We start from the raw sequence: 144,179 nt of genomic DNA on the forward strand, positions 1-144,179 counted from the left end.
CAATATTATTATTATTTTTAATTAAACGTGGGATTTGCATTTTGCATGGCTAAATATTCTTTATAACTAAAATCTGTACGCATATTAACAATAGTATATGTGGTAATAGAATACTGCATGATATATGTTGCTTTTGTAATGTTGCCCCATGAGGAGGACCGAAAAGATGAATATAATGGCTTTAAATGTTGTTATATGCTAGATAAATACCAGCACATAGCGGGATTAGTAAGGGGTTAACATTAGATTTCATTATTTCTATGCATTAATTACTCTTTTGTGTTTGTTTCGCTTAAGTTCACATTTGGGCCTAAATCAAAGATGGCCGCTGACACTACACGACTAAGTGGCCACTGTCCCATGAGGTGCGGAGTGAGCTACGCATGCGCGAGAAATCTCCTAAAACCTCGTCACGACCTTTGTTCATCATGTACCCGGACAAGGCCAGAAAATGGGAGGTCTGCCAAGACAGGAGAACAATCAACCTTACAATAAAAAGGAACAAGCCGACTCTTGGACTAACCAGTGACCTCACCCTCGAACTGTACTGAGAACCTTAAAATTGAATCGGACGATCTCAACCAGCCAATCACGACTGTTCTAAAACTTTAAATTGTATCTTCTTTACTTCATTATATTATAAAAAGAGTAGTAGAATAGAGAGGGATGCTGCGTTCTCCTGAATCCTTGAAGGTCTGGATGCTGCCTGATCATCTGATGACTGCAAAATTTCCACGGGCAATGATAGATGCTTGCACGTCTCTGGTCCTTTGGTGATCTTTGGGACTATAACGTGCTGAGCAAAGAACTTTGAGCTTTGGCCTGCTTTCGGACGATTTACGACAAACATTTTATTATGCAGAGCCAATGAATTAGAGGACTCCAAATAGACAGATTAGGTAAATATAATGTTCTGCGATTTACTCAAAATTTGATATAACATTTTCTAAACTTTGACGAGACAAATGCAAAATTAAATCATTATAACATTTTGTATAAACAATTAATGATTAACGAGAAATCATGAGTTGTGAGTTTTCATTTAGAGTAAGATTCTGAAGTTTTAAAATGTGTTTTAGCTGGTTCTAAATCACCATCAACCAATCCAACTAATTGGTCCATTGACCAAGTGGGAGGAGTGCATTGATGTTTAGGATTAAGGATCTGTAGGCGAAGGGCGTTAATGTATATTTTGTAAAATAACTTTTCTCTCCCTATAGGTTATAAGGTATTCCCCCCACATGTCCAGCGCTTGAATTACTCATCCCTCCTGTGTGTGCAAACTAGTGAAATAGACGTGTGAGTGTTGGTGTTATGGGCCCCACCAATGACTGCATGTGTGAATGAGCTAGTGTGACGTCGGGTCTGAGACGCAGGGAGGATATTGGTACATGTTGTTTCCTATTACCCGGTCTTGCGCTGGATCAGATGCATTAGAATGCGTTTTGTAAAGGGAACGAGACAGTGATCCAGCAGCAAACTCAGATCGATATGTATGATCAGTCGCCAGCAAAACTAACAAGCTGGCATTTCCGGGTCCGTGGCTCGAAATTTCTTCCGGTTCGTGGTGGAAGTGTATTTTTCGCCTGATGAGCATTTCCGCCAGTCAGTGCAACACCGCTTTGAGATTGGCTCTGGTTGCATTCAGCACTGACACAGTTGCGACAGACGGCGGCAATACGAATTTCCGTAACTTCTACGCAGATGGCAGAATAGTCTGATATTCGAGAACGGCAACCTAGAGCCAGCTGTTGGCATGTTTATTGTAGAAGGCTAGGTAAGGCCAGTGGGGTTTACAAGCAGAGACATTATTAGGGGTAGTTCATTGTGTTTTCTCTTCGATGATTTTGTTTGCCACATTCACGAAAATTATTTGGGTGTATAAAACAAGGCACTGGGGTCCGTAATATGCAAGCTCTGCTGAGTCAAGACACATAAGCACATAAGCTAGCAAGAAGCACATAAGCTAAAAAGCATTGGCCGCGAGGCCGCGAAATTAAAAGCGATCCCGCAGCCCTGAAAGCAATACGGCAGGGAAAGTGAAAGCTATTGCGCTAAAGAAGTAGCATCTGTTTGCGTGTGTGCGTGCGCGTGTAGTCTGCTCTTTTTCAAAGCACATACTCGTGCTTGTGGCGTGCTGCTGCGCACTCCCGCAAGGTGTATGCCGCCACAAGCACGAGTATGTGCTTTGAAAAAGAGCTGCACGGCGGCTAAAGGTCTTAGGCAGCACATGCGCGCTGCGTAGGCAAGACCTAAAAACAGAGTAAATGGTAATAAATGAAATGACAATAAAACAACAAAAATCCTAAAGTATAACCGAAGTTATGAGTTTTTTAAATTTCAGGTAATAATAGTGCCAATAAGCTCAAAGCGCCACTTATGGTTATCTAGTCACGCTAGACCTGGTCAAAGTTAGAAGTTCAGGCCGACTGTGATAGAGCGTGGGTCAGGCACAGGGACCAGGTTTGCTGCAGAGAAGAGATTACCTTCTCTAAGTTCAAGTCCATGTGAGGAGCTTCAGCTGGAGCATCACATTGGTGGGGGCCGCAAGGAGGTTGTTTGTAAGGAGAGGAGTAAGCTGTAGCTTCAAATTGACAGAAGACACAGGAGGTCGCTGTTGATGCAGAGAGCAGGTAGCCACTGGGCTGGGGCTTCCCATTGGAGGGTGTCACGGTGACCGCTCCTGACGCAAAGAGCAGGTCATCCCTGGAGCCTTGCACTGGTGAAGACACCGTCACTCATTGTCGATGCGAAGAGCAGGTCTTTTGCTGGAAGTTCATGTTAGCGGGCGACATGGGAGGGAGTGATTTGGAGCAAAGAGGTCTGTTTTGGTTCATGAAGAGCCCAAAATGTCTGGTTTTAAATGTGGATCTTGGTTCTGAAGCAGGAGGAGTACTCTCTGATGCCAGCCATGGGCTCAGGACCTGGGAGGAAAGTCTTGGGGATCATGACTCACTCCAGAGGGGGCCTACAGCAGGGCTCAGGCAAGTCTAGTTGGTGCTGGTCAGCTGGACAGTTGCATGGAAGGCTTCTGGAAACCGTTTTTGTGTTGCTGTAGATCAAACAAAGGGTCAGCCATCTGACCCTTGATGTGACTTCTGGGGTTCCTGGGTTCAAAACATGCAAGTTCAGTCTTCCTTCTTCAAACAGCACAGCAGTCCTTCTTCTGAATCTTCCACAGGTCGCCTTTGTGTGTGAGCAAAATCTGACCTGCTTCCAAACTATTTTTGGCCAATTTTCCCCTCTTTCCTGGGTTTGGCTATCATCTTTCTATGATAAAAAAGGGCAGGCAGGCCCAGGTGTTGGCTACATTTGATAGTGACAGGATAAACAGCTTCAGAAATCAAGGGGTGGGAACACCCGTCAGGTTACCCTTTGATGCTCAGGAAGGGCTGAGTACAATCCATAAGGTCATCCTGCTCAGCAAGGAACACACTGACCACATCCAAGACCCCTTTTGTCCCCATGTCTTGGAAGAATACACATCACACCACAGAAGTGGTAATAGTCATGTGACCCTGGACATTGACAGAAAGGCACATTTGGTTTAGGAAGGAAAATGCCAACGTTTTAAAGGTGTCGTATTTGAGGGATGGGCCTTTTGAACCAGCTGAGAAGGGCCTACTAGAAAAATATATTAAACAAATCACCCTAGCTGCATTTATTCAAAACAACATAATTTTTCCAAGGCCAAGTAAGTACATTTTCTTGACCTGTGAATTTATTGATTTTCTGAATGTAGTCAAAAAAATGGTTAAGTGTATAAATTGCATTAAAAAGTTTTCAAATCACAGTGAATACATTCACGAGTCAAGAAAATGTACTTACTTGGCCTTGGAAAAATAATGTTGTTTTGAATAAATGCAGCTGGGGAAATTAGTTTAATATATAACTTTCTAAAAGTAGCATTTTTAGAAAAGTAACTTAAAATATGACTTTGCCAAAGAGGATTTTAAATTATAATTTAAACAAGGGGAAGAAGTATCTCTATAGCAGCCTCCAAACTGAAGTTAAGCATAATAAGGTAACTCATTGTTAGTCTAGGGGAAAACTAGCCTTACAACAGTGAAAAACGAGTTTAGGAGTTTTCACTGTCAGGACATGTAAAACTTAAACATACATGTCCTACTTTTTTTGTACCATGCACCCTGATCCTTTAGGGTCTACTTTTAGAGTGACTTATAATTATTAATAAAGACTGGTTAATCCATCAGGTTTTGCCTATGTGATGAATAATATATATTTATATGTTTTGGTAAGTTTTACATTGGTGTGCCGTTGTGCAATATAAGGGGCCGTGCAGGGGGAAATTAAAAATTGCCTCAGCTTCACATTCCACACCCTTTAGTGACCCCAGAGTAAGGTTCAAAGACCAAAGTGGTATTGGATATACAGACTTATGGAGTCTTGTGTCGGACTGGATACATACACCATTGCAATGGTAAGACCACCAGGCTATCAAACAGTCCCACAAACTGAGTTGTGAATGGAGCGTGGCATCCTGGAACATGGGGCTAGTAACGCAGAGAAGGGAGACACAATACAGTGATAGAAGGTGGAGAAGGGTAAGTTAATAAGAAGGTGAGAGAAAGAGCAGAGTAGGACTCAATGGCTCAGAGGGAGGCAGGGTTGCAGCTTTCACTAGCACACCATGTGCAGCAGCACAGGGCTCAGGTGTGTGAGGATCTTGCTGCCACTTCACCTCAATTGACTGCCTTCACTGCTCGACAGGGGGGTCAATGAGGCCACTGCTCTTGCTTGCACTGGTGCGAGATATGCAGCGGAGGATTTCAGAATGAATTGGAGATTAAACAGGGCAAAAGGGTCTAACACTCTGGGAGTTGTATAAGAAAGTATTATGAAGGGGAGAACTGAGTGACCAGAGGCCTCAGTAATAATTAAGAGTCTATTTTCAGAATTGAAACATATCCAACTTAAATCACTCATAAAAAAATCATTGCTACTTGCATAGCTGATACTGCTAACATGCATTGGCAACACCAATAGGTCTGTCGGGCTTGCTTTCGCTCTCCAGTCCAGTTTCCATTACTGGTCTGGACTCAGGTTGTCAGTCCCAGATAATTACACCTGCAAAAAAAAAACACTTTGGAAATTCCCATTACGGAGATATAACTTCTTTGTTGAGGTCACCATAATTCGCCACTCATGTCACAATCACACACTTGCTCTGAGTAAAAAGTAATATGCACGCTCACTCTACAGAAAAGCACAGGGCATGAAGAGGCGGGACTGCAAACTGATGTTGCGTTGTCCCGGTGTAACAACGTTTTCTATGATCCATGCCAAGTAGCTTACTGACACTGAGAAGTACGCCTTAAGTGTACTGAGGAACATCAGAGAAATCAATGTCAACATTGGGCATGTCTCAGGGTCCCCCAGAGAGCGAGGCATGGGGGTAATTGTGCATGTACAGGATGGAGACCTTGATGGGTTCTCCCTTCTTATCATGGATAACTCAGGTAGAGGATGTACCTGGTGTGCCTCCCTCCTATAGAAGGCCTCTTCACTCCTCACTGGGTCACTTTTGGTTGTCCGTCTAAGAAAGAGATGTTATGGCCTGGGGCGACCAAAAGACCCCTATAACACTGTGCAAAGAGAGGTGTTGGTGAAGAGACTTCCACCCTCCTTCCCATGCGCCGCAGCTTCGCTGATTAGACTTCTGACTAAGAGAGCCATTCTGCCTCTACCCTGCGTTACTGGCACGAAGCCATAATGCAGCAACAGTTTGGGCAGCATGGACACTGATTGGCTTGGTATTTCATGTGTGCTCTCAGGGTCCTATTGTTTCGACTAAATTCACCGTTAGCTTTATCAAACTTACGGGGATGATTAGCGTAACATAAAATGAAAGAGATCAAAAAACCAGGACATCCAGACAAAAATTGGGAAAATAAGAAGTAAATATTGGAGTGGTGAGTAAATGGGGTAAAATAAATACTGGGTGAATCTATTAAAAGAGAGAAACAACAGGAAGAGTAAAACATAAAGGAGAACTGATCAGTAACCAAGTACTGAAGTGTACGCCTGCTTATGCCCCGGAGGGACGCAGGAGTGCATGTGTTGACAAACACATTCAAGTGGATTCCTGCTAGTGTCCCGGGGGCACTTGGTAGTGCATGCCTCGTCCGGAGCACGGAGAAGGAATAAAAAGGACGGCAGAGGATCTCCACTGAGTTAATGACAGCACTCTGAGACCATGGCACTCCGGCAGCGCTGTAACTGTAAGGCAAGGGTGTAGCTCTTGTTTTTATTTTTTTTCCCCGATCGTTGCTTGAGATGCTTAAAAGAAGTTCCACCAAAGCCCATTAACACAGTGCTTGGCCAATGGGAAACTGATAAGTGAAACACACACAGAAGAACAGGAAATAGAACACCTCCAACCAATAGAAACAAGGAAAAGTAAAGTGACAAGCACAAGGACTAATAAGAAGTGAAGGCGGGGTGTAAGTCCCTTTTAAAATATATTTAATACAAGACATTTCAGAAAGCACAGCGCAATCGCTGTGCGGGTGAAACCATAAAAAGGAAGGTTTAAGCCTGGCAAAAATGGCTGTTTTAAAAGTGCACACACAGACTGCAGGCCTTTAGGCATGTTTAACAGTGCTATTTTAGTGAGTTGCACAATGAGCATTTAATTTACGGGCCCTGGAAAATCTAGTACTATTTACTAGAGACTTATAAGGAAATTAAAAGTAAAAATCAGGTGCATACCATTTTTACCATGTTTAAGGTAGAGAGCACATGCATTTTACCACTGTTTAGCAGGTGTAAAGTGCACAGAGTCCCAATACCGACAAAAATAAATTCAGCAAAAACAAAGGAGTAAAAGCAAAATATCTGAGGGAATACCACGCCAAGATGGTAGGTCTAACACTCAGAAAGGAAACTGATTTACTACAAATATTTCCATAGCAAATGTAGTCATCATGTATAAAATAAAAAATTAAAAACTAAACCAAAGCAGTTGACGAATGGGAGCAGGCTTTACCAAATTTACATTTTAATTATTGAAGGATCAGTTCTGCAAAGCATGGCATCTGGAACATGCATTTGGAAAAGAGCAGAATTGCTGCAAACCACTCAACATTGGACGATTGGTAATTATGTTACATCTGCACCAGTGAATGTTTATAAACCTAAGTGTCTGGTGCCCTGTCTCTGGGAGATGTCTTGTATCAGAAACAAGGCATTGAGGATTATGTTGCCTAGATCCATGGGAGAACTCCATCTAATAAGTGATTGGCAGAGTTAACTAACAGATCACTGTGTTAAGATGTGTCTTATGCTTCATTAGCAGATCTAATCATTAGAACAAGGGCCAACAATTTACTATTGCTAATAACTATTCCAAGAATTTTAATACATTGGACTTAGGAATCTCAGCGATATCCAGAACCATCGGGAGCAGTCAGGCGGACATGATTAAAAAACAATATTGGGGTGATTTGCTAATCTGCCAATGGATTCTCAGGCCTCTTTTGGGAGCCACAGGGTAGACTTGGCCTATTGGGACACAACAAGGGTTGTTGCAGTTATTTGCTACTTCTATATTGGCTCAGTCCTGCTATAGATCTGCAAACTGGCCAAATACACCCCGTGTCTCTCAGATTAGCGAGGACAAGCAGTCAAAGGCTCCTCAGAGAGGTGGTGTGGGGGACGGGAGCTCCCAACTCAACAGTCAACCAAGAGGCACAATAATGTATTGTCTAGCCCATGCTTATCTTAGTAAAAAAGAAACTAGTTTAATCTCACAGAGAAACCGAATACTACACAGTTCAAAAAGGAACACAGCTGCATAGTGTAATTTAATCTATGAATCTCAGTGTAAAGCTTCACCCTCAAGTGTGCCCTACCCCAGCCCTCAGGGTTGTTCTAATGAACACAGACCCTCATAGGAAGTATGGGCATAGGCATTGAATAGGCACAGGGGCAGGCCACTGTGGTTGGCCCCACTGCCTTATGCACCAATCAGTTCAATAGTTCGTTTTACTACTAGGTCACGCACGTAAAATAACTCTCGTGCAGAGGATTTACCTCTATGCGTTCAATCTTTTCATGAATATGCCCTGTGTAACCTGCCCAAGGAAGATGCGGTTCTTATGTTGTTGGGTTCTGTGAACCCACTGCTGCAGCATGGTGTGCATGGTGTGGGACAGGCGCAGCAGCTTAACTTGGAACAGTGAACTGGGTGGAGATCAGCCTGGCTGACATGCAGAGCAGGCACTCATCTTCTACAGTTGCGGTCATTCAGGCCGAATAATAATGGGTCCTAAGTTTTGGCAGTTCTAGCCTCTGGGCTCCAGTGGGTATACATTTAAGGCCTCCTAGACCTCATTAGGGCCCCCTCATCGGTGGTGACGATAGCTCCTGTTGTGGGACAGCCTCAACGTCGGGCAGTGGTAGCACCAGTGTTTTGGCCCATGACAGGGATGCATACCGAACAAAATGAAGTTGCTCTTTAGTCAGATATCGTGACGCGCTCCACTACATAAACTGCTCAGGAAAACCAGGAGACCGCACATGAAAATGGCCAACTCCTGAATTCCCTCCCTCTGGCACTCATCTTATTCTGGGTGTTCTTCATGTAGGGAAAAGGATTGGATTCTGTTGTTGGGAAGTCTTTCCTCCTGCTGGCCAAGGCACTCTCCTTTCCTCGTAAAGCAGGGAGACAAGCTTCTAGGTTGTATGTAGTCATTCACCTCCTCCAGCATGTACTGCAGACTTCCATTGGCATCTCCTCACATCTGGGAGGCTGGCTATCATGCAGACTCCAGCCCTGGTCACACAACAGTTCTGAGAGTAATCTGTAGAGCACTCCTTTGCTTTGTCATGAAGAGCTTGGAACTGGAATAAAATGGGGTGGTTTCTGTCCCCCTTTTATACTCATTTTCCAGACAGGGGATATGGACCCACTGTCTAAGGTTTCATAACCAGTTTGGGGAGGGTCTCATTCAAATATTATTGTCTGGCTATAGCTCTGACACTGCCTTTGCACATGGTGATAGCTCTCAAGCAGACAGCAATGGTGCAACCAGGAGTATCTAAAAAATGCCACAATAATATGTGAGACCTCTGCTCTTCTTTTTTTTTTCCTGCAGCAGTATTCAGGGACAGACAAAATGGCAGGCATGACTTAGAAACATCCCTATCTTTAGAAACAGAAGCTGCTGACCTACTACTCACCTCTATCATCTATCAATTGGCAGTGCTGAGTAAAAACTAATCAGCAGCCCTTTCCTAACAAGGACCTCACTGAATTTCTAAGGGCACCCTATCTCCATCATCCCTCACTTTAGCATGTGGACCTTCACTCTCCAACCGCGGCAATGCTGTAAATACACTTCTAATGTCTGGGCAAGTGTATCCATGAGCTACACCAGGAGCCATTCAAAATGGATCCCCCTGGTCTCAACACTCAGACTCTCACCATGAGCACGTGTGCTAGATATCCACAACACATACATGCACTTATCACACACACAGAATTTCAGCGCAAGGGTCTGGGCATGACACACCAAAATGGAACGTGAACTAGGCCAGTAAACTGCATCCTCCTATGACAAAGTGACTGGTCAAGGTGATTAGTTCCCTGAACATGGTACACTGTCATCATCACTTCATGTGATAAGCCGAGGACATTGACAGTTGTCTCATTTAAATTATAGGAGTATGCTTGGTGCATTTCCATAGACAGGCATGTGCCACGACACACACACACACATGCAAACACACAGAACATAAAATACATATTATTATGAGGACCGGCCGTTGACCGTAATGATGCGCGTAATTACTATTCTAACTCCACACGTGCTTTGATAGTAGGGAAGGTTACAAAGCGGATCGAGGCAAATCTAACTGTGCTTTTAGTTTTTTGATGCACTCGCTTGAAACTACCTAAACACACTACTGCGACCGGTCCTCACAAAGAGAGGGGCTTATTTGCAAGCCCATTGCGCCACCGGTGCATCACTTTTTTTGAAGCACTGATGGCGCAATGGGCTTGCCCATATTTACAAGGCCACGTAAAGTCACCCTGCATGACTTTACGTGGCCTTGTAAATATGGGCCCCTTTCACACATTACTCTGCATGAAAGTGGCATTCGAATCAGTGTTGCCGTGGGTGTTTCCACGCAACATCCATGGAACTTGATGCATTCCCAGATTTACAACATTTTGTAAAACTGGGAATGCGTCAGAAGCCTACTCCTCCCCAGGGGTGGTGTAGGAATGGTGCAACGAGGAGAAATAATTTTATATCTCCTCGTTTTTCCTCTTTCTCTAGCTGCTGCATTCTGCAGCATGCATAGAAAGAGGAAAATGCCATTAATTATTGTTTTTGTGCAGGAAGGTTTCCCTTGCTGCACAAAAAAATCATCCCCGCAGCGCAGGCACCCTTGCAAAATGACTTACAGGTGCCTGTGCTGGTGCATGGCAGCCAATTCTGCGCCAGCGCAGGGGGAAGTACAGGGAAGTGTTGTATTGTTGTTAATACGATGCATCCCTGTGCTTTGAAAATGATGAAGCATGGCTCAGCTAAATGGCTTGTGGCGCTGCGCTGCGTCATTTTCTTGTAGATGAGTTCCATAATGTTTATCTAGTTCACATGCAATCGGGCAACTCAGGGCAGCGGTACACACCTATATACCATGTAGGGGACAGTCCTGTCCTAACATTGATTTTGCTAGATGAAGTATTATGGGACTATTAGGTGGCCGAGAATTGTATTTGACTATCGTTCATCTGCCCATGTTGAGATCATTGCACTGTAGTTTTCGTTCTGTGTACTGCCTTGAAAAAGTGTCTGTGTAGAGACCAGATTTTAGAGAAGAACTTGTCACACTTCCTTTTCTTTTGCCCATATCAGATAAACCATAGAAAACGCTGGCTGAAGCTGTTATCTTAAGGCTTTCACCTTGTCCTATTGTAAAATCTCTGACTTGGCTAATTTGCCATTGCAATAATGTATTTAACTGCATTTGACGACAATATAGAACCTCTATGGATAGATGAAATATTAAGCCTCTTTTTAGGTCGAGCTAGGCAGTGCTTGCACTGTCTCTTCGAGACCTGCTGTAATCACTCAGTGGGCTTGCAGCCTGGTCATTTTTTTTGCTATTGGCTGCCAGCATTTTCACTCGTACATTCTTTATAGTGATTTGTTAAAGGCATGCATTTGTCATGCCTCTTTTACTGTTGCCCCTCCCCGAGAGCAGCGACTAAGTACAATCTCACTCCACCAGCTAGTTTTGTAGGATCTGTTTTCCGAACTTCTTTTTTTGTTATTTTGGTTTAAGAAAAGTATGATTCCATCCTTTGTGTTTGTGGTGGCACTGTGCTTTTATTTGTGTTTTAAATAGTTTTGCTTTCGCGTTTATTTTTTAGCCTTTAACCCCTTCCCTGCGGGGGTAATTCCCCCATGGTGCGGGGGGGAGGGGTCCGCGGCGCCGCTGTAATCGTGACAAGCTCAGCTCGTAATGACTCACAGTGGAGCTGTGCTCATGACGAGCTGAGCTCGTCACGACCCCGCCCACTGATTAATTCTCCCGCACAAGTGGGGAATTTATCGCGCATGGGCGGTCAGCGGCCGTTATGACGAGCTCAGCTCGTCATGAGCACAGCTCCACTAGGACTCATGACCAGCTCAGCTCGTCATGAGCATGGAAGGAGTTAAAGTTTGTGTTTATTTGTAGGGCACGTAAAATAAATAACTTTGGAATGGTATTTAAACTTTCGTTTGTTTTGTGTTTATGTTTTGTTTCAGGATGTTTTGCACTGCATACTCACACCACACAGTAAATCACTAAATCTCCCTATCTGTACCCAAAAAATATATATCATTCATTCAATTCATTTAATTTTCCAGTGCCTAACAGTAAAAAACAAAAATCCTTCTATAATATAACTGCTGCATTTAGTTTTTTATGTTTTTTTTCCAAAATATCATATATGTCTGAAATTGAGAAAACACCTTTTGTTACAAACAAATACTTGACAAAAATTAGGCACAAACTAAACAACAGTACATAAAACACATGATGAACGACAATACATGAACATCAGATTCAAAGTAATACACCAGTCAAACATTTTTATAGGTTTCATGTATGCAGCAATCCTATTGTACATGATTTAAACAGCCTTTTTTAGGTCGAGCCTACAGCGCTTGCGCTGTCAGGCGATCTGTTATCTTTACTTTGTGGAGTCTGACGCCTCCAATGTTTTGGATTGGCTTTTGTGTGTGCTATTTAAAAATCTTAGCCTGCCAATGGCTCATGGTGGGAGCAGGGCAGGACTGGCAATTCCGGGCACTGGGCAATACCCCGGTAGGCTGGATGGGGTGGAGGCCGGTTTTGTGACAGGGGGGCCGGTTCTCTTGCTGGGGGCCGATTTGGCCATGTCGACCCGACCCTGCAAACAAACATTGCATTAACTTCCATTCCTGCACATTGTCGCCTGAGCACAACGATTCTCTGCATAAAATGCTGGTGCTCAGTCTGTGTCCGTGTCGTGAGCAGTGACCTGACCCGCCGGCCGATTTCAATGTCATTTAGGCAGCAGGCAGATCAGGCCTGACTCATTACAATTTAAAAACCACCTGACAATGTGATCATGATGACGTAGACGCTCACAATGTCACCGCCTCCGCGTCTGCGCGCCGCTGGTTTAGTTTAGTTCAGCCTTAGGGTGGGGTCTGCTGCCTGGTGATGTTCATGAGCATTGGGGCTCGCACAATTAAAAGTGCGAGTGACTCTGTGGCGAGGTCGAGGAGGAGGCAGGCATCACTCGCTCTCAGAGGCCAGACAGACCCCATAGTTTAATTCCCCCTGTCTGCCGCCCGCAGCCGCAGGTGAGTCTATTTACGACTGGACCAGACTGTATGAGAACTGAGAAGTGTTGCCGATATTGGCACTATGCCTGATACCAGGCAGGTTCTAAACCGAAACTGCCGTCTCCAAAACGTGTATGAATCGCCTGCCCAGTCAGTGCCACCAACACCGAGTGACGTACACCCTCATGCCGGACATCTCCGGCCTGCCAAACCCCACTAAACACAATTGCCTACTCGCAGATCCCCACAGCCCAAGGAGGGAGGGAAGGGGGCTATGGGTGAAAATAAATCCCCTCAAAATAGGCCCGTTCCAGTAAAGAGTGAGAGCGCTCTGTCCAGCGCTTGGAAGAAAGTGCTGCTGACTATTTTCAGAGGCGCTACCGAAAAGGACCGTTCTGCCCAAGCAAACAAAACAAGGGACCCGTACCCTGGCCAGACCTTTAAACTCTTGCATGTGTAAAAAACAAAAAACAACAATTAACAGGCAATGCCTAAAAACAAGTCCAGGGCAATACACAGATGAAGTATACCATTGCCCAATTTAGACTGAAACGTAATTCGAATAATTGCAGGGAAACTGGAAGAGCATCAGCGGGAGCAAACCGCAATTTGTATTAGGTTACATTTTCAAAGCACTCTAATGTTTTGAATCGATTTATACCTTTCCTCTAAAGAGGAAGCCACTGCTCTCACACAACGCCTCAGTGTATTCGCTCCTATGACAGTACCCCGGAACCCAGGGTTGGTGGTAAATCCAGTGTGGGTTGTTGGTGACTGCGATTAGTTATGTACTCTCAAGGAGACCCATCCATCCGTCACCGAGGAGCCACACAGCCTTCCCTCATCACTGTTTACTCCATCCACCACCCCACCCCTGTCCAGTTCATCTGTGCCTCCGTGTCGCACTTCTTCTCTTGTCTCCAGCATCCTCCATCACTTTACATTGACTCTCTTCTCGACTCTTGCGCACACACCTCTCTTTGTCTTCATTCTCATCATGTTTTTGCTTTTCCTTCCTTTCTCTTCCTCCCTCTCCTTCCTTCCTACATCGCTTCTCTTTCGCTCTCACTTGTAAACTGTCGCTTATCGATCCTCCCCTGCCTGTCTCTCCTTCTCTTCCTCCATTCTCTCTTTCCCTTTCACCACATCCCTTTCCCTCTTTCTTTTTCCCTCTTCATTTCCTTCTTCCCTGTACAGTCCACCTCTCTCCTCCGCCTCCACCCCTCTGGTTTTCTCCACTGTTAGCCTTCTCCCTCCTCCGCCGCTTCTCTTCTCCCCTCCACCATCAATGTAAACACTTTCTTCTCTCATCAGTGCGTTTCATTCGTCCCACCCCTTACGTCCATCTCCTCTCTAGTCTTATTTCTCTCACACCCCTCTTTCACTCCATCCTCTCTTCCTTTCTTCATCCCTCATTCCTTCTCTCACTTCCTTTCTCTGTCCCCTTTCCAGTCCTATCCCTCACTCCATTTTTCCCACAGGTGCTTCCTGACTCGTTTACATCTCACCCCTCCCCTGTGATGAGTACAGGCCCCAGCTAGGCCCGCAGAATACAAGGGTTCGCTCTCCTGTAACAAAAGCTAGAAGGAAGTTGGCACGGAAACTGCAAATACAAAGACAGAGTTTATTAACCCTTAAGGGTGGTCCTATAACCTACACAACACTCTTCAGTATTGCATAGAGTAGCACAAAGAACTTGCGTACGTGGTCCCCTTTTATTCACAACAGAGGGGCTCATAAGTGGGTGGATACAACATAGAGCAAAATTCATTACCATTTATGGACATTTTCGATACAGGATCAATATGTGGGCGGAGTTAACAATTTCCTGAGCCCGCAAAAACATGGTCAAACAAGGACTAACTGATAACAGATGTGGTCAAGTCTGGACATGCGCCAGACAGACAAAGGAGCTATTTATAGACTGTTACTAGGCAGATTACAAGAGCAACTAGCGAAAAGGTAGGACTCTTCTCGTGCAAAGCCCGTGGAGACATGACAATATAAAATGGAGTCCAGACTTTAGTCAGCATAAGACGGAAACATGCTTTAACTGGAGAGAATTCATGTCTTTAGTGAATGCTTAATCACATCGCTGTTTTAGTTTTCAACACCTGTCCTCTCTTCTCTCGCTCCATTTTCCTGTGCCTATTTCACTCCCTCTAACTCACCCCTTCTCTTTTCCCCTCCCTGCCTAATCACACTCTCTTTCTCCACTGCCCTGTTTCTCTCTCTCCCCCACCCTCACCTTTCCTCCTTGTCCTCTCTGTCTGGCTGTGTGTGTGTGTGTGCTCATCTCCTCCGAGCCTCCTCTCTCTGACTTTCCTTTTTCCTCGCCCCTGCTTGTCTTGTCCTCACCGCCCATCGACACTCTTCCTCACGGCCCCCTTCCCGTCTCTCTAGCGGCCTCCCACGGCACGTGCCACTCATGCCCTCTGCCTGGTCTCAGTGGCTGCGAGCTGCTGCAGTCTGTGCCCATGTCTGTCTGTCTTTCCCTCACTGACCTTACCCAGTCAGGGCTGAGCCCGTCACTCACAGGCTAGGCTGAGAGGAGGGCGCACACTTGCACTGGGATCCTGTCTGCAGAGGACACGCACCCCCACACTCTGGGCTGGGGGAGGGGTGATGGCTAAGTTTGCGCTGCCGCCCTCACGCCCATGAACATTTTGCACGTTCTGCCTGAATTCAGCCGTTATCCAGCCAATATGGTCAGGTGTGCCCTCTCCTCAATCTAGCCAATATGGTCAGGTGTGCCCTCAACCCAGCCAATATGGTCAGGGGTGCCCTCATCCCAGCCAATGTGGTTTCACTTGCTTGCAATATTTAAAATGTTAAATAATACTTGTGAGAAAATGTATTTGGCACTTTGGCTAATGGTGCTCGAATAACTTATTGAACATGGGGTGGGGCACAGATTTAAAAAGTGTGAAGACCATTGGTCAGATGATAAGTTACTGAGCTTTGAAATCAACACCAAACGTATGATGCAGTTCAAACAATTCCTTCTCTCTCTGTGCCTAAAATTGCAAATCAGTGCACCTGTGTAATGCACGTATGTGTAAAATTCAGTGTACTGTGCAGAACTCTACACATGTTCCAACCCTTCCCCCTCAGCCCCTGCATGTGTTGCAGCCTGGCAGACGCCTTTAAGCACTGACTGCACAGCTTTTCAACTGAGCTGTTGAGCATAGGGGACATTGTGGTAAACACGGCTTAGTGGGTTAATGCATGTGCTGGTGAGCAGATCTCTATGTCAGGGGACAGATTAAGACATTTCAGAGGGTTAATGTAGCTGTTGTGAAGCTCACTAACCTCCAGGTTCCAATCCGGTAAAATAGCATTGAGGTTAAAGCACCTGCTGCAGAGTACCAGCAGGGAACAGACTTTAACTCCGATTCTAAAGTCCTTAACTTTACAAGCAAAAATACTGGTCAGTTTCACAACAATGACTGTAAAAATCCTCAGTCAGGGTGATCTATGTCACCTATGCAGCCCCCGCTTACATTTCACATTTTACTTCTTGCATTCCTTATGAGTGTTTGCTTTTTCCATATGTGTTTCTGTAGTTTTTACACAAGGTATGACTCTTGTATACTGCATATTGTGAACTGATTCGACTCTAGGCGTTTGAGTGAGTTCAGGTTGAGGGCGGGTGTTTATGATGGAACACGATTGAAAACTCTGCAGCTGAGGCTGAAGAAGGGTGAGTTTCTTTCAGTTCCTGTCAGTAGGTTATACTGGCATTCAGACTGCATGCACATCCCATCCTTGGCCTCTCTGCAGAGTGCACAAAGCGATGGTCTCATATGTTCCAATTATAACTGTTGGGAAGTGTGTGAAGGAAGTACACAGCTGTCAAAATATAGACCGTGCCAAAGGAATAGAAATGAAATGCTTCCAGGTGTGTGGGTTGAGTGTGGCAGGGATGGTAGAGTGAAGAAGATAAAAGTGGGTATGTGCAGAAGGCGAGAGTGAAAAGAATGGCGCAGAAGAGGAAAGAGATGACACGGTTTTGCAACTACGTGAAGCACAGAATGTAAGTTCCTGTGTTTTCAGCCATGCCCTTCCTTACATAGACCACGACTCTTGGAAAATATTTCTAGTTCTACTTCTTTTGCCACATCCCTTCTAGAGACCCCTTGCCGTTTTTATCCTACTTGAAGCACTCGGTATGTATATAGTACAGTAGGTAAATGCGCCTGTTGTCCAAATGCGCGCATGACCCGCAGTCAGCAGGCTCGATTCCTCATCTGGCGCGTTATCACTCACGCTGCAGACAGCTGCAGGCTGCAGGTTCAAATCCCAAACCCACGTGCCGCAGTCTACCCTACAACAGTGGGTCATTGAGTGTACCCGGTCCCTTTCCAGTCTTTTCATTACTCTCAGACTCATTATTCTCATACTCCTCATGGTCAACAGCTTCATCCTTCTTCACACAACTACAGTATATCTATTGCCATTTGCTTGTGCCTCTTAAAGGAAAAAAATCAATAGCGAAAAAAGAAAGGGATACAAAGGAGAAGGGAGTGAAAGAGAAGCTAGGATGGGAAAGAGAGTCGAAGGCAGAGGAGACAAGAGGAAGAAGTAAGAGAAGGAATGGAATAAAGTAATGGGGTGAAAGGAAGGAGGAACAAGGGTAAGGGAGGGAAGAATGAGAGAGCATTAACCAGGATAGAAATTAAGTAAAGAATCTTAGGTGATCATGGAGAGATGGTAGGGAAGAGTGAAAGGGAAAAGAAAGGAATACAATGGAATGAGAGGGGAGATTATATCTAGAACATGGGTTATAAAAAAGGAGAAGGCAGGATTAGGAAAAAGAGTAGCAAGGGAAAGAAAGGTAACTGGGAGAATGCCCTTCTTTCTGGGAAAGAACATATTTTTAAAAAAGCATGATAAACAGCTAGATGAAGATTATTGAATCTGGCTGAAAGTACATGAACAGGAGTGAATTTGAAGAAGACAGGGGCATCTCATAGGAAAGGTGTTTAATAGCCAAAGTAGTGCAGTCAGAATTTCCTATTATATCTGGGCTAAACTTGCAGTTGCAGTTTAGGGAGATAGTGGTCTTGTTCTAACTGGTGCTCCTCAGTGAGACACTAGATGCCACCCTCAGTGTATTTATTAAAATGCAAATAGAAAATAAGATGTATATGATTCACTACTCGTGTCTATTTTCGGTGCTCTCTGAAAGAATGTCTATGGGTACATATGACTGGGTGGGTAACCTGGTGCTCTTTAAGGTCATCATCTACTATTTAATGTGCTTTGAAAGATGATTCAATTGAATATGTAATGAAAAATGTGCTGTAAAATTCACCATTTTGGTCTGTCTTTTTCCAAAATTTTCTTGGGAGGAGAACCACCCCAAACCTCCCTAGCAGTGGTCGGGCTCGGTCGTTGCGCTCGCTCGCTTAGCGCCAGACGGGGTTGGTCTGGGAAAATTTGCATGGGCTGCTTTCAGTTCCCAGTCCGGCCCTGGGTGGGAGCATGTCCCACCTTTTCTATCAAGTTAACTCCCATGGACCATTGCCGCAGGAACAAGCAGCTGTGCGCAAGGTGTCTGCCCCTCTTTCCAAGCCGGAAATAGCTAGCTGTCGGGCTCCGATCGGGGGTGCTCTGCAGTGAGACCAGGCGTTCTGTCAATGTGGGTCACTGTACGATGTCTTCTATCGCTTTACTTCTTTGCTATATTATTTTGGGAAGGCTTTTGTATGTGTAGGGCGTAAATTACTGAATTTATAAAAACAAGGCCTAGCAGGGTTTTCCAGGGCTTTGAGGGACAGATTTCTGAACAGAAGTCACAGCAGAAACTTCCACTGGCCACGTCCGTTGCTTTCTCGGCGTTTAGGGACAGATCTTTAGTATTTAGAGCAGCGGCGCCCCCCTGTGGTGATCCGTGTACTGTGATGACGCGATGGGCCAGTAAGTAGCCCGGGCACTGAGTCTAGATAATGGTGCATTATATTTAAATTTGTTAAGGCCGTTTCTAAAAAAAACAACATATTCCAGTTGTGGTTTGAAAAGCCATGTATATCTCTATTTTTCCACCGTGAGTTTTACCTCACAAGTCATATACATATTTTTTTAATAAATGTATTTCACATGTCACAGTGGCGAGTCTCGCATCTATTACACTACGGACAGCTGATTTCTGTTTCATTATTGTGAAGTTCGGGGTTGTTTGCACAAGAGACTAGACTGTGCCGGGTGGAGGGGCGAGGGAATGTTCACTTCTATTTGCTCATTATATATAAGGCTACTCATGATGCACATTTTGTTACCTTACCCGGTATGTTAAAGTGGGTTAAACAGGTGCTTTGTAGCGCCTTGATTGTTTCTTCTACTTACTTTGTGTTCTGATGCTGTGTACAGAGCACACTAGGTTGTGCACATTGTAAAAAACACTATGCACTACCAGGAAACGTAGCATGGATTCTAAACAGGGCTTTGGCGGCGCATACATTCTCCTCTTTTTTCATATAGCTCCTTACCAGGCGGGCAACTAGAGCCAAATTTCGGGGGGGGGGGGGGCTGAAAAAAAATTCGGGGGGGGCTAAGTCTTCAAGCCATAGGCAGAGTGTCTGTAAGAAGGGGTGAAAACACAACAAAAGAGTCATTAACGAGTAAATGGTCTTTTAAAGACCTGTGAAGTACTCGGGTGCGGCTGCAATTAGACGGACGCCAGCCCGCGAGGCTGCCTCAGCCGGGCTGACACACATGACGGGGGGCTGAAGCCCGTGAGCCCAATGGGTGTTGCGCGCCTGCTCCTTACTGACTCTAAGAGCACTTCACCTCACTAGGAGCTGTACTTACCTTTTTTTTTTGTGTGCATCTTTTATATAGCGCGAACTCGACCCGAAGGTATTGGAGCGCTGTACATGAGCACCGTATTTACATTATGTATTCAGGCACGGGGAGATTAAGGGATTTGCCCAGAATCAGAGGATGTGGACGCGACCTCTCGGCTCGAACCCTGGTTTCCTGCACCAAAGTCGGCAGTTTAAGCCGACGGACCACATATTTTCCTTGGTTTGGCTTAACACGCTTCAGTTAACGTTTTGTGCAGTGGTGGAAGTGGGAGAAAAAATGTAGGGGAACTGTGGGCCGAGAATCAGAGGGTGGGAATAACCCGTGGATTGGGTCAGTGGGTGGAGTCAGAGGTGTGGCAGAAAGAGCAAAATATCCAAATTTTTAGTTTTTGTGTCCCATTTCACTAATCGGTTACAGCTTATTACGTTATTTAATTCAACCAATGGAAACACATGTTTATTTAAGGTTTAATATGAGTTATTGACATTAAAATACATTCACAAAGTGGATTATGTTTCCAATCACAAAACATCCCAAATACGCTTAAAAGTGAAAGCACAAGTCATTTGTCTCCGAGCAATGGAGTTTTTGTCATCAGCACTTCAAACTTGAATGGCAAAATATCCTATTTTGCAAATGTTTTTCACATAATTATGGCTCTGCCATAATTGCCACATAATACATAATCTGCTGCATAATCTGATGATTTTAACAAATAAATTGTTTTAGCTCAAACGGATCAAAAGTTACTGAAAAATGTGACGTGTGCTGTGAAGTGGAGGGCCCTTTTAGTGGCGTAACGATAATTGAGGGGGCCCCACTGCAAGGTATGTGAAAGGGCCCCCTCCAGACTCTATCAGGAGCTCCTCGGCCGAAGTGCAGTGCTGAGGGGGCCCCCTGGAGCTTGGGGGGCCCCCCGCACTGCGGGGGATGCGGAGGCCTGTGTTACGCCCCTGGGCCCATTGCAAAGGTTGATTGGTCACCTTTTTCACTGCTGCAGTTGTATGTTACAATGGTACTAATAAGAAGACATATTTGCAGAGACTGTTAGCATGTGTAGAAATGTCAAAATAATAAAATTTCAGAAAATTCTCAGTGCCACTAATACCAGTGTAGAGTGTCAGAGCACTTTGCATCACACATATTGCATAGAGACAACCAATCATTCATGTGTAAATTACTGTATAAGAAATGTTACAAAAGACAAAGGACTACAAGGTGTAGGAGTCACATGACAACCATAATAGTCAGGGCCGGACTGGCCGTAGCGGGCACCGGGCGTTTCCCCAGTGGGCCGCCAGGGTTGGGGGCCGGTTTTGGGCTCCTGGGGGGCGATTTTGTGACAGGGCCGTTTTTGCAGCATAGCTGCAATATTGGCCGCTGTAACAAAATCGTCCAAAACCGGCCGTGGCAAACAGCTCGGCCACATCCCCAACCCCCCGAAGGGTGGGCCGAGCACTTTGCCAGGGACGGTTTTGGTTCCCAGTCCGGCCCTGATAATAGTAGGCAGCATAGTTTGATATTGTTTCGTCTGGAGAAACACAAACTCAGAATTTAAAGCGTAATACCATGGTTGGACGTTCTCTTTAATAATTAGAATTGATTTCTATCCAAATAAACCCTTTTTTGCAACATTAGGATAATCAAAGACAGGTGAAAAAAACATAACGCTCTAATTTATACCTTGCAGTTTGCATGCAGCTCTTAGATGACAGTTAATAGTTAACTGGTCTATGTTAGGATTTTAACTTATTAACTGCAGGTAACAATAGGGTCTCTCTCACAGAAGCAGTAACCCACTGACATATTTACATTATATGCACTTTGTGATCTGCATGGTACATGTTCTTAGCAGCAGGCATATTAACCATCTGTGCTTTTCCATGAGTCAAAACTTCCACTAGACAAAACACCATCTCTCTCTACTATGAACATTAATCACCGGAGTTATCATGACATTTTTATTGTTACCAAAAATTGCTGGAGGCCAGGAAGGAGGCAGCAAGTGCTTTTAACACCATATTATATTTGCAAACACGACACCCCCCACCCGAAGTCAGCACCCACTGCGATCGCACTGCCCTAGAGCCACCCTGCTCAAGGGTCCTGTGACCTCAGTGACAGAGTCGCTGTTGCTCTAGGGGGTGCTGTTTCATAGACCTGCTTGCAAGACTGGAGGTGAACTTCAAAATGAATTGTGGTGGACAGGCCTTCAACGTTAACCCACACTTGCCACTGCTAGGGTCCACCTGCTGGTGCTAAGACACCAGGGCTTTTAAAATCTTGCGGGCCTTCTTAGGTGTAGCATGGGAATGTGCACCCTCAGGGGGAGTGGTCTGGTGGACTGGCCATGAAGGCTGAACCTGGTTCCCCAGTTCCAAATTCAGCAACTCTGACCATGGTGCCACATCCTCTCCCCCACTGAACACCATACTACCCCGCTGAGAGAAACTTGCACTGCCTTCAAGTACAACCCAATTGTGCCCGCTATAAACACCTGGATGGGACTCAATTCAAATTACGCACGAGATAAGAGCATTGCTGTCTACAAAAAAAAATAACAACATCCTCGAAAAAGCAAACACTCACAGGAAATGCAAGATTAAGTAAAGCATGTGAAATGTAAGCAGGAACAACATGATTACCTTAACCTTTTAGACTAATTATTCAGAAATCAGTGAGTGCTTTTGCCTGAAACGTTAAGGACATGACTTCAGGGCCCGGAAGGGACCCGTTTCAATGCCCATTACCTATATCCTTACAATACCTAAGCAATATGGTTTAAAAAGTCCACATCTATAAACACAGAGCCGCGGTACACATTTTGTTTCGAATTCAACCATCAAGCAGGTATTTCAGTACCTCCAGGAATGGTGCACTTTCCCACCTAGGGAAAACAATGTTGTTCAAAGAGAGACAAGAACACAAAAGTAGCGCTTCACTGGCAAACACTGTAAAGCGGGGCTAATGTGTTTGGGTGTGAATAAAATCATTCTGGCCACTTGGCGACCGCTCTATCTTGCTTTAGTTGTTTATTTTTTTTTCTTCATATGTTGAATGTTTTATTTCTCCCCATCCAGAGACTGCACTTTGAAAATGAAAAATGTCAGAAAAAGACAACGTTTCCAGCAAAAGTGTTTTTCTTTTTTGGATCCATTTCACACGAGAACAAATAAACGAAAGGAGGAAAGAGAGGATGAGAACCGTTTCTTGAAGTCAAGGTTTTCAGTGAGTGAGGAGCAGCGAGACAGGGAATAAGAGGAAGAGAGAGGGGGCCGCTGACAGCGGCAGGGCAGGAGAAGTGGACACTGTCCTTGTCTTCTCTGGGCAAGAAGGAAAACACAGAGTCATTTTCCTTCTCTGCCCGCCCGTCCCGTCCCCGAATGCCGAGCCTTATCTATAGGACTTGATGATTTCGGGTATCCTGGGACGCATGTTTAAAATAAAAAAGTAGGGGAACGGAACCTAATAAATTAGGGGCATGCCGTGCCGTGCCGATCAAGTCCACTTCGACCACTGATCTTGTGAGAGAAAACAGATCTCACACATAGCTCACTGAACAGTATCTTGGCGCTAGGTATCATGCGTCTTCAGAGCAAGAGGGGAGAGGCCAGGGCTTTAAGTGGGATGAAAAAACTCTGGGTCTCTCAATGGGGCGTGAACGATGTAATTAAGGGCGTGGCTTAAAACACCTAAGCTAAAACCCTGTGTTTAGCATAGAATGCTGCCCAACTGGTATTTTGCTACTTCTGTAATTACATCCAGATCTATAATACAACTCGTAACATTACACTTACAAAAAATCCAGGACTATTGACTTTGTCAATGGTTGTTAATTGCATACGATAAATAACCAACAACCATGGCTTCGTAGTATAGCATATTGAAAATGATTCAGTTCTGATATGCTGAGACTATGAAATAGCTATAATGAGTCTCATTAAAGGCAGTGAAGGGTGGCACTGCTGTAGAGTTAAGATTTATTTTTTATTTAGGTCGAGCCTACAGCGCTTGCGCTGCCAGGAGATCTGTTATCTTTACTTTGTGGGGTCTGACTCCTCCCAAGTTTTGGATTGGCTTTTGTGTGTGCTATTTAAAATCCTTAACCTGCCAATGGCTAATGGTCGGAGCATGTCCCACCTTTTCTCTCAGGTTAACTCCCATGGAGCATTGCTGCGGGAATGAGCAGCGGCGCGCACGATGGCTGCCAGGGTGCCACCTCCTCCCTAGCTGTCGGGCTCCGATCGGGGCTGCTCTGCAGTGAGTGCAGGCGCTCTGTCAATGTGGTTCACTGTGCAGTGTCTTCTATCGCTTTCTTTCTTTGCTATATTATTTTGGGAAGGGTTTTATGTGTACGGCGTAAATTACTTAATTTATGTTCATCTTCTAAAGGTTATTTTTGTTCTTTTGTGCGGCCATGCGCCTTTTATCAGCACTACGGCCACATCGCATAATGTTTCAAAAGAATAATAAGTTAATCACGCCTCACGTTACTGAACCCCCAGTCCGGTTAAAACCATGGCTTTCCTCTGTAAGCAGCAGGGCTATTCCTTCTCAGCAATTAAATGAAACCGGGAACAAAGTCTTGGAGGCTGTCAGCGGCACATCCCCCCACTTTATGCACTCTTTACTTTTGTCTCCCCTCTCGTTGCAGTGTTGCCCATAACATCAGCTTAAAGGTTCGATACTAATTCCAGAAGGGGTTTAATGAATCTCTCATCCCATTGCCTCACTTTGAACAGACTGCTGGTCTGATCAGAGCCTCTGGTCTTGCAATCAGGTGAAAGCTCATTTACAGAATAATTTTATGGTCCTTGTATGTAGGCCTCACTGTTTGCTTGATATTGTTAAAATGGGAATAAAGAATTGAAATACAAAAAGGAACTCTAAGCATTGCTGCTCTTCTCAGCAGGTTGGTCCAATGCTTTCTGTGCTTTTTTTTTAGGTCGAGCCTGAGCCAGCTCGCATGTGCTGCTCTGGCCATCTGCTGTAGTGAAGTAGGGAATAGAAGCCCCGCCCACTCTCCGCCTATATTTGCCATTGGCTTGTGTCATTGTTCGTCCTAAATGCTGGCTTCTGATCCGTAAATTGGCTCGATAGTCCCTCCTTAGTACCGCCTCCTCTTCATTTGTCACCTCCCATGGTGACTGGCCCCTTTACTTCGGTTGTTACACGGCACATGTTTTTTAGACTGTGAGCACTATTTTTTTTTATCCAGTTTTTCTTACTGCAGGCACAACGTACTTTGGTGCTTTCTTTACAACACCACCCTCCCTCCCGTTGTCCGTGCCTTCTTTACCCCCCTCCCTCCCATTGTCATACCTTCTTTACTCCTCCCCTCCCTCCCGTTGTCCATGTCTCCCCCTCCACGCCCCACCCCCGGCCCTCCCTCCCTCCCGTTGTCCGTGATGCCTACCATTTTCAATAGGGCTCACATTTACGGGAGTTTGAGCTATTGGCATTGTAAATGACAGTGCCTTTTATTTATGTTTTGGTTTTTAAAACATAAATAAACCGCTTTGTCATTTACAATGCCAATAGCTTAAACTCGCGTAAATGTGAGACCTATTGCAATACAAATGCTTGTTGCTTGGATGCTGCACATTGGGAATAAGTTCAATACCAGCTGGGGTTAATTATACACAAGATATACCTCAAAGCTGCTAAAGTTCATAAATTAAAAGTCCTCAATGGAAAATTAATGCCGACACGTTTCGAATCCCAGTAGTAGTCATGGGACTCTCTTCACGGCTGTGGCTAGGTGCGACCTAAAAAATAATAAACAATGTTGCCGTTTTTCAGCTATTCACCCTTTCTCATTGTGAATTGTAACGCTTTTATAAAATGCTTGGTGGGGGCGTGTTCTATTATGGTTTAATGACGAAATCTTCTTCACAGACGGAATTTAAGCCACATATTTATGGACCGTTCTGGTGGGTAATGTGACAATGAAAGGAAATATTAAGTGGCTGGTAACCAGATGAACTTAGATAAAGCTAATCTTTTACAAGAATGTCTTACATCAATGCGGAACGACATCCCCACAGATGTATCTTTCTTATTCTGGATGTGAAGGGCAGTTCTTCTTTTTTTTATATGAATATTTTATTTGTTGTTTTATCTCTAAACTGAATTTCTACAGCAAGAGGCCAGAGGAAGCAGCATGAAGAGGAGAGGAAAAACATTTTAGAATATACAGCATTTCCGTTTTGGCTGAGTTTCCGGAGGCTCGAGGGCAGCTAGGATAGCCTCATCAAACACATTCTTCAGACCTCTCTGCGTTAGTGCAGAGCACTCAACAAACTTCACTGCCTTCAAGTCCCGAGCAAGCTTCTCAGCAGTCTCCGGAGTGATAGGTTTCTGTTTATTATTGGCAAGTTTCTCACATGTTGAAGGGGCATCTCGTAGATCAATCTGGGTTCCAACAAGCAGGAATGGAGTCTTTGGACAATGATGGGTAATTTCTGGCACCCATTACTCTTTGACATTTTCGAAAGAAGATGGCGAGACCACAGAGAAACAGACTAAAAACACATCAGTCTGTGGGTAGTTTAAAGGTCTTAATCTGTCATAATCTTCTTGCCCTGCAGTATCAAACAAGCCTAAAGTGTATGGCTCACCACCAATCATAACTGTTACAGCATAGTTGTCAAATACCGTAGGCACATACTCTGATGGAAATTTATTTGTTGTATAAGAAATTAACAAGCATGTTTTACTGACAGCTCCATCCCCGACGACTACACATTTAATAGTCTGCATGGCTTTAAGCTGCTAGTATCCACTTTCAGCAATATTTATCAGATGGTAACCTCTCACTTGCACAGCTCGCTTCTTCGCCGGTGTGCACAACTAACTAACTAACTAGTGCACAACATGTAACGCTGCTTGTAAATTTATATAGCGGGCCACACTATCCCTGCACACGCATACAATTGCAAAAGCATGCTCCTTTGTTACTTTACTTCTAACATTGTAAATGTAAATTTGATACTTGTATAGCGCATTACTCACCCGCAAGGGTCTCAAGGCGCTTGTACGAATACCGCTGTGGAACCCATCCTGGCTTTCCCTGTGAGGTGTCCACTCCTGGGCACCCCCAAGGTGGAAGCCAGGCATCCTTAGGGCTGTGGGGGCCGTTGTAGAGATTAAGCAAGCTATTGCCCAGAGTTGCAGAGTGGGACTCCATGATTAGAATAGGCACCGAGGCAAGAATTATCAGGTCCGTGGAATTTTTGAGCCCAAGACCTGCCGAGGCGGGGAATTGAACCCTGGTCCCAGGCTAGATCTCTGCATCAGGGTCTGCAGCTCTAATCATTGAGCCACACTTATCCACGTGTTGCTAATGTTTCCCCAACACAACAACCGTGGACCGAACTGTTGGTTGTATTTATTTAAACTTCAAAACAACATTGCAGTCTCAGTTGAAAAGTTCCCATCCTGTTGTTTATAGAGCATCGATCAGTGTGTACATGGCGTTAAAAGAGACTTCTACAGCTCGCAACAATGATAACGATCTTAAGCACTAGGCTACATTTCTCCTTACTATACATCTGCAGTTTCCAATTTAAACACATCTAGATACTATTCAAAGAATTCTCACCACTCCAGACTTCTTAGGACACCATTCTTTCTTCCTCCCAAGGTGTGAACGCTTTTCAAACACATTGAAGTGAAAAGCTTCCATATGCCACAGCAACGGTGAGAAGGATCGTAACTACAAAGCTCCGGTTCAGTTTAATATAGGATTGCTGTTTCCTTTCACAGCAGATTGTGAAACATTGAAACCTGTTAGGCCACTCCAGACTTTGTGGCACACCATTTTCTCTTTTTTTATAAATAAAAAAGTGTGCATTTAATTCCATCTGCTTGCTAGCCCTCCTTCTACTATTACACAGTGTTTTACTGCCATATGAAAAAAATATCGTTCCTTTCCTATGTGTGTCTGTAGCAATTAAAACACATTTTAATAACTTCTAATACACAGTGAATTTTCTAATTCAAATACTTAATTTGGTCTCAAAGGATTTATTTTTAATTGCAAAACACCTTCTGTGCAAATCGATCTGCCGTCTTTTCTGATGCACAAAAATATATATGTGCTGTTTTATAAGGTTGCCTCTTGTTAATGTGTTTTGATAACAAAAAGAAAGGCCTTGCTAGCATCATCTATGTATTTCGGTCTAGAAGGATTTATTTCTATCACAAATAACCAGGGAACGACAAAACATATCAATAAAATCAACTACAAGTTACAAAGTAAGTTGTCTGCTGTCACTTGCTGTTTTTAGTTATAATATTAATTTGGTTTTGGAAATCTTTTTAATGGTAAATAAACATACATTTTTCCTTTAATAATTTTATTCCAAATATATTAACATCTACAACGCCAATAGCTCTAACTCAAACAAATGCGAGACCTATTGCATTTCCAATGCTTGTTTATTTCAGCATTTGCCCCTCTAGCCTCTCCTTCTTGAACATGTGTGTGCTTTCGAGGGCTGTGGTGAGGGTGGGGGTCCTGGGACATTGTGACAGGGAGTGAAAATTGGAATCAGTTGGTTGTCTGTAGCATTTGCCCCAGCTTGGCTTCTAGATTTATTTATTTATTTGAGTTTGATATAGCGCTGGCTAGACCTGGAGTTATCAGAGCGCTTTACATAAGGTTCCACAAAATTACATCAATTACAAGTTACATCAGTTACAAGAGAACATTTCAAGTGCTTAGAAGGGTAAGGGGGTGGGGTAAGGTGTAGGAGAGAGAAAGGATGGAGATAGGATGGATGGAGAGACGAAGGAGAGTCTGCCCAAAGTCCGGCTGGGTAGGTGACGGCCAAGGGGAAAGTCCACAGCCCATCTCCTCTATAGCTAACAGGTAGCTCCATCGGGCATCAGTCAAGCGGCTAGGTCTCAAAGAGAAAACAATTAGAAAGCAAAGAGGAGGGATAAATGGAGCATAAAGGAGAAAGTGGGTGGAGTAAAGGGGTATGAGGGAGAGTACGACGGAGAGATGAAGTAAGGTCTTCTCAATGTCCGGCTGGGTAGGTGACGGCCTAAGGGGTAGTCAACAGCCCATCTCCTCTATAGCTATCAAGTAGCTCCACCAGGCATCGGCCAAAAAGCTAGGTCTCCACGGTCAGAGGCAGGTTCACAGATTTGGTATCCTGAAGGGTAGGCCGAATGGGGGATGGGCGAAGTCAGGTTTTTTTCTCAAGGGTCAGCACGACGTGGTAGGGAACACTGTGGCAGTCATCTTGGGGTCAGGCAGTCCCAATGATTTTAAACAAGTGATCCAAGCTCCCACAGGAAGGAGATCAGCTCCGGTACTGCCTGCGAGGATAACACCTCGTTAGATAATCTAACAAATGACACATATAGTTGACTGATTAAGGTTTTGGTCACTTTTCAAGGTGATCACGTGTTCCTACATTGTCACAATGTTTTTCCATCTTATGGATTGCAAGATGAAATTTCAATCACTGTAATTCTTTTTTCACCACTTAATTTCCTTTAAGGGGTTTGTTTTCAAAAGAAAGCTGTTCAACTTAGCGTGTGTAGTTTGGAGGTTGCTGCAGACACAGATAATCTACAATCCTTAAACTCTCTTTATGCTTTTACTAAATTTCAGGATGAACATCTAAATAAGAGACAAAAGCTGGAAAAGGGGGGGTAAAATCAAAATTGACATCTGTTTCACATAGGACGTAAACGATAGCTTGCTTAAGTTTACAAAAGGTGTACAAAGGCAGTGATTTAGATTTTGCGGAAATGTCTTGTTTGCCAGGCCTCTAGTACCCCCACTCTACTTAGAGGAAATGGCTACGTTTCTTGTGGTTTATCCTCAGCTGGCTCTGCCGGTGGAAACCTCTGACTGTCGGCCTGTGCACCATGGATCTGACTTCAATGTATGTTAGTTCTGCCCTATTTCATCCTTCCAACAGGAAACCACAGAAATGCGCTGTACAGACTGGGAATAACACCTCCCAGCACATTAGGGCCATTGTTTTTAGGTCTCGCATGAGCCAGCTCATGCGCTGCCCTGGCGAGACATTTAGGAATGGAGTTTTCAAAGTCCGACCACAGCTTTGTGTGGCATACAGTGTGCGGTTACGCGTATAGGCACGAGCAGAGGCGCCATCTGGCTTTCCTCTCGCTCGGCCAAGCGCACGCGCCTCGCTTCAATGCCCCTCCCCCTCCCCACCACAGAGCGCGTCTCGCAGCTTGTTTATTTCGGTTTAGCACGCGCGCGCGCACACTACTCCCGGGCTTGTTCTTGTAATGTGTCCTGGTGCACTTTAAGTGATGCGTTATAAGTTGTCAAGATGTTGCAGGGATTTTGAAGCCACTGCAGCACAGAGGAGCTGAGCGAGGGTGATTGTCTGTCTTAGTCCCTATTGGAGCAAAACTCCTGCCCAAGTATAGCCCTGTGCCCAAAGTTCGCCATGGGCATCCTCAGTGTCGCCTGTGGTGTTACTTCAGTACCCACGACTGGAGTGGCTTCTGTCTTTACCTCCGTGCACGTTACCTGTATAAATCTGGCTTTTGGGGCCAACCAGGAGGGCTCTTGGCCTACCAGTAACAGAGACCCCGCTCCCAGTGGTGTACCCCTTGATGCACAATCATCCCATTGTTCCCGCTGGATTTCTGAAGCAGCCGCTAGACAACGCCTTCGCGCTAAAAGAGCAACGACGTCGGCAAACACGTATTCTCTGCTGAAACGGGTTGCATCTCAGGCTTGGTTTGTACTTCTGGTTTGCATCTATTGCATCCCAACGGCCCCAAAGGGGAACTTCCGCCCCTCCTATTCCACCCGTGGAATCCTGCGAATTTCTGGAAGGAATGTTTGCAGGACCAAGACGCTCTGTACAATGTTGTCTCCCCAGCAGTCCCAGTCTCCGCTTTTCCTGGTTGCGGACTTCTCTCAGCTTTGTTCCGTCACTGAGGGGCTGCACTTAGCTGACACTGAAGTAATAAAACAAAAGCTGGAGAAAAGCTTTATGTATTTTAATTAAACCTGTTTTGTGTTTACAGTATTGTTTTATAGATTTTTTTGTTTTGTTTTTCGGGTTGTTTGTGGAGTTGAATCTCATTGTTTTTCACTCTTAGGGGTTCCTTGCGGGTTAAACTTCTAGTTAATGCTTCAGAAAGGTAGTCTAGAGGTTTATGGATTTGTATGCCCATTACTACTACTCTGAAAAGGATCGGGGTGGGTCTTGAAAGTGCCCTCAGAGACGTGGGACTAGTTTCTCCTCTGCACTTGGTGCACCGTGTATTAGAACCAGTATTTCTGTTATACCCAGTGGGGTTGCCATCCCCTCATTAGTTCCTTTCTTCCGGGAATGAAAATTGCAAATGGAAGACTATTGGCATAGAGTAGACAAAATGAGATGACTAAATAGGGGCTCTTAGCTTGTTATCAATTGCCATTCCTGAGATAGTGTTTGAGGAATTTCCTTGAGCACTTGCTCTCAAGGGAAGACTACATTTGTAATTCAAGTGAAGTAGAATAGAAGTTTTGAAAATCCAAAGTTTTCAGGATATTCCATTGTGACATACTTCATTACTGGAACAAGCTTTGTGACAACACTGTGGCCTCGTCTCTCTCTGTATGACCATAAAGGCAGCGCTAGTGCTAAGACGCCTTGGCATTCATGCGCTTTACAAAACTTTCATTCATTCATACATGCCGAACCCTAAGGACAGCATATTGACCACTATTTTCTTCAGCACTGTTGCTAACATGGACTTGTCCTTAATCACAGTCCTTGCAAAATGTTGTTGAATCTTTGTCTGAAAGTGGAAACATGCACGTCTGTTTAAAAATGCTTGTAGTCCTCCCCCGCACCGGAGAGAGAGAGAGAGAGAGAGCGAGAGATATATATAGCCAATAGGTCTCGCTTTTGGGACCTTATAAGTATTTAGTTATGCAGCAGAATATCCTTGGTGCAACAACACCAACTGTTGCATGGCTAAACACTTATAAGGTCCCAAATGCGAGATCTATTGGCTATGCTAATGCTTGTTTTGTTTTTTCAAAAAGTAACCCTTGCATTGATGGTTTGGTTTTGCATAACAAAAATATAATCACAGCAATTTGCAATGCAGGCACAAGGCTGGCGTTTCAGTATTACCAAAAGTCCTTCCAGTTCACTGAGTGCATCCATTTTGGCAAATTGATTATTGTGGTGTTAGCAGGAACTTTAAGTATGCAGGCGGTCTGCTGCTGGGTAGATGGAGGCAGCCCCGGACGGTGTCCTGGGAGATCATTCTTCGTACTCTAAATTACCCCATATATCTGGAAAAGATTACATTTCAAGAGGTTCACCAGGCTGTTTATGTGGATGATTGAAAACAACAATGCTGTTGGATGTTAAAGAGGTACAGAAACATGACCGTTGAGGTACTAGCCAAGGTGGGCAAGGAAGCAGACAGGAAAACTTTCTGAGGCTATGGAGTGAAGACAATATCACACCCTACACCCCTCCCTACTTATTACACTTAACATTGTAAGGTCTTTCCATCCGTGGTGATTAGCCAGACCTGGCTGAGATCATACGACACATGGCTGAACTTGTAACACTGGTAGTGCAGCTGGGTCCATTTGGTTCCTACTGGGTTTCTGTCCGTGATCCCATCCCTGGAAAAAAAAATGGTGAAATGTTGGCCTGAGTCATTTTTAAAGTTCAGTCAAGCCAATAATAGTCAAGACACAAGTGGCATTGGAACCGAGACTAAGGTTCCTATTTATGAAGGGGTTTGCGTTGCGTTTGCACCACGCAAAGTTGTACATTTGCGACTTGTGAGAAGCTGGCCTGGTATATGATGGACGCTTATGTTAGTGAACACCTTGCACCAGTCCAGACAACACTTATGGTGGTTTAAGGGGTCTTAGACAACCTTAGAAAGCTCTCTAAGTGGAAGCTGTGGAGAACAACCTTCAGGCTTAGTCCAGAAGGAGTGTAAAGCTGCTTGTTTTACCAGAATGCAATCTTATAGTATAGATTAAGCGAAAAGAACCACAGCAAGTATTTATACAAATATGTATTTATGATTTAATACTCTCAAGAATGTTCAAGTATCTCCAACATGGAGATAAACACAATGCACACAATATTTCAGCAAAGAAACACAGTAAATAGCACGAAATCCACAGTGAATCCAAGGTGGGGACCAAACCATATATTAAGAAAGTGGCATAAGAACCACAACTCGACTCAGGACGATGTCGCGTGGATGCAGAGTTGCTGGGGACCCAATAGAACCACCCAAGGTAAGTAAATAGGGACCCCACGGAGAGCGTGTACAATGTGCAAGTTGCGGTTGGATTTTTAAAGATTAAGGACCCTTCCCAGTGGACCCTGAAGAAACCCCCGTGGAAGACAGAAGATTGGAGAGCCACCCCATCCGTGGATACCCTAGTACCCATGTTACTTACACCAGGAAAGCCGGGTGCAAATGTGTGAAGTGCTGTTGGAAACAGCTGTCAAAACCAATGGAGGACTTCAGGAAAGTGCCGCTGAGGAGGAAGTGTCCGGTGGAATCTGAGCATGGATTCTTAATGTGAGGTACCTGCAAGCAGAGGGGACAGAGTTTGTGTCACTCAGGGGTGACCAGGAGACTTGGAAGACGAATGCTCTCCGGTGTTGCAGAATGGATGACGAGGACCTTGACTCTGCAGCTTTGAGTACCAGGTGATGCTGAGGAGGACCAGGAGCTGTGCACGAGCTGTCACACGAAGAATGTTGACTGCTGAGGGTTCGGTGTCCAGCAGGAGCACCAACAAGCCTTGGCAAAGGCAAACCATGTAGGAATTAAAGGAGCAACATCGGGACCAGCAAGGTCCAGGGGACTCACCAAAGGCATAGGATTCGGGGCAGGCCCGAGCAATCAGGGGAGCCCAAAAGAAACAATTGTGACCTTCAAGTGGACCCACAGGCCGGAGGCACTGGAGTCGCAAGAGGACCCCAAGCAGCTCATCAAATGATGCAGTCCACGGTGCGGTGTGGCTGAAGATTCTGGTCATAGGAGGTGCTCGAGGTTGGGGTTACTTAGAGCCCAAATATCTTCTTGAAAAAAGTCAACAAGCCTTTGCAACTGCAAGTTGGACGTGGTGCACAGGGGTTTGGTTATTGCAACCCCCACGAGGGGTGCTGGCCTCAAACTTGGTGAGAGGGCAGGGCAGGCCGCGGGAGCTGTGGAAAACCACCACCTATGTTACAGAGCCCACGGAGTCTGGAGGAGCTCAGGATCTGCAGACTGGTTGACTTAGTTGCGGTAACTGCGAACGCAGGGGAGTGATTCCTTCACTTCAAGGGAGATTTTCTTCAGTTGTCTTTGATGCTTCACAGGCCTTGAAGGTTCCTGTATGATGCACAGACGATGCAGCACCCCGGAAGGGAGACAAAGTCAGGCCTAAATGAAGTCCAGCGATGTCCAGAGTACCCAGACCGGAGAAGTGCAGTGGTGTCTGATCTGAATTTTATCCCACGACGAATCTAGGGGCCTACACCCAGGTAAGCACTTAAGTACCCTAGGGAAGGAGTTGGGAAGATTCAGGGTACAGGGGGGAGGTTACTCCCATGTCCTTTGTCCAGTTGCGTGCCGGAGCTGGAGCCAATTGCTCCCAGAACTGGTTTGAACTGGACTATGCACAAGGACACCAAATGTGCCCCTAATGCAGACTTTCTGGGGCTGGCAAGCGCACCCACCTGGTCCCAATACACTAAATCCTGTCTGGGAGGTGGTCACACCTCCCTGTGACAGGATGCCTGTTGTTTTGCCTTCCCCTGCTCGAGCTTGGCTCAGCAACAGGGGGGCAAAATGTGTCTCTGGTCGGCAGTAACCATTTTGTGCTCTCCGGGGCTAGAAGGTTGGCACCGGGAACACTGAGAGTCTAACGGAGGGCTCTTCTTGTGCTTGGAATCATACCTCCCACACCGTTTATGGTGTGGGGCTATGATTCCAACATGTTTGATACCAAACATGATAGGATTTGTTGCAGCCGTTTTCGAGATGGTCATTGCGTAATTTCGTGCCCCACTATATAGTATATGGCTGCTTCACTGACAACCAGGGAGAATGGACTCCGTAGGCTGCAGGGGTATCCTGCTCATGCAGGGGCACCCTCTCACTTAGAACCAAGCACCCTGCCTTCAGGTTTGCAAAGGCCTGCTAAAGGGGTGACTTATAGGTTTTAAGTGCAGTGACCCTTTGATATAGTAAACCTATATATCCAGAAAGTGGTGTATGCACCAACTTAAACAGGCTGCAATGGCAGGCCTGTAGTTCCATTTGGCATGGTCTCCCATGGGTGGTATAATGCATGCTTCAGCCCCTGGGAGACCTCTAGGATACCAATGCCTTGGGTACCTTAGTACCGTATACTAGAGACCGATAAGGCTACCCCAGTATCCAATCTGGAGTGTACCTAAGTACTCAACTCAACATTTTAGGGAGAAAGCAGATAGACTGGGGTCATGATTAGCAGGATCCCAGTCATACTAGTCAAATACAGCTTAGCACCAGGCAAAAAGTGGGGGTAACCATAGAATTAGATCCTACTTTCCTACACGGCGCAAACCCATAACATAAAAAGGTGCAGGCCAATTTGACCCTGTGCGCCTGCAATATGTGCTGTTTTCAGGTAATTCCCCCAATGAACCACAATTCTCAGAAGGCCTTGGTAGGAGGGGCCTCTTTGTACTTTAGTCAGCTTCGCATGTCAGGCGGCATGCGTAATTCTGGAATTGGGAGGCGGCGTTCTTCGCTGTTGCCGAGGTGGGAGTTCGTCCATCCTGAAGTTAGGAGCGGATCGTTGGGCACCACGGCTGCCTGCTGGATATTGGAAGAGCTGTTGTTGGATTCGGAGCAGACTCGCGGTTGTAAGCTAAACCGAAGTCTGCAGTTTCAAGGCAGAGGGCGCCAAGGGTGGGGTTCTTGTGGCGAGAGGCATCTCAGCGTACTGGAAGCCGCATCGGGTAAGGATGGGACGAGGCTTCAACGGCTGTTGAGGTCATTATCTGCTCAGGCTCGAGTGGCACTTTGGCTGGGGGACTGCGCTGAACCCCACTGACTTTAAGAAGCAGCCCGGGAAGGTGCTATGTGCGGGCGCTTTTATAATGCCTTTAAACTTTTCGGTTCCGCAAGCTGTGTTGACTTTGAAATCGCAGGTTGTGCTATTTTCGTTGTTTGCAGTCTATGCAAGGAGCATTTGTGCTAGCTTTTCTTCATACAGGATTGATTGTCTGGACTATCTCAGGAACTGGTAAATGCTGTAATTTACTTGGTTCTCCATCCAGAGGATATTTGATTTCTAATTCCGTGGGAACTTCTGGGAGCCGGGATTCTGTACATTGCCTTTCATCCTCCTTGCAACAACCTATACAAGAGTGTGACATTTACGTTATGTTCATATTTTACTTTTAAAGGGAAATTGGACAACAAGGGTATGTATGAGTAGGGGAGATGGTTAATAGGAAATGAAGGAGGATTTAATGCGGAGTAACCTGTGTGCTTTGTATTCTAGGTGTATCCTCCTCCAGTGCGAGAAGTATCGTTCCTGGGTAGAGAGTCGATAGAGAAACACAGTGGCAGGTGGAACTTGTTTTACAGGTACTTTGGACGGAGTACTGCAGGCATTGGTTGCAGTGCAACAGGAGTTAGTAGCTTCCAGAGCTGAAACAGCCGCCCTTAGGGAAAGAGTGGATAGGCAATCTAGGAACCCGTTTGATACTTCCACATCTCAGATCCAAGTACACGTCCCTCCGCCTATACCTTTGGCTAGCCCAGAACGGTATTCTGGGGATCCCTTGAAAATTCAGACCTTTCTGACACATATTACGTTGCACTTTTTGTGCAAACCAGCCTCCTTCCCTACTAATCACTCCAGCGTGGTGTTTGCCATATCATATTTGACGGAGGACTCTGCCAATTGGGCTGTCCAATTGGTAAAGCATGACGATCCAATACTGTCCCATTGGAATGCTTTTCGTAGGGAGTTTGAAAGGGTATTCGATCGACGGGCGATCACGTTTAGTGCTGACAGGGAGCTGTTGGAGCTGAAGCAGGGAAGGCAGGATCTAATAACATACTTGACTTCTTTTAATCGGTTGATAGCTGAAACCACATGGCCTGAAGAAAAGCGTATGTCGCTCTACTATCAGGGACTACGGGACAACATGAAGGATGTGTTGGCCCAGATTGATCCCCAACCCACCACTTGCACAGACTTAATGAATCTGACTCTACGTTTGGATCATCAGCTGGCAGAAAGGGGAGGGGAACGCAGGAGAGGAGACAGGAGTCCTGGTCATGTCGAGAAAGATAACAGACCATTGAACGCTTCTAGTGATACAGGACCAGAACCAATGGATGTAGGAGCTATTAGAGCACCTTTATCCAGAGCAGAGAGAGAGAGTCGCAGAGTGCAGGGCCTATACATGTACTGTGGGAAGAAGAGCGATTGCGTGAGGGAATGCCCTCATAAACCCAAGGGGTCGGGAACATATCGTTCCAACAAAAAGGTGGCAATCACTGCAGTCACCGCTAGTGTTACTGAGGATACAACTACAGTGGGAGCAGAGGTATAAGCATCACAGAGACAGGATTTAAAGCTGCCCTCATTGGCGGTTATAGATGCAAAAGATACTGAATCACACATGGTGCTTTCCATGATTCTTACAGCAGGTCACCAAATGCACCAAGTGTGGGTGATGATTGATTCAGGGGCCACAGGGAACTTTATTGACACTGAGTTAGTAGAATGGTTAGAATTACGATGCATACCTAGAGTGACCCCTGAGAAGGTATTGGCTGTGGACGGAAAACTCATCAAGTCAGGTCCCATCACTGAACAGACGGAGAGAGTAGGGTTGGTTCTGAAGCGGGTACAACAAGACCATGTAGAGGACATTACATTGAACATTATCGAAGCGCCACAGTATGAGGTTATACTGGGAATGCCCTGGTTATGGCAGCACAATCCCCAGGTCGACTGGAAAAAGAAGACAGTAGCCTTTCAGTCAGAGGAGTGTAGGCTGAACTGTTTGCATACTCCTGGTTCTCATCTTCTGGCTCTTACACAGATATTCAATATAGCCACTGCTTAGGAACAAGAGACGGTGCTTCCTTCCGTGTATGCTTCTTACCGGGAGGTTTTCAGTCAAGAAAAGGCAGAAAGACTTCCCCCTCACTCAACCTATGACTGCCAGATAGATCTAATTGCTGGAGCTACCATCCCTTCTTATCGTTTATACGCCTTGTCAGATCCAGAGACAAAACACCTAAGGGAGTACTTAAACCATTATGTGGATATCGGCTTTATTAGGCCTTCCCGCTCACCCGCGGTTTCGCCTCTTTTCTTCATTTCTAAAGTGAATGGAGATCTGAGGACGTGTATCGATTATCATATGCTCAATAAAAACACGGTAAGGAATCAATACCCTCTTCTGCTCATCTCAGTGTTATTGGACCAGGTGAGGGAAGCAGTTGTTTACACCCGACTAGATCTCAGGGGGGCTTATCACCTGGTTCGCATCCGTGAGGGAGATGAGTGGAAGATGGCTTTTAAGACTCGCTATGGGTTGTTCGAGTACTTAGTCATGCCCTCTGGGCTGTGCAACGCCCCGGCAGCCTTTCAATTCTTTTTAGATGATGTGCTCAAAGACTTTGTAAACAGATTTGTGGTTGTCTACATAGATGACATCCTGATTTATTCCAGCAATCAGGATATGCATGTGAAGCAGGTTTCTCAGGTACTTCGAGAACATAGCTTGTTCTGTAAATTGAGTAAATGTGTGTTTCATGCGACAGAGGTGGAGTTTTTGGGGGATATCTTGAGCCCGTCTGGATTGAGTATGGCTGAGAGAAAGGTGGAAGTGGTGCAAGAGTGGCCTGTCCCGAAGAATGTGAGAGAGGTGCAGTGCTTCTTGGGGTTTGCCAACCACTATCAAGGTTTATCTCACATTTCTCCCTTTTGGTATCTCCCATCACATGTCTGTTGAGAAAGGGAATACCATTTTGTTGGAGCACTGAGGCCATGGAAGCTTTCACGTATCTGAAAAAAGCCTTCACCACGGCCCCTACACTGAGACATCCACAAAATGAGGCTCTGTTTATCATAGAAGCTGACGCCTCTGATGAGGCTGTGGGGGCGGTGTTGTCCCAACGTGACAGACATAAAGGACAGCTATATCCGGTATCCTTTTTGTCTAAGAAGTTGAACGTGGCTGAGTTGAACTACACCGTGGCAGAAAAGGAATTGCTAGCCATCAAGAAAGCGTTCCAGGAGGGGAGGCAATATTTGTGGGGGGCCCAATATCCAGTCACGGTATACACAGGCCACCAAAACTTGCAATACATGAAAACGGCCAGACAACTCACACAAAGACAATTGCGTTGGATGCTATTCTTTGCGGATTATGATTTTGTAATTACCTTCCGTCCTGGGTTAGAAAACCAAAAGGCAGACGCTTCGTCACGTCAGGATGAGATTGTCGGACCTCGACAAGGCATCACCGAAGCGATAGTCAGTTCCAGTAAGGTGCTTTGTGCTGTGACAATAGATCATTTCTTGGAAGAAATAGTAAAACATAGATCCCTGGCCTGGTGGCAAGGATTGACTGATCAGGATGCTCACCGTTCTCTCAAACATGGGTTGCCGTTGTATAGGACCAAATTGTACTTGCCAACTCAAGACCTTAAGCTAAAAGCATTCAATTGGTGCCACAACTCACTCTTGGCAGGCCATCCAGGATACACAAAAACATTACACTTGGTAAAACGACTGGTGGGAAGGAATGGTTCAGGATATAACCCAATGGGTTTTGCAGTGTGAGAAATGTGCCCGTAATAAGAGTGAGCCGGTTAAGATCAAAGGAAAGTTGATGCCGCTGCCCACACCGGAGCAGTCTTGGCAAACCATCAGCATGGATTTCGTCCTTGCCTACCTAAGGATCAGGGGTACGACGCCAACCTGGTCATGGTAGACAGTCTGACTAAAATGGAACATTTCATTCCCTGCAAAAACCTACCCACAACAGGGCAGACCGCTCAGCTTTTGCTGTCCCACGTGGTTCGGTTATATGGGCTCCCAAGAGTTATCGTATCTGACAGAGAACCGCAATTCATCGCAAGGTTTTGGAGAATGTGGTGCAAGGCCCTCCAAGTCGAAGTAGGCCGATCTACCAGCTTCAACCCACAGACTGACGGGCAGACGGAGAGGTTAAACCAGACACTCAAGAAATACCTCCGTTGCTATTCCAGGGAAGGCAACGACTCATGGGTATCCTTGCTGTGGTTGGCCGAATTGTCCTACAACAATACGTGGCACTGCTCGATCAAAGAAACGCCCTTTAGAGCCAATAATGGATTCCATGCTAAAGTGTTACCGCTGACCATCCCTAGTGAGGTGGTGACTCAACCTACAGTGATGCAGCACATCAAAAGACTACAAAACGCACATAAAAAGGTGCAGGCCAATTTGACCCTGTGCGCCTGCAATATGTTCTGTTTTCAGGTAATTCCCCCAATGAACCACAATTCTCAGAAGGCCTTGGTAGGAGGGGCCTCCTGGTACTTTAGTCAGCTTCGCACGTCAAGCGGCATGCGTAATTCTGGAATTGGGAGGCGGCGTTCTTCGCTGTTGCCGAGGTAGGAGTTCGTCCATCCTGAAGTTAGGAGCGGATCATTGGGCACCACGGCTGCCTGCTGGATATTGGGCAAGCCGTTGTTGGATTCGGAGCAGACTAGCGGTTGTTAGCTAAACTGGAGTCTGCAGTTTCAAGGCAGAGGGTGCCGAGGGTGGTGTTCTTGTGGAGAGAAGCGTCTCAGCGTACTAGAAGCCGCATCGGGTAAGGCTGGGACTAGGCTTCAACGGCTGTTGAGGTCATTTAGCTGCTCGGACTCGAGTGGCACTTTGGCTGGGGGACTGCGCTGAACCGCACTGACTTTTAAACAAGAAGCAGCCCAGGAAGGTGCTGTGTGCGGGCCCTTTTCTAATGCCTTTGAACTTTTAGTTTACTCAAGCTGTGTTGACTTTGAAATCGCAGGTTGTGCTATTTTTGTTGTTTGCAGTCTATCCAAAGAGCATTTGTGCTATCTTTTCTTCATACAGGATTAATGGGTCTGGACTATCTCAGGAACTGGTAAATGCTGTAATTTGCTTGGTTCTCTGTCCAGAGGATATTTGATTTCTAATTCCGTAGGAACTTCTGGGAGCCCGGATTCTGTACATTGCCTTTCATCCTACTTATACAAGAGTGTGACATTTCCGTTATGTTCATATTTTACTTTTAAAGGGGAATTGGACAACAAGGGTATGTATGAGTTGGGGAGGTGGTTAATAGGAAATGAAGGAGGATTTAATGCGGAGTAACCTGTGTGCTTTGTATTATAGGGGTATCCTCCTCCAGTGCGAGAAGTATCGTTCCTGGGTAGAGACACGATAGAGAAACACTGTGGCAGGTGGAACTTGTTTTACAGGTACTTGTCCCATTAGTGAGAACCTATGAGAGTAGCTAGAAATGTAGGCATATATTAATCTATGTGTTTTTTGGTTTACAGGTCTCCCTTTCCCGGCTGTTCCCACCCTAATTCCTTTCCCTCACTTGATTGCCTCAATACTCTGTACATTATGTTTTAGAGTTGGGGATATCGAGAGGTGGACCCCTTTGAGCATCGCCCGGATCACGAGGAGTTCCTGTGGTCTTGACAGTTACTCTCTTTTTCTATGTGTGCTACATTCTGAAGCACACATAAATAAAGAATTATGACTCTGAGGTACCCCTTCTTGCACAAAACAATCATCCTTACAAGGCAGGCCTCCCAGCCTTGCACCTTGGTGCTAGGGTGCCTCCGTTGGTGCTAGGCAGCCAAAACGGCACCAGTGCAGGGACAAAGGCAAGAACGCACCATATTCTTCTAAATATGGCACATTCCTGCCCTTTTCCCGTCATGCAGCACAACAAGGTGACTTTCTGCACTACCTGACTTTCTTATAAATCTGCCCTCATAATATTGGCACGCACGTAAACAGACCTTTGATTTGTAAACAGTGTTTCATTCCTGCACCTTTCAATATGGAAGTGACTATTTGCCCTGCCGCTGACCAAATAGTTCATAATATCTGGTATATCCGTGGCGGCTGGAAAAATAGTACATAATCTCTGCTGTTTAGCCAGCCACAGCCTAAATAGTAGAAATGGGGGAACAGCCATTACAACGCGGTTATTACCACGCTGTGCAGTTACATCGCATGCGTTACAACGCATGCGATGTTACAACGCTATGCCATTAGAACGCAAGTCTGTACATCGACTTGCGCTAGATGGCGTGCTAACATTACAAATAGTGTAGTTTACTATCCCAACACCTTCCCTACTGTTAAGTGGACTGGAGTTGGAATAGTAAATTACACTTTTTTAATGTCAGCACGCCATCTAGCGCAAGTCGATGTAAAGACTTGCGTTCTAATGGCATAGCGTTGTAACATCGCATGCATTGTAACGCATGCGGTGTAACTGCACGCGTGGTAAAAACCCGCGTTGTAATATCATACATCCGTAGAAATGAGGTACACTTTAACTGGTGAACAGATAAATAGTGTGAAGAAGGTCTTTCTTTTACCGGCCGTGAAGAAAAAAGAGGCAACAAGCAATGGTAGGGTATTGAACATCTTGTAATTGTCGGGATGCAACATGTGTGAGAAATTTGAATGCATGTGCATATACAAATATGCAATAGTTTGTACAAAAGTAAGTGCATAAATTAAGGCAAGCTGTTTGTAGATGAATAAACAGTTAAACCATTTTTTAATAAAAATATTTATGTTATTTTGATATTCCGATAAGAAATGTAGGAATCAAACTTCTATTTCAGGAGCTTCAGGATATGCCATGCAGAGATATTGTGCTGCAGTCCAGGACTGTTTTTCTCGCCTGCGAAGAATAATGAGTATGCTTTTAAAGCATGTTACATAAATGTTTTATTCACTCATGAGAATACATTGTTTTTTAAGATCCATGATCCTTCTTTTGATGATTTTTGAGGGCTGGACTCTTTTTAGGCTTCTTCTTAAAGGCCTTGTGCTAGCTTTAGACTTCTTTTTAAGGGGGCCGTGCTTGATTATCATTTCAAACCTGACAGCCCAGAGGGAGTTGACAAGCGGTAACAAACCGGGGATGCAGTCAGATCAGTGGTATCTGGGCCCCAAAGTGAGGCACAAGTACAGTAGGCAATTGCTGCTTGGTGGCACTGTGCTTTAGGACACTTGTAGGAGGTAAATGTGTTTGACACAGTAAGAGGGCTTCTGTGCAATGGGGAAGTGAAAGCAGGAGACAGGTAAGTAACCCATTTGGATAATTCACAGGAGGAATTCACTCTGTTGCCTCTGAATAACACATTTTTTTCATAGTATTTAGTCAGTAGAGTGGGTTTCAGGCATTGATGCTTATTGGTCCCATATCATGAGTGGCCTTTCATTGCACTGACATTTTAGACACCTGCACATTGTTTATTGGGAATTGTAGTTTTTGTTTTTATCCTGCTAAGCAGTGTTTTAAGTGGGCAAGGTCCTGTCTCTACTGAGCCCTCATTTCTGTCCTTGACAGTTCTGGTTCAGCAAAACGAATCTTTAAGCCCCAAAAAATACAAATCTCGGTGACAGGATTGGAGGCTGTACCTCACTAAAGTCATTGTGGGGGAGGGGAGTTTGGAGAAGGAAGGAATAGGATCAGTAGGAGGAGGGTGATGACAAGTAGGAGAGGAAAATATGGTGGACCACCAGAAGTGCTAGAATGACCAGAGACACGTGGACCATGACAAGAAAAACCAGGCCCAGGGAGACCTACTCTATGAGGACCAGTGTTACCTACGCCAGAGGAAACCAGAAACACATAGATGATAAGGAACAGGACAATGAAAGATAGGAAAAGGGGTACCATGAGAAGGTGGGAAGGATCAGAGGGATGTGGAGCAGGGAGATCTGGACTCAGTGGACAAGGGCCCGAGAAAAAGAAGCATCAGGGGTAGAAGGAACAGAAGGTCCTTGACCATAAAGACAAGGAGGGCCTGAGAGCACCAACCAAGTCCAGAGGAACGAGGATGACCAGGGCCAAGAGTAGCAAACCCAAGTAGACAGACTAAAGAGGACCAGTACTAGGAGACCAGTTGAAAGAAGAACCAGAGATAGGAGGGCAAAGGCAACAGAGATGGAGGTGGACCAAGGGGCCAGAAACAAATTGACCAGTACAAGGAATACCACAATTAGAAAGGTCCTGGGGTAGCCAGACCTGGTGACCCTAGATTAGAATGACCAGGGGAATGTAAAATAGGAGGAAGTCCAGTGGGACCAGGATCAGAAGGTTCATGAGGGTCAGACTAATGGGGATCCTAAACCAGTGTGACATGGTCTACATGAACCAGGGTGACCCTCAACATGAGAACTCAGTGGGCCAGTGCTAGTGGGATGAGGATATCAGCCCCAGGAGGGCCATTACTAGGGGGACCATGATAGAGGGGACCAGGGTCAGGTTGACAAGAACAAGTTTGAACCAGCAATTCATGGAGCTATGAGGGCTAATAGGACTAGGATGAGCAAGGAGGACTCAGGGACTGGGAAAGCTAGCAAAACCAAGGTCAGTGGGAACGAGCACCAGAAGACCGGATACATTAGAACCGAAGAAGGACGTACAATAACTAATTCCAGGACTACATGGACCAGGATAACGAACCAGGAGCAGATGGAACAGGAAAACAAGGGAAATAGATAAACCAGGGGACCAGACCAGGAGGACTGATGCATAAGATTTAGAGTGAAGGGGGTGAAAAAGTCCAGGACCGGGAGCTTGTGAAACAGGAGACCCAGGATAAAAAGTATTAGATGCAGGAGTACATGGGAATGAAGACAGACGAAGAAGTACGGATTCAGTAAGTTTTAAGGCTGGCTGCAGAACTAGGAGGGGAAAGAAAGGGAGGACTAGGGCCAGGAGAATCAGGAGCTGATTGAAGAAGACTACGAAGATCAGGACCTGGATGGCAATGGCCAGTAGCACCAGGAAACCAGGATAAGCAGGGCAGGGACTAGGAAGACCAAGGGACCAGAACCATGGAAACACAGAAGACCAGAGCAATGAGAACTGTGTGACATAAAAGGATCATAACAATGGCAGTGCTAAGAGTACCATGAAGATTAGAACCTAGGGGATCAGGGCTTGGATTACCAAGTAAAGCAGAGCATGGGGACTGGACAATTGTAGCCAAGAGGACCAGAACTAAAATTGCCAGGCTCAGGAGCACCCAAACAAGGAGAACTTGGGTCAAGAGGGCCAAGATCAATTGCTGCCTTACCTGTAAGACTAAAGGGACAAGGAAAAGATCCAGGAGGACAAGACAACCCAAACCAGGAGGACAAAGACTTAGAAAGCCAGGACACAAGAGGCAAGATGGACAAGGAACTGCGGTACCAGGACTAGGGGGTTCAGGGTATGAAGAAACAAGTGACTAGGACCAAGAGGGCCAGAAAGCAACAGAGCCAGATGAGCCAAGACTGGGGGAACCAAGAAGGGCGAGGATTGCCAAAAGGCAAGTTTTATCACTTCCAAATTGGATAAAGAGGGTTCAGGAAAGAGGTTTCCTACATCCCTTTCCAATTAGGAAAGGTATTTATTGATAGTTTATGACTGCAATTGCTGTCGTAAACCATTGATAAGATAGCAACCCCTGAGTTGGTGTGGTAGCTAATTTAAAAATGGGAATTGGTCCTATTAAGGTCCCTTTAATTTGGGAATCATGTGGCAGCTTCAGGAGGAAGAAGTTTTCTGAAAATAAAAGCTTTTATTTTTTTAAATAAGCACTGGTTCCTTTAAGGAACGCGGACTGTATTGTAAAAACATATTTTCCATTTTGGAATGCAGTCCTATACATGATGGTGTGCTGTCCCCTACAGGCCACCATCTTTGTGATTACAGCCAATCAGAGGGTCGCAAATTGGGCCATGCCTATTGAATATTACTTAGGCAGTCTGTTCTGTAAACCCTTGCGATTCAGTATTTTGTGAACTGTACATATGTTGGTTTGACAAATACTATTCCTTTCACTAAACAAATGACTGGAATTTGAGACACTTTTGGCCACTAAAATAAGACAACAGGACCCTAACTTTCATACGGAGACGAATGCCAATTGTTTTCACTCCTTGCTTTCAGTTTTACCTACCTGTTGAAATCTGCATAAGGCATCATAAAGCAAAATTTAAGCTGTTTAGACAATAGCCGGGTAAATAGTGAACTTCCCCTGCTATTTGCATGGATACTGGCCAAGTTATGTACCATGTCTCCTATCTAGCCACCCTCCAGGTAAATATTGATGTTTCGATTCACGTTATTTGCAAGGCCACAGACAACACAGTACATAATTTCTTCTATTTAGCCAGGGAGACATTATCGTACCTGTTCCCTTGTCATTTGTACCACTGGGAGCCTTTTCTTTTGCTGTTCCACCGCCCTGCTGCCACACGGCTGTGCGGGATGCTCTTGTGCTGACACCCACGTTGGGAACTGCCTCATCACCCTGGGAGAGGACCACAAACCCCAGGGTGCACCACCAACACCGCAGCTGCCGCGAGTGAGGGGGAGGCGTGGTCACCGCACATAAAGCGCTGCCTATCCACCCGCGACGCGGGACAACGCCCGGACGAAGCCCAGACCAAGGGCGGGCCTGTCTGAGCCCGTCAGAGATTGGCAGAGACTGGGCTGGGCCATCCCTCTAATGTCCTACTGTAAGCATTTTTTTGTGCTAGCCCTTGTTGTTGCTTACTGTAGGTTGCGGCTAAAATGAACAAGCGTAAGGTGGGTGTGGGATCTGGAGTCGTGGGGACACTAGACGCGTTCCTTTCTAGGGCCGAATCTGCACTGATCCACGAGATCCAGCTCACTGAACGCAGATTGTCGTTGGAACTCCAATTAACCCTCAGCAGTATAGCGTCATTGTCCCTTCCTGAGCGTATTTCCACTGATTATGTAATCCCACAGTCTACTCAGATGTCACTGGCACCGCCACATTCTCCACTCTCCAGCTTGGGGAGTACAGCCCACACCCGAGACCCCTATGGTACACATGAGGAGCCAGAAGTCTAGTCAGGTCTGTGGGGGGGAACCACCTTTAAAGAAAACTAAAGCTCGAGGTCTCCCAAAGCCCAATCAGCAGGTACCTAGAGCAACCAAACGCAAGGCAGGTGAAAATGGGAGCGAAGGTAGCTTAAAGACCACTACTGCCCCCAACAATGCATGTATAATCACTACCACCACCGCAACACTGTTCTATCATCATGCCCGTCTGAGGCTGCATTCTGCACATGGATAGAAAATAAATTTTTAGCCCTGATCAACCCGTTCTTAGACAAACTGATCCTGATAGAAGGAAGGTTGGCAAAAATAGAGCAGTGTATTTCTAGTACACTGCTAACCAACACTAATGTACGGCAGGGGGAAGGGACGGACTCTCAGTTGGTGAGTGGAACACATACGAGGGCACTCACAAACACTGTACATTGCCCCACACTCCCAGTTGCGGTAGCATCTGTGGCCAACCAATCCTTGCATACCATTCATAGCTGCGTACCCCCTCCATCAGTTCTGACAACGGGTAATTCCCGCACTCGGGTTCCCAAGCATCGTGTTATTAGCAATTCTCATGCCCACACGTCCTTACATCTCCCTTCGGACTCGACACCCTACACAGTTGTTTTGGCCAATGTCCCAGCGTTACCGTCTGCTACACAGGAACACTGGTCTACATTGAGGAACAGGGCATTGCATCTGTTGACGGTTAGGGCAGGTAAAGCATGACCTCTTCCTCAATTTTAAAATTGTTCGAAGAGTACCATGGATCGGTGGATCACACAAGTCCCTGTCTGGGGACTGTGTGGTCTTAAGCTTTGTGTCCCCGGGTCTGGTCCAACACATTTTGGACAGGGCAGGCAATCGACAAATCAAGACGGATGATATTAACATCCTTCCCCTCGGTTTTTTCCACCAACCGCCTGCAGACAATAGGTGCAGTACACGGGGGTGGTATCACAAACCTGTGGCAAATATAACTACCCAGTCCCCACATATAATCATTTTGACATTTTCGCCTCCTTAGATGACATCGATTGACTTGGGTTTAATACTGGCCTATCCTCCACAGGCATACACGATTTCAGGGGAATTTGTGAGAACGTTTCTGATCCTAAATCTCCGAATGTCATGGAACTAACTCAGGATATGAAGGAGGGAGGCATTGACATCTTGGGGGATAAAGGACAAGGTGGGGTGGACAGGAGTAGCACAGCGATGGTGGACCATCCTTCCACACCTTTCCTAGCAGGGTTCCCCAGTGGAACTAGACAGGTGGATTCGGATAATGCCAAAGCTCCGAACCCCTTGGCTATTCCAAACACTCTCAACCAAGGGCCAAATAAACCAAACCTATCACTAGTCTCTTGGAATATTGCTGGACTTTCTTCTTAAACATCCTCATCTGAATGGTCTGCATTTATCGATAATCACGATATTTGGGCATTTCAGGAAACCTGGGCACTAGAACAAATTTATCACCCAGGGTTCCTAAATTTGTATAAACCGGCCTTGGGGGGACAGAGGGGTAGACCCATAGGGGGACTCGTCTTTTGGGTCAGACAGCAAGCAGGCTATACAGTGGAGGATGTCCAGATCGACAGTAGGGCTATTATAGTCATCAGACTCCGGATGGGAAACGTTCCGGATACACTGGTCATTAATGTCTATGCAAGAGGGACTCCAGGGGGTAGAGGCTCTAGTACTGTTGCGCTCTTAGATAGTTTTTTAGACCAGTGCAGGAGACGCAGCAATTCGATAATCGTAGGGGATTTCAATTGCACTTTTGAGCCCCTTGATTACGAAGATGGCAACCTCAGTATTGAGGAGGACGCACAATGGGACATTCCGGTCCTTGACCTCCCACCTATTAAAAGATGGACTGAGTCTGCATTACAGCTGAAAGGGCTATGTCTGGAACGGGGAGTAAGGGCAGTGAATGGGAGGTCTAAGTCAGACAGGCGGGGCTCTGACACTTTCAACAATGGGTTGAGAAGCAGCCGCATTGATTATATCCTTCTTAATATGGAGTTCTGGTCCTCACTACAAGATATGATAGTACAGGATCAGACCGAAAGTGACCACAACCCCCTAGTACTATCATTGCAGGTTCCAGGTCTTCCCATTTACAATTGTCAGGAAACGGTGAAGGCAACTGTAGAAGTAAAGCTTACCAACGACTCCAGGAGAGTCAAATGGGCTAAGGTCATTGTTAATGAAGGGCACCTAGAACAGATGCAGGTGCTGGTTGAGCATTCAATAGCTACCCTCCTTAACTGTGATACTCGGGATGATATAAATTTAATTATTGTACAGGTCCATAATGAGAAGTTCACTAAACTCAAATCCTTTTTTATCAAAAAGTTTAAAAAAATCAAGGAAAGAACTCTGCCCAAAGGCAGCCTCGTGGTACAATAAATCCTGCAGAGAGGCCTATAGGACACTATCAAGAGCCATTAGAATAAAGAACATATACAACATTAAAAAGGCAGGGGCTGGGTATAAGCTAACATTAACACGAGCCAAAGGGGTTTGGGATGAAAATCATTGGGAAGAATTGCTTAGAGCCAGTAAGGAAAAAAATATGGCTAACTTTTGGCATCTTGTCAAATGGGGTAGTGGCACACCAAACCAAGCCCCTGTCAACCATGTTGCACCTGAGCATTGGACTTTACATTTTAAGGCCCAGTTTGCTGCCAGTGATGATAGCATTGATCAATTCAATATGCCCATCCCTACCGCCATCCTGTACTTTTCTAGGGTAGAGGTCCAAAATGCCCTCAAGCTAATTCCAAAAGGTAGGGCTCCTAGACTGTATACCAGCGGACTTGTTTATGCACGATGGGGATAATTAGGTGACCTATATCCAGCTGCTTGCTAATGTCATAGCTAGTGGCGCTCCCATCCCGGAAACGTAGTCTGGAGCAGAGATCATCACGATTTTTAAAAAGGGGGATCGGTCTAAAACTGGCAACTACAGGCCAATAAGTCTCATTGACTGTATTCAAAAAATCATTGCCAGGCTGTTATCATGTAGAATCCAGAAGTGGATGAATGAAACCAATATTATGTCACCATTACAGGCAGGGTTTCGGCCACACACTGGCAGTACCGATCAGGTTTTTAGGTTTATGACCATTTACTGATGGGTGGTCATCATTGGAGGGGGCACACTATACGCAGCCTTTATCGATCTTAAATCAGCTTTTGATTTGGTGCCCCGCACAAAAATGTGGAGAGCTTTTATGGATATGGGGATGCCATCTGAAATATTGGCTATTTTAATTACCCTACATGATTCCAATTTTGCTCAGGTTCGCTGGGGTATACATGGGGACGTTACGGATAAGTTTCCCATTTTCAAGGGGGTTCGTCAGGGGGGTGTCCTCGCACCTACCCTGTTCTCTCTATTCATTAACAGGGTCATGCAGTATTACTCTAACTACCCCACAGATGCCCCGACCCTGGCAGGCATGAAGATACCCCTGTTAATGTTTGCGGACGACACTTTGATAATCTTTAAGACCCAGAAGGGGCTGCAGTCAGCCCTTACCAGGTTCGAGGTGTTCTGCCGCGATCATGACCTTGTGGTAAATGTGGAAAAGACCAAGTTTATGGTTCTTCACAATCGTAAAGTCATCAAAGGGAGTGTCTTTATGAACAAAGTCCAACTAGAACAGACTGACGTCTTTACGTACCTGGGAATCACATTAGGAAGAAAACTAAATTGGAAACCCCAGATCGATATGCTGGCTCTTTAACATGCCAAACTGACAGGAGTACTTATGAAGGAACAGAGACTCTCTTATACTAAGCCAGTGGCTCCTGTTATAAAGATTTATAAAACTAAAATCAGTACCTTGGTATTATATGGGGCGGGGCTGTGGGGCTTTGAGGATCTAGCACCCCTGATTACAGCCCAAAATAAATTTGTGAGAACCTTATTAGGTTTCCCACAATCAACACCATTGATGCCCCTTTATTTAGATTTGGGATGCAACCAAATCCAGGATATAGCTCACTTCAGACCTGTGGCATATTGGAGAAGGCTCTGGGTTACTCCTGAACTGTCCCTGTGCGCCCAAGCACTTCTTGAAACCAGGGGGGCTGACAGCTCATGCAAGATCTCCTGCTTTAGAAGGTTAAAAAATACCCTGAGTGATATGGGGATGAGTAGCTTATGGGAGAATCCCGCAGGAAACCCTTTTCCGTCAAAGAAAGAATTCAAGGTTGCCTACTGGAATATGATTATGCTGAAGCGAATCTCATCTCTAACGAGGCCTACCCTGACGAGGGAATATTTGGAGCATAAACAAGAATACAAGTATGAATGTTACTGGGATTATATTACTGTATCTAACAATAGGAAACTGTACCACCAGTTCAGAGTGGGTTCCCTCCCAATCAAATCTTTCACATGTAAATGGCACCCTCTGAACGAAGACAAATGCACTGTATGTCCATCACAGAAGGAAACAATAGCACGTCTTGTTTGTTTGCCCTGCTTACAAGCCTCCCAGGAACAGATGGCTTAAACCTATCTGTTCAATTCTTGAGATAAGGTCGGGCGTAGAGGCACTAAGGATCCTAAAGTCAGATACATGTGAGCCTATAGCGATTGCTGTTGCCAAATTTTTGGGATGGATGTGGGTTATTAGAGCAAAAATGATGAGGGCACCATAGCTGTGACAACTATTATTAATAGCCCTAGCACTCGCGAGTTTTTCAATCACCCAATCCCTCTTGCTTATGTATATGAATTCCCCCCTAACTTTTAGAGCTAGTGTTGTTGTTCTCCAAATCGTGAAAGTCCCCTTATGTGGTACACTAGTGGTTTATGTAAACCGATATTTATCTTGTTTTAATTACTTATCAAATGCTAATTGTTTTATTCTTTTAATCCATTTTGCTACAAGTTTTACTATATGGTTGCATCAAATGGTTTTATATGGATTTGTTAGACTTTTAATTATCGATGTACAATGTCTTTAATGATTATGACAATCGAAATAAAGACTACTTGACTGACTAACTGACTGGCTATTCAGCCAGTTGCCAGATAAATATTTAAATTTCTTTGCTACTTGTCAGGCTATTTGTCAAATAATTGAACATTTTTGCTATTTAACCAGCAATCACATTAAGTTTATTTGCTATCTACATGGCTGCTGGCCTAATTGTACGTCTGCTGTTTTTCCAGCAGCTGGTTAGTGAGAGAAGGTTTTGTTGTTTGCTTGACTGTTAGCCAAATAGTACAAAACCTATGCTGTTTAGCCAGCGGCCAGGTAAACAGTGAAGTTACCTAGTTATTTGCATGACTGCCGGCCAAATAGTCCAGAATCTCTGCTATTTTACCAGCGGCTGGGTAAATAGTGATGTTTTTCTGCTATTTTCACAGCAGCCCCCAAACCTCTACTATTTAGACAGAGCCAGGTAAATAGTGAAGTTTTTCTGCTGTTTGCACGGCTGCCGGCAAAACGTGTAGAATATCTACTATTTAGCCAGCAACAAGAGAAATAGTGAAGTTTGTCTCAGGGAGAAGGGTTCCGGCGGGTGCAGTGGGATGCTAAGAAGTGCACATGTAGAATAGTCACATGGAATGTTAGGGGCCTGGGTGGCTACGTGAAGAGGCACAGGGTACTTTCCTACCTGCGGCAGACAGGAGTGAGCATAGCCTGTCTACAGGAAATCCACCACACGGAGGAAGAGGCTAAAAAGCTGAGGAAAAAGTGGAGAGAGCAATTGATATCTTGCACTTACTCCTCATACGCCCAGGGGGTGGCTATTTGGGCGGCGCTGGGTGTATCCTTTAGGTTGGTCTACTTAGAGGTGGATCAGACCCGGCAGTATGTCTTGGTGCAAGACATACTGCAAGGCACTAGATGGAGTGGATGTAACCATTTTAAATGCGTATGCCCCCAATGTGGATGACCAGGAGTTCTTTCTGCACCTGCAAACACTAGTGACGGACAACATGGTGGACCACTTGCTGTGGGTTGCAGACTTTAATTGTGTCAGCGTCGCAGATGTGGACAGGCAGCCTCCCGGTGCACACACCAAACCTGATATGACAGAGTCACTGACAGCTGTTGTGCACATCCTGGGGTGCAGGTATATATGGCGGGACCTGATCAAGAAGGAGTGCTCCTGCTATTCAGCTACTCATGACACCTACAGAAGACTGGATCATGTCCACAAAGGTTTAAATTCAGTTGGCCGCATACTTGGGCACATATCTGTGGGTTAATTCCCCCCTACTCTTGGAGTGGGGGAGCGGGACTCCGGGGGGAGAGGATGGTGCCTACACGTGGAAATCCTGCAAGACGCCCTATTTAGGCTAGCACTTGGGGAGGCGATCACAGAGTATCTGGAGGGTAACTGGAGTACTACAGGACACTGGGGTACTGAGTGGGATGCACTGAAAGCTGTGATCTGGTGGGAGTGTCTTGGTAAAGTGTGTGGTACCTGAAGGCAATTGCAGGGAGAGCTCATAGAACTAGAGGACAAACTTACAGAGGCCCAGCATGGGGAGGCTACTTCCCGGGAATTGAGAGGCACACTGGTGACACTGTAGAGACACCTTGGAGACACTTGGGATTGGCTTGATAGGCTGACGAGATGGGAGTACAGACAGTAGTTGCATCGGGAGGAGGACAAACCTGGGAAACTGTTGGAATGGCTGCTTAGGCGAGTGACGAATAGGACGCCATAGTGGCTCTGCGGAGTCAGGATGGATCACTAGCCATTTCCCAATTGGTTATCAACATTACTTTGGGGGAACACCTGCACGAGCTGTATGGGGGGTGCTGCGGCTGATCCCGACATAGTGACTGGTTACTTAGATGTGGTGGAACTGCCAGTGTTGCCTTCTTTATTGAGGGAGGAGTTGGAAGCAGACATCACTATTGAGGAAATGAAGGAGTCCTTTGGCATGATGAACTGAGGCAAAGCACTGGGTGGCTATGGCTTCCCGGTGGACTTTAACCAAGCTTATGCAGTGGTTACTTGAGATTTTTCGTGAGGCTAGGGATGGTGGGGGGGTGAGGGGGGGTCCTTCCACCCACCCTCTGGGAAGGAGTGATTTGCATGATTGCAAAGCCAGGGGTGTGTGATTAATGTAGACACCAAGGCACTCTGCAGGGTGCTGGCGGAGGTCTTGAGGTGCACAAAGAATTAATGTAGCTTTATGCTAGGGTATAGCACTGGTCTCAACCTGTGCAGATTGTCACATATTATGCAATCTGTGCAATGTAGTGGGAATGACTTAGCCCTGGCGTCAGTGGACATCACCAGGGCATTTGATACCCTTGAAAGGATGTATTTGATGCGGCTACTCCGGAAGATAAGTTTTGGACCCAACTTCATTAAGTGGGTTAGGCTTCTCAAAGCGGCCCCTGGGGCTAGGGTGTGGAGTGGCAGGGTGGTATCTGACAGGTGGGAAGTGCGGAGGGACCCGCGACATGGCAGCCCCCATCCCTGCTCCTGTTTGTGCTGGAACGCCTTGTGGCGAGGTTCAGTATCAGGGTGGGAGACGTTACACATCTTCTTTCGCTGTATGCAGTTGATGTTCTGTTCTACCTGCGAAGGCCCTCCGAAGCAGTGCTGCTGCTGATGGCCCGACTGGAGGATTTTGGTGTGGTGGTGGGCCTGAGTATAAATAGATCTAAGTCCCTTTTTTTTCCACTGGGGGTGCTTCAAGGGATCCCAAAGGGGGATTTAGCCCCGCTGGGGCTGAGATGGGAGACTAAGGCGTTCTGGTTTTTGGGCATTAAGGTCGGACATACATTAGGTAGTCAACACGAACGCAGTATTGACCCGCTGGTGAGTGGCCTCTTGAAATCGGTGCAGTTCTGGAACATGTTACCTCTCTCGATGATGGGAAGGGTTACGATGGCAAAAATGGTGCTTCTACTTTGGTGTTTTACATCATACAGAACACGCTCTATGGCAGTCAAAGGAAGTCCCCTATTTGGTGCGACAAGTAGCGGAGGTTTTGGGAGTGCATGAGTCTTTAAGAGACCACCCATTGATGGGATCTCAACCTGTGGGCACTCCTGCCTTTCACTCGAATTAGTGCAGATATGTCTGTAGTGCGCTGGAGAGAGGAGGGTTACGAGACGCTGGGTGACATTTACCCAGGGGATACGTTTCTCACCATCGCGGAGGCTCGGGAGGCATTTGCAGTGGGAGTCGGGCAAGTCTTACAATACGCTAAGAAAGCGAGTATGGTGAGGGAGATCTGGACACACTTTGCCACAACCCCCAGACAGACAGAAACGCTGCATTTGTTGCTCAGAGCTGGAGCGACACGGCATATGGTGACATGGCTGTACACAGCGCTTAAGGCATACAGAGTCATGGCCGACCCTGCAATATGCAGGGTCTGGGGGAGGAGCTGGTGCTTCCGCTGACAAACAGGGAGTGGAGGGTGACTTGGGAGCTGGTGAAGCCAGTTTCAAACAACTGAGAATGGGATTGTCATGCACACTGAGCACATGTACTGTTTGCTGTTTTCTTATGGTATTGTCATACACTAACAGCCAAAAAAGACAAATGTCATGTAATTATGTCGTCCTGTATTCCAACAAAGTTGGGGTTACTTTGTAGGTATGGCCAATAAAAAGATTTAAAAATAAAATATTGTCGTTTCTCTGCTATTTGTAAGGCTACTAGCCAAACAGTGAATAATTTCTCCTATTTAGCCAGAGGCTGAGTAAATAGCAGAACAAATAGCTCTTTACTCAATGGCTGGTTAAATTGACCCTCTCTTTTAATAATATACAAGGACTGTGATTATACTGCCCAGGTCCTAATTCCTCCTATTTCCTGATCAACATGCAAAGTTAGGGGTTCCTCGTCTGCACAGACTAACAGGAGAGCCAATACAGTAAAAGGACTCCCCCTTGCGTGGTTGATTGTTCAACCTCACATGGGTGGAACACCACAGAGTATCTATTGGAAGCACCTGAAAAGGTGCAGAGATCCTCCCCTGTAACTGAAGAAAGTATGTGCAAGAATCTGTGTTCAGTGGGTCTTATCAATAAAAGGAGTAGCACCAGTACAGGGTCTTTTGAGAAGTTGAGGGACTAGACCCAGGTGGTCAGCCCATGCCTGTAGCGTTTCTGTGCTACTATCAATTACTAACGAATCACAGCAATGCTGTGCTACTATGAATTACAGCAGCATCAGAGCTCTCCAGAACACTAGAAGCCATTAATATGTATTTGGGTGCATGGTCCATACTAATGGCAACAGTTTAGAAAAGTAGAGATTATGGGTTGCACCTTTAAAACCTGTAAGAAATTCTAGAGAATCCATCAGTAATCTTTAAGGAACAATAGTGGCAAATAGTGGGACTGAATCACAAATATTTTGCTGTGACTTACTCTTGTAGTACTCTTAAATTCCAGGAGTAAGCCAACAGTAGACCAGGAGTACTTTTAACTTATTCCTGAAATTGAGTGAACCAGGGTACTACAAGAGTAAGTTATGCCTACTGACCACTTTGAGAATCAGGTCCAGTGTATTTTAAACACAAGGGGGCCTATTTACAATGCCCCTGCAGCACTTTTATGCCACGGGAGCCTCGCCTTTGTGATGCTCCGGAGTCGCAGTGTGCCGGCCCATATTTACAAGGCCACACAAAGCCACAGAGTGTGGCTTTTCATGGGCTTGTAAATATGGATTAAGGCGATGCCTTACTCTGCGTGGAAAGGGTGGTCCATGGGTGTTGCCGTGGGTATTCCCACGTAATGCCCGTGGTTTTTGAGACTGTACCAGATTTACAATATAACGTAAATCTGGGGCAGCGCCAAAACGAATGCCTTCCCAACGCAGACATAACGAGGAGAAATGTTTCCATTTCTTCTAATTTTTTCTCTTTCCAGGAAGGTGTCCATTCCTGCACAAAAACAATCATGACCACGACACATTGGCGCTTTGCTGCAGTTTTTGCACCGTTGCTGGCAGAAAGGACAGGAATGTGCTGTATCTTGTAGATACAGTGTATTCCTGTCCTTTTCTTTTGGCATAGGGCAGCTAGAAGGCTTGGGGCACTGCCCTATGCCAAAATATTGTAAATATGCCCCTAGGTTTGTAACTGAACAGAATGCACATGCAGTTTCACTGGGTGATTGGGGGGGGGGGGCGTTGATTTCCCACCCGCACCCTAAGAATATATTTAATAATCAGTTGAAGAGTATGCATTTTAAAGTTCATTGTTCTAGGTGCATTGCTCAAACGGAGAATGTATATAAAAGTGGTATGGGAAGGAGAGTAAGTTAGGATGTTCTTAAATTAATTTCTGAGTAAAGATGTCTAGTGTTGTGCCTTGGCATTACATTTGATCCCAAATGACTGCAAGCCTGGTACAAACCCCCATCTTCAAGGTTTTGGCACTGTGTGATGATTTTTGGGTTGGGCCCTTTGTAGGAACGTGGGTTTCTGTTACAGTAACCCCCCCAGTTTTTGCCTGATTTCTAATGCACTTTGACTTGATGTGGCCTGAGTCCCTGCCAATCAGGTCTGTGTTCCTTCCCTAAAACCTGTACCTGTGTTGTTCACAATTGGCACATCTCTGGCCACTTATAAGTCCCTTTCAAAATGTACCATGATTCCCAAGGGCACTGTGACTAGGGAAGGCCTCTAAGAGCTGCAGCACATATTGTGCCACCCTTAGAGGTCCTGTACCTTAACACACACTGTCATTGTAGGCAGCGTGTTTTGGTGCAGAAAAAAGTGAAGAGTCAACATGGTACACATACCTGTGCGCCATCCCTGCAACCCACTGCCTATGGTATAGGTAAGTTTCCCTTTCTAGCTGGGTGCACTTTACCACTGGTGAGGGCACAGTTTAATGAGCACTGTTCCCCGCAATGACTAAGTCCATTCTTAGATATTGTAAGTGCAATAAAGCCATAAAGAGTATATGTTCTGGGAGTTAGGTTTTTTTTTTTTTTTTCCTCATACTGCAATGTAGTGTATCTGGAGTTATCGTGGACCCAATTCTCTGTTTTCTAATCCATCCCAGTTCTCCATTCTCAGGAGAGATACATTCTGTGGATTCTTTAGAGTAGGATCAGAAAGGGTTTATAAGGGGTAGACATTTACAAGATCTTACGCAGGAGCTTATCGGGTCAATAGACATAGCAATAAGTGAAAAAATCCCTCTGGCAATAATAACACTGGATGCGGCCAAAGCATTCGACAGAGTAAATTGGGCTTTCTTGAATGCAACTTTAGCTAAATATAACCTGGGAGAAAATTTTCAGGGAGCAATCAAAGAGATGTATCGAGCACCAAAAGCTAAGGTCCTAATTAATGGGAATTTAACAGAAAACATCCCCATATTCAGAGGGACCCGTCAGGGATGTCCCTTGTCTCCCCTTCTTTTTAATTTATATATCGAGCCCTTGGCAAACAAGCTCAGAGTCCACCCTGAAATAACTCCATTCAAATTTCAGACCTGGGAAAAAAAAATAGCCTTGTATGCAGACGATGTGATGATTTTCACGAGCAACTATACAGGTTCTGTCCAAGCCATTGATGACACCTTAAGAAACTTTGGGAAGGTTTCAGGTTACCAAACTAATCAATCAAAAACCGAGATAATGAGTTGGAATTCCCAGGTAGACAATATTTACAACAGGGAGAAAATTAGATATTTGGGAATAGACCTGATTAAAAACCTAAATAAGATATCTGAGATAAATATGGATAGAGTAACAGCTGACGTGAAAAAGTTATTGAAAGCATGGGGGGGTCTCCCTTTAACCTTCTTAGGTAGATCCAATATAATTAAGATGTCTATCCTTCCAAAATACACATTTCTATTTAGCGCAATCCCATTGGAATTTAAGAGGGAAACTTTAAAAAAAATACAAGGAGAAATAGCGAGCTTCATTTGGATGGCTAAAAGTACACGCATTGCCTGGAGTAAATTACGAAGAAGAAAAGCAGAAGGAGGAATTGCCAGCCCAGACCTAGTGGAATACTACAGAGCCTTCCAATTCAAGAGTTCGAGGGTTCTACTAAACAACTATGATTTGTACCCGGAACATCTTAAAGTAATGACTAGAAATACTGGCCATTTTTTATTTAAATTTGGTCACCCAAAATACTTCAAAAAAGTGACATTGAATTCTCTGAGAGCAGCAGCTAAGCTTTGGTATCAAATTAGGTGCACTCTAAATATTCCATATTACAGTGAGTTCGCGCCCATATTGGATTCTCCAGGAACACCAGAATGCCTTAAAGACAGTCTGGCAATACCTCTTAAATCTTCAGGCTTTCGAGTATGGGGCCAGTTATTGGTTGGTAATAGCATAATAGACTGGGAAACTCTGCTTATGAATTCAAGTACAGCCCTTTAAAATTTCAAATATTATCAGCTCACTAGCTGGGCAATAACAGTGAAGGAGAAATTTTCCGGAAATAGGATCGTGGAATCAATCATGATAAAAAATCCGCCAAAGAAAAAAGAAATAGCAACATGGTACTGGGCACTTGTAAAAGCAGGAGAGGATGAGTTTTTGATTCCCGATGTGATCTGGGGGAAAGATCTGCCGTCGCTGGATCTCCAAGACCTGTGGCAAGTATCAATGAACAAATGCTGGTCTATTGTGAAGTCTGCTGCCTTAAAGAGAAATCATCTCTTTACTTCCCATAGAGCATACTGGACGCCGAAGCGACTCTCTAACTTTGGTGGATCCGTTACGAAATCATGCCCCAAATGTGCTCTACCAAGAGCAGATGATGTGCACATGTTTTGGCAATGTCCCCATATTGAAGGCTTCTGGCAGGAAGTGAGTAAAACCATAGATTTGGTATTAAGAAGACCAGTGAAAGTAAGTATAGATCTTGTTATTTTTGGGGTCAGTAGACATGATATGTTAATAACGTTAACTAAGAAGGAAGAGAATCTTTTGTTTATAATGATTTTACTTGCACGAAGGGAACTTTGTATAAAGTGGATAAGACCAGTACCCCCCACACACTTGGATTGGGTGGCCTCAATTAACAGATTAAATAAATGGGATAGGAGAGGGAAGCCCAATAAAAGGCACGAGTATTGGGAAATATGGGAAGACTCTCAATTCGCAAATTAATTCAGCATTTTTATGTTACAATCAAGCTTTGACCCATTTAATTCCAATGATTATGCAATGGCAATAAAACCACAAGCATAATGCTTGTGTGAGTGACCAGAGTGGTCAGCTCCCCCAGCGCGTATGGAAAAGTTTTGGAAGTGTTACGGACGAAAGGGAGTTAGTTGTTACGAACTCCACAGCACCATAATGGCTTTCCTGAATTCTGGGAAGCTTTGTAGCAAACTTCTCAGCATAATAAACCCACACTGACGCCAGTGTGGGATTTATTATAAAATGCACTCAGAGGGCATCTTAGAGATGCCATCTGAAAAACCGCCAGCTTCTAGTGTATTGGCTGACTGGTCTCTGCCAGCCAGCCACCACCAGACAGGTTTCTCACCTGCTGGGGTGGGAGTCTTTGTGCTCCCGGAGGTAAAGGAACAAAGCCTGTTCTGGGTGGAGGTGCTTCTCACCTCCCCCTTGCAGGAACAGCAGCACTTGGAGGTGAGCCTTAAAGGCTCCCCTTATGTTATGCTGATTTGGGTAGCTCCATCCAGTGGAGATGCCCACTCCACCTGTTTTTGCCACACTTTGTGGTGGCAGGACAGACGGGAAATTAGTAAACTGGGTAGGAGTGTGCACCTTGGCTTGGCACACCCCTGAGTTGGCCAGGAGCTGAGGTGAACCCCTCCCCCCAGAAATCTCTATCTTGGTTTGGAGAATAGGCCCGATCAGAATTAGGGAATGTGCTCACTCCCCCATGTGGGGTGAGCATGCCAAGGGTGTTGTCACCTTAAGGTCAGTAGCCCATTGGATACTACCTAAAGACCCCTAAAATGCCCCCTAAATGTAGCATTTAGGGGGCAGCTCTGAATCCAGGAATTCCGTATTGATGACCTATGAAGACTTGCACCCGAAGACGACGCAGCAGTGAAGACTCCAGGCCCAACTGACTTGGCCCCAAACCTACTGGCCTGCCAGCAGCTTCAAAATCCCTGCAAGAGATAACAATCGCTTCCACACCTTCCTGTTTGAAAAGGCTCCCTTGAGCCATTGAGCTGACAGCTTGTGGAGATGCACCTGGGTGCCTGTAAGAGGTACTGAGACCTGAAAGGATTGTGGCAGCCTGCTCAGCAACCCCAGATTAAATTTGTTTTTATCTCTACTGATGACGGATGATATCCAAAAACACGTGTCTAGAGAATTACAGCACTAACCTGCACCAACTTTGGTGGAATACTTCAGGAAATATTCAAGTAAGCATGCAACATGAACTGCATTTACCATAATGCTAAGGGGCGAACTGTGCTGGGAGGTGAAGCAGTCTGCTCCCACCCCTTCCTGTTTGAAAAGCCTCCCTTGAGCCATTTAGCTGATGAGCTTGTGGAGATGCACCTGTGCACCTGTGAGAGGTACTGAGACGTGAAAGGATTGTGGCAGCCTGCTCAGCAATCCCAGATTAAATTTGTTTTTATCTCTGCTGATGACGGATGATATCCAGAAACACATGTCTAGAGATTTACAGCACTAACCTGCACCAACTTTGGTGGAATACTCCAGGGAATATTCAAGTAAGCATGTAACATGAACTGCATTTACCATAATGCTAAGGGGCGAACTGTGCTGGGAGGTGAAGTAGTGTGCTCCCACCCCTTCCTGCTTGAAAAGGCTTCCTTGAGCCATTGAGCTGACAAGCTTGTGGAGATGCACATGTGCACCTGTGAGAGGTACTGAGACCTAAAAGGATTGTGGCAGCCTGCTCAGCAACCCCAGATTAAATTTGTTTTTATCTCTGCTGATGACGGATGATATCCAGAAACACGTGTCTAGACATTTACAGCACTAACCTGCGCCAACTTTGGTGGAATACTCCAGGAAATATTCAATTAAGCATGTAACATGAACTGCATTTACCATAATGCTAAGGGGCGAACTGTGCTGGGAGGTGAAGCAGTGTGCCCCCACCCTTTCCTGCAGGACTGATCCCAAACTTCAATAAAGACTCAAGGCTCCTGAGGACAGCGGTCCTGTCCACAAAAGAAGATAAAGACCCTGCAAAACCAAGAAACTCTGCTCCAGGGTTACCTCTGCACCCGCCGTCCACGATCTGTGTCCAGAGGGTCCATCGGTCCTGAAGTGGTTTCCCAGTGGTCCTGACCTCCAAACCATCAAGGGGTGTCACTTCCACGGTCCCGTGTGGACGCATTCAGCCTCTTCACAATGACACCCCTCTACCGTGACCTTCAGGTAAGGAGAAACTCCGACGTCAAGAGACACCCTTGCAGCCTCCGGCGCTGTGTCCAGCCGACCTGTTCAAAAGGGATCTGACGTACTTCTGCATCTGAAGATACTTACCTGGCTGTTGATTTCCCTCATCTGCCCCCCTGACCAACGCCTGCTGCCCAAGACAGATTTTGAAGATCCTCATAAAATAGTTTGGACGCCTGATGCTGTTCAAGCACCCTGCACCCGGCCGCCCCTGTGATGCTGGTAGTGAGATACTGGTGCTGACTTTGGTACCCCTTTGCCCTCACCAAAACCCCAGAAGAGCTTTGTCCCAGCCCGATTGGCCTGCCAGTGAGCAGCCTCAACAAGTAGTGCCCCTAGCCCCATTAGCTAGCATTGGCCTCGGTGCCCAATTTGTACTCTGCACCTAACTTCCCCAGTGCCGCTAAGGGTGCAGTTTCAGTGCAGAAACTAACCCAAAAGCTCACTACTGTAAACCGTTTTACTTACCTGCAATTGCTAACTTTGTTTTTCCCATAGGAACCCATGTTATGATTTTTGTTCAGAAACTGTTGAACTGTTTCTGAATTGGAGAAAAGTAACTGTGGTTTAAACCTGAAGAAGTCTTACTTACCTTTGTATTGTAGGATCCATGGTGTGATATCTAGGTATATCACACCGTGTAGTCAATGTAATCTAAAAGTAACACAAAAGTAATCAAAAGTAATTTCTATGTAATTTAAACTGTTTGAAAGCATAGACAAACCTGTTAAGATTGCAAATCTATTCCCAATTGCTTTACCTTGTAAAGTTTTACAATCACCAGTACATTCTACCTACCTGTACCAAGTCCCACTTGGTTTTAGAAATAATACATAAGTATACCTTTTTCATACTTACCTAATTGGTCTGGCTTCAGTTTCTGAGTGTGAGCCATCAGTCTTGAGTGAGTGAATACAATACATGCTTAACACACCCTCTGGATAATCCTAACTGCTAACCCACACTACCACAAAGTGAGCTGTTAGTACTGGTCTGATTTAGCCTCTTCTATACCTCTGGGGACTCCATGGACTCTGTGGACACTATCTCTTACTTTGGTATAGTATATACAGAGCCAGCTTCCTACACCCCTGTTCTCACCCCTGTTCTCACTCCATGAGGGCATCTTTGTTAGCTATGTTGCTGCTTACATCGTACTTCCTTTTTAACTGCAGAAGAAGGCCCAAATGCCTGGGAAAAATAGAAGTCATGTTCTGCTACACGTACAGGAGGTCTATTGGTGCTCCCCACACTTAATGGTGAAACCCTCTTTCTTGGATAAATTTGCACATGCTGGGCCTCATTACAGATCTAATTTGTGGTGCTTTGGCCGCATAACACATGATAATGGTGTATTTCAGTGGGAGTCGTTGGGTTATTAGGGATGGGGCTGAAGATGAGACTTCATCGAATGATGCAGCAGACTGGCTGTTTAGTTGAAATGGTCTGTAGGTACCCACAATGTCATCCCTAATAAGTGAGCCACTATTTGTGAACACTACAACACTGCTGACAGGTCTTTCATGCATTTAATCGAACAGTATGGAGACACTTCAAACCAGGTTGTTTCCAGTACCATTAGAAAGGGGAGGAGTGCCATCACTAAGTTATTTCACAGCAAGTAAGGAGGAGCGAGGAATATTGGCAAAACTTTTTCAGGGATAAGGGCCCACATGCTAAATTTGCGATTACTTAAATTGTGATTACATTTAGGGAATCGCAAATTGCGATCTCCTAAATGCAATGCAACAACCCCAATAAATTGCGATTTCGCAATTAAGAATCGCAAATTACCATCACTTCAAAGTTGATGGTAATTTGCGAGAACTTCAAAAAATGCACAAATGTTCTATGTTGCACACATACATGTCCTTGCGGCATGTGTGTGTGCAACATGTGTTGAAATTAAAATGTCAGTGGTGCATTAGGGTGTCCTTTTGGCACCCTTGCACCTTTGAAATTGCATGCACAATTTGCAAGTACCTATTTGGTACTCGCAAATAGCGCATGCAATTCCCATTCATTCCTATGGGCGTCTAGGCCCATAGGAATGAATGGGAAGCAATTCCTTATTTGAAAATCGCAATTTGCGAGTCGCAAATAAGAAACGTGTAGGTGATACATTCAGATACGCCACGCCATTGAAGCCCAGATTCCAAGAGGCTCATCCCCCCCGGAAGCCTCCCCACTAGAAGATAGACTACTAGATAGCCACCTGCCTGAAAGAGTAATCTCCCTGACCTACAAGAAATTACTCAATAATATGGCAGACCCTCTCCAGCCCGTCAAGGAAAATGGGCCCGTGATGGTTTTGAGCTAGATGATGAGGAGTGGCAGGAGGTGGTATCTTCCCCGAGGGTGGTGTCTATACAGGCAAGACTGTGTTTGGCCCAACTTAAAATTCTTCACAGGACCTATATCACAGGGCCTGACCTAGTACGAATGGGTAGAGCAGATACTGGCGATTGTAGGCGACGGTGTGGAAGGGAGGGTACATTCATGCACACGCTGTGGGAATGTGACCTCATACAAACATATTGGCGTGGAATACACAACATTTTTAGAGAAGTACATGCACTTGACCTGCGGGTGGAGGCTCGGAGATGTATATTGAATGTATGAGAGCCTACAGACCTCTCTACCTACAATAAACAATGGGTCACCCTGGGGCTTATGTTAAAAGAAATATAGCACAACTATGGGGAGCCTCGCAGCCACCTAAAATTGATGCATGGAAGAGAGACCTGGACTGGTGCATGTTTAGGGAAAAAACGGTATATGTGGCTCGAGGCTGTCCCAAAAAATGGTTGCAGATATGGAATCCTTGGAACAGCTACAGCAGAGACATTTGTATCCCCCCAAGGTGTGTCGCCCAATAGGAAACCCTTGTCCCATAATATTGTTCCCATTGTGTGATGTATCATGTATTTGCAACTTATGTATCTGCTGTAAGGTGTATTTGGTCTCCTCTGTCTCAGTTTTTGTATGTCAATGAACAAGTTCAATAAAAAGAATTATTTAAAAAAAAGAAATGTGTTGGAATCACATTTTTTTTTGCGATTCATACATGCATATGCATTTGCGATTCCTAAATTGCGATTTCTTAAAAATCACAATTTAGGAATTGCAAATACACAGTTTGATGCATGTGGCCCTTAATGATTGGTTTACAGTTGGGTTTTTGGGTTCTGTCAAAATGGAGCCTTTGGAACGAAAGTTCAACATTGGGTACATTAGACCAGTAACATTTTTCAAAACTTGATAAGCTTTGAATACCACTTGAGAAAGTAAGCCATAGTTTTTCCGTCAGAGAATATTTAGGGACATTTGTAGTGCATTGTACATTTTAAACCATAATGGGCCATTAGCCAGAAATTCATAGGATTTTTAATGACTACGCTTGGTGTATTTGAAGATCTTCCCCATATGAAAATGTTTACAAAACGAGTGCATGGTTTTGAATTTAAAAGCATGTTGAGCCGTAAAATTGGTCTTGACTTAATGTGAATGGAGGACGACTTAGTCCCTTCTTCCACTACCTCTGCTTTCTCAAACTATCTCTCCTTCTCACTCTGGGCCTCATGTACGAAATTTCCTTTTGCAAAAAGTGATGGCAAATCGAGCATCAATGTTTTGCCAACAGAATAGTATTTTGCGAACTGACCTATGTACAAATAGGTCAATTCACAAAACACCAAACCATAGTAGGTTGTAGTCAGGTCTACCTCATCTATATTAATGAGGTAGGTTGCGAATTGCAAGTTGTTATAATTGGATGCTATCACAGAGATAATGGCCTACTGGGGTCAGCACACCACCATGCCTGCGATCGCATTTTTACTAAAGAAACCTTTCTTTTTAAATGCTGCCTTTTTTCCTTAAAGTAAACCTGACAACATTTAAAAAGAAAAATGTATTATATTTTTAAGATTGTTTGGGAGCTGGCAGTGGTGGACCACTGCCTAGTCCCCAACAAACTTGTTTTACTTTTACAGTTTTAAAAGCACTGTAAAGTTCCTTGTATATTCAGTAGTTTTTGGGCAACAATAAAAGTGTCATGTTAACTCTGGTGATTAATATACTTGCTAGAGAGAGATTTAAGTTTTGCCTAGTGGCAGTTCTGACTCAAAGTCAGAAGTAGGGCAGAGAGTTAATATCCTGCTGCAAAGAACGTGTACCTTGCATATCAAAGAACAATATTTTTTGTGCATAGGCCAATGGGTTACTACTTTTGTCACAGAGATTATTTTCTTACTGTGCATTTCATGAATTACAATCCTAATCTAGCACAGTGAGCTATGAACTGCCATCAAAGAGCTGCATGGTACAGGTTAGAATGTTATGTTTTCCCCCCACTCTGCTAAAAAAGGTCTGTTTGGGTAGAAATAAATTCTTATTATTAAAGTCAACCACTGTGTTATGTTCTGAATCCTGAGTTTGTGCTTCTCCAGACCAAGCACTCTTATGAAGTGCCTACCAGTTTTGATGGCATGTGAGTCCAACACCTTGAAGTCCCCTTTGCCTTATGTAACATTTTCTATACATTGATTTATACGTGTGAGTCATTGTCTCTGTATGTGTGTGTGATGTAAAGTGCTCTGACATCCTACTCTGGTATGAGAAGTGCTATAAAATAAATAAAATACGTTTGAGAGTAGGGCTAAGGAGAAATGATAGGCACTGTTGGAGGGTGTTAGCGAAGGAATCATTGAAGAGCCCTAACAAAGGTTGTTGTATTCTGGTGCACAGTAAAGTCATCATTTACTACGTGTTAAAAGCTAATAGAATTCAACATATATATGTTGAATAATGCAAAACAAAATTCCCAAATTTTCTTGGGGGAGAACCCCCCAAAACCCTCCTTTGTAGTGGTCAGACTTGCTATGCACCATACGGGGGCAGGTCTGACAAAATGTGAGTGGGCTGCTCTGGATTCGCAGTCCGGCCATGCACAGATATGTTTTGTATATCAGGTCCGATGTTTCTTTACACTGACCTTTCCCTTCCCTCCCACACTCTTCAATCTGTATTGGACCCTCTAGCCTAACACTTCTTTTTCTCTCTGTATATGTTTCTTAGCCTTTCCTATTCTCTCCTCATCACCTTTCTCCTCCTTCCTCTTGCCTTATCTCTCCATTCTCTCTCTCTCGTAGATCTTCTGACTCCATTAACACTCCTCTAACTTCTCTTTCTCTATATTCTCCTCCCTAGCTTTTTGCCTGGTCTTACTCTTTGAGTTTCTCTCTTTCACCCAATCTCCTGGTCTTGCCTTCGTTCTCTTACATTTAGAAGCCCTTCCTTTATTCTCTCTCTTCTCTCTACTCCTTTCAGTCTGCTTTTCTCTCTCTCTGTCTGTTTTCCTTTTATTTTTGAGTTCACGCTCCTCAATGTCTACCACTCCTTTTGTTCACCTTTTTTCCTGACTGCTCTTTACCTGTAGTTCTGTTACTGCTGGTTTAAGTTCGAGCAGCCAGAGCTTTAGCTGTGCACTCCAATTAGGGTGGGTGGGACACCTGCTGACGGCTGCACCATACCTGCCAAGCTCTAAGTAAAACCATAAGTACCAAACCTTCGTCCACTTCCTGGAGGAAATCATTAACTTTCCATCCTCACTGCTCTTAGAGAGTCAAGCGTACAAAGGGAGTGAGTTAGTTATCCTAATACAATACATTGGTAAATGAGAGTTTAGGAAACGACGGGCAAAGAGTTAGGTCCTCTCTGTAGTTTCTGTCAATTAAACTTTAGCTGCCTCAAAACTCCCAAAAGGGATGAATAAGTTCATCTTTCTTACGAAAGCACAACAAATACTAAAATGTTGGGTGGTCAGATTACCAAGTACTTGAGCACCTTGAAGCATTTCAGTTTTTGATGTGTGCACTGTATAAGTATTCATTGCAATCATTATTACTGTTCTATTTCTGCAAATGAATATTAGTATTGTCTATGAACATCCGAATAGTGCATGGCATTTAGAGATGTATTCTTGGGCCAGCTGCTAGTAATTGGTAATTTAAGCAAATGGAATTTTGGACTTTGAATTTACACCCTCCCATAATGCATTGTAAATTTTGTGTGGGGAAAAAGACTTGGGTCCGTCAATGGAGATCCAAACACTTGGGGCCATATGTAGGTAAATAATTTTTACCGATTCATAAATACCGAATTTTACCGAATCGGTATTTATGAATCGGTAAGTTATATGTAGGTCAACAATCGGTAAACATTACCGAATCGGTAATATTCGGTAAACATGAATCAGAATTTACAGAATCGGTAAATACCGAAGTGGTAATTACCGAATCGGTATTTACCGAATCGGTAAATACCGAATCGGCAGTTCCAAAACACATGACTTGAATCAGCCAATCCTGTGCTACCTAAACCCCACCCAACCAGGAAGTGGCCACACCCAGGCAGGTGCACACAATCAGCAGACGCTGGAGAGGCTGGGAGTGCTGAGGAGAGGAACTGAGCAACTGCCTGATTCAGCCCTGGAAACAGCAACAATGGCCAGCCAGGACACAGAGAGGGAAGGAGGGGAGAGGAAGCGAAAGCTGAAATTCAGCCCAAAGGAGCTGCAAGTACTGGTGGAGGAGGTTGTGAAGCAGCACCAGAAGCTTTTTGGCAAACAGTCACAGCAAGTGCCTGAGTCAGAGAAACGTAAGATCTGGCTTGGAATCCAGGCACAGGTGAATGCCATGGGAGTGACCCCCCGGGACATCGATGTCCTCAAGAAGCGGTGGTACGACATACGTATCATCACTAAGAGGAAGGTGGCAGAATTGAAAAAAGAGGCCAGCCTGACAGGAGGTGGAGGCAACAGGGCACCAGCCCTGACAGAACTGGAGGAGCTAGTGGAGACCACCATTGAGCCAGAAAGCATCGTGGGGATTGGGGACGCTGACAGCTCTGGCAGAGGCACCTCGAAACAAGGTAAGACGCTTGCACAGCAATGTGCCCCCCCTACCCCTATCCCAACTCCCCAAATGTGCAATGAGAATCCCCTCCAGTACAGGTGTTAGTGCATGCTAGCAATGCATCATGGGAGATGTAGTCCCTGAAAGCCCAAACATGATACGATTAGCACAGATTAACAAGGCATGTAACACACAGTAGCGAGAAGCAGGCAGAGGACATTGAGATACTGTTTAGAAAATGTATTGTCATGTCAGCAAATCAATGCTTCAAGTACACTTAGCTGATGTCGCTTTTCTGTCCACAGGCACTACTGCGCACAGAACTGCCCATGACAAGGGAGAGAGGGCACACCACAAACACAGCGCGGAGAAGGCCACCACCAGTGCTGGCCAAGGAACGGCACCACAGGCAGTCACACCACCCCAGCCAGCATCGCCGCTCCAGCCAGCATCCCCACTCCTGCAGGTGTCACCACCATCTTCACCACCTGCATTGCACAGGTTGAGGAGGCGTCCTGCTGCCAGGTTGGATGTGACAGACTCATCGTCTGAAGACTCGAGGGGGGTGGAACCGTCCACTGTACCCCAGGATGTAACCCATGCCAGTGTGCTTTCCGACTCTGAGGGAGCACACACAGGTGGCAGACGGCGCCGCAGGGCTCGGCCGCAGAGTCCACCTCCCCTAGGGCTGGGCCATGGAGTCTCCACAGGGCTTGAGGCCACCATGGTGAAAATCCAATGCATCCAGGCAAGGGCAATGGTGTCCGTACAGCGACAAATGCGTGGCCTCAATGAGACATTTGTCAACATTGACAAGGGCATCAGCGCCATGGCAGGGGGAATGGCTGAGATGGAAGCGGGCATGCGGGACATGTCCCAGTCCATCATGCTGCTGTGCTCAAAGTATGATGAGGACAGGGCAGCAGGGCGCAGGCGACATCAGAGAAAGGATCTGAACTCAAGGGCAGTGAACCGGCTGGCGACTGCCACTTCGCTGCTCTGCAGGCGCTCTGTGGCGATGCAGGAGGGCCTTGCGCACTGCAGCACAGATGTGTCCAGGGGGATGGTGAGGGTCACGAGTGCACTAGAAGTGCTGCTTACCAGCCAGTCTGCAACAACTGGCGCTTTGGATGCTGGTGACACAGAAGACACGACCAGCAGGAGCAGCATAACCCCCCCTGTCCCAGACACACGTCGGAGCAGCAGGCGCCAAGGTGGTGCCACTGGTACCCCAGCCAGTGAGGACGCTCACTCAATGCCATCCCGCACTGGTGCGCGTGGGCGCAAACACTAATGCGTCAGGAAAAACAAAGACACTATTGGGTGAAGTAACCCTTAACTGAAATAAGTTTATTTCTCACTGTTGATGCAATAGGTTTACCTTTGTGTCGTGGCGTAGTGCTGCCTGATTAAACTACGTTATGGCATCCGACTACTGGCTGTGTCCCCTTACTCATTCAGAAATAGTTGCATGTGATCTCTGCCCGTCTCACTCTCCCATCTGTTGCTGTTGGCACTCCTGCTGCGTTGGCCTCTGGCTGTGCAGACTCATCATCATTGTCCTCAATATATGTCATTTCGACCTCTGTACCTCTCTTCGTGGCAAGGTTGTGCAGCATTGCACAAGTGGCAATTATCTTGCAGCAGATGATGGGTGTGTACTGGCGTGCACCTCCGCTTTTATGGAGGCAGCGGAACCTGCTCTTCAATAGTCCGAACGTGCGCTCCACCACATTGCGTGTAGATTTGTGTGCCACATTATATCGTCTCTCACTCTGGGTTGATGGGTGTAGGTAGGGAGTGAGGATGAATGACCGCACGGCATATGCACTGTCGCCTAGGTGAGTAAAAGGGAACCATCAGTCACATGCCTCAATACACTATGATTTGCACTAAGTACTATGGAGCGTCACTGTTACTTACCTAGCAGGTATCCTTCTCCAAATTCTCTGGCAAGCAGTCGTGTGTAGATCCCACTGTTCTGGAAGATGTAGGAGTCGTGGGTGCTCCCAGGGAACTTCGCAACAATATCAGTGATGATGTTCCCTGCATCGCAGATTACCTGCACATTGATGGAGTGGGTGGACTTTCTGTTCCTGTAGATGTGCTCAGTGGCAGCTGGTGGGCAGATTGGGATGTGTGTGCCATCAATACAGCCAATGACATGGGGGAACTGTGCCATGTGATAAAAGTCAGTTTTAGTTTTCTGCAGTTCAGCCTGTGTGTTTGGGAAGCTGATGTAGTGGTGCATTCTCTGCATCATGGCATCCAGGAACTTCCTGAAGAAACGGGACAGGCAACTCTGGGATACACCGCCCACCGCAGCTGTCACCCCCTGGTAACTGCCAGATGCGAGTAGGTGTAGGCTGCAGAGAACCTGCACATGTGGTGGTGGCATGCGCCCTTCTTGTTGGCTGGTCCAGGAGTGGGTGCAGGTCCCTTATCAGGTCCATGATGGTTTGGGGGTGTAGCCTGTACCTTTCATGTATCTCAGCGTCAGTCAGTTGAAAGAGTGTGATTCGCTGTCTGTAAATGCGTTCCTCCCGTCTCCAAATCCTCAGTCCTGCTGCCTGTAGACGTAGGCGCCTTGCAATGGCATACAGAACGGCCATGTTGTCGACGCTGTTGAATTTTGGGATTGCTTATATGCACTGTTGATGCTTACCACCTGCTTTCAATCTGTGTTAATTACCGACTCTTAATTACCGAATTTCATGGATTTCTTAATTACCGAATTTACCTACATATCTTTTCCCGTTTTACCACTTCATATTTACCGAATCGGAAAATATGTATTCGGTAAATATGAAGCGGTATTTTAGAATTCGGTAAATATGAATCGGTATTTACCGATTCATATTTACCGAAACTGGTTTTTGGCCTCCTACATCTCACTTGACTAAATACCGGTCGGTAACGGGATATTTACCGAATTTCGGCCGTTACCGACCGGTATTTAGCTACCTACATATGGCCCTTGGAGTCTTCTTCCTAACAAGTAATTTCACTCACAAGTTACAAACACTCACAAATTCCTCCAACAATTTTATAGAGAAACACACCATTACTGTCACTTATACCTCACCTGTGAAAAACCCCTCCTTCACGAGTCACCCCGTACACAGACCCATCGGTGCCAACTTCAATCATCGAGAGCTTGCCAGCCACTTGCTGTCACCCTGTCCCCTGGCAGAAACTTGGAGTGACGCCCAGACGGAAGTGGATGTCATCAGTAGTGTTGACTCCCCAGCACCCAAGAGGTCCACAGGTGTAGTACTTCATCGCCCCTCCAATCAGATGCCAGGTTCTCGATGCTGTGGTGGGGCTGCTCAAGCAGAACACCTCGTTGCTGGGGTTGACACCAGAGATATAGGTGGCTGCTCCAGCATCAATCTGCTTCAGTCCCCCTAAAATCGACATGACGACAGAAAACATCAGAAAACCCTCACTGGAGAGGAGCAGGTGAAAGAATAAATGCTATCGGTGCTCTAAAATGATGAGTCCACAACTCAGCTCTTTAGAAACAGGCATTGGCAAATCCAGTAGGTCTAGCTTTACAAAGAGCTATTGGCTTAGTCAATGTCTTCTACTCGTGTTGTATAACAGCATGGCTACTGAGCAGCATGGCTGAAAGTTAGAAAAAAAGTGCTATGATGCAGCCAGTGCTGGCAGCGTTCCAGCACTTGTTTTGCTTGGGTGGCGGGAGGGGGTAAGCAACACTGCAGAAGGGGATTTTGGCGGATGGGCCAAGCAATAACATAGGAAGGAGGCAGAGGGACGGGCAAGTAACAGCAAGTGATGGGGCGGGGGAAAGGGCAGGCAACAACACAGTGGGGTGGTAGGGATGGGGCAAGAAACAAAGCCGGATGAGTTCAAGCAACAACACAGAAGGGGACGAGAAGAATGGCGCAATCCATAACGTGGGAGGGGGTGGGAGTGACAGGCAAGCAACAAGGTGTAAGGAACGGTTGAAAGCAACAATGTATGATGGATGGGCCACGCAACAATGCAGAAGGTATGGGGCAAGCAACAACACAAAAGGGGGCTGGAGGAACGGAGCAAACAATTGTGTGGAAGTGGGGTTGGAAGAACGGGGCATGCAACAACATGGAAGGGGGCGGGAAGGAAAGAGCAAGCAATAACACAGGTGGGGAGTGGAAAGGACAGGACAAGCAACAACACAGGAGTGGGCTGGAGATACGGGGCAAGCAGCAATGTCATAGGGACCGGAGGCATGGTTATGGAGGTGCTGCAGTGCCCCCAAAATTCAAAGTTCAGATGGTCAAATGTCAGGCTTTGTCTTCGAACAAATTGCCACTTATTCAGAAACTCATGTTTACTTTTATTTGTCTGATTGAAACGTGCGAAGATTTTGTAAAAGCGGCCTAGGTGAGAATCTTGCTGGGTTACAAGAACAGTCACAGCTGGTAGGGAACCGTGGCCGGGGGAGATTTAGAAAAGAAAAAAAAAGACTTACCTGCTCGTCGCCTCTGGGTCACCAGCCGCAGCCTCTTCTCCATCCTACTACTCTCCTAGCTCCCAGAAGCTCCCAGGCTCCCAGGCACCCTTAAGCCAATGCGCCGTGATTGGTCTGAGCGCCGTGGTTTTGCCCTCAGACGGGGACTGACAGCCTGTGTATCAGGCCCGGTTCTAGCTGGTGGGCCGGGCGGGCCAGGTCCACCCTAACATGAGCCTGGCCCACCCAAACAGGAGCCTTGGCAGTGAGGGCTTGCAGGCAGGCGCGCAGAGCACACGTTGTATGTGTCAGCCCGGGCCGAGACAGCTCCCGGGCGCACACACAGAGACAGACAGTTTTCGAGCTCCTCGCAGCCGCACCCAAGTACTTCACAGGTCTTTAAAAGACCATTTACATGTTAAGGAGGCTTTGTTTATTTTTTCACCCCTTCATCTCCACCAGGGGCAGGGCGAACTGGACAAATCCTTTCTTTGGCACCAGTAACCTTTGCCGACTGTCCTGCTGCGTGGATATTTCTTTTTCTATGCAGCGCAGGAGAAAAGAAGTTTGTTTATTTTGATTAACCTTTCCTGACCCCTGCAGCTGCTTATCACATCAGGCTGTGACACAAAGTTTGACTAATGGAGTAGGTAAGAGAATGTATTACTAGTTGTTTTTCTTTTTAAAATCTGCACAGGCCCAGCAGGACACATACTACGTGTGTGCTTCATTTAAACAGTTTCATCATTATCATGGCTGATGCAGGACAACAATAAAACAATAAAAAATGGCCCAATAACGCTGGTGATAAATGATCCTGCTGGAGAGCAATCATTTGTCTGTTAGTAGTTAGGTCTCGCTGAGTCAGCGAAAGCTGTCTCTTTGAGACATTTTGTAAGTGGGTTTTCAAAAGTGCTACCCACATGGTTTTGCTGGCCTAGAGCTTGAGTGCACGATGGCGTGCACGTGCAGAGCTGCTCCTCTGCTCATTGCATTCCCCCCTCCCTTCTCACCCAGCCCTTTGATGCTCTGCTTGCATCTCCCCAACGCGATCACTTTCACTTTCTTTTTTTAACGTAAACCACATCCTCAAAACAGCTGCTCCTCTGCTCATTGCATTCCCCCCTCCCTTCTCACCCAGCCCTTTGATGCTCTGCTTGCATCTCCCGAACGCGATCCCTACTGTCTTTCACATGTGTTTGCTTGTTAATTCTGCCCTCAGACGTGTTTTTCTGACACTATTGTGTGCATCACGCTGAGTGAATCGTGAGATCCAGTCCAATCACATCAACAATTATTTTGGCAACAGAATCTTTGCACTCTTCTACATTATTCTCAGATCCTACAGCTTTTCTGTTGGAAACTTACACATTTGAGGTATATGCGCCACTGTGCTAGTTTTTTCTTTTCGCGTGCTTGTTAAATGTGGCCTCTGGCGCATTGCCACTCACTCGAACAGACCCCGGGCCTGCACACTTCGCAGCTAAACGAGTGCAATCTGGTTGTCTTTTCCCTGACAATCTGTGAGCACCGACACGGCTGGTTTGGGAGCTGAAGCAGCCTTGGGAAATGTTACCCTTAATGCCACGTGTCGAGCTTTAGTCCGACCCTCTTCCCGAGCCTTTCCCCACCTCCCATTTTCTATTATAAAGGAGTGTATTTCACAGAACGTCAGATACATTTCTCAACATGTTACAGGTGGGAATTACATCAGATATTTAACACTATAGAGTCTGACGCGGTTCTATAGAGCATTACACAGACACATTAGCATTATTTCTCTGCAGCAGCAATTAACGCGTGTGGCGATATAAGTGTGTGCGGCTCCCTCGAGGCTAATTAAGGTATGGATGGGCGCAGGCCCTCTGATCCCAGAATGCACTTCTGCCCCTGCATACCAAGGGTTTTTTGCCCCGTGTCCCGCGTGACTCGTGTAGCACTGGCCCGCCAGAAGCATACTCCCCTCAAAGGCCTCTTTATTGTGGGGCCTTAGGTTCAATGTTTCCCAGCGCACAATTCTTCAATGGCCGTTTTAAGGAGGTTCTATTGAGAGGAGCCCTTCAACAACGCGTTCTTCCTCACAGAGGGCGATACTATTTTTGACTCTGGTGCAATGGCGTCAAATTATATTTCAAGAAATGTCGCCTTTGTTTTTCAACTTTATGACGGCACCGGCTTTACATCATTTTTCAACTTTATGACGGCACCGGCTTTACATCATTTTTCAACTTTATGACGGCACCGGTTTTACATCACGATGTGGCTTTGCATCGAGACTGGAACTCAGACCCAGCAGACCAGCCTCAGGGTCGTGTCTGCTAAAGGTGCAGCAGGTGCAGAGAATCCAGGATGTTTTGGATGAGGAGACAACTGAATATGAACTATGGCTGCCTTTTACAACATAAGACGGGCTTGGGGCATTTCCCTTCCATACCCCGGTGCTTTCCCGATGGTCACTATTGAAAATAACGAGCTACAGATGAAATTAGTGCACAGCGCCTTCCACCAACAAGCATTGACATAGCCAATAGGTCTTGCCTTTGGGACCTTATAAGTGTTTAGCTATGCAACAGTTGATGTTGTTGCACCAAGGATATTGTGCTGCATAACTAAACACTTATAAGGTCCCAAAGGCGAGACCTATTGGCTATGCCAATGCTTGTTTTTAAATGCAGATGAACTGTGTTTTATGTGGAAGCTCAGTGGGTTACTGCCTTTGTCACAGAGATCTTTGTGCTACTTGCAGTTCAGAAGTTACAATCCTAACATAGGACAGTGACCAATGAACTGTCATCAAAGAGCTCCATACATACATGAATAGTATAGTTAGAACTTCGCTTCTTTTGTTTTGTGTTATAGTTAGAACTTCCCCAGTCTTTCATTATTCTAATGCTGCTAAAATGAGTATGTTTGGGCAGATATATATTTTTATCAGTAAAGCTGACCCCCATGGAATACTCTTTAAATCCTAAGGTTGTGTTTCCCCAGAACAAACCCTTTTAAAATATACTGCCCACCAGTATGGATGACATGTGATTCATACACCTTGTAATCCTCATTTGTTTATGTGACATTCCCTGTAGACTGATTTACATACTTGTATGATTCATTGTCTCTGTCTAATGTGTGCGTGGTGTAAAGTACTGACACACACTACAGTGATATGAGTAGCGCTATACAACAAATGAAATGCATATGAGAAAGGGGCTACGTAAAGATGAGGGGCACTGTTGGAGGGTGGCAGTGAGGGAATCCGAGGAGGAGGTAGTGGGAGGGGCTATGGAGCGATGAGGGGCACTATTGGAGGGTGATAATGAGGGAATCTAAGGAAGAGGTCATGGGGTGGAGGGTGAGCTAGGGAGAGATGAGGGGCACTGGTGGAGGGTGGTAGTGAGGGAGTCTGAGGAGGAGGTCATGAGGGGGATGGGCTACAGAGAGATGAGGGACACTGGTGGAGGGTGGCAGTGAGGGAATCCGAGGAGGAGGTCATGAGGGGGAGGGGCTATGGGTAGATGAGGGACACTTGTGTGTGGCAGTGAGGGAATCCGAGGAGGAGGTCAATAGGGGGGGGGCACGGAGGGATGAGGGGCACTGTTGGAAGATGGTAGTAAAGGTTATTGGTGTGGCGCCAAAAAAGACTTTCGCATCAGTGCTGAAGCCGGCCTTGTCATGGCCTTTCTGTTTTTGTTTATTTAATTAGCAGTCGGGTCATAAGGGCTACTGTGGAACATACTTTAAAGTGGGTGCTAATTATATGTACTGCTATATTCAATGTTTTAAGTTTTTTTTTAAACAATTTTTATTGAAAATAAAAACCACAACTCAGCAGCAGTAATGACACTTACACAGTGACCTCAGCAGAAGAAATATACATTTGGGCGTTGGAAATAAAAGGCAATATATTAAGGGCACCAAAAAATAACTCGGAGCAATTAGTAAAGCAGTACAGAACAAAGTTTCAAGTTTGAAGGTGATTTTACTAATGTTTTTACCGGGAAAATGAAAGTGGAGCCCGATGGTGCCTGATATGGGGTTGGGGCCCAAGGTCAGCTGTGAGATAAGGTGCAATGGAGAGGAGTAGTGGATAATCAAGCCTGTAAGGGAGTGCGTTGCAGAGTCTAGGGTCAGGCGGAGGTAGTAATGAAGAGGGATTCTCACTGAAGGTTCGCAGAAAGGGAGCCTGAGAAGTGTCACTTGCCTGATACTCCCACCTCAGAAACCTCCTCTTCCCATCAAAGGGACATTACATGGAAAAAACACTTTTTGAGAGTGATAACATTGAGAAAGTGACTTGGAAAAGAGTGTGTTTTACTGGGCCTTGTAGGACTAAGAAGAGATAAAGGAGGGCCCTGAAGCAGGCCTGCCCAGACATATATGCGACAAATCGAGCCTACAGTGGCCCACCCAAATGCACCCTTGGCCCACCCAAATAAACATTCCTGGAGCCGGGCCTGCTGTGTATGTTCTTCACCTAGGCTGTGTAATACAGCTGGTGGAGAACATGCAAAGTGTGAATGACTGTTTATCAGGCCCAAGACGGCCGGCCAAACCGCCTTGCACACTTAAGGTGCAGCAGCAGCCACTCCTCCTCCTATATATAAAATTGAAATATCTATATTCTTTAGGGTGGGGACTGGCTGTCTCCCGGGGCCCTGGGGTATGCCCTCAATGAGGAGCTTGGTGAGGAGGAGAGCCGATGAGAATGATAATCATAAATGTTTAATTTAATAGTTTCCACCTTACAAAAAACACACAAAAAACATGTGCTACCAATGACCATCAGAAAATGCCATACCTTGTTGTACGTCCCAGGTCACACCATTCCACTTGAAGATCAAGTGATTTCTGGCCACGCCCCAAATTCCAGCAGGACCGACTGTGGTGTGTGAAAGGTAACCTTGTAGGCCAGTCCAGCTGCCTCCGGTCAATGAGAAGATGGCATCTCCAGCATTCAATCCATACACCTGTGCATTGCCTGCATCAATTTGCACAATGCTTCCTTTCAGTTCACGGCAGTCCAGACCTGGAATGTGAAAAGTTACTCAGTTCAAATGTACACAGTACACCGATGTGTATTGCTTATTTATTGGATTTTTTTTAATTCTTATCAAAACCCGGTTGTTGAACTGAAATTCATTTTTGATCACACTATAATAATGTTAATGTATTTCAGATACAAAAACTGCATGCACGTAATGGCAAATTAATTCTGATGTTTCTCTTGGGACAGGAAATAGAGATGTCTTATATAAATAAACCCATTTTTTTAATATTCATTTTCACATCAAATATAACTTGGCAGAAGTGTAGGACAACAGGCTATTATCTAGTAAATGTAAATAAATCAAACACACAAAAGGTGATGTAGGATGCTAGCAATAACTAACCACTGGCAATAGCTCGGGGTAGCACCCAAACCCATCGTTCTTTTGCCCACCATGCCACATCAGCACATGTCATGAAGGTGTAGTAGAGCATGAGGCTCCATTGATCCACAGAAAGGGCACAGGGCACCACCTCACCTGTTTTCACATGGTTCACAGTGTGATGCAATGTAAGTGTGGATTTAACCCCTTCGCTGCTAGGCCTTTCCCCCCCCTGTGCTAAGCCTTTTTGGCTATTTGGGGTAGTGTGCGCTTAGGCCCCTGAAACTTTTTGACCACATAAGGTATCTACGCCAAATTTGCGTCCTTTTTTTCAACATCATGGGGATACTAAAGGTGCCCAGTGTTTGTGGATTTCCATGGAGGGGACCCAGAAATTAGCCAAAATACAGCTAAATTTAGGTTTTTTTGGAAACAAATGGGGGAAAAGTGCTGCAAATGAAAGCCTCTGGGTTTTCCCTGCACATGATATCAAAAAAGGGGCTGTGGGGCTGAAATCACAATTTTCCCATATTTTAGGGAATGACAGACTTTTGTCAGAAAACCAAACATTTTTACACAGTTTTGGCATTTTTCTGGGACATAGCCAATTTTTGCTATTTTTTGTGCTTTCAACCCCCTTCCAGTTAATGGTAGAAATGGGTATGAAAGCAATAATGGATCCTGGAAAGCTATACATTTTAAAAAAGTAGGCAAAATTCAGAATTTAGCAAGGGGTCATTTGTGTAGATCCTTCAAGGTTTCTTTATAGAAACTTAGTTAAATATAGGAAAAATTGAAAATTAGTTGAAAAAAACAGCCTTTTGTGTCAACGTTTTCACCTGTAACTTCATTTAATTATGACAGCACTTTGAAAGCAATATACCGTTACATCCGCTTGACCTTACTGGTTGTGGGGATATATAGGACTTGTAGGTTCACCAAGAACCCGACGAACCCAGAGCCAAAAACTGAGCAGCAACTTGCAATTGTTTTTTATTATGTACTGGGTATATAGCAATTATTCTGGGAAAATGTATACATGGAAAAAAGGTATGAAAGACACCTATGTATTTCTGAAATGGGAACAAAATATAGAGTTTAGAAACAGTAGATATTTGCACATTTCCAAAATTGGGAATACTCATACTAGCATGAGAATTATCGGTCATTTTTCAAAATGACTTCTTTTTTACACATTGTCTTTCATTTGGAAGGCAGAAATGCATCGAAAGTCAATAGGTAATAACATTTGCTTTACAAATCTGAATTACCCTAAGTCTCTCAATAGAAATGGTACCTCACTTGTGTGGGTAGGCCTAGTACCCAAGACAGGAAACGGCTCAAAACGCAACGTGAACCCACCACAATTTCACAATGAAAAATGACCCTTTTTTGACAAAGTGCCTAGCTGTAGTTTTTGAACCCTAGCTCTGCCGGCACCTAGGGAAACCTAGCACGCCTATACATTTTTGAAAACTAGACACCCAGAGGAATCCAGGATAGGGTGACTTGACTGCCTCTCACCAGGTTCTGTTACCCAGAATCCCTTGCAAACCTAAACAATTGTAAAAAAAAACTAATGTTCCTCACATTTCTGTGGTGGAAAATTCTGGAATCTGCGTGGATCCACAAATTTCCAACCACCCTGCATTCCCCAAAGTCTTCGGAGAAAAATTGTACCTAACCTGTGTGGGTAGGCCTAGTGCCCGCGGCATGAAACGGCACAAAACGCAACGTGGACACATCACAGTTTCACAGTGGAAAATGACCCTTTTTTGGCAAAGTGCCCAGCTGTAGTTTTTGAACCCTAGCTCTTCCGGCACCTATGGAAACCTAGCAAACCTATACATTTTATAAAACTAGACACCCAGGGGAATCCAGGATGGGGTGACTTGACTGGCTCTCACCAGGTTATGTTACCCAGAATCCCTTGCAAACCTAAAAAATTGTCAAAAGAAACCCATTTTCCTCATATTTCTGTGGTGGAAAGATCTGGAATCTGCGTGGATCCACAAATTTCCACCCACCCCGAGTCCCCCAAAGTCTTTCGAGAAAAATGGTACCTTACTTGCATGGGTGGGTCAAGTACCCGCGAGAGGCAAGGACCCAAAACCTATTGAGGCGACATCACGAAGCGACCTGGTTTTGCAAGGGGGGTTCCCATGATTTTTTGGCCCGGGGCTCGGCGGCCACCTAGGGATACCTACCAAACCCACACATTTCTGAAAACTAGACACCCGGAGAATTCTAGGGCGGTATGGCTTGCATGGATCCCCTAAAGTTTTCTTACCCAAAATCCCCTGCAAACCTAAAATGTAGCTGGAAAAATCACTTTTTTCACACATTTTTGTGTGGGAAAGTTGTAGCATCACAGGTCTGACACAAATTTCCTACCACCCAGCATTCCCCCAGGTCTCCTGATAAAAATGGTGCCTCACTCATGTGGGAGGCCCAAGTACTCGCGACAGGCAAGGGCCCAAAACGTATTGAGGCAACATCAAAATTGCCTATCACAAAATGTTTTGGGCCATTGCCTGTCGCGGGTACTTGGGTCTCCCACACGAGTTAGGGACCATTTTTATCAGGAGACCTGGGGGAATGCAGGGTGGAAGGAAATTTGTGTCAGCCCGGTGATGCCACAACTTTCCCACCCAAAAATGTGTGACAAAATTGATTTTTTCAGCTAAATTGCAGGTTTGCAGGGGATTCTGGGTAAGAAAACATTGAGGGATTCACGCAAGCCATACATCCCTGGAATACCTCAGGTGTCTAGTTTTCAGAGATGTGTGGGTTTGGTAGGTTTCCCTAGGTGGCCGCCGAGCCCCGGGCCAAAAAGTCATGGGACCCCCCTTGCAAAACCAGGTCGTTTTATGATAGGCAATTTTGATGTCGCCTCAATACGTTTTGGGCCCTTGCCTGTCGCGGGTACTTGGGCATCCCACACGAGTGAGGCACCATTTTTATCGGGAGACCTGGGGGGGATGCTGGGTGGTATGAAATTTGTGTCAGCCCGGTGATGCCACAACTTTCCCACACACAAATGTGTGAAAAAGTGATTTCTTTCAGCTAAAGTTTAGGTCTGCTGGGGATTCTGGTTAAGAAAACATTGAGGAATCCATGCAAGCCATACCTCCCTGGAATACTCCAGGTGTCTAAAATTCACAGATTTGTGGGTTTGGTAGGTTTCCCTAGGTGGCCGCCGAGCACTGGGCCAAAAACCCAGGTGACCCCCCTGTAAAATCAAGAATGTTCTCCAAGTTGATGAAGAAAGATAAGTTTATTCAGCAGAAGGAAATGTCCCATCCATCAGCTTGGTTCAGTCAGGTGCAACTGACTTGCTGGCCACACACATACATTTCATTGCTATGGTGCTGCTTAAACAACAACTGAGGCTCTTAAAGGAACAGCATTGAACATCAAATAAAAAGGTACAATATAACACACCTTCCTCCCACACATTAAAACATATGCAAGAAAAACAAGAAAAATTAAACAAAGCTTTAAAGAGATTGCACATTTTAAAAATTCATCTCAAAATCTTTAAATTTAGCGGGTACAGATCTTATCCTACTTTCCCTTAGGAAATGAGTAGGTGTGCCTCACCTGTGTTCCCCTTGTTTGTGTCATTTTTTCCTTCAACAAATGCTTTATTTTTCAAAACCACCACCCTATTCAAATTCCATATGTGAGAGTCTTCAGTCTTTATTGCATTCCTTAAGACCTTTATGACTTTGTGTTGTTTTGAAAAATACCCAGAACTTTTTCTACCCACGGGTGCTCTTATCAAGACCATGTCTCCTACGTTAACAATGGTTGATTTAACAGACTTCCTGGAATCAAAATCCTCCTTCCTAGCAATTGCCTTCCTCTCCTCATTTCTCTCTCGCAAGTGTTGGAAGGGAACATCCTTATTTCTTTTTGACTCCGTAATATTTACCCAAAACTGAGCTACAAGGATATTAGGTTTCCTATTTTTCAAAAGAATGAATGGACTATACCCAGTGGTGGCATGGGGAGCCAACCTATAGGCTTCAACTTTTTTAAACACCTCATTATTTAAATCTAAACCATTTTGTTTTGACATGTTTATGGTTTCTTAAAGTACACGTGATGCAGCGTGGAATTTTAAATCCTCCCTTCGTCACAGATCAAATATCACACTAGCACATTCACTCAATACATTGATAGGTGGGGCCCATAACACCAACCCTCACACTTCATTGATCCGTTCCCACGGGAGAGATAAATTGTCCAAACGCTGACATGAAAGGAATACCTTTTCAACTAAAGAACCTAATTTACCTGAACCTACATTAAGTACCTTTATTAAATTCAGAACCTCGAGATATTCCCTCCATTTAATCGATGAATCAGTTAGTTGATTTTGGATATTTGGTGACACAATTCTTTAATCTACATTTAATCTTATTCTAATTTCTCTAAATAAATCCCCCGACACATTTGTTCGTTAGAATAATAATTTTGTTTATCTAATCAATTTCAATTTCAATAAGTCATAAACCAAATCACCAAACATCATATTTACCTAATCTGGCTATTAGACGTCCTCTAAGTCAATCAAGTCGTGGACAAGTCTTTAAATCATCAAAATCAGGCAGCAATTCAGTCTTTCAAAGATTCAGGATAACAGCTGTCCAGCAGTGTCACCGTCCTCTCTGTCAGCATAACGTCAGGCAAAGAAAAGTTCCGCTCTCAATGAGTAAACCCGCGCCCAATTCGCTTTTTCTACCACTTTTATAATGAAACTAACGTCAAAATGTAACAAAAATCAGTTTTAGGCAGTCCTGATTGGCTGGTTTGGGGTCATTCGGTAAAGTTCTCACATAGTCCGTTAGGTTAAGTCATCACACTTGCTGGTTCCGGTTTTAAAGACAGTCCTTTGTTTCGTGAATTTGGTGATTCTCCCAGTGTGACCTTGATGGGTACATCTTGTCTGGGGTCAGGACGAGGCCACTTGTTGTTGGCGGTGGCGCAGGCGCACTTTACCCGAAACCTCATGAAACAGTAGTAGTCACGTCGTGTGTATCAGTCAGCCATCTTTTCTTAGGCCCAAATGGTCAACTTAAGCAAAACAAACACAAAACGTAATTAAAACATTGAAATGGCTAATAAAATGTTAAACCCTCCCTAATTCCCCTATGTGTAAGTAATTATCTAGCAGGATAGCAACATTCAAAGCGTTTATATTCACCCAACGATGTCATCTGGTGCAACTTACAATTACGTCACAAAAGCAACATATATCATGCAATATTCTAATTTTCTACCATTAGTATGCGTACATATATTAGTATACAGTTAGTTTAGCCATGCAAATCCCACGTGTAATTCTTTCATTAATATAATTGGTGAGTTATCACTTCAAACAGATTAATAATATTACAATTAATAGATTATTCGGATTAATGTAAACATGCAGAAATGGGGGGGATTTACAAAATTTTGTACTACTCGCTCCAGCAATCCCCCCTTTGGTGATTATATCACCACACCATCAAAATTTTGTATCCCTTTTACGGAATTTCAAAGTGATTTCTTGTTTTTATTCATAATTCAGTTTCCCCTGTCTAATCTCTTTTTGCTGATTTGTACATACTCTCCTTAATTTCCTCCAATTCTATCTCATCAAATTCTCTCTCTTGTTTTACGTCTTTTCTTCTTAAATTTTCTCTTTTTGACTTTTTCTGGTTTTTATTCTTTTTACAACAGATACACTCTAATCTTATCATTAATACTATAAAAATTACACATGTTAATGGAAATAATATCTTACCTAAAAAGGTACTACCTAAGTTCACTAAGAAATTTTTAATAGCTGATACCTTCCTTCCAATCCTTTCCCATACACCTTCAACCTCCAGTGGTACAATTTCATCATGCAATTCTGTAATATTTTTAATATAAATTTTCAAATCTTTACTTTCGTCAGGAATGTAAGTACAACAATGTTGAACTTTCAGCATTCCACAGACTCAACCCTCGTTTGCCAATAAGATATCAAGGGCAAGTCGATTTTGCATTACCATAGCACGCATGGCAACCATTTCAGTGTTTACCAATAAAAATCCTCCAGCAGTGCTTGTTGACAAGCGATCCACTACTGTTGAACGTCTTCTAATTTTGTTTGCATTCAGAGATATTCCCACTGCCGGTATCAATGCTCCAAAAATATCACCTACAATTTCTGCCCAAGATTCTCTCTTACTACGTACTAAATTATTACCTAAGTTATGTACACCATCTTCTCCTCTCTCCATGTGAAAAATCTTTGGAAAAACCAGGCGTACATAACATGTGCCATACCAATGGTCTGGCAAACGATAATATGCCCTGTTCCCACAAATAAAATATAGTCCAGGAAAAACTGGATCTTTTCCACCTTTAAATCCCCATCCACCCATGATTCGGTATGTATCATGGCACTCGCTATTCCCTACAAAATAATTATCATATGCAGTTTGATTCCTTCTAATACACAATTTCCCTTTCTGAGGCCAATCTAAAGCCATAGTTGGACTCGTTTCCCCTTTCAAGTGTTTTTCCATCTCTACATCCCATACTGTTTTCTCCACCGTTCCTTCTGAATCCTTTCTTTGCATTTTCAGTCTCCTTTCTTCAACCATATCTAAAAATGTATTTTCCTCTTTCTTTAAACTGCAAGTCAAATTGTTTTTAAATATGTATTCTAATGTTAGTTCTTTAGTCTCTAGGAAAAATTCACCTAACACCTTTGGTTTTACTTTATTTAACTTGTTAAATGACAGTACTTGTGAAAATATAGTATCTACATCTGAAAAATAATATTCTAATTTTCCTGTCTGATAAAATAAACTAGCTATTACACTACATGTTATTCCATAAGTTACGGGAAGGTGATGATAAGTCACTCCCTGCGATACAGAAGCAGGTAACTGCATACAGACATAGCAGTCCCTTACATCCATTGTTTTTACATATTCATACAACAATTTAGAAAAGACATTGTTAGAAAAATTAGTTATAGACCTGTCTTTATGTAAATAGTTTTTATCTATTCTAGTCGGAGCTACTTTTTGAATCTTCCCTATATTAGTTATGTTTTCACTATGTCCTTCTAATGTATCTATAGTAACTTTAAATTAGATCAGGAGAGCAAGTACACTCCATAGAAGCATTAATAATCCTATACAACAACAACACATTTTACACCATCTCTTCAAAAAATTACATCTACCTTTTCTACTATCTATGTTTGCCATCTTTGCTAAAATGGACTGTGTCTTTTGACTTAGCCTCTTCTACTTCACAACTAGTTTTCTAACCCAAGGCTCTAAGCACCTACTTGCTTCTACCAGTTTTTGTCTTTTTCGGTATTTTATTGTCTTTCCATCAGTTGTTTTCTTGTCTCATTCAGTTTGGCATTTCATCATTTTTCACTTTTCCTTCGTGATCAGTATATAGAATGTCCTCAACATCCGCTTCTTCTCCAATATCGGACAAGAAAACTCTCAGGATTTCCGATTCTTCGTCTTCCTCAACCACTTCCGGTACAACCACCTCTGGATTTCCTTGGCTAGCCGCCTCTTCTTTTACTTCAGGCAGGGCCACATACGTCCATTCTGGTGATTTATACTTCTGGTTAGGTTTTCTGGTTCTTTTGCACTCTTTAATTTCAGTGGTTTCTTCGTCTTTTGATTTCCCCAGACTTGTCACTTCATTCACCTGTTTAGCTCTTGGTGAACTTACTTGTGTCAGTCGGTATCTCAACCATTTAATTTTATTCGGCCAAACATCATCTTTTGCTGCTCTTTTCAATCTACTTCCTTTATCATTCTTTTCAGTTCTCCAAGCTCTCTTTCTTAAAACTCAACCTTCAGGTATTTCATCTTCGCTTTCTTCTGACTCTGTTTCAACTTGCTTTTTACTTTCAACAGTTTCTTTTTCCACCACTTCTTTAGTTTTCCCTACTTCTGTCCCTCCTCGAATCTCCGTCACGCTATCTTCCTGCTGACTACTTGTCCCTGTTTCTAACTGGATGTTGGAGTTCCCTACACCTCCTCGGGGGTCTTCCGCAATAATCTTTCCCTCTCTCTCTGTATCTGGCACCTGTCCATCTAAACGTGTTGTTTCTGGTGGAATTTCTCTCAATATTTCATCTGGTACTTCCTTCTCATGAATCTCTTTTAATATCTCTTCACTGTCTTTTTCTTTGGTTTTCCCTCGTTTTTCCTTTGAACACTTCGCTCCTTGTTCAGTCTCTGAGTCTGAACTGGTATCAGAAATCTGTAACCTTCTTCTCAGGGAAATACTTCTTGGAACATGTGTTAGACTTTGTTCTGCTTCCCCCCTTTCAGGGTTTTCTTTTGTTTTTGGCTCTTCGTCATCTGACTCAGTACTGGATTCTGATTCATCAAAATACTCCTTCTCCTTGTCGTCTACTGGATTCGGAATTCTCAATGTATGACTTGCATGGATCCAGTTTTTCAATCCAGCACACTTTACAGCTGTTGTTGTGGTCAAAATGACTTGTCTTGGCTTTCCCCACCTCGGGACCAAACAGTTTCTTCTTCTGTGTACTTTTAATTAGGGGTGGGAGGCAATTTCCGTTCCGCTCGTGGAACTTGCAAAATTTCAGCATTTCCGTGTTCCGCCCAGAACGCGGAAATGTTGAAACTTCCGTGATCCGCGGTGGAACGGAAGTCGGGGGCACCAGGAAGCATTTACAGAGGCCTGGTGTGTTTACCTTGTCCCTCGTCGCTTTCGGAGGCTCGGTACCAGTCACGGTTACACAGCATTCCGGAGCGCCGCCTTCTCTAACTCTGCCCCGGGGCTCCTTATAGAGTTGCTGCGGCACTGCCCCCGCAGCTGCCAGGGCATGAGGAGGATGGAGGGACGCGCTGGAGATCGAGCAGAGGAGTACGAGCCGCGCTGGAGATCGAGCAGAGGAGTTCGAGCCGCGGGGACCAGAGGACGCGTGGAGAAGGACCAGCGAACCACCGCAGGGCAAGGGACTGAACACAGTATCAAAGGGAAGCCACAGTGAGCCTTCGGTTCCGATCATGAGCCCCGACAGCTGTGCTGCCCATAGCCTGCTGCACAGAGCTTCCGTGCTCACCATGCAGACCGGCAACTTGCTTAACTGGGGCCGTCTGAAGAAGAAGTGCCAGCTGAGCCCCAGCGAGAACTCTGGGGATGGACAGTTACAGGACAAGCCCATGTTCTGACGGCAAGACCCGGAGGTGCAAACAGGAAAGGAGCGGTGAGTGTGCCACTTGATACAAAACACTCCTGGGACTAGCAGTGTGCAGATGTAAATCTGTGTGTGCGTGTGTGTATGCATGTGTGTGTCCATGTGAGCATGCGTGTGTGTGTCTTGTTGAGAGTGAGACCCTGCATAACGGGCGCAACAAGAAATCTCCGCAAGCACGCGAAATTCCGAGTGCTCATGGAGATTTCTTGCAATTTCGCAAAATTTTGCGGAGAGCAACTTTGCAAATTCCGCCCACCCCTACTTTTATTCTCACCCAGTCCCCTGGGCTTAGATCATGGGCTGGCTTCTTTTCAAGGGTGGTGGCATCCGCTCCAACCTGATGAAACACAGAATGAACTGCGTCAGCCAGGCTTTTACAGTATTCCAACACCATGTCATCAGTTATAGCCATCAGTTTGTTGACTGGATAAACACGTGCCGCATGGCTCGTCCCATGATGATTTCATGGGGGCTTTACCCTGTAGTTCTATCTGGAATTGATCTAATAGTCTGAGTACCAGAGGCAAGACATCAGGCCATTTCATACCTGTGGCTAAACACATTTTCCCTATCCTGTTTTTGATAGTACCATTCATCTGTTCCACCACACCAGAAGCCTCTGTTCGGTAGGCACAATGTAGTTTTTGTTGTACATTCAATGCTTCACAAATCAGTTTTATGATCTCATTATGAATATGTCCTCCTCGGTCTGATTCAATTGTCACTGGGAACCCAAATCTAGGGATGAATTCCCTCAAAAGTAATTTTGCCACTGTCATCCCATAATTTCTTCTGGTTGGGAATGCTTCCACCCATCTAGAAAACAAACAGACCATAACCAAAACTTACCTCAGTCTGTTACAGGGAGGCATTTCAATGAAATCCACTTGCATTCTGGTAAAAGGCCCTCCTTCTTGACCTATTGTTCCTAGACTCACAATTGTTTTTCTTCCTGGATTGTATTGCTGACATATTAGACATCTCTGACAAAGACTTTCTGCTACAAGTCAGAATTTTGCATTATACCAGGTTTGTTTAAATGACCTGACCATTGCATCTCTCCCTATGTGCCCCTGTCCATGATACATCCGTGCCATGGCAGACATCATGCTGTCAGGCATGACTGGTCTTCCATCTCGATAGACCCACACATGATCTTTCTCTCTGGGTGCACATCCTGCTTTTACCCACTACTTAATTTCCTCTTCTCCTGCCTCTTCCTGCACTTGTCTTACTTCTTCCCATGTTCCCACAGTGTTAGTAAACATCAAAGAGCAATAAATCACCTCTCTTTCCTTAGCCCGATTAATAGAATTCTGATTTTGTGCACAGTATTGTGCCATGTCATTCGCGTATTTGTTGCCAGTGGCGATATAATCACCACTTTGACTATGGGCGGCACACTTCACAACAGCCAATTGCCTAAGCAACTGTATCGCCTCAAGCAATTTTCCAACCACTTCAGCATTCTTAATGGGAGTTCCACTCGATGTCAAAAAGCCTCTCTGCAGCCATATTTGACCGAAGTCATGTACGACTCCAAATGCATACTGGCTGTCAGTCATCACAGTCACTCTCACACTCTTTCCAATCTTACATGCTCTAGTCAAAGCGACAAGTTCAGCTACTTGTGCCGATTTTACTCCTTTCAGATATGATGCTTCCATCACTGCTGCAACCGTACATACCGCATAGGCTGCACTTAACACTCCATCATCTGTTCTCAAACAACACCCGTCCACAAACAGATCAAAATCCCTTTCTGGTAAGGGTACATCTTTTATGTCAGGTCGAGGTTTTGTACAGAAATCAAGTACATCCAGACAGTCAAGATCTGCTTCATCTCTGACTTCCACATTCTCAGCATCAGGCAGTAATGTTGAAGGATTCACATTCAAATATCTCACAAGACTTACATTCGTGGCACCTAATATAACTTTCTCATACTTAGTCAGCCAACTATGGGGTCGATTCCGATCCTGTATTTTTTTTTTCCGTACGACTCGTATCCGTAAGTTTTTTCCGTACGAATCGTACAAGTCCCGTCCGACCCGTGAAGTACGATTCGTACGGGAAAAATACATACGGATTGACCCGATCCGTACGAATTGGATCGGGAAAAGTTGTACGAGACGGACCCGGACACTTTTCCGTACGAATCCTAAAAATACAGATCGACCGTACAAGTACGATCCGGACCGGCTTTCCGATTTAGGATTCGTACGGAAAACGTCCCGTACACGGGGAATGACTTTACCCGCTATGAAGCGAACTTTGTACGACTCGTTTGTTCCTGGGGTGCGAGTAGTACAGGGGTACGAGTCCTACAGGCACCCCCCCATGCAGATGTACGCACCTTACAACAACATCGCGTATGTACGGTGCGTACGCCAACATTGCGTATGTACGCACCTTACAACATCATCGCGTATGTACGGTGCGTACTCCAACATCGCGTATGTACACACCTTACAACAACATCGCGTATGTACGCACCTTACAACAAAATCGCATATGTACGGTGCATACGCCAACATTGCGTATGTACGCACCTTACAACAACATCGCGCATGTACGGTGCATACACCAACATCGCGTATGTACGCACCTTACAACAACATCACTCATACTGATATATTTTTTTTTTTTTTGTAGAGCGCGAACAGCTACCTCACGAGGAGGTGTCCCGGCGCTATAGACCGCTGGGGAACCCGTCCTGGCTATCCCTGTGAGATGGTCCCTTTCTGGGTATCTCCAAGGTGAAACCAGGCATCCCCAGCGTCTGTGGGGGGCCGTTGTAGAGATAAGGCAAGCTTAATGCCCAGAGTTGCCGAGTGTGTTCCTGGTTAGAGTAGGTACCGAGGCGAGAATTATCGAGTCCGTTTTGACCCTGGTCCACGACCCTGCCGCGTCGGGAATTGAACCCTGGTCCCTGGCCAATTCTCTGCTTACGGGTCTGCCGCCTCTAACCAGTGAGCCACACCACACCTAACCAGCGGGGCAACCTCACAACCACCCCTTATAACACACCCACCAAAAATTCAAACTGAGGCCCACCCACAAATGGACCAATAAAAAGGGCCCACACACACAAACCATGAGCCTTTGCAACAGACTCACTGCAGCTAGAGAGCACACACCAACAACTGTACCCATCCACCTTAACATATACACCTTCACACAACCTCCTTCACACATACACCCTCTTCACATTCAGACCCACAACTTCACATTCAGACCCACACACCCACAACCATCCACACCCTCACCCCACACAATGCCCACAGACAAGAATCCAAAGTTCACAAGGGAGGAGCTGGAGATCCTTGTCAATGAAGTCATCAGAGTCGAGCCACAGCTGTTTGGAACATTGGTCAGACAGACCAGCATAGCCGAAAAATCACGGCTGTGGCAGAGGATCGTCGATAGGGTGAATGCTGTTGCACCCATCAGAAGGACCAGGACTGAATGCCAAGCCAGGTGGTACGATCTGCGGCGGTCAGTCAAGCGAAAAATGAATGACGACTACGCCCAGAGCAACATCACTGGAGGTGGTGGGCCCCGCAGACCAGTACATTTCCATCCCTGGGAGGAGAAGTTGATGGCCCTGCTTCCACCGGTGGGAGTACATGGACTTCAAGGAGTTCCAGAGCCTGGTGAGTACACAAACAACTTATGTAACATGGGGGTAATGGCATCCACACCCCAACAACACAAAATGCACGCAACTACCCCCAAACACTCACTGGCCAGAACCACAGTCAAAAACAACGCTAATGCCACTAACATGTGTATGCCCCATTGAGAAAGCAAGGCCATGCTATGTCCCATGCTACACGAAGCACTAACCCAAAAATGGATGTCCGGTATGCTGGGAGGGTGGGTGTCACAAAACGCATTGTTGAACTCCAAATCAGACACAATTGCCCTCATCCCATATGGCCCAGGTACATACCCATGCACCATGCTCAATACACATGGACTGTGAAAGTACTGACAAGATAGCTGACACTGGGCCCTGGTGTAGGCAGCACAAGGCCCTCCTGTGACCAGTGCAAACACAAACACCAAGACAACAAGGTCAGATATCTAGGACATGAACTCACACTCACTGTCATGGCAGCATGTTCCATGGGGAGACAGCTACATCACCTGGGAGCCCCAGTGCCAAATCACACTACACCCACCAGCAGGCCCTGTCACACACACCCCTTACACAAGCAGACACCCCCGGGACAGGCAATGGATTTACCCACTGTCACAATGGCCATGTAACACAACAAGACCAATACATAGACGAAGAAGCATCCAAGCCAAAAATCAACAAGTCAAAGACTCAGGGACACATATCAATCTGTCCCCCGCAACATACCCATCCACAAGTGAACATTGAGGAGAATGCTAGGCACATACAACTACCTGGAGGAACAGTGCCAACTAGAATGTGTATGAAACATGGATGTTGCATGAAACAGCATTAACATTGTCTGTCTCTCAGACACAGGGCAACGTGATGAATCTCCCCCCAACAATGGGGGTGAAGAATCACAGTGCCAGGCTCGGGAGGAACCTGATCCCACCGGCAGCGACACCTCTCAACACTCCACGGATGACCCCGACCGACCTGAACCCTCTGCTGTCCAAGCCCCTGCAGCACCTGGTTCAGGAACATCTGCGCCAACCACCACCCCCATTCCTGCCACATCCCAGGAGACACCGAGAAGCCCTGCCCGCAGTGAACAACTGAGCCAGTCTGACCAGGAGGGACAAGGTTTGCCGGGCAACCAGGAGGAGGCAGACAACACCACCACTGCCATCCCTCAGGGGTCCCGTAGACCCGATGTGCCCACAACGGCAGGCCAGGCTCGTGTGGGCAGGGGTTGTGGGAGTGGAGGCAGGCGGAGGCGAGAACCTGACCAGCCAGCTGAAGGGACCGGTATGTCACACATACACAACATCATGGAGGCATACCGGCGTGACACCAGGGAGATCAGCCAGGTAGTGGGGACACTCACAGAGATAAAGGGGACCATCACAGAGATGAAGAACCAGCAGGCCGAGCAACACGCCAGTCAACAAGAACACCAAGGATGGATGGCGGCAAGACTGGCTGAGCTCCTGGCGGTGCAAAGGGACATAAGCCATTCACTCCGTCGGATCGCAGACAACATGGGCAACCCTCCCTGTGCCACCAGGCAAAGACCACTACCAGCCACAGGGAGGGAGAAGGAGGAGGATTTGTCCGACGGAGCGTCCCAAGCATCGTCAAGGCCTGCATCTGAGGGTCCCCCGAGGAAGATGGGACGTCCACGGAAAAGACCGTGAGAGGCAGCGGGCCATCCACATCTCCCAGGTCACCTGGCCTTCATGTGCAACAGCATCACCTCATTGACTGACATTCTCTGCCACATGGACTTGCTGGTCACAGTCTGACCAATGATGCCAAACACTGTGGTCTGGACTCTGCTGCTTTCAAATGCTAAGGATCCCATCTCCCCCTGGGAACTTTGGATTCTATGGTCCCTGTATTGCACCTTTTTTATTGCACAAATCAAGCCCCAGACTTATAATAAAAAAAAAAAAAATCAATTTGATGTTGCAGTCATTTAGCATGAGTCCACAACATACGTGTGGGGATATGTCAAAGTATGCCTGAGTGTGGAACTAACTCCAGCCATCCATACACTGGGATCTGAGTCTGGTCGAGGACACACATGGGTCACAATGTATCATCAAATACAGACATGAAGCCCAATACTCACCCGTGATGGCCTCAAGCTGCTGAGGGGGGGCTTGCAATACTGCTCGGACAGACCAATTTGGAAGAGTATCATGAAGGCGTAGAGGTCATGGGTCATGTGGAGGTGCCCGTGGAGGGAGTCCCAGGTCTGTTTGGCGAGGTGGGAGAACTATCTCCTGCATGCAGTTGTTCTGTGGATGTGATGAATGGTGGCAAGGGCAAGGTTGGCTGCACGGAGTTGGACCAACGGGGTGTTGGATGACAGACGTCCAAGGTCGGTTTTGGGTCTGGGGTTGTGGACTGCCTCCTGAGTGTGGGTGAGGAGTCTGAAGGTGATCCTGCAGCAGACAGTGAGCCATTGTAGCTATCTCAGGTGGACGGTGATGTGGCTGGGGCGGGGGATGTTGAAGATGAGGTGTGTGGATGCACCCTGGACGTGGACAAGTTCTCCTGCAGTTTTGCTGTTGTTTCTCCGTAGAGGGCGGTGCTGTAGTTGACCCGGCTGGTGTCGTGGACCTGGGGGATGGTCTGTCTTGCCTTGGAGTTGATCTATCTGTGGATCATTTGCAGCATGCGGAGGGTGTTGCAGCATGAGGTACAGATGGTGTTGAGTTGCATGGTAATTGTGAGCGATGAGTCCTTGATGAACACCAGCTTGCGTGCGTGGCCACTGGGTGCTGGTGCGGTGCCCAGGCCGGTGGGACACAAGAAGTTGACCCAGCCGTAAGGGGACAATCCTCAGATGATGACCTCAGTCCTGTCCAAGTCCAGGTGGCTGATGTTCAGCCATTCGTCAACGGATCTCATGCCTTCTTGAAGGGTGGATCTGGCAATGGCTGGGTCTTTGGTGAGGGTGAGGAGCAGCTCGGTGTCAATGGCATACGAGATGATGATGAGGACGTGTGCGCATGTGATGGTGGAGAGGGGGGTCATGGAGACATTGAAGATCGTCACGCTGAGAGATAAGCCCTGGGGCATGGGCCAGATGACCCCCAGTGTACTACATGCTGAAGGGTGGAGGTCGACTCCCTGGGCCTTGCTGGTGAGCTACTTGGTGATTTAATCCTGGGCCCTCCTCTGGATACCAGTGTTGGAGATGTGTGAGCTGACAGTGTGGTAGCACATGGTGTAGAATGCCGTTGAGAGGTCAAGGGGGGTGGTCTCACCATTGTTGAGCAGGGCAAAGTTGTCGTTGGTGGTGGCAATTATGACGGTTGCAGTGGTGTGATTACTGTGGAAGATTGTCTGGTGCCAGTTGCCTGGAGCTGTTTGCATGGAGGAAGTTTGTCAGTTGCTCGTTGAGTGTCTTCCTGATGACATTTGCTGGGTAAGGAAGCAGGGTGATGTTCCAGGAGATCCTACTGTACTGCCGTCCGTTGTTTAAGAAGGGCCTGGGTCTCTGCATGCCTCCAGCTCCCATGGAATGTGGCAAACTCAAAGGAGACATTCATGACGTGCTGGACGTGGGCTTCAAGGATGGGGAATGATGTGGTTGAGATGTTGTGTGGGAAGGGGCCTGATGGAGAGCCAGAGTGGATGGTGCACATGAGCCAGGTGGTGTATTTGCTGCTGATGGGAGTCCAGAACCTGAGGGGGGTTTGTACCGCGAATAATAGTGCTGTCTGCCTCTGTGTGCCAAGGCTGTCGTATATATCCATGAGCTTGCAGTGGTAGAAAGTTGCAAGGGATTTGATCTGCCTTGCAAGGGTGGGGTGTCTTTTGGATGGAGAGCTGCTGTCAGTTCACTCACAATGCTGATGAGCTCCTTGATGTCGTGTGTTTTGGTGCCTCTGCCCTATCTGAAGGATCTCCACTTGTCCTTGCTGATGATATGGTGATGGCTGTGTGTGGCGTTTTCCAGGGCTGTAAGGTAACTGATGGTTCTTTGTGTTGCAAGGTTTGCACAAGAGTCCGGCTAGGTCTGTATGAGTCCAGTAGGTCTGCCTTGTCCCAGGTGGCTTAACTGTTGTTGTGCTTCACAGGAAAGTCCGTCAATGTGGCAAGATTGTTGGATCAGTTGCTGATCCAGTGTGTGAGGTTGCAGGGTGTGGCGGGGGTGTTGGTTCGAGTTTCCCACACAGCTTGTCTGTGGTGACTTACATCAAGCATCTCTGGGGGATCGGTAGCGGGAAGTGGGGCAGTGTGTTGCTTGTCGGAGACGTGGATGCAAATGTTGATGGACCAATGATGGATGGTGGTGTGGTTCTCCTCCAGCAAGAAGTTACTGGCCCCCAGCCACATGTAGCCTGTGGAGGTGAGGGCGTGCGTGCAGATGTACGTGTTGATGGCTTTGCAGAATTGTGGATGTAGGCCTGGAGATCTGTAGATGAGTGTTACTCTGAGGGTTGCCAGGGGGTTGGTGCGAAACCGGATTTGTGACTCTGAGGGTGTACCTGTAAATAAATTGCAATTCATCCTCCGGGATTGTTGGTGCCGTCCCTGCGGGTGATCTTGTATCCGTCTGAGATGGCAATAAAGAAGTTGTGTGCTGAGGATGCTTTTATCCAGGTTACTGTCATGAAGGTGATGTGTGGGGCTGTTGTGTTGAGGAGGTAACAGAGTCCAATGGCGTGCGGGTGGACGGAGCGGGTGTGCAGTAGGAGGCACATGACCTGGTTGTTCTGACAGGGTCTGGTAGGCGGGGCAGTTGGAGTTGCACACTCAGCATGCGAAGGTGTCGTGTGTGCTCTTAGGGGTTGCCTGATAGCAGGCGGTTGATTGTCTGGTGGACATTGCTTGGAGGGTGGCTGCAGCATGAGCCTGTTGTGTGACGTGGGTCATGCAAGGACCAGAGGGTCGTGCACTGTGCACATTGCAGGCGTAGATGGTCCTGCCTTTGGCACGGTGTTGGCGCAACAGTGGCGCAGACAAGCTGCTGGCTGCATTAAGAATGGGTGGAGGGGGGAAGGGAGGAGCATTTTGGAGGCGTGTGGGTTGCAGAATCAGGGCACTCGGTGGGGCGGTGCCGCAGGTGAGGCAGCAGCAGGCGGAAGGGGTGAGAAACTAGGCAAAAAGTAGCACACAAAGACAAGGAGATCAGAAAGGCACAGTGCAACAGGTGTATGTAAAGGAAGGAGTGTCAGGTTACTCATGGGTCACTCCAAGAAAATGTATGAACAATCACCAAAAATGATGGCCACAGGATCAGGCAACAAAATGCGGAGCTGCGCACTGGAGACACACCGTCAGCAGGCGTTGACGTCCCGTTGTGGGGAGCAACCTGCACAAATACATACACAAGGTACTTCATGCACAATAGAGATTATTAGCCATGAATAACTGCATGCATGTTGCCGAAGTACACATACACTCATATGCTCAATCTTTGACAATTATGCCATAGATGACGCATGCAAATTGGCAAGAGATCTGCAGTGACAGAGATGAGGCACTTTGGATTGTGCTGAACACCTTTATTACACAAACTCACACAAAGGGAAATGCATCCATATGAACAGACTCACAGGTCAGTTGACATAACATGTGGGACATACGCTGGACCCCCCCTTCACAACACGGATGTTGTAAATCCCAATGAACTGGCACACAAGGTAAGGGGATGAGCCAAAAACCTACTGCTGCACACGGAGAGGCTTCAATTCACCAAAGAGCCTGTTGTTGTGATGTCCCACACTATGTCCACCCGTAGCATCCGCAATGTTTCAGAGGCAAGGTCTACACACATTGATGCCTTCATCAGACTCCACACTCCACTACAGATGACTGTCAAGAAGGGTGACTATCATGTCATGGGAGTGATGCTACATGTTATATGCTCCATGGTGAGAAGACATGTATGCATGGTACCACAACATGCACAGAAGCAGTCCCCACACATTCCCAACCCGTACCACCACCAAAAAGCCTTGCTGCAATCCTTACCCAAACTGACATTTCCATATGTCTGTGCATGGAACGCGGATTCAGCACACATTGCAATCCTCATGAGGAATAGCAGGAGGACAAAGATGACACGAGCAGACAACAGGCGCAAACACCTGGGAATGACAGACACACAAGAAGTCACCTAAAACAATTCTCGCCACACACATGGTCAGTTACGAAACATGAACAATGTTGGACACATGCAAATTTCAAAGAAAGTCTCACTGCAAAACTGTGTGGCATGACATCATCACTCAAGTGATACATCAGAACACACATCAAAGTCACTTTTCATTCAGTCAGCTGGACACACATATTGCAACACATGCCACTCAATGCTACAAGCTTTCACACTCATACCCAGTGACTCACCATTATGAGAAGAAGTTGCGTATGAGCTGACTCCGGATATCATCCTCCTCCTCCTCATCACTTGCCTCGTGACCAAGCCCAGGATCCTCCACGGGTGGATGTTCTTGCTCATCCGGATCCAGGATGAGTGGCACTGCCTTCTCAACTGCCATGTTGTGCAGCATGCAGCACACAATGAAGATTTTGCAGACCTTCTTCGGTGCATATGGGAGGGACCGCCTGTCTTGTTAAGGCACCGGAATCGGCTCTTCAGGAGGCCAAACGTCCTCTCAATCACTCGCCTGGTCTGCCCGTGTGCATTGTTGTACCGGTGATCTGCAGCTGTTCTTGGGTTGCAGAGAGGTGTCAGTAGCCATGGCATGTTGGGATATCCAGAGTCCCCTACATGGAAACATCATGTAAATAAGTGGGTCAGGAGATGCCGTAAGAGCCAAAGATACCGCAACACACAGGACAAACAGAGTATACCCACCAACAAGACATGCGCATTCGTTGTGCAGCCGCAGCATCATTTGTGGCACCCTGCTAATGGTGGTAATGTTTTCGGTTGCGATAGGTTTGTTCCTGTGCCTGTGGTGGTACCAAAGCCACATGTGTCCCATCAATGGACCCAATGACATGGGGCATCCCTCCCAGGGCATAGAAATCACCCTTGACATCTGTCAACTCCTCAGGAGTAGGAAATTTGATGAATTCATCAAGGTGCTCCAACATGGCTGCCAAAACATCACGCAGGACACGGCTGAACATTGTCTGTGACATCCCACCAACATCAGCTATGGTCAATTGAAAAGTACCTGTGGCAAAAAAATGTAGGGCTGCCATCACCTTCATCTTGGGGGTCAGCGCAGTAGGATACCTGTGTCGCGGTTGGAGGTGTGGTGCCAGCTTGTTCATCAAGTCCTCAATCAACTGTCGAGTGAATCTGTAATGTCGGATGCAGGCAAGTTCCCTCATGGCAGTCAAGTCTGGCATTGGTCTTGGGATAGGCGGTGCCCTGCAGGACATTGTTAGGAATAATGAAGATTGAGAGTCTGCCAACATCAATGTCAATGAATATAGCACATGCTAAACTGCTACTAAACATCAGGTAACTATGGAGTCTGGTGTGTGCAATACATCCAGGACACATATGCCAGCTTGCTGGCACTCCTACGAAAAGCCAGATACACCTGTTGATTGTCAAGTCTACATGACATGCTCTGAAATGAGCTGGGGGCAAGTCTGAGTGACCAGCCAGAGATATCACCGGAGTGACACACATCCACATAGCTGCATTGGAAGGATGTCATCTCATCCAGACAGCTGACTGCAAGGCACACGCACAGGTCACATGGAATGTCAAATGTACATATGAAACACATTGGGATGAAGGGGTACATGTGGCGACAAAAAAAACACAGCCATTGAGACGACACAGACATGTATGGCTGGGAAAATATAATGTCCGATGCACACAGACCCTACAGCCGTGGGAATCCACATGTGGCATGGTGTGCGTAGATGTGTGCCATGCCCATCTCCACACAGACCCATGTTGGATCCACCAACAGCAGATGCAGTTGACGGAACACTAACAGCAAGCTCATGGGAACACATGACACACACCTGACATAGTCACATAGGGGCACGCTGATCGTGACATGTCATTTGATAGAGTGTCCCTGTCCCTGGCATCAGGAGACAGGTGCGGGTGGTGATGACTGTGCCATCCCACTGCTGCTGTGCATGACACAGTTGGACTACAGACACACATGTGGCAAGTGTCAAGGTGATGTGTGCCACATAGTGCCCCATCACACATGACATGTGTACACAGGTCATCACACATCAATTGTGCAACTAGCTGAGATTACCTGTGCAATATCACTGGCTGATACACCTAGGGCCTGCACATGAAAGTATGCAATGACAAGTACTTGATGGACATCCTTGTGCGGCTCGTAGCCCTCCATTCCTGGCATGTGTACGCCTCGTATCACAATTGTACTGGTGCCGTTGGGGTACGTGTGAAACACAACGTACCCCCGCATTCATTGCATGTGTACGCATCGTATCACTATTCTACTGGTGCCGTACGGGTACGTGTGAAACGCACCTTACCCACGCATTCATTGTGTGTGTACAGTCCGTATCACTATTCTACTGGTGCCGTAGGGGTACGTGTGAAACGCACCGTACCCACGCATTCATTGCGTGTGTACGGTCCGTATCACTGTTCTACTGGTGCCGTACGGGTACGTGTGAAACGCACCGTACCCACGCATTCATTGCGTGTGTACGGTCCATATCACTATTCTACTGGTGCCGTAGGGGTACATGTGATATGCACCGTACATGTGTGTGGATTTCAAAATTACATAGGGTACACATAGGGGACAAGTATTAGGCCCAAAATGCATGCTGGTTGTCATGGATACAGAGTTTTCAGTTGCAATGTGTCCATCAGGTGTCCTGGAACAGTCAGTTGGGCAAAAAATACAATGTTGCAAAGTGGTTGTTGACTTGACATGATGCTCAAAATTTGAACGATGCGAATGCTTGTCATTGCTGTATGTTTAAAGGGATTGGAGTAAACGTATGATGCGAATGAGTCTAACAAATCACTATGTACTCCTCTAAATGAATGCCCCTCAGCAAGACAGATATAAGGCAGCCAGAACCCATGAGAGGGCACTTGCCTGCACAACTTTCGAGTCGACCACACTGCTGCTGTCTCTGCTTCCTCGGGGCCATGTCGCGTACTGTGGAGAGGGCCCAGCCATTCACCCTAGAGGTGAATGAGGCGTTGCTGGACTGCCTCCTCCCACAGTACCCCAAGCTGTATGGGAGACCAGGGGAGCAGGTGAGTGCTGACTCCACTACCTTTGCCTATGTACCTGTTGTGTGACTGTCAATATTGTGTCCAGGTGGGACAGGCATGCTATGTGAAACGAAGTGTACACCTGCATTCATTGCGTGTGTACGCATCGTACCCATGGTGTAGCTTAGAATCGTATCACTGTTGTAATGTTGCCATAAGCGGTGAAAAAACACTACCTTTGACTGTGCACCAGTTGTGTGACTGTCACTTCTGGCAATGTGTTCAGGTGTGACAGACATGCAATGTTGTTTAGAGTGGGTTCCAGGGGGGAGGGACATGCTTATGTCTCTCATGCAGAGCATGAGGTAGTTCCTGTGTGCACTCCTCACTTGCATTGTGCTTACTGTGACATTCACTGCATAGTGAATGACACAATCAGCCTGGCAAATCGTTGGTGGCTTTTTTTCCTATTGTCCTGAGGTGAATTAAGTGGTCCCCCCGGTGTGACAGGTGACTGTACCCACAGATATGTGTGAGTTGAGTGGACCTGTGGTGAGAGTGTCCAAATGATGTGTACGACCTCATGGACATTGATGTGTGTGAATATTCCTTGTCATGTGGGTGAGTGTCTATGTGAAGTGTTGCGCCACAGCTGCATGGAGGAGGCAACAGCTCTACCCATCTGATGTGACAAGTAAGCCGTGCTGTGTGTCTGACTTGCAGAGCTAGCACGACACCTGTGACACCTCACAGGCAAGTGGCACATGTGCAGAGTGAGGGTTGTATCTGCTGTTGTCACTGACAGGCGAGTGATCTGTGCCTGGGTGTGTCTGTCTAGTCTGCTGAGGGTGCGTCAGTGGAGTGGGACATGTGACTGCTTGGCACGTGCTGTCCATCAGCCTGCTGTTGCATGTGCTGCACAGTGTGTGCCATGATCAGTGAGTGTGTCGCACCCCTTATGCCACCTGTTGACTTTCAATGCCATGTAGTGCATTGGGGCTTGTACACAGGCCAATTTCTCATTGAGAATGATGCAATTCCTGTCAGCATCCTATGCCCTGTTCAACATATCAAAGATGTTCAAATGTGTGTCCCTGGGACATGGAGCAGGTGTAGTGATGTTGTCTCACTTTGTCATCCTGACAGGTAACGGCCTACGAGAAGATGGCGATCTGGCAGGACAGCGTCAGGGCCGTGAGATCGGCGGGCGATCGGAGTCGGCGCCTACCACAGGTCAGGAAACGGTGGCAGGATATCCGGTGCTGGACCAGGCGGATCGCCCGGGTCCAGCTGGGGCTCGATCCTCCTCGGCCCCACGGTGGGCGCCGACGCCTGACCGCCCACATGACCCATGTCCTGGCGGTGGTCTTCCCTGACCTCGATAGGCAGTTACAGGAGAGACTGCAGCAAGGAGGGGGTAGGTACATGGCTGTTTGTTGTGTTATGTGTCACCAGCTTTTGGAAGTGCTCTGTAGCCTGGATACACTCCCAGAGTTTATATGTGCAGTGCATTTTCTGTTCCCCAATGTCACCTGGTGCTCTTTTTCATCCCTTCCCCTCCGTGACATGTGTCCCCTGGTCTGTGTGTAATCACATTTGCACATGGTCATCTAGGGTGCCAGAAAATCAAAGTACACATTGCTTTCCGCATCATGTGGGAGGGTGGTCTGTGACATGTGTTGGTACCTTGCCTGTGCCATGACCTGTTCACTATGTTGGGGGTCCATATTTGTTGGCACTGATGATGAGTCTCAACATAGGAGTGTGAGGTTTCAACTGAACACCCTTGCACCATGCATGACCAATGTTGTGGCCTCAGACATGATGTGCATGAGTGGGAGATATGCATAGTGCCATGACGGTTGCTCATGGTACAGTCAGATCATTCCAGGAACACGGAGCAGTGTGCCCACTACAATCCCCTGAGACACCCTGGCCTCCTAATCATGTGTGTCATCCAACACTGTGCACATTCTCTGTGGGTTCAGCATAGGTCTGCCTCTGTGGCATTGTTCCCTGGCCTAGTTTGTATTTTTCCAATGTGTGCTACATGTGTCCACTGGACAGGGATACACCATTTGGCTTGTGCATACTCACACTGGGCAGTGCCTGTGTGGCTATTCACAACAATCTGTTGATGGTTGCTTGTCACAAATATGTGTTGTCAGCCCCACGAGGTGATGTTGTGTCAATTTAGCAATTGTTGCTGCACAGTTTTTGAAACCCTGATTAAGAAGTGTCACTTCTTGATCTGTATCAATCACAGTGACTCAGGTATGGGGGGTTGTGCGGGAGATGCCTACATGGGCTCCCCTGATTTCTCCTTGCCAGGTCTGACCTGTGTGTGAGAATTGGCTGTACAAAGAATCACCGTACAGTGCCCCTGTGATGGTGGCCAGTGCTTAATGTTTGTGCTTTGCAGCCTGTGTCATTTTTTTAAAAACATGATTACTGCTCATACATTTTTGGCACATGTGTGTGGTTCAGATGCAAAGCAGTTTGGTCTTTGTGTGCTGACATCTGTGTGGGCATTCTGGCTTGCCATTAGGGTGTCTCCACAGTACAGCTATGCTTTTTTACAACACAATTGCAGGCCCATTAGCTTATGCATTTTCCTGGGTTTGGACATGTGTGCCACTCTACACGACAGGCAGTGGGTCATATGTGTAGCCAACTGTGTCATCAGGTAACGGATGGCCATGTGACAACTGACATAATTCAAGTTGTTAGTCAAAAATGATTGTACCTTGGCACTCACAGCACTTGTCGACAGTTCTTCATGTTTTAAATGTGGTAATTTGGTGATTTGTGTTAAGAACACTAATGTGCCTGCATGAAAGATGTCTCCCAAGGAAGTGCACACCAAACGACATTTCCACTTTCATGGAACACGCTGGCACCTTTTCAAAGAAGCCACTGTTAGAATTAAATGGTGTTGCAGATTCTCCGTATACATGTTCCCACAGTGGTCTTGATTTTGTGAAATTCCTTTGTTGTTGGTGATACAAACTAACGAGTGTCAAGACATCAAGACCTCCTTGGGCTCATGTATATGTACTTTCTGCAACACCATTTATTTCTAACAGTGGCTTCTTTGAAAAAGGTGCCAGCTTCTTCAATGACAGTGTAAATGTAGTTTTGTGTGCACTTCCTTGGGAGACATCTTTCATGCAGGCACAAGTGTTCTTTTCACAAAATGGCGAATTGCCACATTCAATACATGTCGATTGTGTAAAGTATTGTGAGTCCCAAGGTAACAAAAGTTTTTCGTTTTGTGTTCCTAAGTACTTACAGGTCTCTGAGTGTGGTGACACCTTGAGTAGTAAAGTGTGTTAGTTTACCTTGGGTGCACCACTACTGTTTCTTTCAGGGTAAACAAGAGGTGGCATGACTTCATTGTATTGCTGTGCTCACCTGTTCACAGACACTAGCTTTCTCATTCAAGTTGTGGCCTGGTGTGTTCTTTTTTTCCTTGTGTCCAAGTGGCATAGTGGGTCTACCAACTGGGCAATACAGGGCTTACATATGTGCGGAGTAATCTAGCTGTCACTCATAAAGCATTGCCTGATATGCACTGTGACCTATTGTTTTTGTGCTCATGTGTCAGATGTATACAGGTGACTGATGCATTTCTGTTTCTTCTCCTTGCCCACAGCATAATCATCCGAAACAGAAGGAGACACCTGCACGGACCTGGAGGAGGGACCCAGCGACAGTGCCACCATTGCTGGCGAGTCCGAGGGAGCCAGAGGCACGGAGGGCGAGGGGAGTCAGTCCGAGGACCTGTCTGGAGGTGATACCATCTAGGACGCCGACGGGTCCGACGCTGACTTCCTCGAGGAGCCGGAGGCTGCTACACCACCTGGCAGCATCCCCACATCTGTCCCCGCCTCCTGCGTCACCATCTCCGCCCTCCCAGTTGCTCCCATCCCTTCTGTCCGTGCAGAGGCCCACCATGTCTCCTTCGGCCCAGGCACCGCACCCCCTGCCCCTGTCACCCCTGCTGCCCTCAGTGAAGAGTCTGTGGACATACTGCGGCAGTTGCAGGTTGAGCAGGCATCGGTGCTGAATGTCCTCCATGGCCACACTAAACTGCTCACACAGATGGTGTCGTTCATGGAGGGCATGTCAGCAACAATGTGTGACCAACGCAAGATTCTGCGGTCCATGGACTCTTCCCTGACGGCAGCAGTTACTGTCCTGCAGCGCTCCGTCCCACCCCCTACCCCGGACCCATCCCCACTTCCCTCTCCCATACCTGTCCACCGCACACCCAGACAGTCACAAGCATGCACCCCACCAGACACAGGCAGCACACCCCCAAGTAAGGCAAAGCACACACCTCCTGGCACGCACACTCAGGGGGATGTAGACACACCCACAGGGTCTGGGGACAGACGACATACACGCAGCCACAGTCGCAGTCCGCAGTCCTCACAACCCTGTCCCTTCAAAACCACTCCCCTTGGCTCCCCTGCCAAACGCTCACCCAAGCAGCTCTTTCTGGCTGAGCTGGACCTCGCCCCCGCTGAGCCACCACCCCACAAGCGGGTGAGGAAGTCCCCGGGCATGGGAGTTGAGTCCCCCACCACATCAACCCCCTCCCCCAGGAGCGCTGCACCCCATCTCTCACCCACCACACCCTCCCTTGACCCTGGGGAATCCTCAGGTGCAGGGGTTCGGATGGACATACTAGCAGCGGTGTGCAGCGCCGAGCTCGCCTCCACCTTCGGCGCTGCCCCACCCCCTGTGGTGGAGACGTCCACCCCTGCACCCACCACACCTACCCTTCCCCCTCCTGTCCCTGCGGTGCCTGGTACTGCCACAGATGATCCCCCACCCCCGTCCGACGAACCTGGAGGTTCATTTGTGCAGGCAAGCTAGGGGTAGACGTGGTCCCCTACGTCCCCCTTGGACTTTACATATGGACTGGCCATTGGCCTGTGTAAATAGTCTATTTAAAAAAAAAATTGTGCTGAATAAAGCCTTTATTTTTACTTTCAACACTATTGCATTTCAGGTACTTGATGTTGGTGATGAGGCTCCTGGAGGTGGTGTTCTGGTAATGTGTTAGGGTTCTGAGAAATGTTTTTGTATGATGGTCATGAGGTGGACCATGGTATCTGTGTGCCATCACAATGTCTCTGCAAAGAATCATTGGTAGTGTGTGTTCATTTTGTTTTGAGACATTGTCCCTAAGAGTGTTCCTTCCTCTGTGGCACCTGACATCTTCCCTGCAAACAGTTGCACAATTTTTGTGCTGACCTGTGTCAACATTTCCTTTGTTGGTGACGGATCCCTTCAACAATGGCCATGCCTGCTCACCAATGTCTCCTGCTGAATCGTCTGTGCCATCCTTGCTAGTCACTGTACTTGTGTTTTGAGTATGTCGAAATACCTTCAGGTACAAATTCACCCTTTTCAGCACTATGCATGTGTGTAATCCCAGCCTACCACACAAATGGTACTTGTTAGGCAGGGTATTTGGGCACCTGACTCACAATTGTGGGCATTGTATCTAGGGGAATTCCACCCTATTCCTTCCATGAGAGACAACATCTTGGTGGCTGGACCAGCACCTGGACATTCCTATCAGTCCTGGGATGTGCGTGACAGTGTGTGTTCCCTTTGGCTATCTTAGTTTTGTAGGCAGTTACATGACTATACAGTCTTGTGGCATGATATCAGAGTGTGTATTGTGCTGCATCCGCCATGGGTGGGTATGCATGTGTTATTTGTCCTCACACCCACATGTGGTGTGTCATGCAGTGGGTGAAAGACATCCATCCTCCTAGGAGTGGGACACTGCTGTCAGTGATGTGCTGTTATAGCACTGTGTGAGCGGGTAGATATTACTGGAGACCGTTTTGGTGCTTCAAGGGATTTTATTGTTTTGTGCACACGTCGTCGTATAGGAGTGGGTCGGTAATATGGTAATGGAGTCACTTTCTCAGGGCCTCTGGGTTCCTTCCTTCCTGCCGTCCTCCTCCGCCCAGGGTGTTCTTCCAGTTTGGGCTGGCTCGGTCCTCGGATGGCGGCGTGGTACCGATGATCCCGGGAAGAGAAACAGAAAGGGTTCCAAGGTCAGTGGTCTGTTATCTTTCAGTTAGAGGCACGAGGGAAAGGGGGTGAGGGATCACTCAGTGCTCAAGAAAAGGCTTATTGTGAGGGGTGGTGCTCGGGGTGGGTTATTACCGGGATGTCACCAGGGTATCACGTATCCAGGCTCTTGAGTTCCCCTTATGCTACTACAGGCGGCGCCCCATATTCCCCACCCAGCCCGTGAAGCGTTCGCGTACCTGCGAGAGCCACGCTCCTCCGGGAACGTGGCTGGGCGGCTCACGGGGTCGTTGGCCTCCTAGCTTCGAAGTCTCGTAGTCGCCTTCTCCTCGATATCCCGTTCGCTTCTTTTCTTCTCTCCGACCGCCGTCCTGCACTGCTTCTTCCTCCTCTGCTCCGCTGTCGCCCTCTCGTCCTCCAGGGTCAACGCACACCTGTGATACCGCATTTCCGGGTATTTCAGCCCACCCCTCGTCGTCATCACTGCTAGGGGCAGGGTTGAGCGATAGGCCTTCCCAATTAAAGGAGCGGTGTTCCTTTTCTTCGCCTGGTACGGGGAACTGCGGCCCCGAGGGAGTCCACTCCGGCTGCTGGCGGGAGAGAAGAGGGGAAAGGGTATCGATCACCTTCGTTGTTCTGAGGGGGGACTCCACGGTTGGTCTTGCTTCGTTACACACTGTCAGCATAGTCCAAAGTTAGGGATGCGTACATACCACCATGTACGTGTGGTCATCTGATAATGATGTACACCCCCCGATATCTCTGTCCACTGCTGGGAGTCCTCTTCACCCACCCCCATGTCTCTGTCCACTGCTGGGAGTCCTCTGCACCCACCCCCATGTCTCTGTCCACTGCCTCTGCACCCACCCCCATGTCTCTGTCCACTGCTGGGAGTCCTCTGCACCCACCCCATATATTGCAGGCCACTGCTGGTAGTCCTCTGCACCCACCTCCATGTCTCTGTCCACTGCTGGGAGTCCTCTGCACCCACCCCCATATGTCTGTCCACTGCTGGGAGTCCTCTGCACCCACCCCCATGTCTCTGTCCACTGCTGGGAGTCCTCTGCACCCACCCCTCATATTGCAGGCCACTGCTGGTAGTCATATGCACCCACCCCCATGTCTCTGTCCACTGCTGGGAGTCCTCTGCGCCCACCCCTCATATTGAAGGCCACTGCTGGTAGTCATATGCACCCACCCCCATGTCTCTGTCCACTGCTGGGAGTCCTCTGCACCCACCCCTCATATTGCAGGCCACTGCTGGTAGTCCTCTACACCCACCCCCATATCTCTGTCCATTGCTGGGAGTCCTCTGCACCCACCCCCATGTCTCTCTCCACTGCTTGGAGTCCTCTGCACCCACCCCTCATATTGCAGGCCACTGCTGGTAGGTCATATGCACCTACCCCCATGTCTCTGTCCACTGCTGGGAGTCCTCTGCACCCACCCCTCATATTGCAGGCCACTGCTGGTAGTCATATGCACCCACCCCCATGTCTCTGTCCACTGCTGGGAGTCCTCTGCACCCACCCTTCATATTGCAGGCCACTGCTGGTAGTCCTCTGCACCCACCCCCATGTCTCTGTCCACTGCTGGGAGTCCTCTGCACCCACCCCTCATATTGCAGGCCACTGCTGGTAGTCATATGCACCCATCCCCATGTCTCTGTCCACTGCTGGGAGTCCTGTGCACCCACCCCCATATGTCTGACACTGCTGGTATTCATCTGCACACACCCCTCATTTTGCAGGCCACTGCTGGCAGTCATATGCACCCACCCCCATATCTCTGTCGACTGCTGGGAGTCCTCTGCACCCACCCCCATATGTCTGGACACTGCTGGTATTCATCTGCACCCACCCCTATATGTTTGTCCACTGCTGGTATTCATCTACAGCCACCCCTATATAGCTGACCACTGCTGGGAGTCCTCTACAACCACCCCTACATGTCTGGACACTGCTGGTATTGATCTGCAGCCACCCCCATATGGCTGGCCACTGCTGGGAATCCTCTGCATCCACCCACCCACCCACCCCCTTGGAGCAGTACACTGCTGGCCTGGACCTACACACACACCAATATGAAGGTAACATGCAGGGCCAGACCGTAACCCCACATTCGTGCCGTGTGTATGCCTCGTATCCCAAATGTACTGGTGCCCTACGGGTACGTGTGAAATGCACCATACCCCCGCATTCATTGCGTGTATACGGCTCGTATCAGTATTGTACTGGAGCCGTACGGGTACGGGTGAAACGCACCGTGCCCCCACATTCATTGCGTGTGTACGCATCGTATCACTATTGTACTGGTGCCGTAGGGGTACGTGTGAAACGCACCATACCCACGCATTCATTGCGTGTGTACGGTCCGTATCACTATTCTACTGGTGCCGTAGGGGTACGTGTGAAACGCACCGTACCCACGCATTCATTGCGTGTGTACGGTCCGTATCACTATTCTACTGGTGCCATAGGGGTACGTGTGAAACGCACCGTACCCACGCATTCATTGCGTGTGTACGGTCCGTATCACTATTCTACTGGTGCCGTAGGGGTACGTGTGCAACGCACCATACACGTCCACTTCCGTTGTTGCGGTACGCAGGGGTTGCTGGACACGCCCCCCCAAGTGACCAGACCTTGGTGGTAATGTATGGGCTCCATATTATAGGTTTGGATTTGGGTATGGGGTATGTTTCCTGCCCCTCACCCCCACCCTCACCTTCTGCGGCGTGTGCGTGGGGTCCGGTGCACCAGGTCGTAGGCTAAGAGGACCAGGATGACACGTACGATGGGGTTCATGGCGTGTACGTCGCGTACCGGGGCTCCAGTGCGTAGCGGTTCACGTAGGACTCTGCTTTTCCGGCTGTGTGTGGCTCCCGTAAGAAAAGAGCCGTACGGAGTGACGTTGTGACGATTCGTACTTGCTGGGCCGGAAACCGCTGTATTGACGTCGCGTACAAGCTGTTCCGGATCAGAATCGTTGTTTTTTTTTACCCATATGGTCTTTTGTACGATTCATACGGAAAAAGGCTTTTTGTACGAATCGTACTTCCTAGGTTGTAAGAAAAGTTTACCGGGTACGCTCCGTACAACGATTCGTACAGCCTTTTTCCAGGATCGGAATCGACCCCTATGTGTCATATACTGAGTGCGATTCCTTGTTAAAAGGAAGGCCACATCATGAGGTACAAACACTTTCACAGGATATCCCATCACAATTCGCTCACTCTGTTCCAAACTTCGGCAAGTAGCAGCTACTGCTTTCAAACACCCAGGTAAGGCTACAGCTACTGGGTCCAACATTGATGAAAAATATGCAATTGGTCTCCTCAGTTTTCCATGCTTCTGTATTAGCACAGAGAGCGCACATCCATTTCTCTCACTGCAATACAACTCAAACTCCTTTTCATAGTCAGGCATACCTAATGCAGGTGCTTCACACAACCCATCTCTCAATCTTTTGAATGCTGCCAATTCTTCTTTGGTCAAATCAATGGGATCTTTCACATCATTTCTCGTCAATTGCACCAAAGGTTTTGCAATCAACGAAAAATTGCTAATCCATTGACGACAATATCCAACCACTCCCAGAAACATTCTCACCTCTCTTTGGTTCATGGGTACACTCATTCTTTTTATGATCCTGATTCTATCTATCGTTATTTTTCTCAGTCCTTTTTCAATGCGTTGTCCTAAATATTGTACGTCTTTCTTGCAAAAGTGTAATTTTGATGGTGACACTTTAAGTCCTCCATCTGCCAAATGATTCAGCAATGCTATCGTGTCAAGTTCACAAGCCTCACGGGTTTTCGACGCCACAAGAAGGTCGTCGATGTACTGGACTAATACTGAATTTTCGGGCATTTCTAGACTTTCCAAAGACCTCTTCAATCGCTGATTAAAAATCGAGGGGCTTTCTGTATACCCCTGTGGAATTCGGCACCAAGCCAAAATACGCTCGCCGAAACGAAATGCAAAAATTTGCTGACTGTCATGGTGCAATGGGATGGAAAAGAAAGCATGGCATAGATCAATTACTGTATACCATTCTGCGTCATGAGGAATCTGATATAAAATCACAGATGGATTTGGTACAATGGGATAACATGACACTACAATTTTGTTTATCTTTCTCAGATCTTGTACTATCCTGAACTTCCCACTAGGCTTTTTCAGTCCCATTATTGGTGAATTACATGGGCTACTCATTATTTCTCTCAAAATACCTTGTTTTATCATTTTTTCAATCACAGGAGTCACTCCTTCAATTATTTCAGGTGTCAATTTATATTGAGGAACATTTGGATAACTTACTCCTTCTTTTACGGTTATTTTTACTGGATCTACAATTCTCATTAATCCCACATCTTCTCCTGTGAAATCCCAAACTCTGCCTTAACAGATTGTTTTAATTCTTTAGGTAATTCATCAGGGTTAAATACAGCATAGGTTTCAATAACCTCATTTTCCCTGTTTGTCATTGTCATTTTATACAGCACATCTTCATCTAGGGTTTCAAATGCTATCCCATCCGGGGTCCAAAATATAGTGTAGTCCATTTTGCACAGCAAATCTCTACCTAACAGATTCACAGGACTGGTATCGCACACGACAAAGCGGTGCATTTCAGAAAATTTCCCTATGCTAACCTTCACTGGGTCTGTAAGGTAAGTTTTAATCTGCCTATTGGATACACCAACTACTTGGATTGTTTCATTCGAGAGAGGAAGATTCTTAACATCAGCTGATCTGACTGTTGATCGAGTAGCACCAGTATCAACTAGGAAAGTAATGCTTTCATCATTAATCTTTCCATCTACAAATGGGCCTGACTGGTCTACTTCTAGAGTTGCGCCAAGTACACACTCTTCTTCCTCCCTTCGGCACCGTCAATAACTCTCTTCTGAATCATTCTCATCACGTTGCAGCCGATACTTCGAAATAGCGCTAGCGCGCGGCGGTTTATTTACCTGTTCTCCGTTGTAGAATCACGTTTCACTACTATACGTCTGGGAATTTTTGCTCTGTGGAAAAGGCGGTTTTGGCACCTGATTCTGTTGGGTAACAACCTGCTGCTGTCGCTGCGGTTGACCACTCACCTCATTCTGCACCTGTGGCTACAATGATGCATTTTCATCGTTAGTACTTGGGGGAAATTTACACTCGGAATTCCAATGCCCTATTCTACTGCAATTATGACACGGGAATTTCTTCTTAGCTTCCTCTATATTTCCTTTACTTTTGCCAGGACTGAAGTTTTGTCTTGATCCTGTATTAGTCGTTTGTTCTGCTAATTGAGCTTCCAGTCTCTCTGCTACTTTCACTTGTGCCCCCATAGCCTTTTCTTTCAATTTTCGCTGTTTAGCTTCAACCTTGTCACTGAAATATTTGGCATGGATCAGTACTTCGTCTATTTTCTTATTCTGCCAATCTACAGTATGCTGTTTTATCATCTCACTAATTTCTGGACGAAGACCATATACAAACCTGTATACAAAATGACTTAGATCCTTTTCACTCAGATTTTCATCTCCACTAAACTGTTTAAAGGCCAAGATCAGCCTCTCATAATATGCTTTCCTGCTGTGTTCTGTCAATTTTTACCCAATCTGTCTCTTTAGATGGAACCTTATTTTTCAGAAAGGCAATAACCTGTTCGTATTTCTTCATTACCTCGGGGTCTGGAGCCCCTGTTTTTGGATCCCTTGGGTATTCTTGTGTTGGCCAATCTATCATTATTTTACACTCTGTCTATAGGTCTGCTGGTACTATTATGTCAAACAGGCTGTTTAGATCAATCCATAATACTTTGGACAATTTCACAAATCTGTCCACCTGTCTATACCACTCGACGGGTTTTTCACGTAGTCTAGGGAAGTCATTTGTGAATGACAAAATATCTTGCCTAGTCCATGGGACATGTACATATCCTCCTCCTGGAATTTCTCTCATAGGTCATTCTGTTACTACCTTCTCTTTCTCTCTAACAGGGAAAGCTGAAAAGGTTTTATCTGAAGCATCATCTCGTTTTCGATACCATCTACTCTTCCATTTGTCCACATCTCCCCATTTTCTCAATAAAATAATTATTTCCTTAATCTGACTCATTTGTCCTGTGGTATTCATATTTTCAATGTCCTTTTCAGTGAAATCTATTCGATATGGTTTCTGTAGGGCTTTTACCTTTTCAATATCTATACCCATTTCATTTGCTACTTCTTCTAATCTTTCATGGAGACCTTTTGCTCTCCAAGTTATGCTTTTACACAGAAATAACAACTCCTCATCCTGGTAGGTTTTTAACTTCTCCGTAGGGATAGTTCTTACTATTAACTCTTTCTGCACAATACTGGCCTACAAACAGATTATTTGAAACATTTGGTTCAATCATGTTTATTGTGTGTCTCCATGGATTGTCATTTTGACTCAGTTTTGTCTGTTCAACCTGTATATTGCTTTTATAAGGGACGTTAAACAATGTTCGCCATCTTTTTGTTTATCAAAAATAGGCATTACTGGTCCTATCGTTACTGGAACTGTTACAGCTTCCAGATTTTTGGTTAATTCTCTTATTTTGTCTGTTAATTCTAAGGTTGTCTTTGCTAGTTCCGCTGAATTTTCACCATTTATTCTACTTCTGGACTTCCTTTCTACCTCTCTAATGGAATTGTTTTTTCCCAAATCCGGGAACTCTGGTTCCGATTTTATGATTCGTAAAGTTTCTTTCATTGGGGCACTTGGTGTTAATATTTCTGGCTCTGGCCGATATGGGGGTGGATTTTTATAGAACATGTTATCAAGAACATCGTCCTCTGATTCATTCACTCCATACCCTCTCGTTTCCACATTATGCCTCTTTTCTGTGCATTTTCTTCCTTCATCTTCTCCTGCAGTTCTTACGGGAAACAAACCCTCAGTCATACTCGCATTCCGCCACCTTCTCATTCGATCATCATGATTCTCATGTCCGTATGACCTACCAAACATGTGCCTATACCTTCCGCCACTTCTCTGTCTTTCTCGGTCATGCATCTCATCGTCCCATTCTGTCAATGTTTCAAATTGTGTCGGTCTAGGTCTTGGTTCCAAATTCATCATTTTCTCTTAAATTTCTCAAAACTGCCAAATTAAATGAACCATGTTCTGGAAAAGCCCAAACTCCGTCATTCTCAGTATACTTGACCCAATTGTCTAACCAAATGCAGGTGTGATATCCATATTTTGCAACCTTAAAGGATGCAGGGATTTTCGGTGGAGGAGGTAATTGTCCTTCCCTAGTTACAATCGGTTTGTCCTTCTTAAACCACTTTTTAATTTTACCAAACCAGGACTTCTTCTCCTTTTCTGGGGGGTCGTAATACATCTTTTCTGCCTTCTAGTTTCTCCTCTTGACCGTACCGCTTTTCTGTCCAATTGTAGCGCGACTCACACTAACACACCAATCCTGAGTGTCTACGTCACTCTGTAATTCTCCAATCCCAGCGCGACTCAGACTAACACATCAATCCAGAGCGTCTACGTCACTCTGCAATTCTCCAATCCCAGCGCGACTCACACTAACGCACCAATCAGGAGCGTTCTACGTTTCTGACTAACTGGCCAATCCCAGCGCGGTCGTTCTGACGTCGGCAGCCGCTGCCGCAGCTCCTGCTCCTGTCTACCCCTCCTTTACAAAATTCACTCTGTAAGTTTTGTTTCAAATGTACAATTCTGTTAGTAACAACACAAAAACACCACCATTGTCCGCTTCGCTAACCAAGGAATAGCAATAGACCTTTCTCACGAGAATTCCATCTTTCCCGAGAGCAGCGCTTATCTCTGCCCTACTACGGAATCGTTACTTCCGTTGATAAAGTAGCACATCCCTCTACCTTACCCTTCTAACAAGCATTAGCTAACCGTTTCTCCAGATTTAAGACACTTGGTTGGAGACCCAATGCTCCTGAGAAATAAAACTAGAGTTTCACAATTAACCCGAATGCCTTCACATTCACTCACTTTCACACGAGAAAATGTAGTACATTCACACAGAATCCTGTCTTTCCCGAGAACAGCAAACAGTCTGTCCTACTACAGAAATATGACATACGTTGATAAAGTAGCACTTCCCTCTACTTTACCATTCTATCAAGCTTAGGGAGCACCTATTACCTTTCGAGTGATAAGCGTTATCGGAGTGCCATTTGGACTCCTGGTACCTAAGACCAAAACTTCACAGGTGACCTTCGCTACCATACACTTCTTTCATACCGGAGATATTTCTAATGGCAACACGCGACGATGTCACCGGATCGAACCCAGACAATGCGTTGTGCAACTTCAATCGTTACACGTTTCCCCTGTGTACTTACAGGGCAACAACAATTCCGTCTTTCCCGAGAGCAGCGCTTACCTCTGCTCTACTACGGAATCGTTACAAACTTCCGACTTCCTACATCTCAGAAGCTGTGCAAATAACATAGAACTTGACGCGACTCAACATAGAGTGTTAATACATAAACCAATATCAATCAATAACCAATAATCAATAAGCGATTTACAAGCTATATTCACCAGACAAAACAACAACAACCATCATACTGCTACCAGAAAAACTGATGCAGCGTGGAATTTTAAATCCTCCCTTCGTCACAGATCAAATATCACACTAGCACATTCACTCAATACATTCATTGATGGGGCCCATAACACCAACACTCACACTTCATTGATCCGTTCCCACGGGAGAGATAAATTGTCCAAACGCTGACATGAAAGGAATACCTTTTCAACTAAAGAACCTAATTTACCTGAACCTACATTAAGTACCTTTATTAAATTCAGAACCTCGAGATATTCCCTCCATTTAATCGATGAATCAGTTAGTTGATTTTGGATATTTGGTGACACAATTCTTTAATCTACATTTAATCTTATTCTAATTTCTCTAAATAAATCACCCGACACATTTGTTCGTTAGAATAATAATTTAGTTTATCTAATCAATTTCAATTTCAATAAGTCATAAACCAAATCACCGAACATCATATTTACCTAATCTGGCTATTAGACGTCCTATAAGTCGATCAAGTCGTGGAAAAGTCTTTAAATCATCAAAGTCAGGCAGCAATTCAGTCTTTCAAAGATTCAGGATAACAGCTGTCCAGCAGTGTCACCGTCCTCCCTGTCAGCATAACGTCAGGCAAAGAAAAGTTCCGCTCTCAATGAGTAAGCCCGCGCCCAATTCGCTTTGTCTACCATTTTTATAATGAAACTAACGTCAAAATGTAACAAAAATCAGTTTTAGGCAGTCCTGATTGGCTGGTTTGGGGTCATTCGGTAAAGTTCTCACATAGTCCGTTAGGTTAAGTCATCAAACTTGCTGGTTCCGGTTTTAAAGACAGTCCTTTATTTCGTGAATTTGGCGATTCTCCCAGTGTGACCTTGATGGGTACATCTTGTCTGGGGTCAGGACGAGGCCTCTTGTTGTTGGCGGTGGCGCAGGCGCACTTCACCCGAAACCTCGTGAAACAGTAGTAGTCACGTCGTGTGTCTCAGTCAGCCATCTTTTCTTAGGCCCAAATGGTCAACTTAAGCAAAACAAACACAAAACGTAATTAAAACATTGAAATGGCTAATAAAATGTTAAACCCTCACTAATTCCCCTATGTGTAAGTAATTATCTAGCAGGATAGCAACATTCAAAGCGTTTATATTCACCCAACGATGTCATCTGGTGCAACTTACAATTACGTCACAAAAGCAACATATATCATGCAATATTCTAATTTTCTACCATTACTATGCGTACATATATTAGTATACAGTTAGTTTAGCCATGCAAATGTAAATCCCACGTGTATTTCTTTCATTAATATAATTGGTGAGTTATCACTTCAAACAGATTAATAATATTACAATTAATAGATTATTCGTATTAATGTAAACATGCAGAAATGGAGGGGGTATACAAAATGTTGTACTACCCGCTCCAACAAACAATTGATGGACGGAATGCTGACAATGCAGACATTCTCCCCCAGTCAAGAGATCTGGGTTAAATCCATCGTTCTTGACTGGGGGAGAATGTCTGCATTGTCAGCATTCCGTCCATCATTTGTTTGTTGTAACGCTTTTCGCCCTAAGTGGGATGGGTATTCCCAGACGTGGGACCCGTGCTCACTACGCTACTGGAGTCAAGCTATCCTGGCTGATGACGGCTGATAGCCAGAAACCGGTCCTAGGATGCTTGATTCCGGTCCAGGGAAGACATGGCTTGGCAGTTCGGGCTGGACTGTTCCCATGAGGCACAGGGTCAAGACTGATTTGCATATGGCCATGTCTAAACTGGGGTGGCGTAGTGGGCAAAAGAACGATGGATTTAACCCAGATCTCTTGACTGGGGGAGAATGTCTGCATTGTCAGCATTCCGTCCATCATTTGTTTGTTGTAACGTACTACCCGCTCCAGCACACGTATAAAACGTTCCACCATGCCATTGCACTCTCAGTGGTAAAGAGCACACAATTTGTGATCAACCGAACAGCGTTGCAAGAAATCCTTCATTTCTCGAGAAACAAATTGGACACCATTGTCTGTCAACAGCGAACCAGGTAAACCCTCTTGTGTAAAGACTTCTTTGAGAAATGTTATGACTTGCTTAGAGTCAATACTCCTCGTAAACTTGATTTCTGGCCATCTTGAAAACATATCAATGAGAACAAACACAAACATTTCAGAACCATTGGACACAACAGGCCCTAGAATATCAAGAGCAAGCTCCTGCCATGGAGCCTAGGGTCGTTTCCTTATTATCATTGGTTGAACTCTAGTTTTTAATGATTTTTCACTCAAGATACACTGCAAGCAATCTCTAACAGACCTTTCAACCTGAATGTCCAATCCCGGCCACCAGTAATTTAGCCTGAGTCTTTCTTTCGTTTTGGACATTCCCTGATGGCCCTCATGGGCTAAATTGATCAAGTCTTCACGCAAAACTTTAGGTGGAACTAACCTTGGACCTCTAAATATCAAGCTTCCACTTAAAGATATTTCATTCCTCACATTCCAAAAATCATCTACACTCCCACCAGTTTTGCGTGACCAACCTTTTTTGATCAAAGAGCGTAGCTCCAAAAACTCTACATCTGATTCACACGCCTTTATCCATTTATCTTCTTTCATCCCATCATGTTCGACATTACATACCCATTCACTCAAATCTTCCTCCTTAGAGTCCATTTCACCTTCCTCAGAATTAACCAATCTGGACAGCGTGTCAGCAATGCAGTTCCGCACCCCAGGCAGATATTCAACTTTTAAATCATAAGCTGAGAGACCTACAATCCATTTGGAAATCCTGCAAGATATAGCATCAAAACCTTTCTTGTTAAACAGCTCACATAAAGGTTTGTGGTCGCTCCTTACTACAAACTTTGTACCCCACAGTACATTTTTAAGCTTCTTGATGGCCTAATGAACTGCCAAAGCCTCCCTCTCAATCACAGAGTATCTCAGTTTGTCACCTTTCAAGCTACGAGAGAGAAACAAGATAACTTTTGCTTCTTCACCTTCCTCTTGTTGCAGAACGGCACCAAGCCCCTTCATGCTGGCGTCCGTGATAAGCACTGATTTCAAAGCTGGATCAAAACTCCTAAGCTTAGAGGTTTTCTTTAGACTATTCTTCAATTTAATAAATTCATCCTCACACAATTCAGACCAATGAAAATCAACCACTTTGCACAACAATTTTCTAATATTAACTGTTCTCTCAGCAAATCCTTCTACAAACTTGCTGTAGTACTCTGCCATGCCTAGCATCTTCATGACTTCTTCTTTATTAGTAGGAAAGGCTAAATTCTGAATGGTTTCAATCAATTCACGCTTAGGTTCAACACCCTTGCCAGAAATGGTGTGACCCAAATAATCAATGGACGATTTTCTAAATTTACATTTCTCTAATTTAACCGTAAGATTGTTCTCACAGAACCTTCTTAAAACTTCTTTCAAAATTCCATCATGTTCCTCAATGTCACGAGCAAAAATCAGAACGTCATCTTGGTATATCTTAACCCCACTAAGGTCCCGCAAAACCTTTTCTAAAGCCCTCTGAAAAACAGATGCTGCAGAGACTAAACCGAATGGCAGCCTAAGGAACCTGAAGGTGCCAAAAGGTGTGCTGAATGCAGTTAGATCTCTAGAACTCTCATCAAGCTTAATTTGATGATAGGCTGACTTTAGATCCACTGTGGAGAAAATCTTGGAATCTTTGAGTAACATATGCATGTCTGAGATTTTCGGGAGGGGATACCTGTCAACAACAACCTGTTTATTAAGGGAGCGCAAGTCTATGCATAAACGCAGACTACCATCAGATTTCCTGGCTGCGACCACTGGGGCCAACCATTGCGTCCCTTCGACTTCTTCAATGATGCCTTCGTTTTTCAACTTATCTAGTTGACTTTTCATCTCCTCCCGCATTGAAAAGGGTACACCCCTATCCTTACTAGCAACAGGTTCAGCGTTAGGAAGTAATTTGATTTTGTGAGTGTAATCCCGTAAGCAACCTAGCTTATCTTTAAAAACATTGGGAAACAAACTTTTGAGATGTTCCGTGTACGAAATATCATTTCCCCCCCATTAATTTCATTCACATTCACCCTTTCCTTTAGTATGATGGGGGGATTATTGTTGAGATCTAGCATGACACCTAAATCTCGTTGATGGAACCAGCTTCAGATGCTGTCCCCTCTGTGAGAGACATAAATCTTCCCAGAAGCTAATCTTCCTTTATATCCGATCAAACCTTGAAAGTACCCAATGAGTTTGATCGGTTCTCCACCATAAGCATAGGGCTTGATATCCGCTTTTAGGATTTTTACTTTGCTTTCTAGAAAGTGAGTGTAAAAATGTCTAGATACAATAGTTATTTTCGCCCCTGAGTCAAACAACACTCGTGTAGACATCCCCTCTACGAGTATATCATCAAATGTCCCTTTCTTATCACTGTCAGAAACTTGGGATACTATTTGTCCGCAGTCAACGTCTGAATTCGAATCACTATCAGACATGTTTTACCTTTTTCTTTTTTGCATGACCGACAACAGTGAAATGCCCAATTTTCTTACAGTTACTACACATGGCCTTTAATGCAGGGCATTTTTTGTCCTTGGCTAGGTGACCAGAATTTCCACAACGGAAGCATTTCCCTTGAAAGCTAGACTTTTTACTCATAGTCGAGGCACCACTGCTCGGTTTAATATACTTCTTGGAGACTTTACCATTAGAAGAAATCTTAACCTCCTGCACGACATTACTTTTATTTTCTTGTTTAGTAATTATTTCCATGCACTTTAATGAGTGTTCTAACTGTTTAGCTATATTGATAACTTCATCTAGAGTAGGGTCATCTTTTTGCCAGATATCATCTCTTACTTTCTGTATGTTGCAACCAAGCATAAATTGGTCCCTAATTCTCTCTTCCAGCAATGCATCAAATTTGGGGAACCACCTTTACAAATTTACAAGAAGATCCCAATTTCCTCAGAGACGTGATATAGTTTTCTACGCTTTCACCATCATTTTGGGTTCTACGCCCAAAATGATATCTCTCCAGAATGGTGATCACCTTAGGTAAGTAATGTCTATCCAACTTAAGAATACATACTTCATATTCATTCAGTGTGTGGTCATTTATGTCTGGAAGGTGATCAAACACCTCCTGACCCTCCGACCCTAAACAGTGCAGTAAAAGTGCAGTTCTTCGTTCTGCACTTAAATTGGTTCCACAGACCTTTGCATACCTCTCAAACACCTTTTTCCACTTTTGCCACTTGACGGGTGGGTCTCCTGGTGAAGAAAGGAAAAACTGTGGTGTGGCAACATTCTGCATTCTTGCAAGCTAGACGTTAATAATTGTGGACTTACAAGGCTTAGAGCAATTAGCAATAAACAGCACACGACCTAAGGAAAGTTTGAAACTGTGCCGTAGTTAAATATCCACACCACATATATGGCGTGCATGCAACTGTCCAAAGACTATGACAGTGAATACTAATACTCTCACTTAGAAAAAAAAAATAGTTATTTGTACACACCACTAATAAGAAAAACATACAGAAAAGATGTATAATTTTCTAAAAACAAAAGTAATCTTATAATTTAACAAAACCACCTGAAGAATAAAAAGATAGTTAGTGCAAAAAGACACAAGGTGGCGCTGTGGGACAACAATACATAAACCATTCTCACGAGTGAATCCAAGTGGAATGCATGCTTTCAGTCAAAGAACATGTCAACAGCTTTATTCCTCAAGAGACGCGTCGCTGTTTGTGGCCGCTCTATTGCTGGACTATGAGCCCCAGGACGCTGAGGGGCAGGGCGGACACCACCGGTCACTCCCTCAATATCTGGGGGAGCATTTATTGGTCTGTCACCTCCCGCCGCGCGAAGCCCGGGCAAAGGGCGGGCCGTCTGAGGCCGTCAGAAGTTGGAGGAGACTGGACTGGGCCATCCCTCTTCCATCTGGCTATTGCTGAAGTTGCTCCATAGGTGAGCAAAGGTTATTTTTATTTAATCACACCGTTTTGCGTTTCCATAGTGCTCTTAAAGTAACTATGGGGAAGCGTACGGTACTGCCGGCTGTTAGACCCGCCACAACGAGTATTGAAAGCATGTTGGAAAGGGCCGTCAGTATTGTGAGCAATGAAATCGAGCTTACCGAGAGGCGTCTTTCCCTCGGCTTAGGGCAATCTGCACAATCTCTGGGTCCAATTGTTGAAACTACTGACTTAATTGTATGTGTCCCTGATGTTCCCGCTTTGGTTTGTGAAGAGACTTGTGACGTCACTATATCAAATCCATCTGAATTAAATACCGTAACAGTTAATGCTCCTCCTCCGGGGGCAAAACGTAAGAGGAAATCAGCAAAGACAGTGAGCGTTAAGAGAAAACAACCAATTCGCCCATGTTCTACTCGCACAACATTAAATTCCTGGATTCGCTCATCCTCTAATCTAACAACTGTTGAGGCCCATGTACATGCTCCAATGATTGAATCCCCTCATCACTCCATTGGAACTCAGACTGAGAATGATCTTCAGTTTTCTATTATTGGCAATGGCAGCTGTAATAGTGTAATTGATATGAATCATTTTATGGACACTATCACCGACCGCGTTAAGCTTGCTCTTGATAGTTTTCTATCCTCTTTGAAAGATTGTATTTCAGCTGCTTCCTTCTCCTGTTCAGTCTGCCCAGCCCGCACAGCCTGCGCCCCAAATTATTAATATTGACCCCCAAGTTGATGCTAAAGTGTCTGACTCCATCAGTGTTGGAAAGCAAACACAAAATGCACTTCCTAATAATAACTCTATTCGCTGTCAAATCACTAATGCTCTACCTAATCTAAATCCGGGAGTCAATGATTGTGCGACATGTAACAAAATTCGTACGTGTTTTGAAACCAGGGGCAACATGGGGGCAAAAAGGCCTATGGAACAGGTTGATAGACGCAGGATTAATGATGGCAATTTGATAAATAATATGACATCTGTCAGTAATGTTCCCACCTCTTCACATAATAGCAATGGTATGGATAACATATAACAATAAGGCGCCACTGACCCAATTTCTACGACTTATACTGAGGGTAATAATATGGTGCTAAACTTACCTCCGGAGGCTTGTCCATATGTTGTGGTTCTAGCAGGTGTTCCCCCTCTAAGAAAAGATCATACAGAATCCTGGGAGCAACTACGCTGCAAGTGTGTTGATTGGCTCTCCAAACATAAGAGATTTAGGCCATCCTTAATTGAGAATATCATTATGGTACGGCGAGTGGGTTGGCTGGGTATATCCCCCAAATCTATCAATCAGTGGCAAAAACCATACTATCATCACAGATGGAGCAGACAGATCTCAGCACTAGCATATGGGCGCTACCCTTAGGCTACTTTTATAAACCCACATTTGAGGCATCTTGCTTTATTTTGCCATTCCAATACTCAACAGATTTACACCCTTATCAGGTTTGGACTATCAAGATTGACTGTCCTTCCCATTAACGAGTGAAGTATTAACTGAGGTATCAGAATTAGCACTGATCCGATCACGTCCTCAGTCTAGCAAATCTGACATAACGATTATAAGGAATGTAGATCTGACACTTAAAATATTGAGCTGGAATGTTGACGGTCTGGCATCTAAATTAAACTTACCAGACTGGAAGGAGTTAAAAAGTAGTCAAGACATTGTAATGTTTCAAGAAACCTGGGCGACCCGGGAGTTGTTTATGGAGGGTTTTGAATGTTTTAATACTTTATTCCCCATCCCTAAATTAGGCAGGCCTGCTGGTGGCCTCTCTACCTGGATAAATATCAAGGCAGGCGGCGTGCTAGAACCTTGCAAACCAACAGTGATAAATGTCAAGTAACCCTCTATACTCGGGGGTCTCACTTTATTTGATTAATTTTTATAATGTTGATTTTAAAACCGTTCCCAATATGAACTTTTCTGAGTTGTTTAATTCCATCTTAAAATTACAAATTGATAATTGTGGTGCCCCAATTAAGGGCATATGTCTAGGTGGTGATTTTAATGTTAAAATCCCAAGGGACATTTACTCGGCTGTCCAACCCACCACTAGGGGTTCGTTGAGCAAAAGAGGTGAGCAGTTAGTGAACCTCCTAAGCTCGAACAATTTTCTTAATGTTATGGAGATTGCAGCCACGCCTCCTAGAGACGGATGTATAGTACCGACCTACAGAAGTCGAGGTTCAGCATCCACTATTGATTATATTTTCATAACTGCTTCCCTAGAAAGCTATGTGCTAAGGGCCGAAGTAATCCCAACATTACAGGGAGACCATAATCCTATTAATACTATCCTAAATTTCACACATCGCCCAACGTATGATCATATGCACGGGGCAAGTGATCTAACAACGACAACTGATAATCTTAGACTTGTGTGGCGTGGTATTGATAATAATGCATTATTTGAAAGGATGATAACATTTTTATCCTGATTTGATTAACACCTGCCTGACATTTAGAGAACGCAACACAGAGGTAGTTGGTGCCTTCTCAGAGCTTTGTGTTGGCATTAAAAAATTAATGTCTAAGCCAAATAAGAGCATTAATTCTGACCCAGGCTGGTTTAATGCAGATTGCTCTGCAGCTAACAGAGCATTAAGGAAGGCACTTGTAAGTAAACCTAGAGTTAGCTCTCTTGTGTCGTCACCTCAGAGGTGCTATAAAAGAGCTACATATGCAGGAAGGAGGAGCTTATTAATGACCACTGGGCTAACCTTGTTCGGGCAAATGTATTAAAAAATGGAAAGGACTTTTGGAAGGCTGTTAAAGGTATGAAATCTGTGGGAAACACAGCCTCACCAATTAGTTGTAACATTTCTAGTGAGTCTTGGGAGGCACACTTTAGCAAGATTTATGCTGCCCCGGACCCTTGTGAATCTAATAAGGAGTACACATACACCACCGAGATTCAGATTGAATTATTTGAAGTTGAGGCCATCGCTCAGAGCCTGGGGGCAAAGCTCCCGGGCCGGATGGTCTTCCTATCGACCTTATTAAAAGTTATCCCGATTTTTGGGCACCACTACTTGTAAATGTTTTTAATAATTTGACAAATTCATCTATTCCTGAAACCTGGTCTTACAGTACTATAGTTCCAATTTTTAAGAAGGGGGACCGGTCAAACCCGAGCTGCTATAGGCCGATCTCACTGATTGATAATACTCTGAAAATTTTGGGGAGGGTATTATTTAATAGGATCAAGTCATGGGCTGAGGATTGTCAGGCTTTACATCCATGCCAGCTGGGGTTTAGGAGTAAGGTTGGCACTGTGGAACAATGCCTTAACCTTAACCTGATTATCAGTAAATACAATGTAGCTAAGAAAACACCTGTGTATCTGGCATTTATGGATCTTACGTCGGCCTTCGACTTTGTAAGCAGATCTCGGCTGTGGTCAACTCTTTTAAATTTTGGGTTAGACGACTCATTAGTCTCCTTTCTGGCATATTTGCACAGAGATCTAAAAGCCAGGGTGCGTATTAGTAGGGACGGCGAGATCTCTAAAGCTACTGAAGTTGGTAGGGGGGTCAGGCAGGGTTGTGTCCTGGCCCCCCTCTTATTCATTTTGTATATCAATGATCTAACCAAATCCCTGGTAACTTTAACTCAAGATGTCCCAATTATTAATGGAAACAAAATTCCTGCATTTTTATATGCTGACGATGCAGTACTAATGGGACGTACTCCTAAAGCCCTACGCGCCCTGGTTCATGGTTTTGTGGAGTTTATGGCAACCCTAGATTTATGCACTAATTTTAAAAAATAATTTCTGATGTCATGCGGGTCTAAGAAGCATTTTAACTTTTCAATTGTTTCAAATTTTAATCAACTATTAAGTACTTGCACTTTCCCGTATCTTGGGTTGGTATTCACATCTAATGGATTGTGGAATGATCATGTGGTCCACTGTAAAAGGAAGTTTATTAATTCTATTAATACCATACTTGGGATACCTAAGCCAAGAAACATAGAGGTGGTGCCATCAATTGTTAAAATTTACAGATTGCAATGTATACCAGTTGCTACATGTGGGGCGGAGGTTTGGGGGAACACGACTAGTACTCCCATTCAGTGTGAAGAGAATAGATTTTGCCACAAAGTCTTGGGCGCACAATTTTCCTCCTCTACGTATGCTGGTCATAGCGAACTCAACCTACCGTACATAGAGGATTACATTAAGGATCGCCCGACTTTGTTTTGGCTGAGAATTTGGAAAAACCCGGCTGCACAATTGACAAGAGAGATAATCTTAGATTGTTTGAAATGTGACAAAAGGATGGACATACCGTGGTTGGCAGCAGTCCACAAAAGTTTAAGTAGTGTGAATATGGAAGGTCTCTTTTTAAACCCCTTAGACCATTGCTCTATTAATATTAAATCTCTTGAATAAACCCTTTATGCATTATATAAAGAAACAAGATTAGCAACGGAACGTAAAAAAACTTCAGTTGCTAGATATATGCAAATTGAGAATGTGATCCCAGCGATGCCCAGATATCTTTTAAAATCAATTGGCCGCTGGGAAAGGGGCTTACTCTTCCGGCTAAGGACAGACACAATGATATATCTGTTGTCATTTCCTACCGGTTTTACTGCCAACCTAGATCTTTTATACTGTCCTTGTAATAACATACATAAGCAATCAATGTTACATTTTTTATTTTTCTGCTCTTATTACTCACTTCTCACTAAAAGATTCCTTACCCCATATTTTAAAGCTCGACATGTAACTGATTATAAGGCAGCCTATGGGATGGTGCTAGCTATAACTGATGATGAACTATGTTTTCGGGTTGGATCCTTTTTGAAAACGGCTGTGCGTACTCGTAACTCTATGCACCCCGGTTAATTGAAAGGGTTTATGTTTTAAATTTCTGACCCGAACGTTTTTATTTGATTGTATTTCTGCTAATTTTAATGTATTCATTTAATGATTCTGATTTACATTTTTAATAGGATTGTATAATTATGACCTATCTACTAATATTGGAGACCATTTTTATTGTAATGAATTGTGTCTCTTTTAAACTTGTACTTCTATGGATATGTTGTTTTTATCCGAATAAAGTTCATATTGATTGATTGATTGACGTGTCTTACTTGAAATGTGTTATTGACGCTGTTAAAATATTCCAGGAAGACTGTTCAATAAATAAACACATGTAGCACAGTTGAGTGATGAAGTGTAGAAAATTTGAATGCGAGAGTTCCACAGCGTATGCGCGACCTCTCGCACATGAAATCTGAAGGCGAGGGTTCCTCTGCGCATGCGTGACCTCTCGCACAGGAAATCTGAAGGCGAGAGTTCCTCTGCGCATGCGCGACCTCTCGCACGCACATCCAGCACAGTGGAACGAAGAAATGCCAAGATTCAGGAGGAGAGTGCCTGCGCAACCTTACGCATGGACACTCTGCCCAATCGAACGATGAGTGTTCGGAAAACAGAACGACCAAACCTCGGCAAAGTATGTTCCCAGAGTCACCCCGATGGAGTGGATGATGCTAGCTGTGGAATTATGGCTTGAGACAACAACCGGTGAGTAAACATGTTGATTTTCAATGACTTCATGAGCAGAAATGAAAACGACCGTTGGAACCGATGTTTGCCGCTGAGGAGCTCTTTGTTGAATTATAAACTTCAATTCCTCGCTCAACCCGATGTGCTAAAACTCCTTAAACATGAGCGACCATATTCTAGGTTCAAAGTTAAGTCGGAAACATGAGATCTCCAGTCAAATCATAGAATTCCTCACTATGTACACAATGCTCATTGATGAACGTTAAGAACACCTTTGAAAAGTGCCGCACGTCGACACCTGCTGCACTTTTATTTTTAAGACCAAGCGCAGAAATCATTAGAACCTCCTCATGTTTGATTAAGAGTCAGATGCACAGACTAAACTCCATCTATTACTTTAGAATTGTAAATTGACGTGATGATTAACTTGGCAGCTGGTCTCTAAAGAGATTAGTAACACCTTTCCATGGAGGAGGCAGTAGGTGAACGCTTTGTTGAGTTTTGGCTAGCGTTGTTTAACTGCACATTAGTTCAGACAGAAGTGTTGAATTACCGAGGCAAAACACTCCAAGGAAATAAAGAAAACAAAAGAAACACCAAGTGAAATAAGTACATAGTCAGCTTCCTTAAAATGATCCCAGAAATTTGGAGAGCCAGATAATCCAGTGGCTAATTTTTTTTCCTTACTAACTCTAGCAGAGCCCACATCGAAGCCTCCCAACCCTTAAACGGGTAATTAGAGTTTGTTAGAGTGAGGCATGTGGCGAAGCTCAGCGAGTTGTTTATTAAAAAAAAATAGTTACTCACACGAGAGTTGAAAATTTCTTTGTAGAAGAAAAGAGGAAGCTGCTAATTTCCTGAGAGTGATTTGATGCTGAGACAAATCCTTGAAAGAGAAGTGCTGGATGCGTAGGTTAGTTTCAGTCCATCGTCGCCAGTGTAAAATCAAGAATGTTCTCCAAGTTGATGAAGAAAGATAAGTTTATTCAGCAGAAGGAAATGTCCCATCCATCAGCTTGGTTCAGTCAGGTGCAACTGACTTGCTGGCCACACACATACATTCCATTGCTATGGTGCTGCTTAAACAACAACTGAGGCTCTTAGAGGAACAGCATTGAACATCAAATAAAAGGTACAATATAACACCCCCCTTGCAAAACCAGCTCGTTTTGTGATAGGCAATTTTTTATGTCGCCTCAATAAGTTTTTAATCCTTGCCTGTCGCAGGTACTTGTGCCTCCCACATGAGTGAGGCACCATTTTATCAGGAGACCTGGGGGAACGCTAGGTGAGAGGAAATTTGTGTCAGCCCGATGATGCCACAACATTCCCACACAAAAATGCCTCGAAAAAGTTATTTTTTTCAGCTAAATTTCAGGTTTGCAGGGGATTCTGGGTAAGAAAACATTGGGGATCCATGCAAGCCATACCTCCCTGGAATCCCCTGGGTGTCTAATCTTCAGAAATGTGTGGGTTTGGTAGGTCTCCCTAGCTGGCTGCTGAGCATGGGACCAGAAATCCAGGTGACCCCCCTTGCAAAACCAGGTCGTTTTGTGATAGGCAATTTTGATGTCGCCTCAATACGTTTTGGGCCCTTGCCTGTCACGGGTATTTGTGCCTCCCACATGAGTGAGGCACCATTTTATCAGGAGACCTGGGGAAACGCTGGGTGGTAGGAAATTTGTGTCAGCCCGATGATGCCACAACTGTCCCACACAAAAATGAGTGGAAAAGGTAATTTCTTTCAGCTAAATTTCAGGTTTGCAGGGGATTCTGGGTAAGAAAACATTGGGGATCCATGCAAGCCATACCTCCCTGGAATCCCCAGGTGTCTTGTTTTCAGAAATGTGTGGGTCTGGTAGGCTTCCCTAGATGGCCGCCGAGCCCGGGGCCAAAAACCCAGGTGACCCCTCGTGCAAAACCAGGTTGGTTTGTGATAGGTAATGTTGATGTCACTTCACTAGGTTTTGGGCCCTTTCCTGTCACGGGTACTTGACCCACCCACACAAGTGAGGTACCATTTTTCTCAGAAGACTTTGGGGAATGCAGGGTGAGTGGAATTTTGTGGATCTATACAGATTCCACCACAGAAATGTGAGGAAAATGTGTTTTTTAATACACATTTTGAGGTTTGCAAGGGATTCTGGGTAACAGAACCTGGTGAGAGGCAGGCAAGTCACCCCATCCTGGATTCCCCTGGGTGTCTAGTTTTCACAAATGTATAGGTTTGCTGGGTTTCCCTAGGTGCCGGCAGAGCTAGGGTTCAAAATCTACAGCTAGGCACTCTGCAAAAAAAGGGTCAGTTTTCACTGAGAAAATGTGGTGTGTACACGTTGCGTTTTGGTCCGTTTCCTGTCGCGGGCACTAGGTCTACCCACACAAGTGAGGTACCTTTTTTCTCTGAAGACTTTGGGGAACGCGGAGTGGATGGAATTTTGTGGATCCACGCAGAGTCCAGAACTTTCCACCACAGAAATGTGAGGAAAATGTTTTTTTGACAAATTTTTAGGTTTGCAAGGGATTCTGGGTAATAGAACCTGGTGAGAGCCACTCAAGTCACCCCATCCTGGATTCCACCGGGTGTCTAGTTTTTAAAAATGTACAGGTTTGCTAGGTTTTCCTATGTGCCGGCTGTGCTAGGGCCCAAAATCCACAGGTGGGCATATTGCTAAAAACAAATCTGTGCCTAGTCGGCTTTCTGCCGCCCTAGGGGGGGGGGGGGGCTTCGGTGGGTGAGGTTGCCCCGATATGCCCCCAAGGGGTACAGAAACACTGTGGCTATTTTTTTGGTGGGTGGGGGCATTGGTATGCCCATTCTGGGCAGCCCCCACCCCCATGCATAAAAAAAGCCAGCATAATCGTTGGCATCTTGTGGGCTTTTTGCCCCCCGGGGGGCAGATTGGGGTCTACTGCCCCCATCTTCACCCCAGGGGGGGCAGAAAGGCTGTAATTTTTGCGGGTTGCGGGTGGGGGCATTGGCATGCCCGTTTTGGGCTGCCCCACCTTAATTAAAATTTGCCCAAAACAATCCCTGGCTTCTAGTGGGCTTTTTACCCCCCCCGGGGGGCAGATTGGGGGCTACTGCCCCATAGGCCCCCGGGGGAGCAGGAAGGTTGTAACTTTTGTGGGGGGGGGATGGGGGCATGGGCATGCCCGTTTTGGGCAACCCCCACCCTAATTCAAATTTGCCCCCCAAAAATCCCTGGAGACTAGTGGTCTTTTTGCCCCCTCAGGGGGAAAGATTGGGGGCTAATGCCCCCAATTGCTCACCAGGGGGGCAGAAAGCCTACTAGACGCCAGGGATTTTTTTGGGCAATTTTAATTAGGGTGGGGGCTGCCCAAAACGGGCATGCCAATGCCCCCACCCTAATTAAAATTTGCCCCAAAAAACCCCTGCCGTCTAATGGGCTTTTTGCCCTCCGGGAGGGGCAGACCAGGGTTACTGCCCCATCTGCCCCCCAGGCGGGGCCCAAAGGCTGTAATTTTTGTGGGGGAGGGGTGAGGGCATTGGCATGCCCATTTTGGGCAGCCCCCACCCTAATTCAGATTTGCCCCAAAGAATCCCTGGTGTCTAGTGGGCTTTTTGCCCCCCCGGGGGCAGATTGGGGGCTACTGCCCCATCTGCCCCCCAGGGGGGCAGAAAGGCTGTAAATTTTGCGGGAGTGGAGGCATGAACATGCCCTTTATGGGCAGTCCCCACCGTAATATATGGGCAAAAAAAAATCCCTGGCGTCTAGTGGGCTACTGCCCCCATCTGCCCCCCAGGGGGCGGGCAGAAAGTCCACTAGATGCCAGGGATTTTTTTGGGCAAATTTTAATTAAGGTGGGGGCTGCCCATGTCAATGCCCCCACCCTAATTAAAATTGGCCCCAAAAAATCCCCGGCATCTAGTGGGCTTTTTGCCCATTGGGGGGACAGATCGGGAGCTACTGCCCCATCTGCCCCCCAGGGGGGGCTCGAAGGCTGTAATTTTTGCGGGGGAGGGGGTGGGGGCATGGCATGTCCATTTTGGGCAGCCCCCACCCTAATTCAACATTGCCCCCATTGCCCCCTGGCATCTAGTGGGATTTTTGCCCCCACCGGGGGGCAGATTGGGGGCTAATGCCCCCCTCTTCCCCCCAGGGGGGGCTTAAAGTCCACTAGATGCCATTGATTTTTTGGGCAAATTTTAATTAGGGTGGGGGCTGCCCAAATCGGTCATGTCAATGCCCCCACCCTAATTAAAATTTGCCCCAAAATAATCCCTGGCATCTACTGGGCTTTTTGCCCCCCCGGGGGGAAGATTGGGGGCTAATGCCCTGAAGGCTGTAATTTTTGTGGGGGAGGGGTGAGGGCATTGGCAAACCCATTTTGGGCAGCCCCCACCCTAATTCAGATTTGCCCCAAATAATCCCTGGCGTCTAGTGGGCTTTTTGCCGCCCCGGGGGAAGGTTGGGGGCTTCTGCCCCATCTGCCCCCCAGGGGTGGGCAGAAAGACTAAATTATACCAAATTATTTTGGGGGGGAGCAAAGGCCCTTGCCCAAGGGGCCGCTCATCCTTCCCTGGTGTCTAGTGGGTGGATCCCTGCTTGGGGATCGCCCTCCTGGCGCGAAACACAATCAGGGATCCACTGGGGAGGGGAGAGTCTCCCCTTTCCAATGATACCTCTCCCGTCTTTCTACGTGCCCGGGGGGCTGAGAGAGCCCCCTGAGCACATAGAAAGTGAAACTGAAATGAGCCTAAAGGCTCATTTCAGTTTCGGTTTGTGTGCAATGACGACAGCGCGACGTGCACTCTGATCATCATTGCACACAAACCGGGGGGGCCTCTAGAGCTGGGGAAGCTCTTCCCCAGCTCCCGAGGCTTTGGGGAAGAAAAAGAAATCCCTCTGCTGTCTGCAGCAGAGGGATTTCGTTCCCCTGTGCTCATGACGGAATGGTTCCGTCATGAGCACAGGAGCACCGATGCTCATGACGGAACCATTCTGTCATGAGCATCAAAGGGGTTAAAGGAGAAGGAACATTCCCTGGGTGCACTAATGTTTGGAGGAATCTTACCAGCACATCACATCCTTTGCTAATGGTGGACCTTCCTAACGAATCTCATAGCAAATTGGGGAGAGGAGTTGGCCTAACGGCTAGGGCGTTCGACCTCGGACCAGGGGAACTGGGTTTGAATCTCAGTAATGACGCTGAACATCCTGTGATTCTGGGCAAATTACTTAATCTCCCCGTGCCTAACAAAATAATGAATGTGTGTCCTCATGTAGTGTAACTGGTGCTATGTAAAGCGCTCTGATACCCGATTGGATTCGGGTGAAGTTAGCACTATATAAAACACTGCAAAAAAAAAAAATATATATATCTTTCTCACCCTGGACCATAACTCAATGTTGATCAACTCATCCCCTAGTCGAGGACTCACAGAAGCCATCCATGGGGTAGGACCAGCACCTGGAGAGTAGCCCTCATTCTCATTTAGAGATTTGTATTTAAAGAAGATATAATGAACTGAGAATCCTTTGGGATTTGAAGTATATGTAGGCTATTGTAAACTGAAAACATTTTACCACATGTTCCATGAAGACATTTGTCTTTGATTTTATGGCAAGGCCAGGAGGCTAAACTTCTGTTTATTATCGTGCTCTCTGTTTTCGTCCCTTGTTACTTAACATCAAAATGCCAGTGTGCTGCCCCGATTGTGTATGTTGTCAGTCATACACCATACAATAACTCCCAACCCTGCCAAAGATATTAGTTCGTTGGACCCCGGAGGCACTGCCAAAAGAATATATTATAAATACTGCTTAAACATTTTCATAAACTTTGACACAAATGTGTATTTTTTAGATTATTTTCGATCTCCAACCTTGAAATGAAACACTTCTCCTGAAGAAGGGAGAGTATCCTGAAATGCATTGAGCCACATAATTTTGCAATGATTGTCTTTCCAGAAATTTGCGCTTAATAATTTGTATGAATACGTCATGTATTTGTAATCAATGTAAAACAAGGTAGACTACAGGAATGGTTTATATATTAGCAAATAGAAGAGCTTTTCATATCAATTTCAGAGTATGGTGGATAATACGTTTGTAAGTTTAGCAGATGCTTTAGGAACGAGATTAGATGACTGTGTGACAAACGTATGCCTGCTAGTAATAAGCCTAGAAGAGAGCTGAGCAAACAAGAACACAAAGGAAATTTTGGACTGTGGGAGAGTCTGAGACTCAAGAATGGGTAGGAGTTCAGGCTAAGAAGGCAACACATAAGAAAAATCTTCAGTCAAGACTCTTAAAGGTCAAAGTGGAAAGAGTGAAGAAAAGGCTATAAAGGCCATTAAAAGGGGCCACAAGGTGGTGCCATGTGATGTTTTGTCTAGTAGTGGGGAATTGAGTTGTTCGTCTACTTTTGATTCCGTTTGGGGAAATTTCTGGGAGAAGAAAGTTGGAGAAAAGGCCAAGAGTGAAAAAGAAGAAAAGAGGCTTTAAGACCCTTCTAGGGGTTATATGATTGACCCGTCTTTGATCCAGCATCCTTTTTCACCTCAATGGGAGCTGGCACATGTGGCACCATATGTGGAGCATTGGATTAGAAGGGAGATGCCAACAGAGGTTAGCACACCTATGCAATCTGAGTGCCCAAGGCCAAATCTGGCCAATAAGGTATCATATCATCCTGAATTGAACCCTAAGATGGTGGTATTTTTAAATAATTATGTGAGAGATCCTAGAGAGGGACTAGATAAAGGTTTGAAAGGTTATCAAGGCAGGATTTTTGATGCCTTTGGCCAACTAACAATAAATGGTTGATTTGATTGAGGATGCACATGTGGGTACTGCAACTCTTAATGTTGAGGATATGCAACAGTGGGTCCAGCGTACAGTATGTCTTTTGGGTAATGCTAATTGGTACTGCAAATCTTAATGTTGAGGATATGCAAAAGTGGGTCCAGTATACAGTATGGCATTTGGGTATTGCTAATGCAACTCTTTGCTTGAAAGAAGGAAAGATTTGTTGATGAAAATTGGTCCAAAACTTGCTGAGTTGGCAGAGAAGGAAGGAGGAGCTTCAAGTAATGGGATGCTTTACAGACAGGGATATGTCCTGTTATGTGGGAACCATTAGTTCCATACACAAAGTCCAAAGAGCTTTTAAGAAAGTCTTTGTTGATAAGGTTTTTTGGCACTGCCACAAGAATGCAGGGTCTCCGGCTGAAGTCAAGGTATTACACGTGCATCATTTGCACAAGGTTACAAACCCTATTATAGATAGCAGGGATATGTGTTTTTTTCGCAATGGCAGCAAGGTAGGGCCTGATTTACACATGGTGAGAGGAGAGCCAAGGAATCTCACGGTATGTGTACACAAAGGCATTACATCTATTTCTATAAAGTCGCAGTGCAGACTAGCCCATTTTCCAAAGAGATGGGAGGAGATTTTAGGAGTTCCATGAGTGTTAGAAACAGTTCAGGGTTACAAAATTAAGGGGCATATTATCAAGGGCCTTATCTCCAGAGATAATGTTTTCGCCCTATTAACAAGAGGGTGATAACATGCATTAGCGCATGTTAGCACCCTTTTACCCGACGCCTCGCTTTGCATCTCTAATGAGATGCAAAGTGGGCGTCACTCGGCAGAGCAACCTTATAAATATCGCTGATGTGCACATCGCGATATTTACAAGGAGGCCCAGGAATTTTTGCAGACGTTAGTTTTTGGCGAAAACCGCGGTTTTCGCCAAAAACTAACATCTGCAAAAATGCTGACTTACCTATACTTTATATTGGAGGTGGATTATGCTGATTCGACCACAGGGTCGTATAAGCAAGGTTATCGCCGTTTTCCATGGAACATCGCTGGTTTTCCAGCGATGTTCCATGGAAAACAACGCTATCGCAGGAATAATTATCACCATTGCGCTATCCGTTGTTAATATAGTGCTAGCATGGCGATAATTATCTGTGATAGCCGGCGATAACAATTCTCACGCACAGAACGGCCAGCGATAATTATCGCTGGCCGTTGATAATATGCCCTGAAGTGTGTGTCCCAACTCATACAATATCAGGCACCTCAGATCTTGAGGTTCAGTATGGAAGCGGAGATTTCTCAGGACAAAAAGGGCAAAGGAGTGAGGCCTGTGATAAATCTCGGAGATTTGAATGATTGGGTAGCTTACAGTCATTTGAAAATGGAGGGGATACATTTATTGAGGGATATGTTGAGAGGAACGATTGGTTTACAAGGTTGGATTTGAAGGCTGGTATATTTTCAATGTGTCTGGAGCACAGGGATTATCTTCAATTCAGATGACAGGAAACAATTTAGAGGTTTACGGTTCTCCCATATAAACTGAGGTCAGCACCTTGGTGTTTCACTAAGGTGTTGAGACTGGTTGTGGGTTAGTTGAGATCGAGAAGTATTCATTTGTTCACCTTGAGGACATCTTCGTTATGGCAGTTAGGAAAGAACAAGCATAGCAACACATGGGGTTGGCATTCCGAGTTCTGGAGGATGTTGGATTTGTTGTGAACAGGAATAAGTCTTAATTAGTTGCGAGCCAGGATTTGAAATATTTAGGTTGCCAGATACAGACCATGGATTGTGGTTTTTTTTTCTTTAACAACAAACTTTATTTGGTTTGTCGTTGGATAAGGGGGCGCAGGCCCTACAATGACCTGTAGGAGAAAAGGACATAATATCACAGCGAGTCCAACATTTTGACCAAAATCAAACACCTGCCGAACATGCAGAGGATAAAAATCAAACCTGATGCAGACCGTTCTAGATCTCAGGACATGCAGATTAGTTAATAGGTCGTAAAACTCCATTGCCATCAAATACAGGATTTTCAAAGCAATGTACATATAAAAACAATATTCAGTAAGTGACAGGGCTCCATTCAGGGTTCGGTAGGTGGTAGGGGGGAGCTTGATTCCTCGATAGGACACCCAGCGGGTCCAGATTTTCCTATGTTTAGCAGGGCAACCTCGAGCAAGGAACACTGCCTCTTTGGCCCCCATGCATCTGTCCAGTTCGGTCTTCCATTTACCCAATGTAGGGGGAGAAGTCCCTTTCCACAGTTGTGCGATGTGGCGTTTGGCTATGGCTAGGGCTAAAAACAATAAGTGTTGCTTACAGTCATTTCCCCCTATATCATCCGTGCTATGTAAGAGGAAGAGTCCCGGGTCCATCGGGAGTTCCCATGCAAGCACCTCCTGGAGGCAGGATCTAGTTCTGCGCCAGAAAGGCTGAAAAACTGTGCAGCTCCAAACGGTATGCAAGAAAGTCCCCCCATCTCGCTCACACCACAGACAAGCAGGGGATGGAATCACTCCCATCCGCCACAGTCTAGTCCGTGTATAATAAGCCCTGTGTAGGTATTTAAACTGTATCAGGCGGTATCTAGTAGAGACTGCCGCACCTCGTGGACTGGCGATGGCTTCGGCCCAGTCGTTGTCAGTTAAGTCAGGGATGTCGGCCTGCCACTCCTGTGGCGTCTTGTCGAGTGTTGTCTGATGTTGTTGTTGGGTCTGATAGATCTGTCGAATTTTGTGAAGGCCTAAATCCCCCATTAACAGGCGGCCCTCCAATGGGTGAAACTCTGGGAGGGTCTCAAGGGAGCGGACCAGGGGGGTGAGTGCATGGCGTAGACAGAGATATTTGTAGAATTGTGTTTTGTGGAGGTTGTTTTCCTTTTGCAGTTGTTGATAGAACTGCAGGGTGGTACCACGCATCACATCCCCAACGGTCAACATCCCCACCAGGTCCCAAACCCGGAACCCATCCAGAACGGCCACAGGACGGAGGTATGTCCCCTGCCATAGTCGGGTAGCCCGGGTAAGTTTACCATGACATCCCATCTGTCGGACCAGCGCCCGCCAGAGCAGTATTACGACTTTACCTGCAGGATGCAGAAAGTCAAGTCACGCTGAGCTGTACTGGGGGTGTAGGAGGGGGTCTGTGCCATTGCTGCATGCTCAATCGCGTACGCTGGGTCGGCAGGGGAGTTATACCACCTTTCGTTGACCACAAGCAAGTGTGATGCTGCGTTATATGATCAGATGTCCGCTGCCGCGATTCCTCCGCAATATGTTGATTGTACACATGTGCGAAGAGCGACTCTAATCTCCTCACCGTTCCAGAGAAATTTATTTTGTATGGCGTTACGTCAGCTCATCTAACGTAATGGGGGCCTCCAGGAAGTCTCGATGGATTGTGTTTTGAAGTTGCAGATGGACAAGGTGAAGAAGATCTGGTGAGAAGTGAAGCGCCTCTGGCTCAATCCAGTCTATTTTTCCTGCTCCCGTCATAACAAGGCATGCGGAGACTAAAGGGTATCATCTAAGGATGGGTTGGAGATTCATAACGGAGATGGAATTAAATCAAGAAAGTTTGATGGAATTGGATTGGTGGTTGGAAAATTTGGAAGCCTGGAATGGGAGAGCTATTTTGGGAGATTTAACAGAGATAGAGATAGAGTCAGATGTCAGTTGAAAGGTTGGGGAGCAAGATGTGGTCGGGTGTCAACAGGAAGGAAATGCAAACACAAGAAGAAGATGGATGGAGTGCTGAAATGTTTCAAACACTCTCCCCTAGTCAAGAGATCTGGATTAAATCCATCGTTCTTTTACTCACCTTGCCACCTCAGTTTGGATACAGCCATATGCAAATCAGGAAGGCAATGGCCAGAGACAGAGAGAAATTTGCATATAAATTGTTTTAAGCTCTTGGCAGGTTCTTTTGCTACAAGAAGTCTGGCAAACAATTTAGTAAATTCTTCAATTTTGCTCAAGATGGACAATGTTTCAACAGTGAGATATGTGAACAAGTTGGCGAGACCAAGGTCAAAGGCTTTTAAAAAAACATTTTTATTGAGATTTGACTAGAATGATACAAGCATGAATATAAGAGCAGGAATCAATACATGAGACACATATTTGATTGTATCAGATTACAGGTCCAACACCTGTTTGATTCAACTGACAGTACGAAACAGGTAATGACATACAACAGTGTCCAGGTAAACAAAGACCATATCACGATAATGATAGTTCCTCAAAAATACCCAGGATTGGTGAATCCCATATTTTGTATAATGCTAAATACTAGTGGAGACAATTATTAGTGTAAGGCGGCCCTATCGTGACCCTGAAACTTACCCAATGATCCGGACTGTTGTGCCCTAATCGACTCTCCACAAGAGACTGGGACCCGGATGCACAACACCAGCAGTATGGCCGCCGAGAGGATAACCCTGCCCACCTTTCAAATGTCCACACAGGAGAGAAGACAACAAAGTGACCTGGCAGAAGTAGGAGGCGCCGTCCCCAGAAGCATCAACCGGGAGAGAGAGAGAAAAAGGACTGGTCCAACGAGGAAGAGAGCACGAATCGAGGAGACGGAGAGAAGACGAGTGAAGGCGATCGGGTGGAAGACTCAGGAGGCGATGTCGAAGAAGAGGATGGGCCGAAGCTGAAGAGGAAGACGAGCGATGGAGCGAGGAGTGGTGGTGCCCACCGGAGGATGCTGGAGAGCGTCCGCAACTCAGGAGAGTTGCGGCAGAGATGGTGAGTGTCCACGGGCAGGGTGAGAGGAGCTAAGGGACTGCGGATGACGGGAGGGAACCTGGCACATCGGGAGGAGCAACGGAATAGTAGACACTAAAGGCTGACAGTATTCTCCCGCATTTTCTTCCTTAACACCCTGGGCTCCAAAACCTTGTATTCCTTTCTCTAAAACCCCCACCTGCAACTTACTCCTGGTTTGAAAGGAGAAGTGCTGAGTAAGGGATTTAAAAGAAGTGAAAACTCAGGAGCGGACAGCCCTTAGCAGAGGCACTCCAGGAGAGTGTTATTTCCTTAAATTTCTTTGTATATATTTTGGCTAACTGGCTATTCTTTACTAAAAGAACATCCCACATTTCCTTCTTCCTATTTTCTTTTACACCGGTCGGGTGTGGTGACGGGTACACAACTTTTAAGCCATATGACCCATCAATGACTGATCGCTCCTTTCTCTCTCCATTTCTGAGCCTCCGGGGAAGACCACTGGACCAAAAGGCAGAAGGCGAGACTGAGAATATCAACCCTTGTACCCTGGAGGAAGAAGACTTGATGAAAGGAGGACCTTGTTATATCATCTCACCCCAAGAATTTAGACACCTTTAAATAAACCTTCACCATTAAGAAGTATATACAGCCTCCGTGCCTGTTTATTCGGCCCGCACTCCCACAATTAGTTATAACAATTCTGTGAATTATAAAAATGTAGTGCTCTATGCATATATTGACAATTAGGAGTTGTAGTTTGGCCCCATCAATGGCAGAAGTGATCAGCACAACATAAAAAGAAAATAACTAGCAAAAGGAAAAAGAAACCAGTAACAAAACTGTCCTGGGGTCAGAGTGTTGCAGAACTAGAGAGGGACCTACTTTAATCCGTACATCTATAAGGGTCCTAAATCATATCCTTCTGTGCACTGGAGGCAGGGGAGGAATGGGAGGCACCACACGACAGGTCATCACAGTCAAACAGGTTTCAGTCATTCATCTAGACTATTTAAATGGGATTTTGTGGTACCCTCACCTTGTGGAGGGCCTCTCTCATTTCCCCCCTATTACCATCTTTGTGGCTATCCCAAGCTCCAAGCACCTCCACCCGAAGTCCTGCCAGAGGGTGTCATCTGATCGCTTGTGCATCCTCTCCAAGCAGTGCTCGCTCCTCTGCTCTGACCCAAATGTCAACATCCCTTTCCCGTGTCTCGATCGCAGGACCTGCCCTGGCCTTCCATTGCGTCTTCTTTGCAAGACCAATGCTAGGTCCACAAATCTAGGGCCAATTTGCATGCCTTGGGTCTAGGGAACAATCCTAAGAGGCAAAACTCTGCTGTGCAAGGGAGCGAGTGGTCTAGCACCCAATTAAATGTGACAACTACTGTATTCCAGAATACTCGCAACCCCGGATAGCTCCACGTCATGTGGCCAAAATCTGCCTCCAGGTCCATGCACTTGGGTCAAGTCCGCAGTTCTCCACCATACATGACCTGCAGTCTATGGGGGGTCAGATAGGTCATATGTAGATAATTAAACTGGACATATATAAAATGTAATATTCCTAGAAATATGCTTAGGACTCACCACAATTCCATCCCACTCTGAGTCCGAAAGGTCTCTGTCCAGTAATGCTTCCCACCTCTCCCGAGTCCTTACCAATGTTTTCATGAACACCTCGATTTCTGCTCTATAAAGCCACTAAGGAAAGCCAACTATGTGCAGAACCCAAGGTCACCAGTGTCTAAAGGACACCATAGTTTTCCGGTTCTTGTCTGCTCACAGACCACAAATCCCCAAACTTCCTCACCAAAGCATGATAATTTAAGAACTAGTGAGGGGGCAACTTACATTGTGTCAGCAAATCATCTAGTGGGATAAGTTCTCCGAACTAGAAGCAATCACTCACCGTGATTAAGCACGCCATCATCCAGTCTGTTAGCTGTTGGCTTGTAAATGGAGAATGAGGATCTAAATGTGGTAACCCAGTCACCAGCAGTTCTGGAGCATAGAGAGGGGTTCCAGCAGTCCTCCTTAGGCATCTTAGCCAGCACTGTAGTGCCACTCCCAGTAACACCCCTGCTGGTGGTGTGACCACTATCGGATTAAGGATTTTCGCAAGCAGAAGCCACTGATTACCTACCAACCCAATGAAACTCAGCATTTCCCTGCCCTTTTTCATCCAACCTCTGGGCCAACCACTGAAGTCGGGCAACCAGATAATATAATTCCAAATCGGGGGCACCGAAGCCGCCATCTCCAGGTGCTCTCTGAAGTATTGTCAGTGAGACTCTGTCGAGCCCGCCATCCCAGATTAAATCTTGGAATAGGGAATCCAAATGTTTAAACCAAGAGCACGGGATCCTGAAAGGGAGATTTATGAAAAAGTATGAGTTTTGGGAGCATAATCATCTTGGAAAAGAAGATACAAGCCTTCACTGGTAATTTTAAGGATCACCAGAATTGTACACAGGCCCTAAGAGACGGAACCGCAGGTCCTAAAGATCATCCAAAGCATGGAACACCTGGATTCCCAAATATTAAAAGGACTAAAGTGACCAGGTGATCCCCAGTGGCATATCAGGTGGCTGTGACACCCGCACCATCATGGGCAATAGGTGTGTTTTGGTCTTATTAACCCAGAGGCCAGCAAGTACAGAAAACTCATCCAGCAACATCAAAGCATTGGCAACTCTCTGTTGGTAATCTGCTAGGTAGAGCCGTAAGACATCTGCATATAAAGATATAATATGCTCTCTGCCCCTTAGGACCACCCCATAACCTGCACCCTTCTGTCCAAAGAACTCTGCCAGGGGTTCAATGGCCAAAGCAAACATAAGGGAAGACCGTGGGCACCCCTGTCTGGTGCCGCAATGTACCTCATATGGAACTGAGTTGACACCACAAGTCCTGACCCTCGCTTTAGGGTTGGTGTATAATAGGTGTATCCATTTCATCCAGCCATCACCTAGACCCCTCCGACTTATTACTGTGTGAAGGAAATCCCACCTTATCAAATCAAAGGCCTTTTCCAGGTCTACCAATAGAACTAGGGCTTCTGGATAGAGGCTAATATCTTGATGATAAAGGATATGATATAACTGGTGGAATTTCTCAGAGGTGGACCTGAGTGAAATAAACCCATTATGACCTTCATGAATGAGATCGGGCATGTGGGGAAGTAACCTCAATGCTAGTATACTCCTAAGAATCCCAAAGTCTTCATTTAACATGGAGAGAGGGCAAAACGTGGATGGACGCACAGCTAATGGCCTCGTCTTGGGAAGAGGGATCACTAATGCATCTTTAGTGGAGTCTGGCAGCGAACCCAATCTAGGGGCCAAGGCAGCAGCAAAGGAAGTGTAACTTGGCTGGTAGTCCATTCAGGCCAGGGGCTTTCCTAGTGACCATGTCCTTGATGGCTAATCAGATCTCTTGTGCTGTCACCGGGCCCCCAAGGTCCTTCTGCAGAGTAGGATCAAGGGTACGCAAGGGCAATGGGGCCAGGAACTCTTTCAGAGCTCCCGGTAAAATCGACTAAGTCTGTTGGCAGAGAGTTTCAAAATAGTCGCAGAAGGATGTATTAATAGCCCCAGGTGAGTAAAACAATGTCCCTTTATCAGATAAGATCTGAGCAATGGGTGCTTCCCTTGACTCCGGGCGCACCAACCATGGCAAAAGAATACCATCTTCATGAACTCTTGCAAGGTAATCCTGTAGGTCAAGGCACCAGAGACGGTCCAGCGCAGCGTTTTATCAACCCTTAACCTATGTAAGTTTCACTTGGATGGCGTCATAAGTACCCAGACTATTACCCAATTCATGCAAGCTATGTTCTATAGAAGAGAGCTCTTTATTTAACTCCCTCTTAACCCCAACAGTCTTCTCATGTAGTGACCTCTCACCACAACTTTAAAAGCGTCTCATTCAACAAGTGGATCCATAGGGGAACCCTGATTGAAATGAAAATACTCAGAGATGCCATTTGCAGAGAGTCTATGCAACATTAATCTTCAAGGAAGGATGGATTAACACGCCCTGTGGGTGCCACCAGGCGTTCGGCAATGGGACAAAATATCAACAGCAACGGGCTATCATCATATAGTGTACCCCCTAAATATTCTGTGTGGGTCATGTGCCGGCCCAGACAGGTCGAACAAACATACCCAACAGTGTATGTAGTTTATAAAGGTGAGAATAATAAGAACAGCACATTCCTGTATGTGTTGCACTCTTCAAATATTTGGAAGGCCACGATGTTCCAACCAGTCATACAGAACTTTGCGGGGTTTCTATCTAAATGATTAGCAGCCACAAAATTGAAGTCACCTCCTAAGATGAAATCATCCGCGACGAGGGAAGACAAGGGAATGGACAATGCCAAAAGGAAAGGGATCTGGTCCGGGGTTGGGGTGTATACACTACCCAATGTGACTTCCCTACCCAGTAAGCTGCCCTTAACCAGTACGTTGCGGCTCTCTGGATCAACAATACTGTGGGTGGATTCATAGGGCGTCCCAATCTGGATCCATAACAACGCCCCCGGGAATAAGCAGAGTAGGAGATTGCATAGAGTTGGCCATGCCGTTTACACCGTAGGCAGATGGCTTCTTCAGGGATAAGATGGGTCTCCTGCAATATGACAATTTGTGCTCCGGACCAACACAGATATTGGTGTATATTAAGTTGTTTGGAAGCAGAACCCATTACCCTAATATTCCATGTCAATAATTTTCTGTTATAATAAGAGTCTCCCATCACTTGCAATACTATAAGACCCCCGTTCCATCACAACCCAACCCCCCCCCATGCGCTCCCCAGTGATATCAAAGCTATCCATGACCCCCAGGACAAATTAACAAAATCCCAACTGCTAACTCCCACACCCAAGGGCAGTCCAGCAATGGCTGGCCTTCCAAAACAGCAAAAAAAAAACATTGTTATGAGAAAGCCACCTTCTGACTCCTAGTAGGGGCAATCTAGATGGGGGGCAAGCAAAATAGTACTAAGAGCACAGGTTCGCACCAACCCAGAACCCAGGGTAACAATGAAGGGATGCCTCCCAAAGGTAATGAGCAGCAAGGCTACCTCAGGACGCTACCATAACGCTTCTCTCATGTGCAAACCCCAGCCTTATCACCACTAAAGATGGACAATCCAAGCAATGACTTTGTATATCCAGGTGCAGTCCAGTACCCACAACTGTACATCAGGAGCAAGAGGAACAATTGCTGAAGGCATCAAATTATGTCATCTACAGACTGTGGAGTTACAACTGGAAGGCTCTTTCCACCCAGGGCCGAGCTCAACCAGACCAAAGCCGCTAATCGGATCCAAAGAGGTGCCCGAGCCAGCCTCAGTTGTTTGTGATGATACCATTTCTGCTGCAGCATGCAGTGCTGCTTTTCACTCGTGTTCGATTTGTGAAGAGGAGGGCCTCCCCCGGAGGTCCTCTTTGTGGGCTGCTAAAGCTGTCTCTTGTTTCTTCGCCCAGAGGTCCCGGGCTTCCCCCGGTAGCCCAAGAGTGGTGCAACCGCCTTGTACACCTCCAACCAAGACCACA

General features: G+C 45.7%; 2 pseudogenes; both read right to left on the reverse strand.

Annotated features, from left to right (window-relative positions):
- Nucleotides 1-25,815: 25,815 nt before the first annotated feature.
- LOC146785196 (cell division control protein 42 homolog pseudogene) lies at nucleotides 25,816-26,501 on the reverse strand (annotated as a pseudogene).
- A 5,661-nt stretch (nucleotides 26,502-32,162) lies between these two features.
- LOC146785197 (fish-egg lectin-like) lies at nucleotides 32,163-87,667 on the reverse strand (annotated as a pseudogene).
- Nucleotides 87,668-144,179: the final 56,512 nt, after the last annotated feature.

The sequence above is a fragment of the Triturus cristatus genome, chromosome 11 (assembly GCF_964204655.1).
Source record: "Triturus cristatus chromosome 11, aTriCri1.1, whole genome shotgun sequence".
Lineage (NCBI taxonomy): Eukaryota > Metazoa > Chordata > Amphibia > Caudata > Salamandridae > Triturus > Triturus cristatus.